This window comes from Symphodus melops (genome assembly GCF_947650265.1).
Source record: "Symphodus melops genome assembly, chromosome: 10".
Lineage (NCBI taxonomy): Eukaryota > Metazoa > Chordata > Actinopteri > Labriformes > Labridae > Symphodus > Symphodus melops.
The window spans coordinates 12,020,242-12,158,945 of NC_136700.1; the positions used below are offsets into that span (position 1 = coordinate 12,020,242).

Here is a 138,704-nt window from a genome sequence, read left to right on the forward strand (position 1 = left end):
AGAGAACGCTGGGGGAGAGAGTTGGATTGTTACGGCAAGTTATGTGTTGCTCTCTGCTGTAAACGGCGTGGTCACGGCCGACAGTGATCGGGTTATTAAGTTATTATTTGAACGCTCTCGTCGTCCTTTAACGTCCGTACGGACGCTACAGTATTTGCGGATGTTACCGGTAGCCTACGTCTGTGTAAATAGCTCTTGTTATAGCGTGGACACCTGCGGCTTATAATCAAGTGCGGCTTATATATGTACAAATACATTTATTTACTTATTTTTAGCCGGTGCGGCGTATATCCAGGTGCGCTCAATAGTACGGAATTTACGGTACTTACTTGGAAGATGTTATAAATTATGATGTTTTTGGCTGAGGGTACAAAGAGAAACTCGAGAAAATTTTATTGTCACTGACATCCGATGGGAGCCAAGGAATGTGAAGTGGGCATGTCTTATTACCTGTCAACTCACGAACAAGGACATCGTTGTTTATACTTGCAGCTGCACTGTTCATTTACACAATTAGTCTCTACAGTATCTATGACAACAAATACAATCCAGTCACATATACAAAGCTCATTAGATCTGTTGATATTAATAATCCTAAAATCTTTTTTTTTTTTTTTTTTACCTTACTTTTTCACAGATCTGTTCTTAGTTTGTGCCTCTCGTGTATTGGAGTTACATCTAAGTCTGAGACTGTTGCATTAAAGATGATCTGAAAAATAAGGGATCATTTTAAACCCCAGAACTGTATTAAACAATACTTTCAGATTTGTCACTTTGTTTTAATTAAAATGGAAATTATAGTTGTTTTATAAACTGTTACAAATGGTATGTGTACTTAACAAGCACATCAAGGAATAATGTGTTAATTTCCATTCGTTCCAACAACAGGATAAAAAAAGCATTATTCCCTGACTTATTTCTTTGACCTGTAATTTAGACACTGCTTTTGTTAGTGTGGTTACCTATGCCTAGTTAGGAAACATGTGGAGTCTTGGAAGACTATTTCTTCTTTTCATGTTATTTTTAATTATTGATTATTACACGTTTATTATTGTCAATTTGTAATGGCTTCAGCTTCCTGCACAATATTGCCATGGCAGGTTGCTGTTTTGTGCTTTACTGTAATTTCAGTGGGAGTTGCATTCTCGAGTTTCCCTTAAGGGTGGGGCCAAAAGGAGCTTGCTTGTAGCAGCCTGCTGTGAAGTTATATTTCTTTCAGGTGATTTAGAGTATGCTTTCTTTATATTAATTTATCCTGTTTTTTTTGGGTTTTTTTGCTCTCTCCTGAGAAATTATTTAAGCATCTTATTTTTCAGCATCAGTCCCAAAGATCCCCACATAAATCAATTTTTTATGTAGACTTTAAATCTGTAATGCTTCTGTAAACATAAATGACTCATATTTACTGTACTACTTCCTAGCTGACATTATTATCAAGAATCGGCACATTTTCTATTTTATTACATACAATGAAACATTATTAGAATCGAGCCACATGCTGGCCAAAAGATACTTTAGTAGTAGCTACTGTGTTATCAAATGTGATTTTCATTATCCATTATCTTTTCAGTTGATAAAAAACTGAAATACAGCAGTACAACAATATACTGTAAAGAAGAAAATAGCCGCTGTGTGAGTGCAGTCACCAGTGTAAAACATGTTCATCCTTCTCAGTGAGTAATTTGGCCAAGAATATTTGTACTATACACATGCACAACACTGCTTAAGTGTCCACTTCTCTAACTGTAAGTGAATCCATTCGGGCTCGTGAAGTTGTGTCTGTCAAGCTGAGGAGAGGTTTTGTTGCCATAGTCATAAAAAAGGCAATCTCTCAACTTTCAACATGACACTTAAGCCTCCTTTGATCTGAACAGAAAAAGCTTTGATTGCTACTTCCCTCCCAAACGCATGCACACACGCACGCAACAGGCAGGGTCAATCCCACTTTCTCTGCTTCAGCATTATTTGGCTTTATGTGACCTAACAGTCATGGTTTGTTGGCAGTTTTAATGAGCTTGGTTTATGTCAGAGGTTGAGGTTACTGTTACTGGAACCAAGGCCACGTGTCTGTCATCTCTGCAGGGATCGAATAACACTTTACACTCAGCCGGATAGACCCCTGCGCCATTTACATCCTTCAATGTCAAACTTTGGAGTTTTATAAACTGAGTGCTGAAAATGATCTCAACTGTTCCCACGCCTGCACTTGTGCTGTCAAAGGACAGTATAATTTATCATCTGGGTTTACAGTAGAATAATGACCCAGATGACATGATCTCAGGGGATCAGTGACTAAAAGTTTGCTTTGTCAAAAAACACAAAAGACCATCTTCCTGCATGGTGCCAGCAGCAACATAAATCGAAAGTGTGATCAGAAAAAAAAAAAAAGACATTTTATTTATTTCTGTCTTGTTTATGAAAAATGTAAAAGCATGAATTTAACTTTTTGTACTTGTTCTATTCTTTGTTGCCTAGGGTTTGCTAAGAAAAATGGCACCATACATCTGTATGATAAATATGTAGCTGGAACTAGCAGCTAAGCTTTGTTCAATGGTAGCATTTAAAATCTGCCTGTGTGCTATTATATGACGTCTACCAAGACGTTCTTCCAAGTGAGCATTACTTGATAGGGGTCATCAAGATCTAGATATAGTTCCTCTGAAATCTTAAATAAAAGTACCAGAGGTTGGTGGACGAGTCGTTAGTTCAGGCGCTTCATGTACAGGGGACACAGTTGTCAAACTGCATCATTTGGTGATATTTGTCTATTGAGATACGCTTCCCCTAATATGTTTAACAATAGTGTTCCAAAATGTGCTCCTGCTACTCTGACAATGCTTGAATTGTGCGTAAATATAAAGTTATTACGTTCCAAGAACATTCCAAAATCCACAGCAAAACCATTTGAAAAGCTAACAAGTGAATCCCCAATGTCGGATTAACCCAACAAAACATTTAACTTGCAGCCTCCTGCTCTTAACAACGGAAACATGCAGACCTCTCGTGTGCCAGTTAGTCATAAGACATATCTACAGAGTTTGCTACAAACTTGAAAAAACATATAACAACTCAAACTATGCCTGTTTTTGTCTCCTCACAGGAGCAGATTTTGGAACACAAACTAAGACTCTTCACTATTCTCCAGCAGCAGAAAGTCTATAACATTAACTTCTGCACACTTGTGGACCCTGTGGGACCCCCTGCTGAAAGATGGCAGAACCACAGGTACTGAAGTGACTCAGGTCATTTCTTTTAAACCCCAAAATGGCATTTTCTGTGTGACACTGGAACATTTTTACCTCAACCATTACAGATAAAATAATGACAAATAATGTTTGTGTTACATGACTTTTCCAGGGACACACATTTTAATCTGGAATTAAGCAGGAACCATACTTGACCAAATGAACACCCTTTACATTTCAGCAAATCATCCACAAAGAATGTTAACAAGCAGCCCAACTCTCAGCCATGTCAACATGCTTATTTGCTTCCTCATTATGAGTTAAGATTCAAAGTCGTCTCAGTTTACTCCCCTCCTTTCAGTCCGTCACCGGCTCTTGACTTTTAGAAATACAGAAAAAATCTAACTTCCCCATGTCACACAACTCCTTTGATATATCAAAAGAATTGTGTCATCATAAGTTTTGTCCTACCCCAGATATTATGGTTTTATAATTTGACAATGTTTATGAACAACACTGGCTGGAACAGTTTATTTACTATCAGACAGGAGGTTTTAATGGCCTCAGGGGATTCACAGTAAGCATCTTGGCAGCTTCTTGGTCCAGAAATGGGATTTGAGACAGGATTTACACATTAAGCCCAGCCCTGATTGGTTTGTCAACAGTTAGTGTAGATTGTCCTTAACTTTTGTGCTCACTGTGATGATCATCACAACATCGACTAAAGAGGGCAAGGACGTCTGCTTTTCCCAGCAGGAGAGCAACACCTTCAGCTTAAGACCTGCAGCTGCTGACCGGAGGCACAGCACAGACGAGACCACCATGTCTGGGTCAGGATCAACACTGAGACGAGGCCCTGGATCAGACCATTACCATCCCTACCATCGACAATTCAGCGACAGAGCAGTGACGACTTCAGATAGTCTCAGACAGAGCTCTTCTTCCTTCAGCTGTGTGCAGGACGAGTACCGCCCTGACAGTTGTTCACACAACTCAAAAGATGAAGCAGGAACATCTTGGGACCAGTTCAACGAGGGCATTCAGGTTTCTAGAGTAATGGTAAACTCATTTTACCCTCACCTATAGCTTTAGTTTCAGGAAACTAGCTAGTGATCTAAGTGAAACATATAGCTATATAGTCAGATTTACTCTCAAAGTGTTGGTAGAGAAAAAAAAAAAAAATCTAAAAGAAAGTCACTATTTCTCTCCAAATATGTAAATGGTCCTGTCTAACTGCTGCAAATGTTAATATCATTCTGTTTGTCCATCATATCAACTTAAAAGAAGATGATATGTTCATACTGTGTTCACTATTTTTCTGTTCTGCCTAGTCGAAAGAAAACGACATAGTAGTGTTTCTGTTGGCTTTGGTGGTATGCATGAAAAACAGTCTCTGTTGGGAGAAAATAAACTCACATCTAGAAATAAACCATATACCATAATTAATTCAGCTAACACCCCTGTTATCTGTAGAAGTTATCTCTGAACTACAACCAAAGGAAATCCTAAAGCTTCTTGTAAGTCTTATCCTTGATAGGCGTATGTAAAAGGGAGTCTTGAAATATTTCAGGCTAAATAAAAAGCCCGAAAAGATGGCGGAACCCTCCCAAAGGCTAATGCATAGTCAGACGGTGATGGGATCAAAGATTTCCGTGCTCCCGTACTGCTTAATGCGTCAACAGCCGACTGTTTTTGTCAATGTGGCGATTACAACTTGTTTATGCTGCCTCCAAGGGGCCAAAAACTCCATCTATCATGAAATAATGGATGAAACAAAATCTATTCCTAGTCAATGTTTTACTCATTTGTCCAACATTTTAACTGGCATAACACAGTCTTGATGTCTTTAATAAATAATCATTCTTTCCTTTTAATTTGTAGAGTTCTTACACAGAAGATCCTCCCTGTTTCCTGTCTCAGAGCTTTAACTACAGCTCATCGAGCCCTCTACAACAGGTGAGGAGTCTATGGATTTGACAGGGACAAAAATATTTTCATTATCAAAATACAATTGAATAGACACCAGGGGTCAGGAAAAGCTTTATAACAGCAGTTTATGGATCAATAAATGTGATTCAGCAAAGAAAATCAAAGAGCAACTCTGCAAATTATCTTTGAACCACACCTGTCAACGTTTATCTCTTATCCTCCACAGGTGTCTTCCCGACTTCTCACTAACAGTGATCAGTCCAACAGCTCAAAGTATTCTCTCCAAAGTTTCTCAATTAAGTCTCATCAGGAGAGCCCCACACAGTCCCTCTTCCCAAAGCCTATTTATTCATACAGGTAACAACATTCATATGTTTGTCTGTCTTGAATTCATATTTAAGGCAATAATGTTTTGTTTATGTGACTATGACCTGTTTTTTTTTTTTTTTATACAAGGAATCTATCTTAATCCAGAGAAAATCAAAAAACTATGTCATTTTTTCCCCCTTTATGACTTCAGCATCTTGATCTTCATGGCTCTGAGGAACAGTAAAACAGGAAGCCTGCCAGTCAGTGAGATCTACAGCTTCATGACTGAACACTTCCCTTACTTCAAGGTATCAATTACTGCTCATTGTATAACAAAGGTAACACAACTAACTTTAAAAGATTAGGTTCCGCAGTGGCAAAAGCAGAAAAAAAGGCGAAAATATTTATTTTGGTTGCAAATTAAACAACCTATAAGATTATTCAGCTCAAGAGTCTCCAAGCTCCCAACTATTCTCAGTGATCTCCACAACTATTTAACCAATCCAGTGCTTAAAATCAGAACGTTGGCCTCACCTATGATCTGCGCACACCTTAAATGGGACATATATGTTTGTTACAGCACCTTCTCTATCTTATTTCTTAGTCTTAGCCTTAGCCTTCTATATTAGCCTAATAATTCACAATTAGGTTTGTAAGCACACAATCAGCCAAACCACAGCAGTGTTGTAGTTCAAACGAACCAATGAACTACATGAATTCTTGTGCAATGATGCGAATCAAAAAGCAATGTGCTACAACCGCAACTAGGTGACACACAACCAACTAGATAAGATGTGTTTAGGCATGAGGCAGGCATGCAGAGTAAAAAAAAAAAGAAGATGTTTGTTGAATTGAGTTTGTGTGTACAAATAGTTTGAAAGGATATACTGTAGCTGATATAGAGACATCATGAGTACGGTATTTCTGAGAACAAATCATGGTGTGAATTCAAACCCTTGTGTTTGATATTGGATAAATCAGCCAGCTGCAGGGTTGAACCTGTGTTTGGATTGATACTGAACATGTTCATTTTTAAAGGATTCCAGGTATGTATGTATTAAATAAATTCAGACCCACCTCTGGGAAGAGCTTGAAGACCTGCTGCCATTCATATTCAAGAAGGCACTCTATAGATGGCTGATTTCCAAACAGCTGCCTGTCACATTAAATTCATGCTGTAGGGCCAGAAAATACATGAGGCAGAGGATTAGTAATACACCTAGGAAAGTCATTGTACTTAAAGCAAAGGCTCAGATACATCTGAATACTTTCTTAATATGTTCAAGTATGTCCTTGTTCATTTCAGTTCATTGGACATTTGCTAAGGCATGCAGATATCTGATATGTGTTGCAGATGGCAGAAAGTTCATACACATTATATTATTCCCTCCAGGTAGGGCAGGGATCCTGGTATCTGTATTTCAGAGCATTTGCAACACAACATTTGAAAAGAGAGTTCATCTTGAGACACAGTCTCACTGGCATTGGGTGAGAGAATTGAGCACCCTTGTCTTTGCTAAAATGGAAATTAATATTGGTCAGGGGTTCTTACAATAAACATTAGGGCTACTTTTTTATTTATTTATTTTTTTTTTAGCAACGCTAGCCACAAGGCACAAGGAATTGTTATCTATCTGTGTGTTTAGTCCACAACTTCTATCTTGACTAAAATATCAGAAATACTTAATCAATTCTAAAACATTGGTACATATAGTCACAGGCAACATACTGCCTACTGACTTTTATTATCACCTGACTCTTTCTCTAGCACCCATATGATGTTGTTAGCCAACCCACCCCCACTGAACAACAGTCACATATGCGCTGACATACACCCTAATTGTGGAAGTAGAGAACCTCTTCACTTTTACATTGAACCCCTCACAGCAGCCCTCGTGGTCCTGGTTGTGGATTAATCAACCCCCTCTAAGAGAGGAGACATCTCCGTTGAGATAAAGCTGCCAAGTTCTTGTCACCAACTGGGCATGCATATGCTACTGACAATAACCACAGGTGCATTTTATTGATGTCACTTTGAATGCACAGAGATGCTGTGACTCGATCCAGAGGCCTATTGTTGTGCCATTCATCCACCATCTTAACCTCATGTTGCAACTTGATAATAATGCATGGCCCCATGTACACAATTCCTGGAAGCTGAAAACATCCCAGCCCTTGCATAGCCTGCATACTCACCGGACATGTCACCCATTCAGTGAGCTTTGAGATGCTTTGAATTGACGAACAAAATGTTGTGTTCAAGTTCCTGCCAATATTTACTGAACTAACCTGGTGTATATCTGAATAGAATGGGTGACAGTCTGCTATCCTCTGCATGCTCTTTATCACTGTGTTGCCTGGCATTATGATGTGATGTTGTGTAATATTTGTGACTACAAATACTGCTAAGCAGTGCATTATCTTATTTTTCTGCCAACTGTCTTGCTATTCCCACAATTGTTGCTGTTCTTTTAAAATCAATTCAATCAGTTTTTCTTCTATTTCTAAAAGAAACTTTTCTCAGTGTTCCGACCTCTTTCTTTTTTGCACTTACTAACCCCTTAAAAACAACAAAGCAAGACTGTGTCATGTTGGCTTAACTTGAACAGTAGTTACCATTAGCTCTGTTAGTCGTTTACAGCTCGCTCATACACCTGCAAAGTTTCCTTGTTTATTTCTTTGCACTGAAGTAACCATTTTCTTATTGTCCGCACACAGTTTTTTTTTTTTTATTTAGCTTAACAGTCATCTCTTGCTGATGGCCTAGTCTTCTTTGCTCAATTATTTAGGTTGTGGTGGTGTCTGATTATAAATTAATTTATGCTTAGCCTATAACACATCTGCAAAACAAAACAAACAAAAACAAAAAAATATGTTAAAAAAATAATATATATATATTCAAAATTACAATTAAATTTTACTTTTGAATTATTTGACAATGGTCGTAGTGCCTTGTTTGTTTGTTTGTTTTTTTAATCAAAAACTTTCACAGATTGTTGTTAAGATTGTATTATAGTTTAAGAGTGGTTTCTTCAGCTTGTGACACAGTAAGACCAGGGAGAACTTTAACCAGAACTCTAACTTTTCTGGAGACATTAGTTTAAGTTTGAATCAATGAATGTCCCGAGATACTTAAACCTCTCCTCTAACTAGACTCTCAGGTTAAAGTTTATTATTTCTCTTAATATAAAAGTACAAGCCCACAGTTTTGTCTATTTAAAGAGTTAGACAAAATTAAATAAACCAAAATTATTCTAATGCTTTAAACAATAATGAGGATAAAGCGTGCTCTCTTGTTTTAGCATGAGTGTATTAATTGTGTCATCTGCATACACCGGGATATGAACTTCTTGGCAAATCAAGGACAGGTCATTAATATCTAGAAATGGATAAATAGTTTGAAGGATCAATCCCTTTGGAAGTCCAATGTTACAACTAGCAATTATCAATGTTACAACTCCGCACATTGGCATCACCCCAGGTCCTGCTTGTGCATGTGTGTGATTCAGGCCTGTGTGTGTGAGAGAGAAGCATGTCCAAAAATAACAGTTTACGAATCACATTTCCCCCTCAGGGATTGTATCCTTCTTTCTTTTACACAGTTTTCTTAACTTCAAGGATAACTCAAGAAACTCGAGTATAACTGTTTGTGCTAATTTCAAATTACACAGAGGAATAAAAACGAGATTGTGTTTGTCCACAACCTAACTCATCTGAGCGTTGATGGTGGCTCACTCCAACTCCAGCTTTTTAGCTTACTTTTAGATGATAGAAGCCTAAAGAAAGCAGAGATAACTGTAGCTGCTAGCCCATCATTGTAGATGTGTATTTTATAGAAATTTCAGAACATTAAAACCGAATGGATGACCTTTATGACAAGGGTATAAGAGCAGGAAGGTCACCAAAGGTCACCACATCATGTGGTGTATAAAGAGATGTCTTCGTTCAGGCTATGCAGAGTCATGACATCCATAAGTGTTTTTTGCATCCAAACAACCCTCCCTGTTTCCAGACAGCTCCAGATGGATGGAAGAACTCTGTGCGTCACAACCTCTCCCTGAACAAGTGCTTTGTGAAGGTGGAAAACAAAAATGGGAACTCGTCCCGTAAAGGCTGTCTTTGGGCTCTCAATCCAGCCAAGGTGGAGAAAATGAAGGAAGAGCTGCACAAGTGGCGCCGCAAGGACCCTGTCACTGTCCGCAGGAGCATGGCAAAGCCAGGTTGGTCCCATAAACTTACAGAAAGTACCAAAGACGGTACATTAAGCAAATTAAGTAGGAAATGTAGTTATTACACAATTTTACCTTGAATTCTCTGCAGTAATAGATTACTGTAGTAAATTCTACAGATTATTTAACCCTTTCATCTGTTTCATTTTTGGTGGGGCCTTTCTTAAAGCTTTTTGGTAAATTTTATTGAATCTTGTTTGATTAAAAACTTTGACACTCAAAATATTTCCTACAGAAGACCTTGACCACTTACTGGGAGAGAGACCTGAAAAATTCAGGTCATTGCCACCTTACACCAACTCAGCTTCATTATCCAGAGGGACCCCTACCTACAGCATCCCCTCTTTATCCTGCAACCCAGCCCAGCTTCAACCCCCCTGTCTACCGATTCTGCAGTCACAGTATGCAAATATTCAAACCCAGCAGCCCTGCTACCTTTCCTCAGGCACTGCTCATGTCAGCAACTCATTTGCCGTGTACTCACACTGTGGACAGCCGTCAGCCCCGGGAAGCATGAGCTTAACCGTGGCTCAAAAGATGCAGCCTGTTTACAACATAGCCACGCACACTGATTACAGCAATGGCCGCAGGAGCATTCAGGACTTTCTGTTGGAGGGAGAGGCCAGTTATGATATTGACATGCTCGACCCGAGTCTGACTGAGCTTCAGCTGCAAGGTATGATAGTTGCTCTCTCTGTAATTGAAGCCCACATTCCTTATTTCGTAAAAAAAACAATTGTGTGATTCAAACCTTTATCTAAGACTCACCACATGGGTAAATGTACGTTATTTTCTGTTTATATCTTCTGTAGCATTTAATATGTATATTTTTTGTCATAGAAAACACATGATGTAACTATGAATTAAGAATGTCTCTATTCCATGCAAATGTCAGGGTTAATTATAACTTTGCGCCTGAGCCACATGTTGACTTGTCTACTTAAGAAAATAATTATTTCCTGTGGTTTCAGTAAACACTATTGATTACTTAAAACAATATTACTCAAATAAAAGCACCTGCCATTTCTTCATTTTCACAGGTAACTTGTGGGAGGAGCTAAAGGATGAAAGCCTTGTATCCGATGCCCAAGTCACCACCACAACCCCCATGACCTCCGCCCTGCAGAGAAGCTTCTTACAGATAACACCTCCTCCTGTTAGTGAGATGACTCTCTGTCAACACAAGGCAGGGTATGAGGATGGAAACACGGAGGGTGAACAACGCTCGGAGCAGCATGGCTGTTTGAACGGATTCCATCCTGTGGTTTATTCAGGGGTGGATAGCCTGGCTGGGTACCTGACTTCTTCTTGTACCACACCAATCTCTCTTATGTAAGGATTGTTAAACGGAATCGTAAAAATGTAGGCAGTTCAATGCCACAGTATTAGCTTGGTGGTTAATTAACCTATCTTAACCCCCTTCTACATTGTGTAACAGACTCTATTAGGGGTTTAAAGGTTTTCACTGACTCAGTTCTCACAAGAAGTACAGCTGACCAAATCAAAACTCCTTTTGGATCACGTCTGCCTGTTGTATTAATAGTAATAATATTAGTAGTTTTCTTGTCATAAGTTTTTAAATAAGTCACGTTTCATCGTAGATTGGCCATCACATTTGAACATATGGATTGGTATCCATACATTACAAATTTTGTTAATGGGTATGTTGTGAAACTAGTTATTTATTGTCTTACTAAAAGTAATTTACTCATTTGAATGGGTCATTTTTAAATCCTGTTTCACGTTGAATTTAAATGTATTTCTGTGTTAGTTTGTCTTCTGCTTAAGCACCTTACTATAAGCTGTAGCAGCTTTAATACTCTTTTTTCTGTTGTTGTTTTAAATAAAATGTGAAACAATGTGAAAGAGTAGTTTAATAGTTTAAAATCATTTTTTAGCTGTCAGCAAAAAAAAGAACTGTTGTGTTGCACTAAGTTGATTTCAACTTGATGGTGATTTCAGCTGCAGATAGCAGCTTTAAACTTCTCTTAAAACAATTAAAATATAATGTTGGTATAAACACATGCAACGATGAATAAATTAATTGGATATTATAAAATTGTTACGCTGACATTGGCTACATGGAATCCTTGATGAATCATGACAGTTGTAATGGCAACATTGCAGTAAGACTGTACTTACAGAAGGTGGCAGCAGAGACACTCCTTTTCTCCGTTTTTGAAATATTATTTAATTTTAACCCTAGAACTGTCTCGCCGGGTGATTTTCACCCGAGCAAAAGTATTTCCATGATTTTCATTATGTTGTATTTGTCTAAGTGTTAAGGGTCCCTGGGTAGCTTCAGCATCGTCTTTTACGTCTTTGAAGGCATGAGTGTTTCCTGTCTCCATAACATACTTTTACAGGCACGTGTTCGGGCGATTTTCACCCGAAATAGTGTCTCTCTCCTGCAGCTGTTCATTTGTCAAAGTGCCTTCACCAGGGAGGTCTCACATGTCCCAGGTATGGCTGGAACAAAGACCAAGTTTCCAGTTTCATTATTTTAAAGGTTTTGTTTCCTAATTTTTTGGTCATTTTGGAGCATTTTTATAGGGTTCCCCCATGATACGTTTCATTGTGTTAGACACACTTGGAACATAAAAAAACAATACTCTAATTTTACTAATTACTTTTTATTGCATATATTATACCGGGTAAAAATCACCCAGCGTTAGTGATGGTGTTACTAATTTAAGCAATAGTTTTCTAGGGTAAATATCAACTTCTCTAACATTATCTGCACATTTGAATAATTTGGTTCTCAACTTTTGATAGCCCAACATACATGAGGAAACAACATAGACCACCTACCTGCTTGACGAAACAGGTGTCATTTAAGTACTTATGACTACTTAATACAATATATTTGTTGATGTAAAAGTGTTAAGTTTTGAACTGACGAACAAGTTTTAATTTTAAAATCTGATACATTTTCCCAGTGAATCAAATATGTCTTTGTTTATTTTAAACCTCAGCAACAGGCACACTACGGGTGCTTAAATAAAAAAGCATAATGTAGTGTTCAGGTGATCTGGTAGACACTTTGTTTCAAGCAGCTTTAATTTAACAAATAATGCAATATTTGCAGCTTTATAGATAATGATTTAATTTGTAAAATAGAGAACTTAAGATTGATTTTTACAAAAAAAAATTTGACTAAAACACTGGTAACAAAATACATTATTTTTAACTTCTTCAAACAGATTCATTTCTAAAAACAGCATCTTTAATCTTGGCTTTTAAAGTGATTGTTGTTGTCCCCATGATATGATGTGTCTATATGTCAAAATAGACTGCATGAATCATGAACCACATGGTAAACAAGGGTAATAAAAAATAAATTCAGCTGTAAACAGAAAATCAAGAACTCAAACCCAACAATAGAATACCTCATACGGATATATTAATTATGTCTTTATTTCCCTGTAAACAGGCTTTATTCAGTGTAATGTTTTATATTCTATAAAAAAAAAGAATGATAACAAGATCTTCGAAAAAAAATCCCATATTTATTGCAGTGATGGATTATCTGCTGTCAAAACTTTACATACGGTTCATTTTGTAATCCAAACATTTGTCATAATTAAAGTATACACAGAGTTAGAACTAGAGAGAATAACAAAAAACTGGTATCTGACTTTTAGCTAAAGTAGGTGTCTGACACTTTAAAATGGCTATTTATTCAAAAAGACACTCCTGAAGTAATATTCATAGTACTATGAAAACACACAACAAATGACACATTCACATAGACAAAGTACAATATTCTGTTTGTCATTCAAATGAACGATGGCAGACCAAAGTCATTCAGATGTGTGCTACTTGAATTTCAAGAAACTTTAGGATTAAGATTCCTATACAAACTACCTGAATGCTAATCTTTATGGGGTTTATTTGACAAACCATTGAGTTGGAATTTTTTCTCTCTTTTTGTCCTGGTGTTTCGGTCTGGTGGAGTGAAGACAAATCGCACTTTCATTCCCATTTTTTCTCTTCCTATTTATCTCCTTAACAACCTACAATAGGAAAGTTTTCCTGATGATCAAGAGGAACACATGTACACAGACTGAAATCAACAGCATGTACCGACACTGCATGTGTTTGCTGCCCACACACTCTCTCTCTCTCTCTCTCTTGCTCTCTATCTCACACACACACACACACACGCACACACACACACACACACACACACACACACACACACACACACACACACACACACACACACACACACACACACACACACACACACACACACAACCAGACACACAGATGCTAAAACTGCTAGAATTCAATGTTCCTGCAAAGAGGAAAAGGGAGAAAATCTATTGGTCTGGCAGCTGAAAACCTGAATGTAAAATCATTGAGTTAACAATAGAGAGAAAAGAGTGTGTCCATCAGTCCATATTTCTTGTTTTCTGGTCCTGAAGAGGAACATGGATTATGGAAAATGTCTAGAACACGGAGAGGTGAAGGTCGACATTCTTCTACGGACCCCCACTGTAGGAATAATCTGCTTTGTTGTGCATCACTAGCTTGTTGTCGACAAAGTAGAAGCTGTCAGACTGCGTCTCATAAGGGTTCAGGATCATCTCTCGCACTGGGAAAAAAAATAAGAGACACACAACACTCAGGATCTGCATCTGTAAATCCTATTAGATCTAATAAAGTGTCTGTGTGGGTGTATTTTTGTCTTGCTGTGATGTGTATTGTTAAACTCACTGATTTCCTCAGACAGTGCAGGGAACTCGTAGATGTGCTCGCATGTGTTCTTGCTGCTGGGCATGCAGAAGCCAAACTCGAAATCAAAGCTCTTGAGCAGCTGATCGCGGAAGTAGTGTCTCTCAATCATGCGGAAGTTGTTGATGGGTGTATCACCGACTGTGAACTCCACTCTGCACAGACAGGGAGGGTTGTGGGCTTCATTATTAAACTTAAGAAGCTCAAAGACAAGGTACATTTTATTATATAACACATATGACTATGTATTCTTTAAACACAACTCAAACATATTGCAACATTTTGATCAAATTTAAAAAAATTGTTTTGTGGTATGCAGACTTGTTGTTACACCTCATTCATTCACATCCTACCCACTGGATTAAAGCTACAACCTGTGGGATGAGAAATTAGGGGGGAAAAAAAAGGAAAAAAATAAATAAAATTACTGCAGTTCCTGAAGTGGCCACTGAAGGCTAGGTTATTAAGGCCCATATTGAAAAGCCAAACTTTACAGCAGGATTAAGCATTTTCTTTTCTATTTAAGACATCTTTACTGAGGTTGCATTTTTATTGAAGACCTCGTTTGAATCCCAACATACAATAAGATTTAAAGTTCTCCATTATAAGAGGCATGTTTGCTCTGTGAGAGAGGTGGATGTTGTTTTTAAGTCACTCAACTAAACCTATTATAGAAAAAGCTAGCCCCTGTAATCATAATCATAGTCAGATGTAAAGATAATAAAGAGGACGTTGGCAGAGGAGACGAAGAAGAGACAGACAAAATGTATTTTGTGACTGGCTTTTAGCCTTTGCTGTTGGACTCTAAGCCATACTGGCTTGATTTCTGTTTATATTGTAACACCATTTGACAATATCAAACTTAATAAAAGGGCTATTTTTTATTTTTTTTATTTTTTATGTTTATTTCAACATGAGCCTTGTTTTTTTTTTGCACTCACCTCCTAAAGGTATGAAAGCATTGCACTTACCAACATACGACCACAACAACAAGGTCAGTTGCGGCAAGAAAAACAAGGAATTAGCCAATCAAACAGGTTGCAAATAAGCCAACAGTTGAGCCAGAGCCTTTAATTACTTAAGGATTTTGAAGGCCAGCACAAAAAAAATAACCCAATGTTGTAGATATCAAGACTCTTTTGCTGAAAAACTGGCCTTTAAGAAAACTAATCTTTTCTTGAGTTTGAGGCTCAACACAAACATAAAACCTGTTCCATTACACACTCTTTAAGTATTACATCCTGCTCGCCATAAGGCCTATATTATCTAGAATTATCAATTGGATTGAAACCAGCCACAGAGTAGGAGTCTGATGATGAACACAGCGCAGAAGCACTGACAGATATTTGGTCCCTGACTCAGTGGGAGGTCTGGGCTGCTCTGTGTTCACACTCATACTCGTCAGCCTGTCAACCCACACTGACACCCACATACCTCCTACATGCGGTGTCTGTCTTCTGTCAGTGCGGCAGTCCACAGAATGTCATTTGATTCATCATTATTTTCGTTTGAGTGTTAAAATCACACAGGAAGTTGACTTACGTTGCTCCAACCTGCCGCAACTGCAGGAATGCTGGGGTGAACTGGTATCGGACAAAGCGCCCGGCGTTGGGGTCACACTGCTTTTTGCCTCCTGCTGGAGGGAAGACAGTAAGACAATAACACTTAATACATAAAACAACATTTGAATATATCAGACTAAGACATGAAAGGAAACAAGTGGCTGACATGTTGCAAAACATAAACTTTTACTGAAACGTTGTGAGTGTTTTAACATGCATGGTCTGACCTGGTGTTGGAGGTTTAGTGATCTCAAAGAGGACACCTCCTGTTTCCATGTCTCGGATCTTAAACCTTGTGAAGTCAATCATGTGGACATTTTCTTCTGGAGAACATAGATAATCTGGAAAAGAGGGGGAAAAAAAACAACCTTTAGGGTTTATTCTCATACAGGCAAAGGCATGAATTCAAATGCTTTCCACTGTTACCTCACACATTAGATCATTCGCTTGAAAAGGGTAAGTTAGTACACATCTTCCAAGTACTTCTTCTGCACTAATAAGATCTCAGGCATCACTCCAGGTCAAACTTAAGTGAACTTTCAGACCTATTAAAGGGATTGATACACATTTTTTGTGTTGGTGAACTTAATCATACACAACACCTATGCAATCTATACAGTAAAATGTGTCCATTTCAGTCTTTCTGGGGTGTGCTTGAAAAATATTTCTGCAATTTTATTCAAACAATTATTTTAAATTTACTTTAATGTATCGCACCTTCTATCCATATTTTCATTTAGTGAAGGGAAAAGAAATCCACAACAGCATTCAATCGCAGAATTCAAATGGTATTAAGTCAGAAACTTTTTTTTTTTTAACAGACAATTCATAATAAAACACTCAATTTCTCATTTTGTTGTTAAACTGTTTCTTGTTTGCATTAGAAATTAACCTGAACCTGGATTTCTTCTGACGTTCTAGTTTCTCTTGAAATGTCTGACATGTGCTGGTTTCAATTAGTACAATGTTAGTTACAGCTCAAGCATAGCACCACATAAAATGGTTGTTTTTTTTTGATACTGGTGATAATGTCCGTTTATTTTTATCTTCTCCTCTGCATTTGTTCGATGTGATCGTTATACCACTTGTTACATTTGTCTAATGTAGTGTGTTCACCTCATTTCAATTTTGCGCAAATCCAAAACAAATCTGTTTTAATTTGATAGATATCAAAATAAAACAAATTGTTTGAACTTGATAAATAGACAGTGCACAGTGCACAGTGCACAGTGTTGCAAAAAATTGTAACCCAAAACAAAAGATTAAACAGAAAAACACTCCACATAGGCAGCTGGTGCTGGGGCTGTGGTTCTGTGGATCATCTATCCTTGATCCCCAGCCCCTTGCTCCCGCAGTAATGTCTGAATGTGTATGAATGGGATGAGCTAAAATTGAAAAAAATACATTTCAGCCTCTGCTATCAATGTGTGAATATGGTGTGAATGTGACCTGAGATGTAAAAGGCACTTTGAATAGTCAACAGACTGAAAAAGTGCTGAACCAAGTCCATTTACATAGTTCTCCTTATAATACTGCTCACACGCCCATTGAAAGACAGTAAACCAAGTACACTGAGCAGGATGATACAATTGAAGATGCCCCTGTGTGTGAGAGAGAGCAAGAGAGAGCAATATAGAGAGAAGGACAGAGAGAGAGAGAGAGAGAGAGAGAGAGAGAGAGAGAGAGAGAGAGAGAGAGAGAGAGAGAGAGAGAGAGAGAGAGAGAGAGAGAGAGAGAGAGAGAGAGAGAGAGAGTATGAGCATGTGTGAGACACCCTCCTCCCAATGGGAAAGGATTAGACCTAAGAAGCTTATTGTGTTGTATCATCACATGGACCGACTGGTTGAAAACATGCATGCACACACACACACACACACACACACACACACACACACACACACACACTGTATGGACAAAAACACACTTATCTGGTTATGGGTGAGGCAGTTATTATTGGCAGTGTATGTTGCATAAGGTTAATAGGGTCATCTATGACTTCATATAAAGGGATAAGGACAACATAAATAAAAACACACATGATCACCTTAAGGTGAGTGTGTGTGTTTGTGCATGTGTCTGCACACACTCACGCTGCTTCACTGCTTTTTGAGGTTTTAGGCAGCAGATGGGCCACGCAGGTTTTAGCCACCTGCTCGAAGGTATTTATAGACCTTTTTATTTATAGTATATACTATACCTGACACTTTGTCTAAAAGTGGCTCATTTGTTGAATAAGTTTATTCAGAGCTCCCTGGTACACACTGGACTTGATATTCTTTCCACTGATGTATAGCTGGAGGAATATCTGGCATAATCCGACAATTTACAATAAGTTTACTAGAAATTTTTTTTAAAATAAAAATCTGACATGTCACAGTTAATTTTGATGCAATGCATATACAGTTCATTAACAATGTGTAAGTAAATCATTTAAAAGGCGAAAAACCCAATAATTTCTTAATGTGGCATTAAGTGTGCTATAGAGTGTACGTGAATATATCATGTATAAAAAATCAATATGTTTGATAAATTGTATATTACATCTCCATATGAATGATTGAACGTGTTTAAAAAATACATAGTTAGAATGTTTTAATGTAAAAACAACCCCCTTGATATTTTGTGTCATGGTCTTGATTTTTTACTTTATAAGTTTTCTATGATCACTGACCGAGCTGACTGAATTCACTTTGAATATAAAATGTCTAACACTAAAGCTCGCCATTTGAAATGTATTGGATATAATTTTGTATGTAGAAAGAAATGAGTCCTGAGTTTATGACAAATCAACAGATTTGGTAGAATGTTATTAAGCTGTGTATTCACGTCTGCATTTAGCACCATATGCGTACCTTTCACGGACATACATTTGATGTATAAATATGCGCACAGGCAGCTAATACATCTTTCTGAAGATGTATGGCAGAATACATTCAGCTCATCTCTAAATAAGTCACCAACAAACAGTAGCACATGGCCTAAGTGTTTCCATGGTAATCTCAAAATTGCTCAAAAATTGTCCATGCAATGCGTGGAGAGCCCATCTGCTCTGAGAATATGAAATAGGGTTACAGTTAGTCAGGGACTGTGGGTCTTTTTCAACCAAAAACTAGGAAGCAAACAAACTTAAAAACATACTGTGCAAAAACTCTGCCTAATGCATTTATAACATTAATTAATAAACAGTGAAACTTTATTTCAATGCTTCTATTTTATACGTAAATAGATACTTAATGAAATATACATAAACACTTATTCTTAGGCCATTGACGTGTAAAATGCAGACGAGTACCGATAATTACAGCCTGATCAATGTTTTCAGCAGAGAGGATTTATTTAATATAAAGAATTGAGGTTGTCAGTATGTCATAGTGCTGACACTGTGAAGTGAGCGTTGCTATCATACAGAAAGTAACATATTGCTCCTTTAAAGACTGCAACAGAATTCTCACATGCGACTTGTTGTTCATCCCAAAAAATATAGTCAGGTCATACAAATGTGAACCACCTTTGAAAGACAGCATTTCTAAGGATGATGTGTCAACAACTGAATTTATTGTTCAACTAAAATGGAACTTGAATAGAAATGTATAAGCTGTACACTGAGTGCATCTTAAGTTGCTGTCACTGAACAGTTCTCCTTGTGGGCAGATGACCAATAGATTTGTTCCCTGAATCATGGTGGGAACTTACCAAACCTGCTGAATGAGACAGATGGAGTGTTTCATCTGAAAGAACAGCAAGTGAAATTACTTTCACTCAGTCGAGGTTGAGTATTCACACGAAACCATGTACCACCCACAGTAACATGAAACATAGACTTCTTACCCACATGTATTTAAGCACATGGAACAGATTAATTTAATATGGCTTGTTTTAGTGTCTTTAAAATCTCTCCCCTTAATAATAATACATTTTATTTGTAATCGCTTTTACAAATGCTCAAAGGCACTTTACATATGAAAAAAATCCCAAAATTTACAGTTAAAAACAACAAAAGAAAGTATGAAACACAAAAACAAAAAAAAACAAAAAAAAAGAGTTATGTATTAAAAGCTAATTTAAAAAGGTGAGTTTTGAGCATGGTCTTAAAAGTTGGGAGTAATACATAATAATACATTTTATTTATAATGCACTAAGTTTGAAGCAAATCTTTAAAAGCTTTAAAAGCTCACAATTGAGTAACAGCAAACATGGGGTGTGAGCTGATGGGAGAAAAGGTGATGCTTCACTTGAAGTTAAAGAAATGTGAAACAGAATGTCTTCTGTATGAGGTAGATATGAATGATTTACAAGCTGCAGTTTGTCGTAGTATGTTTTATGATTAACCAGGGCTTAGTTTCACAGTGCCAACAGATATTTTAACATTGTTTTTAAATAACAGGCTACATTTCTTGGTTTGGGCGACAACTCAATAAACATCAACCAGTTGTATAATAGGAATAAAATTGCTCTAAAGACTGGAAACATATGTTTCCCAAAACAAAAAATGGTGAAAGGACATATTGGACATTTCAGGAAAGCTGCCTTTTCACTTTTTTGGTCAGAGTGGTGTTAGAAGATTGATAACAATCTTTTGGATTACTCTTCTAAACAGGGCTACAGCTAGCAGTGAGTTATTATAGCTCAGATGTCTGAAACAAATTTAAAAATGAGACACAGCTTGGAAGCTTTTATGCAATAAAGAGAACATGTTTCCCAAAAATCAAACTTCTCCCTTAAGAAATACAAAGAAGTCCATGAGGTTAAAAGACTCCAGTACATTCTTCCAAAACATGATTTACATTTCACAAGTCAGTACTTTCTTACAGCTTTTACTCTTTCTTCACACGCACCTAAACACATGCGCAAACACACTCTCTCTCTCTCTCTCTCTCTCTCTCTCTCTCTCTTGCAAACGCAAAGTGCTCCACTTCACTTCCTTCAACACTGTCACCTAGCAACGCTCCTTCTGATAGTGTGCCAGTTCGAGTTCAGTTATCCTTCCCCTCATCCACCTGACTGCTTAACAACAACAAGCTGAGCAGCAAATCACAGGAGCGTATCTCAGGTTTAGAATTGGTAGTATGCAAATGAAATGATCCATGTTAGGTGAAGGTATACTTGATGCCCCCACCTACAGACTGAGAGCCCTCTCTTTGTTTTATTTTACACCCATAGAGCACTGAAGGAGTCAGATTTGATGTAGAATATTAAGACGGTTTGTGCAATAAACACTATTGTTACCGTGGGGAAAGTAATCATTTACCCTAAGCACAGGCCATGATAACACACCAATCTTTCTTACTCTTACCTAAAATAGGACTATGTCATACAATTTACTTGTTCATGCTTTTGGTCTTGCTACTGATTTTTAAACTTTATCCACACAAATACACATTAGACAAAAAACACCAACTGCAATCTCTTGTTAAACATAATCCCTTTTGTCAGGTACAGTCCTGAAAGGATGCGTTAGACAGAGAGTAAAATTAGCACAAAGTCTTGAGTAATGTCGTGTTCTTGCATTCAGATACGCACAGCTTGTCTGACACCAAAGAGGCATTCATAAAGAGCAAACGAGCAGCCACTTATAGCTCCCTAATCCCAAAGATTAGCCTGGGAGTTACCGACTTCCAAACCACAGGGATTGACTTCACATGCCTTATTCTTTCAGACTGACTCCATGGCTGCCAATCAACAAGGAAAAAGTGTGCTGAATTAATCCCAGAACATGAGGAGGAACAATGCAGTCATGTTTACTCGTCTTCACGTTGAAATAATCCTTAGGCGAAGGCAGCTCTTGACATTAGCATTAAGCCTTGATGTGCATACCATGATATACAGCGCACCTGTGCTTGTCTCTCAGTTTACAGCACCTGAAGGCAAACTGGCAAACGCTCAAGTTCATGCAGAGGTTCCATTCAGAGCAGCTGAATGCAGATGAGATTCGCTCCTCTTATCTTCCTTGTCATTGGCACACATCATTGGCTGAAAAAAAACAACATTCCTCCATGAGTGGTTTTATTAAGAAAAATGTTGTGCTAGCTTCTTCTGTAAGGGTGAAACTGGATAACAAAATAACATCAACGTGAACATTTGCTGAGCACAGCATTAAGAGTTGAAACAGGGGGAAGCGGCTACCTTGATCTGTCTGTAGGTAACCTTTTACCTGAGTTCTAGTAGCCTTCCTCTATGTTCACTACATTTTTAAATAAGACATTATTTGTAACACAGTGCTCTGAGGTACATTTAGGTTTTTTAGCTAGTTGTTCCTTCCTGTTTTCAGATTTGCTAGCCGAGCTCACTTCCTGTAGATTGGGGTGGAGGCGGAGGCTTATTGACTTTACTAAGACAGATATCCCACCAGCCCCTTAAATGCTCAAATGGTAGCCCATCTCTTGATTATTCAGTAAATGACAATAAAACAAGATTTAGTTTATTGATCATGCAACACACACATAGGCTAAAATGTACACATGCGTGTATATGACGGAGTGGGCCCAGGCAGGCACTCTCAATAGTCTCATACCCAAACAGCAAAACATGGGCGACTGCTAATGACCAGCAACAGCAAGATAAACCTGCAACACATGGCAAATGTTGTAAAATGATCATGGTTTAATCAGGTTTTATATACCTAAATGTTTGCTTTAAAACACTCAATTGGGTTAAAATAAGTACAGAAGTTACTCTTATCTTATGCTTGTGAGATACATGACATAATTGGCAAAAGCAAAGCAGCAAAGCATGTTACTGCAGGCTAAGTTGACTTTAACATTTACTTGGAGCTCACGCACAGGTTTTAAAATTAACTAACTTTTTTGCTCTTTATAATATTCATCAACTGACTTCCTCATGTACCCCCATTTTAACAGTTACATGCAACAGCCACTGTAGGTTGAAACCCAGCAGTAAAAATAAAAAAGGGTTGGGTTGTTTGCACAGAAGACCAGAAAAGAGTACAGATGAGCAGATTTTGCTGACCTTCTCAAAGAGCCAGACTGGCTTCATTTCTTTCATGTGTATCATTCAGAAATGAGAGTTGTATTAATTTCCTCTCAAAGGGGACGACTTAAAGTCTTGGTAAGAAAGCAACTTTCTCCAAATTTCCTGAAAACATTCCCCCAGTTACATGAAAAATATTATACATCATGCAAAAGTAGGTTTACGAACATCGGTAATCTGAATTATAGAAAAGCCGCTGTTCCTCTGATGAACTGTATCTCACCAGAGTATTATCGAACGTGCTCACACACACTCTGACACACAAGCTAACTGCAGCTGTTCGGTCACAAAGTAGGAACCTATAGGGACATGGTTTATGTCTTCACTCCTCAACATTCCTCTCAATATGGTGGTCCAGCTTCTTTTGTTTCCCTTCCCATACAATTCTAATACAATGGAAACATGATTTACTTTTTCAGAAAGTAAATACATCTTAGCTACGACAACAGGAGATCTTTATACTTTGAGATATAACTCAAAGTTTTCATATTTTCCAAAAAGGTTAACTAAGTCCCTCATTGTCATTGTTGTGGTTGTTACTCATTTTAGGCAATGGCTTACATAGAGCAGGTGTATTAATTTAGACTGCAGTCAGACAGTTTGACCTTTACAACATGGCGTCCACCAGAAGGTAATTGACACCCTTTGGCCAATCAGACTAGAAGCACATGGAAAAGCTGTATCTAATCTTACTCATCTTTGTGACAGACGTGAGAGCCCAAAACACTAAAACCAGCACTGTTTTATTCAAATTGATGTCTGCCATTATCTTCCATTATATATTCAATATGAACAAACATGTATTTTTGTTTGTTTACTGGGTACAGTTGAATATTTCTTGCAGCTCTCCACAAAAAGGCAAACAAACAAACAAAAAGAAAAAAAACACACACATACAAAATATAATAATATTGGCTTTTCCCCTTTTAGGATCATCCCGTTTTAATCTGATTTAGATCTTTCATAAAGTTCATCCTATCAGGAGAAGTTGCTACATTCATTGTCTCAAACATGCATAAATACTGCAGATATAATATACAGGAGGTGAACAGGAGAGTCAACAGCTGATTGATTCAAGACGAAGAGCACAAGCATGGAGGTGAGTCAATTACAGTACTGATGTGTGACATGACGTCTGTCTCCATGTCAGATCACCCTGAAAGAGTAACCTTGTGACAGCTGTGCATGAGAGATTAAGAACAGGCAGCGCCAATCAATTTTAATTAAAGCTGTATCCATTGTGTTGGCAGACATCGCAGAGTGGAGAGATCCTGCCCTCCGTAGATAAAACATCGCTCTGTGTCCCAGACTTATTAAGGCCAAATAATTGATCACACTTAGTGTAATAGCAACCAGACTGAGCAACTCATCTGGATGAGCTTCTAACATACCAAAGCGGATTCTTCAAATCCAGAAACACCCATAGAAAAACAGAGGATACGGTTCGGCAGGGCCTTAAATGGAAAATATTTTGGCATTATTATTAAGGCAACTGGGAGATTTAACTTATTTTCTAAACTGTCCCACTGACAATGTCACCTACAGTCTATCCATTCGTCAGCAGAATTTTACAGGGACAGAGATCTTCCTATCTGCAATAGCTTCTTCTCTTAATTCAGGACATTATGAAATCCATATCAATCACTCTTCCAATGTAAGCCATGGGTGAGGAAATTCAAGTATGAGCTAAAGTTATGGCATTCTCAATAAGCCAAAAGATGATCTTCACCATAATCTTACACTCAAAATCAACTCATTGATTTTTAAAAAAAATTTTTTTTTAGCTCTGACATATACTGTATTTTACACTCAAACACAAAGGACAGAGAACTGACAGAACACACACACCCACACTAATGAGAAGGCTGTGATGTAAAGAGGCAGCTCTATCTGTGCTCTATCTCTTTAAAAACAACTCATTTACTATCCCTCCCCTGAAGTTCATGCATGCAGGAATCTTACAGTGAAACGACACTCACGTTTTTATTTACAACAGAAAACAGGTGCCTAATATCACATTCCAATACATTTTAGAAAGTATTATTACATTTAAAAAAGATTGAGGATTTTTCCCCTCTGAATATGTAAATAAATGTAAGGATCTTTTGATGGCCTGGCTGTGTTCAGACCCTGAATGGCAAACAACAAAAAAGATTTTGTTTGTGAATTTAAAGATAATTGATCATCTCAGCCTGGCAAACAACAACTATAAAATAAAATAAGTTAAACTATGATGCAAGACTTTAGTTGTAACTTTCACAATAAATTGCCCAGTTAAATGTATGTAAGGGCACAGACTTGTTACAGCCCTCTGTAAACCCACACTGTGATGATAAAGTTGAAAAATAAAAATGTAACTTTCTCTCAGTTTTTAGTGATCTAGTTTTTTTTTTAAAAAAAACATTAACTTATTTCTCAAACTTCCATGGCTCATATTCTCTTGTCTCACTGATTCCCTAAACCCGTGGTTCTCAACTGGTAGGTAGGGACCCAAAAATGGGTTGTGGAGCACTTTTCAGGGGGTCGTAAATCTGTGACCCAAAATAAAACTTTAAAAACTTTTTTTTCGTCCCATCTCTTTATTCTGTCACATATTCTGTCCAAAGTCCAAACTGCGGCATTTTTCATTTAACAAATTCATCGGTTGAAAAATATCTGAATCCCACCCAAAGAGTCTGCATGTCAGCAGGATTAACCTGAAACTACAGGCCTCATATTGTGACATGTTGGTGGTGTGTCGAATGGAAAAAAAAAGAAAAGAAAAAAGCAATAATATAGAAGGAAATAACAATTACAGAAATGCGATAAAACACGATAAACAGAGATATGAACCGTGATCCCAAACAAGAGTAATCATATTTCACACCTCTCATTTGACAGGAATTATTGTAATTAACACTACTTGAATAAGTACTGTACAGGTAATAAAAAAAATCCCCAAAATCCAACAGATAAAAAAATAATAAATCAAAATCACTAAGCTTTTGTCGTAAAATAAGGTCTTGAGTAGAGAAGTAAAATGAGGGACTGACACTGCAAATTGGTTCTTCTCTTGCAGGCTGTTCCAAAGTCTGGAGGCTCTGGCAGCAAAAGCCTTGTCCCTTTTAGTTAAGAGCCTGGACCTAGAAACAGCGAGCAAAGCTCTACCAGAGGACGCACTCCTCTACAGATGTGCTCTGGCTTATACCGTAGGGGAATAAAAGCTCAGAAATATACAAAGGATATAGCCCATGTTATCTATGAACCCAGTTAAAAGACTCTTAAAATTCCTTCTAAAAATCCACAGGCAGCCAGAGTACTGTAGAGATTCTAAGATTGGGATGATGTGGGCACATTTGTTCATATTCATTTAGGACTAATTCATTTTTGACTACTGAGACAGGTGTATAGTGAGTTGCAGTAGTCGAGGTGGTGAGCAAATAGAGCACGGATGAGTTTCCCTAGGTCTTGGGGACACAAGGGATTTGACCTTGGATACAATTCTGAGCTAGTAAAAAAGAACTGGACAACTTGGTAACCTAATAGTTACTGAAGGTTAACTACAGCACTGTTTTTGCCTGTCTCACAAATCAGCAAAGAGGAAGAATTATAATGTTCTGTTCTTTTTTTTAATCATAGCACCTTCCCTGGATTATATCTAATCTTTATGACAAAGAGATGCTGCCGTGCTTCGATGACCACCACCCTGACAAACTAGAGCTGGGCTGCCCCTAAACAGGGGAATCGTCCTCATAAAAGCTCGAGTAGAGAAGTCAATTAAACTTTCTGCTCCCCACTTTCCCACTGCAATTTCCTTTCTCTTGCAGCAGAAACTGAATGTCCAATGGCCTGGCAGCATGTTTATCTCTGCAGTAAAGAAAGGTGTTTTCTGTTGTTTCAAAACTATTGAGCCTTAGGGATACATTTTTGTGATCTCACCAGGAAATAAGGAAGTGGACACAGCATTGTTTCATTTCTATAGAAACATAATACAATCTAGTTAAGGTTCAAATGAAGCTGATAATATTTGAAATTGTCGAATTTCAGTATACACACAAATTACATCTCTTTATTTTAATTTCCTTTTGTATTAAGACAACAAATGAGCAGCTAATGAACAAAACAATAACATTTCAAACTGCTATCATGATATAAATACACTTATTTACACTCCAGCTCCAGGGTCAGTAATTACCTGAGGTATTTGGTGTTATGTAGAAAGCTGTGTTACCACTGATATATCCAGATCACTTTGATTGCAATGTAGAGTGAAGATTACATCACCATCATGAGTGATTTGTAATTGTACTGATGGGACCCAGTATGGTTTTCCAGTTGAGGAGGCAAGACATGTAAACAGATATGATGGTCTAACAATAAAGGAGGGCAGAGAGTTTACTCTGTTTGTATTTTATACTGAGGTGTACATAAATGCGACAGTTCCCAATAAGAGTGTTACTTCAAATAATGTTTAAATACTTTATGTATTCCTCTTGTGTTGTGAATAGTTAGTCCTTTAAATGACCAATGAATTAATTCCGAAGTGTAGATTTTAAGCCTGTGATTGGTTGTATAATCAATACAAAATCATCTATAGAGAATTGCTTGTTTATCCATTATGGCTCAATCCCACAGCAACATTTTGTACAGTAAAAAAATAGTCTATAGACCTAGCTTGAAAACAGTTTTCCTGTTGTACACAGAGTACATCGTCCCTTGTCCTGAATCCATCACATAACAATTTCTATAACATGTACAAACAGCAGATTGGCAGCATTTGTCTCTTGCATTCTTCCTGCTAACTTACTGTCTGGAAGCTATAATCAGCTGATCACATCTCTGGCCACTTATTACTTTAAAGCCACAGGTGTCTCGAGGTGAGGATGCAGTGAAAGCCAGATTTCCTTTAGCAGAATCTGAGAAGCAGGAAGTGCACCTGCACCAAACGGTTTATATGCCTACACATAGTGTAAGAAACACTTACAAACACTCAAACACCTAAAAAAAAGAAAAAAAAGCACTAGTATAATTTGAAGGAAAACTCAGCAGGCTGCTTGAACCTAAATGCCATTGACTTGACCTACAGTATAAGGCTCTACGACTGTAACACATCGGCTTAGGTGCTACATCTTATTTAAAGCTATAGGGATCATATTAGGTGCATTCTGACTGTCGCTGTCCATGGTATCTGGTTAGTCCCCTTGATAAACATAGAAAATGCTACATAACAAATACACAGTGAACAAGTAGGCATGCAGCAGCAGATGGTTTGCACTAATCTCCTCTAAGTCGAACTATACGGCATTAACTACTCTTCTCATCTTGCCAATTACAGCAGCACGTTACTTACTCTTTGTGATCTTCTGCAGCCCCAGTACATCTTCGGGCGTTATTATGGTGTTTCTGCGCAGTTCTTCTTCAGTAGTTACCGGGATCCCCATGTCTGCTGAGTTGCAGCCTTGCTGCACTTTCATGTCCAACAGAAGAGGTCTGATAGGTGCGCAACCTGACAGGAGCGGAGTCTTTCTGACGCTCTCGGCTTCAGTCGCCGCAGGAGCCGATTTAGTTGCGTCGCAGCCTTTTAGTCGCGCGCTGGCGACACCGCGTAGGAAACAGGCTCTGTGCTGCTACAAGAATAACTCATTCTCCCCTGCCTCCTCCCCTTCACGATCCGGTAAAAGATAAAAATCAGCCCTTAGCTCCCACCCTCCCGCGCTCGAGGCTCATCGGCTCTCTCACAAGCTATTTAATCCAAATCCGCTGGCTTTAAACCGAGCGCTGCTGCTTGCGTGGTTGACAGTCTGCGCGCCCCGTCATCTGCTCATAGACCGGCGCGTGCGTGCATTTCTGCGCTGCACTGAGAAGCTGTATTTGATCATTTCACTCCTTTCTCCATTCAGAGATGACAGTCTGCTGAGCAAGTGCTGAAAAAGCCTATCCCTTGAAATAGTATATTTTCCTTGTGTATATGGAAACTACAATCACTCACTTATTATCTCTCATATCTCCGGTATGTTTACATAATGCAATTCAGCCTCCCTTAAACTAAAGTTGAAATCCTGAGGTTTTTTTGGTCTGGTACAACTCAACAGGGAATCATATATTGTTGTGTATTAATTGTAGTATTTATGTCGGTTGCCACTTGGGGGCAGCAAAACAACCTAAATACGATAATAGGCTATTTGTTACCTTATAATTATGTTTTGGTTACCGTCAATAACCCATCTATCAGACGTAAAGCAAAGAACGTTTCTGGCTTCCTTGTGCTTTTTACCAACAATTTTAATCTGCACAGGATCACAAAGCAAGTGTTTGTCTTTTCAGCTGCATAATGCTCCTTTTTGCTCACCAGGGGCTCTCCAACTTTGTTGGTAGACTATATTGTTTGGTGCTTGGCAGACAATAGAGATGGGTTTAACTGATGTTTTTGTTATTGCTGAAAATAGCTGCCAGATAGATCTGGGAGTAAATGTTCAGAGCGTTTTGGGTCAATTAAAGCTGTGCAAATGCATTGTGCTAAAAAAAAAAGAATCAAAACAATGAGATGAAAGAAGCTAAAACAGTCCACAGTTGAGAGAAACTTCAGAGTTGGGTAGCCTTAAAATTGTCCTTGGATTCATTAATACAAAGGACATTACATATAACCATTTGATCCATCTAGTTACAAAATCATCATCAGGAACATTTTCAATTACAATACTTATTATAAGACCATATAACCTTTTGGGAAAAATGAAAAAAATAGGAAATAAGACAATTATTCAACTTTATAGTATTTTTATTAAGCTATTTCTTCAATGGAAAGTTGTTCCAGATGCCAGCATCCCTGAGAAAGTGTAAAATGCAAATCTTCTGGACAACCTCATCCGCCATATGATATCACATCTGCTCAAAAATACATCCCTGCACAGCCCCATTTCTCTGCTTTAATGACAGACTGGTCTTTGCCAGAAGTTAGCCTTTATGCTTTGTGATGAGGAGACAGCGCCTCACTCTGCCTGGACATCATACTGCAGGGCATGTGCAGAGCTTAGAGATGTCCATGGTATAACTTTGTAAGAGATGATGTAATTTTTTACATTCCTTTTTACTCTCAGTGGATCCCAGGAGAGCAAGAGAGAGCGTTTAAATAGGCTTATTGGCATCATTTCAGCTTGAAACATATGGTAAATTAAAATAAATTAAAAGGGTTATAATTGCATTGAACAAACTAATAAACACAAACTGTAAGCTTTCATAAATACAGTAAATCCTAGCATCCTTCTATGAGGTCTGTAGACAGAGAGCATTGCTACCATTTTTACGGTATTTACAAGTTTGTGACAGTGAGAACTTCTCATAAGAATCATTCATGAAGCCACATTCTCCTACCAGTAAAAGCAATAACAATGTTCAAAAGCCATTAGCAGATGTGGCTAAGTGGCTGTTGAAGAATTTCCAGGGGGTGGTTAGCAGCGTGGTGAGCCTGACCCCTTGCTATTCCCTCCTGTAAACCCACAGTGTTGTGGACTCGTATTTATGCGGTCATCTCGAAGCAGCCCCTGCGATGTGTCTGCATGTCTCTCACCCTGCGGATGGACTGGATCTGGGGGTGGTGGGCTCCCCATTCATTCCAGTGCTTAAAAGGGCCCATTTCGAACACATACTGGAAGCCACGATAGCCAGGGTACTGGTAGCCCACCCAGCTGAGTGGGGAAGTGGAGAGAAACGCACGTCAGTTACTAAAACTGTATCCCCAACTATTACTACTTTATCAATAATATCACTTGAAGGAAGTTAATGATGAATGGAACTTTGACTTTTTGGCAACAACTTCCAGCTGTAAAGAAACCTCAGAAATTCAAATTCAAACTACTTACGTTCCACCAGTGACCTGAATACTGGCGACACGGTCCTGGAAGCCATAAGACCACAGGCTGGGAATATCTTCATCACACACCTCCATCTTACGACCCTCAAAGTTTGGACACTCGAACAGGCAGATCTTATGGTCCTGGGCATCCTGTAATATACCAAAAACACTTTTTGTGAGTGAGTAAATTTTTCAATTTCAATTGATTATTGTAAAAATATAACAACAGGCCTGACACAGGCCCTCAAAACAGGATTATTTAGGGAAGAAACTTGAATACAGGACAAATATTCTTTATATCAATTTGTGTGAGGGAAAAAAATGTTCTGACACACATTTTTAAGCTCTGAAAATGATGCTTACAATTAAAAAAACAAGCATATCGTTGTCATTGCGTCAAAACATAATGAAACTGTACAAAGCAAAAGCCAAACCTCTGCGGCAAACAGATTATGGAGAAATTAGCCTTCTAATAAACATGTAACTGCAACCATAAAACACACTTTCTCTTGCAAATAACTTTTGAATAAGAGGTACAAATGGAACAGGATAACAGGGACAGAAAGCCATGCTTGGAGAAAAAGAAGACAACTCACCATGCGTACAGGTCTGACTGACATGAAGCGATCACACCTGTAGCTGTTGGACCAGGTGTCCCAGCGAGGATACTCTCCCTTCTCCAGTATGAACATCTCACCGGTCAAGTTCTGCTGCTCATAACCCACCCAGCTGTATAAACACACATCAAGACAGAGGGATATTCAAATTCAATATACTGTATCTAGATGTAATAAAACATGTGTTTTGATGGCACTTTCAGCGACTTACGGTCCACACTCTACCCTGATGGAGCCAATTTTGTCAAAGCCCTTCTCACAAAGGTTACGACATTCGCCGAACAGGTCCATCCTACGACCCTGGAAATTCTCATATTCATAGAGGTATATCTAAAAAGTAAAAAAAAAATGTATTATTCATTTATTTCAGAAGTGAATTATTTTCAGAACATAACGACTTTCTGTCATTTAAAAGTCATGTTAGTACAAAAAAAAAAAGAGTTTATGTACCTTATGATTGCGCAGACCAATAGCAGAGTGGCTGCCAATGCTGCCCTGAGCACCTGAGTGAGACATGATCAGATCTAAAGAAAGAAGAAGCACATATTCAGAGATTATTGTGGGATTATGGAGAGGGAGTCTCTTAAAGTATCCTTCAGCTTCTCATGCAAACTGTCAAAGGTCAAGGTGTTTCAAACACCTTGATTAAATATTTGCTAAAGCTCACTCATTAAACAGAAGTGCACTTTAAAATGTAAGTGTACAGATTTTAAATGTAATTTTTTAGATGTTCTTGTCTTTAAAAAACTATATTGCACATTTTGTCTGCCCTTAGAGTTTAAAGCGAACACTTCAAAAACTAGTTCTTACAATAGCTCATGTTGATAAAGCCTTAAAATGTTAGTTAGAGAACCTATTGGCAAAGCTGAAAATCTTCCCCTCTGAACAATATCAGAATCTTTGAGGGGTGAGGTAGATTATGTGCTCTTTTGCACCTGTGACCACACCCAACCATGATGCCGCAACATCACTGCAGCAAGCTGGGATCAAGCTGCAATAGCACTAGATGTAATTTAAAGACTGTTCCGATGCAACCAGATGGGAAGTAATTTCCTTTCTTGTGGCTCAACAACAATGTTGTTGTTTTTTCTTTTAGTTAAATTTAAATCTGAAAATGTGAGTTAAAAAAAATCCAATTTCTTCTTTAAACAATGTTGTTCTATGAAAACAATTCTGTTTGCTGAAAAGGTTACGTTTGACTGAAGTTGCTCATTTTTATCCTCTCAACATTTTTAAAAACATCTATTTTAGTGAGTTTAGTAAATGTCATAGTACATCCTGAAAATGTTTCCTTTCAGTGATTGCAAGAATGCTATTAACCAACCACGTTATCCATAATTTGTTTTAAAGCTGCATGATTCTTTTTAAGGCTAAGGGTAAGGCTCACTCTCTTATTTGTCATATCTAGTATACCTATTGAACAGGAAATCATCTGTAAACCAAGTGCAAACTTTTATGTCAAAATGTTGTCTACTCAAGTGTGAGTAGACAGGAAAACTACAACACCCCCTGACTTTAAAAGTGATTCCATAAAGAATACCTTAAAAGTTAAAACTTACAGTTACAGCTGCAGACTGAAATGGACCGACCTTTGGAGAAAGTGATAGACGCAGGCTTTTTCAGTAGGGGTATATATACATTCACATTCAGTCATCGTGCATACAGACTGGATCCTGACTTCTCATTGGCCAGGAGCGGTTTGGAGCATGGTGCGGGGTCAAAGGTCAGGCTGCTTATCAGTGGACTAGTCATGCTGACTCGGCTGCATGTTTTGTTGTCCAGCACCATTGTAGACAGGGGGGACCAGGCACAGTCACTGCCATCAGCAGAAAGTTCGGTGGCTCACTACACACACACAGACACACAGACACACAGACACACAGACACACACACACACACACACACACACACACACACACACACACACACACACACACACACAGAACATACTTCTTCCTTATTTTTCTATGTTTTCTCCTTCTTATTTCTCTTTTGATCCAGGCTGTCTTTCATTTTCTTATTCTCTCTACATATTCATGCTGGGTGCAGGCAGGTCAAGGCTTTTGAGCCCTGCGTGTGTAATGTGCTGACTGCAGGAGTGACATCCATCCCTCTTTTGTTTCCACAAGCAATGTTGGACATACTTTTGCTTATTGAAGCGTTGAAAGGGTTGTAGCCATACACACCTAACACAATCCCACGGACACACTTGTGTTGTGCACACATTGTCCTTTTACATATTCAAAAGTAAAACATTTATAGCATTAAGAAAAATAAAAGCCATATGAAATGGTGCGAATTTAATATATTCAAATATAAGATCAAAAAGAAATAAAGAAATATCTAATTTTGAAAAAATAGCATGGAAACATCCTTAAATTTGGAAAATAATGATCAGCAATCTGCTCTGAGCACCTGCCATTATTCAAGTGCTCTGAAATCCCTGAATACATAGTATGGCAGAACATGTGTATTTCAAAAGATTCGGTCTAAGAATGGATCATGTGGGAATGCCATGTGGTATTATTATGTGCTTAGATTCATAATTACTAATGAACACAAAATAGTCACTGTCATGTTAGAAGGATTCGAGCCAATTCAGTTCCGTCTCAGAATGTTCCATCAATGTAGTGTATTTTTTTTGGGAGGTTTATTTAATAGCTATACATATTGCACAACAGGAAGACTGATATAACATATGTGTAACATATTTCAAATATGTACAGTTTGAATTTTTATTTGAATTATTAGAGCCTAGAAATAAAATCCCTGCATTAAATTTTATCTTTTATTTTTTAATAATACAAAAAAAGATATCTGACGTCTGAGCTATTTTATACCTAAAGAGCAGACACAGTTAGAAGAACAGACACATAAAAAAGTGTCTTTTTCATTCTTATTATTTTGCTACAAAGAAAAACAAATACACTTTACATAGGCTACAATCATTCTGCACCCCTATTGCTCAGTTTGACTCTTCTAGAGGAATGATTCTCAAATTTTTAAATAGCACCACTACAGTATAACCCTATATCAGTGCACATATTAGCAATATATGCTCCTGGAACTTGTGAAGAAAAGCCATACCAGGATTTTACATGACTTCTTCCTCTAAGACAACACTTTAAATGTGTTTCCAAGGTGGAAACAACATGTAATTTATTCTGTAATCAATGGTCAAATGCACATGCTTTAGAAATCAATCATCCAACTATCAGCAATGGCATACTTATCAAAAATATTGTACAAAAAAGGTGATTTGCTTAGAGTTATAATTAAAGTCATACAAGGATACAATAATTCTACTTACATTCTCAAAGTGTTTTATGCTTTATCAAAAGGTAGATCAAAGGTTGTTTAATGAGCATCCCCCCAAAAAACTAAACACATAAAAAAATGTAGTAATTTACGTTTCCATTAACTAAGGAGGTTTTATAATTTTACATTGATTGAAAGTGCTTTGAATATTTACATTTTGAATCAAACAAGTGGGGTCACAGCTTCTGTTTAATTATTATTTACAGATTTTTATTTGCATACCAAATAAGAAGGCCGAAAAAGAGAGTTTCAATCCACCAATACACCAATTGTTTTTTTCTAAATAGAATCTGTGTGAATGTGTTGGTTCCTTTGTTAGCCCTGAATATACGTACAGTATGTGTGACGGCAGACTTTGCATGTCCGTGTCTGCCCATGACTGTGCGTGTGCATGACTGAGCATGTTGTGCACACATACTCACTCTGGGAAGAGAGTAAAGGAGATGTGTTGCCTGATCAAGGCAGACATGACATTCAGTTTGGACACAGAGCCCTGCGCAGTGTGGAAATAACTCAGGAAGTAGTTTATTTTAGTACTAAATCTGCATGTTTGACACTTTGTCATTTTCAGTTTCAGGTAATCAAGATTTTAAACACCAACAAAGAAGACACCATTTTTCTGTTTTTGTCCTGACACTTGTGAATGTGTTTCTCTGTTTGCCTTTCCTTTTCCTTATGTGCAATGATCTGTTTCCTGGGCTAGGCTGTGCCAGGTGATCCAGCCCACTGGTCATGGACCATTTGTAACTTGTGCTTATCTACACTGGGCACGGTGCCCTCCATCCAGTCCCCCTGCAGCAAGCTAAACCCAGAAGATCAGAGCCGAACAATAACTGAAGCAGCAATGTGCTGACTCCTGCCTGGACCCACAGGACCAGCTGCTTTTCGGCACCAGCATGTATAAATAGGTCCGTTTAGACTGGGGTCAGGACGTCGTTTTTGTGGAGCCCCCCTGTGAGCACTGCACTGCTATTCTTTGGGGCGGTCAGGTAAGCCCTGCATCTGCATCTCTTTCATCCTATAGATGTGTGCAGACTATTGTGGCTTTACATTGTTGTGTCTTTTGTTCTTGTGTTTTCTGCTGAGCCACTTGAATGTATGTAATGAGGTCAGATATGCAAATGCTAGACAAACTGACCTAATACAGGAGCATGAAACAGCGTTGTGCCTCCATCATCAGCATGTTTGAGCATACAGGTAGAAAGGTTTCAAACACAAACTAACTACATGAATTAAGGAAATTGTTCTTAGTGGTCAAGATCTTCTCTAATACTGTATTACCAAAGGGAAATCTGTGCCAGTTTGGGCACAGACAAGTTGTAGACATGTTTCAGAGCTAGTTGTGTTGGTAGAGTCAAGTGAATAATAAAAAAGATCTCTTGAATAAAAGCAATATCCCATTATGGGGAGTGTTGTTGTGCTGAATAGCCGAATTACTGTGGCCATCTTTTTAATCAGACATCCCAATTACAACTGAGCTGAAATTAAGTATAGCATCCCTCCTTGTGTATGTAATGGATTGATTCCTTTACTCTCTACTATGCAGGTAAATCAGTTTTGAGATCCACTGTATAATGGCGCTAAATAATCCCAACCCACTGGGACCATGGAAGGTGAGTGGGATGGACGCTCCACAAAAGAATATTAAATATTTTATTTGAAATTCATGCCCGGCCTGATGACATCAATGATGTGTGTGTCTGTACACACATCAGTGTGGGTGCGTGGCATGTGCATACTACATGTATGCATTTGTGTGCTCTTCTTTAGATCACAGTGTATGACCAGGAGAACTTCCAGGGGAAGCGTCTGGAGTTTACCTCCGCCTGCCAGAACATCATGGAGTGTGGTGTTAACAACATCCGCTCTGTGAAGGTGGAGTGTGGAGCGTAAGTCAAGCACAGAACTATTATGGAACTCTTTATAGATATATTAATAAATTAAATACTTATTTAACTAAAGGATACAATTATTCTGCCAAAATAGGCTCAAATAAGTTATTAATAATGATTTAACCAATCTGTTGCTAAAGTGTTCTTTATTCAGTTCCAAAATAAAACAAGAGTTGTCTCATGACATTTTACATTCGAAGCAGGTTCAGACTGTAGTCCTTCTAGATTTTTTTAGAGACCACACTTCTATCCATGAGCGAGCGAGCACTGGCAACAGAGGCAAGGAACAAGCAGAAACCTTGAGCAGAACGAGGCTCAGGGTGAACAGCCGTCTGCCACGACTGGAAGGGCTGAGACAGATGGACAGAGGGAAAGACAGAAAGACAGACATTCAGACAAGGAGACAAGAACTTCAGAAAAAAACAGTAATAACAGATAAATAAGGCTGCAGGCAAGCCAGCATCCACAACAAGAATCCAGATGAACTTGTAATTGAAGGGATCGTTAAAAACTTAAAAACTCCCTGCAAGATAGGAAGTTTGCAACATGCATCAATGCAAAATACAGACAGAGAGAAAGAGATAGAGACAGAGAGCGGGGGGTGGGGGGGGGGGGGCATGAACTGGAAGGTCCCCCAACAGTCTGATGGGCCTGCAAGGAAGCTGGAGGCTCTACCTCCTACTACATTCAGAGACTTTATGTTCCCCTGGTAGGGCTGTATTCAAGGAGCATAATGATCTTAAAGTGTACTACGGCACTTTTAAGATGTAACAGTAGCTGACCATTAAGAGCTTTGAGAGCAAGAATAGGAATTTCCAATTCCTGGATTATGCATGAGATTAGTTCAGAGAAGCTATGGGCGATATATATTTTCCTGGTTCTTGACAGTACATATGCTGACAGTAAACAAATTGAAACAGCTGTAGAGTCGTAAGAGACTCAAAAGGGAAGCACAGTTTAAGTGATTAACAATTTAACACCTCAAATTCAGGTTATGTGATAACTATGTATTCCCTTATTCCAAAAAATGCTATAGGCCATATATAGCAGGTTTAATTATGTGCAAACTGACTGTTTTTCCAGTGTTCTAATGGTTGTGTTGATGTCCCTCTATCACTGTGACACAGCTGGGCAGGATATGAGCACTCCAGCTTCTGTGGACAGCAGTTTGTGTTGGAGAGAGGAGAGTATCCTCACTGGGAGTCATGGAGCGGCAGCAACGCCTACCACATTGAGAGGATGATGTCTTTCCGACCCATCTGCTCTGCTGTGAGTCTCCCCCTCCGAACTGTTTCCTGCTGTCTGTCTTCTGATCTGTCTCACAAAATCATTCAGAGTTAAGATCTTCTAAATTTAGAGCCAACAAAGTATAAGCCAGCTGGTTGCAGCTAATAATAGAATATGGTGCGGAATGATTTTATATGCAATTCAAGAATTTGGATATCCCAAACAAATAAGATTTTTTTCTGACAGGAATGCTTTATTTTAATTCTCAAAATGTTTGCTCTAACTGATTTCCACAATTCTTCAACATACACTGGATGTGTTTTATTTGTTTTTCACTCAGATTGAGCTTGTCTTTTTGCATCCTGTGTACACAGAACCACAAGGAGTCCAAGATGGTTTTGTTTGAGAAGGAGAACTTCATGGGAAGGCAGTGGGAGATAAACGATGATTACCCCTCTCTGCAGGCCATGGGCTGGGGCAACAACGAGATTGGGTCCATGCAAGTCCAGAGCGGCTCGTAAGTCCTGACTTCTACATCAACGTGGACTGATTTTCAAAGGCTTCTGCCATTTCATTTCATTTACCGCTGAGCTAAATTTAAACCCCATAGAGCTCACGTGACACAATTATGTATAAAAAAAGGATTAGATGTAAGAACTCTTGTAAGAATACACTTGATTAGATTGCACTAAGAGACTTTACACAGTTTTCTTGCACTGTAACAAGATCAAAACTGTATACCTCAAATGTACAAAATGCAGACAGGGAAACCATGTATTTGTTACTTTCTTTTACATTGTTCTGATCCGTGCCTATTTTATATCTAAATGCATTTCATTTCATGCAAGCAACGGGCCCCTTACCACGTAAACCACTTTTTGTTCATTAACTAGTGTATCTTGTTTTCCCAAAGCTGGGTGTGCTACCAGTTTCCTGGCTACCGTGGTTACCAGTACATCATGGAGTGTGATCGTCATGGCGGCGAGTACAAACATTACAGAGAGTGGGGCTCCCATGCTCAGTCCTTCCAGGTGCAGTCGCTGCGTCGGATCCAGCAATGAGACCTGCAGCCTTCTCTCCAAATCTCCCGCTCTTTACCTCCTTCACATCCTCCACCACCACCACCTCCTCCTCCTCCTCCTTCCTCCACCCAATCATTCCAAGCTTTAGCCGGCTGTGTCAGATCTTAGTCTACTGAGACTGATGCTTCCTGGTGCTTCACAATTAAGATGTTTGCCGCACTTTTGTTTTGTTCTGTTGCCAAATGAAAACAAAGAGAAAAAAAGCAGCAACTGAAGAGAAGCCCCTGACTGATGCCCCACTGAGGAGAGAAGAAGAGGATGTTAAAGGCTATGTGTTGGCAGGGCAGTCATGTCACAGAGTCAGTGCTCCTCATATTTGTGGGTAAACATGGTGTGACCAGTGATGAATAAAGATGGAACAGGCAACATGAAATAAACAGACAAACAAGAGTCTGTTGCTCAACTCATTGCTGATCAGTTGTGATTTATTCTTTGCTGTAAATGTTTTATATTATAGGACACCAACACTTAAGCGTCACTTTTTGACTGGAGCCATTAGCTGTTGTATTTTGACTTATATGAAAGTCATGCACACATTATGACCAATGTTCAGACTGTGGTTAATTACTGAATTAATGATAATACCGATCTCTTTTTTCTAGTTTGAACATTGTCAGCATATTTAAACAGATACACTACAATTATCAGATTTAATTTAATTTACATATTTGCTCAAAAGTAGTTTAAATGGCTACAGACATAAATGAAAATTACTAATACAAAACCAGCACTGTCAAAAACATGTTTTCATTATTTGTTAAAGTTTTAGGGACACATTAAAATCTGCATTATAATAAGCTAACATATTTTTGGTAGCACACTGATAGAAGTTTTTAAATAATGAAAGATACTCCAAACTTAAATTCTTCATGTGATAGGCCTACAAGAGGGTTGTTTTGGATAATTTCTGTAAACTTTATGGTTGGAATCATTTTGAACTCTGCCTTACAAACGATTTAAAAAAAATGAAATGGTATGAAAAGGTCTGCACTGAGACAAATGGTTAAAGTCTTAATCAAACAGCTGAGATCAGGAGGCTTTCCAGAGGATTTGAGTCATAAAATAAATACACGTCTCAACCAGTCATCTGCTTTCCCTTGACAACTATTCACTGGTGTCTTATTTCAAACAAGGCTATTTCTTTTAACTTTCTTTCTTTATGTACACCAATGTGGTGATATAATGTAGCCTTCACATAATGTGGCATTGCGCAGGTTAGCCAATTAAACCAAGGCAGTCTTAAATAAACAAAACAATCACTGACATAAAGCTGTACAGGAAAAAAAGTCTGAGTCAATGTAAAAAAAAAAAAATGTCTGGCGTATTAGCCTCTGACTTTGTAATTCAAAGTAAATGAATGATGGTTGTCCTCGGAATGTATCAAATTTAGTATTTGACCAAGGTGGTGACAAGACAAAGTTCGATATTATGGGCTCGATCAGCGTTAATTGTAGAAATTCCGTCATAAAAAGCAACGCAAGCGTAACTCCTTGGGTCTACCTTAAATATTTACGTCATCACGTTGCCTCGCCCCTCGCGAGGTGAACGGAAATAGATGCAAACAGGCAGGCCAGACTATCAGTGACAGCGACAAAACGACTGTCCCATCTGTCCCTGGGAGACAAAAAAACACTCGACCCGGTTTATTTGTTGTCATCGTTGTTTAGTATACAAGTCCGAATGGTGTAGAAGAAGAAGAGAATCAACATGGTACACGTCTGGCAGCATTTGTTGACGACGCAGAAACTACGGGTGTCACTTTTTGTCTCTCTTTTCTTCCTCCTCGTCTCTCTTGGTGACGCCAGGACCCGCCGGACACGAAGCGTCACCCCTTCAACGGAGGAAACAGTAGAGACTTACAGTAAATACTACAACTATGTTGAACTAACTGCACGGTTACAATCCCTATCGCAGCGCTACCCTCACATTGCTGCCCTGTCTAGCATTGGTCAGTCTGTGCAGGGCAGGGAGCTCTGGGTGATCCGGATCACCAAGGACCCCGACGCTGACGCACCGGAGAGACCCAAATTTAAATATGTCGGGAACATGCACGGAGACGAAACCGTGTCCAGACAGGTGTTGGTGTACCTAGTGGAGTACCTGCTTGGTAGATACGGAGAGGAAGAGCGTGTCACAGAGCTGGTGAACACCACCGATATTTATATTATGCCCAGCATGAACCCTGACGGATTTGAGAAGTCCAAAGAGGGGGACTGCAGCGGTGAAAGCGGGGGTCGAAACAATGCCAAAGACATGGACCTCAACAGAAGCTTTCCTGACCAGTATGACGGCACGCGTACCGACTCAGATAAAACCCCCGAGGTCACGGCTGTCATCAGATGGATCCAGGAGAAAAAGTGAGTCCCCCCTGTGTCCCCTCGACGCACTATGCACGCTCTCCTTCCTTACAGCCCAAGCAAACATGATCGTCCCCTGTGTGAGGACGTCTTTTCCCTGCAAGCACTCCATTAAACTTCATCTCAAACATGTTGATGGTGTTTGGAGAGATTAGAACAGGGAAGAATCTCTATGCTTGGATGCTACAATGAGCTGAGATGAAATGACTAGTTATTTGATCCATTATTATTTGAAAAGGAACTAATTTAAGAATAGGTTTGTTTTTGTACAATTCAAGTGAACTGATTGCACATTGACCCAGACTGTTTAAATAAATGCAAGAATTGTATTGAAACTACGGATTAGCTGCAGCACTAACTTGATTCTGACATGAAGAGATGAATAAGCTTTAATCTTTGACTTTGTTGGTGCCTGATGGAGCTCTTAATCAAGTCGACTTGTACTGCTCTCCTTGGACTCCTCAGTGATATGTGTCAGACTGCGGTTCTGTGAACACGCACATATTCATCAGCCTACTGAAGTGTCCCTGTCTGCACAAATCCAGGACTTCTGTATGTAAAAAAAAAAAAAGCGTCATTTCTTCTTTTTTTTTTTTTTTAAATTTTGTTTCATCCCACTGCTATGTTCTTTCTTCGTCATTTCTTTAAAAGCTAGGAGCGCAATTATTTACTTTAATGATTGAAAAACATACCTGCATGCACAATAAAGACATTTCTCACTGACCATACTGTCGATGAAGACTTTTTGCAGCAAAGCATTCTGCGATGAATATTATTGAGCCCTTGCGGCTTGATGTTGTCGAACCACACAGGCGTCTCCCATATTCAGAATCTATTTTTGCTTTGTCCCCTCCCTACTCTAGCTTTGAAGAAACAATCTCAGTGGGTTTGTTAAATCTCTCTAAAACGTGCCTTTTCTCTCCCCCCAGATTCGTGCTGTCAGGGAACCTGCACGGTGGCACCGTAGTTGCCAGTTACCCTTTTGATGACTCAGCCTCGCACCAGCAACAGGGCCATTACAGCCGGTCAGCAGATGACAGTCTGTTTCGCCACTTGGCCTTGGTGTATTCACAGCATCATGACGTAATGAAAACGGGTCAACCAAACTGTCCTGATACCATGGACGAAACTTTTAAGGATGGCATCACCAATGGGGCGCAGTGGTACGACGTAGCTGGTAAGATGAACGTTCATAGTTTTTTATGCTGAAATCAGAGACTGAGGACTGATTCATGTATTTAAATGAAGACGTACTGATGACTCAGAGGACAACCACTAACACTTCTTGTAATGACGATCAGCTCATTGTTATCGCCCTACTTTAAAGCCAAGAACATGACTTTTTAACATTGGACTGTGAAAAAGCAGATGTGGGTGTTGCATGAGTTACAACCTGTTCAAGGAAACTCCTACTCTCAAATCCTTCTCACTTGTTGTTGCAACACATTGGGCTATTGTGATGAAAAGATTTTCTCTCACAATACAAATCAGTCTCTGCTGATTACAAAATACTGAAGTTACTTCACAATGCAGCCTGATCGCTGTTCATACCAAAAGCTGCTTAGCGGCAGACTTATTCTTTTATATAATGGCAAAGTTCAGTGGTGCTACGGGTTCTGTTACACTTTGTATCGCAGGCAAACACAAACCATCGTTTTGAGTCTCATACTTCGAAGTTATTGAAACGCTAAGCACCGTGGCCTGATTTTAGCTTGGCCAGGTGTCAAAATGCTGAAAAAGTGTAAGCACTTTAAGCTCAGAGTGTCAGTCTGTCAGAGCGTGCAATTACTGAAAGTGTTAGAGCAGCACAACGTGTCCCGTGATGGTTCCCTATGAGCAGACTGACTAATTCTGTTCATTGATACACTGTCTCTTGGCAGCTAAATCAAAATATGGGCGGCTGTGGCTCAGTGGGTCGAGTCGTCGTCTCGAAGGTCGAGGGTTCGATCCCCAGCTCCTGCGAGCAATATGTCCGATGTGTCCTCGGGCAAGACACTTGACACCGAATTGCTCCCCCTGCTCCGTCAGGGTGTACGCAGGTCGCTGCTCCTGTGTTTGGTGCGTGAATTGCCCCCCGGGGATATGTCCAGTTTTGGAGCAAAAAAAAAGGGAAAAATGTAGAAAAATAAAAACCAAACAAACCTTCAACCAAAACCTCTTCATTCAGGTTAGGTTGTAAACAGCTCCGGTGCTCGTGACAAAGGCAGAAACCTGAGCAGCGTACTGTCTGCTTTTGTGTTGTCGCTCTGACCGAGGGGAAGGGAGGTTGTGATATTAGCAGCATCAGGTTACGACGCCGCCGCGTTTGTAACTTGGTGAAGTACACTCGAGGTAAAGTTAGATGGAGGTCAAAGTCATGATCGAGCAGCCTTTTGCCTCGATGAGCTGCTGTGTTGTTTCACAGCTTATCTTTTATGCGTGTCAGGCAGAACATTAGCTGACTTCCTCCATATCATCAGTTCATACCTGTTCCAGATGTTGTCCCCTTTTATTCAGGAAATGATGACATTACCTTGCACACTGTTCACACTGTTGGTGGCCGGATGCTATTTGCCACCAACTCATAAAGCTAGAGTTCATGCAGAAAAAAAAGTTCCAGTACTATTAAAGCTCTTTGAGCAAAAAAAAAAGTTTAGCATGTGATTAAGACACAAGATGCAGAAGGTCAGCCAGGTGAATGGACAATGTGTGACCTGTGTCGGCGCTCCGAGTGGACAAAAGGTTAGCGCTGCTAAAACTGGGCTAATGGCAGATGACCGAATCGCTCAGGACTGTGTGTGTCATAATGAGAGGCCCAGGCAAAGAGCCAGCACAAGGAGTCAAGAACAGGCGCTTTGTTGTTCGGCAGCGTGGGCTTGAAATAATAATTCGGCATGAATCGTAATGTTGACTCTTAATCTCATGACACAGTCTCGCCGCGGAGAAATGTGGCCTTTACTTTTGCACTGTGGATTTACCTTTGATTATAAAAAGACGTCCACTCTGTGTAGAGAATATTTCATTGCATGGAAGTTTGAACTTTTTAAAAGGTCATTTAAACTGCACGCTTATTGTTGCATATCTTTACAGGTACACCTGACTGTGTTTAGAGACGCAAGAGAGCGAGGTCCAGAGGAGGGCTTTACAGTATTGCTGTGATAAAGTGAGGCCCGGGATGTTCCTGTGAACAAAGAGCAATACTTTATTGCTGAGTCTTTGAAACAGGCTTTCAGTCACATAAACAGCTTTCTCTAATAATAAGATTCAGCGTCTCTTTGGAAAATGATGGCGGTCCTCTTCGGTGTTGTTTGTGTCCCCGTTGGCTGCGCAGCACGTTCGGCTTCTTGATCTAACTTCGGCTCTATTGTCTGGCCTGTGGCTTCCTGTAAGTTCAGGGTGTGTCGTCGGATCCGGGAACACGCGCAGGATATTTCAGGTTGGGCATGTGTGTGTTTGTTTGCCGTGTTCCTCAGCATATAAGTTGTGTTTACTTTGGAGAAATGATATTTGATTGAGTTTGCTTCAAAGTAAGTCACAGCACAGAGTGACGGCTTAAGTCTTGTGACGCGGAGAGAACAATTTAACGTTTGCACTGTTAGGAGGTTTTCGGCCAAGCCCAGACTTCAGCACTCGCATTAGACGAGGGTTGCTCATCTCAATCAGGGGACATTTTCCAAGGGCTAAGTTTGGTTTACATAGGGCCTTGCTCACTCTGTTGAGGTTGAATCCATTAACAAATGACTATGACACATACACACCACCCTTTTTATCTAAATGATCTCAGAGTGCAGGGTTTGTTTGTTCCCCCATACCATGGATGGCTCCTCCTCTTCTCTCAGAACTTTATTAAAATGGACAAACCCTAAAAACTTGCCTGCTGTGACAGTGTTTTTTTATTTTTTATTTTAAGTCTTCTTCTAACTTTTCCAGTTTCCAGTGAAAGACCTGGGGGGGGGGGAAGCGAGCTGTTTTAAGAGTGAGTCAGTAATGGGACTCTCTTGAGGATCTTGTCTTCAGGCCAGCTCATGAGATTCGGTAAGAAGGACTGAAGTTCAGTGCAAACAAAAGAACAGAATCACACACATTACAACTAAAGTCATACTTGAATGTTGACCCTGTGAAGAAAAACGTGTTCTTGGAGCTTTAATGGTGTGCTCATGTTCATCAGTCGTGGTGTTTCATATCCTAATTTTTCTGTCCGATGTTAGCCGTGAAGCTTTGCTGAAGTGGTTTGTCAGGGTTTGGTGGATGAGCTCTTTCTTTTTGTCTGCTAGGAAGCGGCAAATGGTGGCTGCTTCATCGGGTTCCTGTGGCTGCTTAACACGCAGTCATGGCAACCATCCAGCCATCCGGCTGTTGCTCCACTGGGAGGGTCGGCCTGACAGCCTGCCATCCTGCGTCTTTCTGTTTACCTTACTGAGCGGGTTAGGTCGGCTAGCAAACTGCAGATGTCATGGCTTGATGCCACATTAAACACGGCTTTTAAACGGTGGCACTGAGGAGTCAAATTAAGGAGCAGTGTGTGTTTTCGACATTACTTTATAATTATGTGATTGACAAAAACCATCTCTTTTTTTTTGCCCTTTTCACGTCATGTTTATTAAACTGTCCGTTTGTTGTCTAGGAGGGATGCAGGACTATAACTACCTCTACGGAAACTGTCTGGAAATCACCATGGAGCTAAGCTGCTGCAAATACCCACCTGCCTCTAAGCTCCAAAAGGAATGGGATCTGAACAGGGAGTCTCTCCTAGCCTACATTGAACAGGTAGCTATTGATTTGAATACGGAAACTCTGATTGTTGTGTATGCACGAGTGTAATGCCATAATCACAGCCTGCCTAATGCATTTAGCATGTACTTCCTTCAGTTGTTCTGTCCTTCTTAATTCAAATTCCCCTGTCGTGCAGGTCCATATAGGGCTCCGTGGCTATGTGAAAGAGGCCGTCAGCGGCACTGCTCTCTCCAACGTCAGCATTGTAGTGGAAAGCATCCGCCACAACCTGACCTCCGGAAAGTATGGGGAGTACCACCGCCTCCTGCTCCCAGGAACGTACAACGTCACAGCTGTGGCCTCAGGGTGAGAAATAGCATGAAATCACCCTGGCATAGCAGCTTTCCAATTCAGGGTTCATGCATTCAAAGACGGCTCGAAAAAGTCAGAGATTATAGGGCTTTTTTGCCCGTTGATATTTTGCTCACAACAATATATAAATATCTCTTCTGGCTTTTTGACGAAAAAGAAAGCAAAAACTAAATCAGTCTCCGTTTCACACTGTTTCCCCCTCAAGTGCTGCACTAAAGAAAAGTGATTTCCTCTTGTGGTTAAAGAGTAACTCGTAGTTGTTGAAATGAATAAAAAGTGTTTCTCAAGTTCATAGTGCATTTACTTCCTCGAAGAGTAACTAGACTGACCAGTTTTTTATTTTCCAGCGTCTTTAGTTTCTATTTTTGTCACTTCTTGGCGCAGTTCAAGTCGTGAAGTATGTGTCCCGTCTTCTCTGCCCAGATACACATCAATGACAGTGCAAGGAGTCCAGGTCATGGAGGGCAATGCCACAGAACTGAACTTCACTTTGGCTTCAGTGGTCAGTGAGGCGGCAGGCAGCACCTCTACCAGCGCTTCCTCTGTCACAGCCACAAAAGAGCCAGAAATCTCCACAACCACCACCGTCACCACCAACTTCTTTACCTCGACGCAGAACAATAACAGCCCTCCTGTGGAACCAAATGACAACGAGCCCGTCCTGCCCAAAGAATTTCGTCACCACATCTTCGCAGACATGGAGCTGTTCTTACGCAAGTACAGCAGCGAGTTCCCCTCTATTGCCCATCTCTACTCAGTTGGACGCTCTGTGGAAGACCGCGAGCTTTACGTCATGGTCATCTCAGATAACCCCACTGTCCACGAGCATGGTATGCCTTTACACAGCCGCTTAAAGAAATGACAAAGACACATGCATATCTTTTTGTTGACGTGTTGTTAAAACTTTATCGATGTGAAACATTCAATTTGACTTTTTTTTTTTTTTGCTTCTCAGGTGAGCCAGAGTTCAAGTACATTGCTAACATGCACGGAAATGAAGTGGTGGGCCGAGAGTTAATGCTCAACCTCATCGAGTACCTGTGCCATAACTATGGCACTGACCAGGAAGTCACGAAGCTAGTCAACAGCACCCGCATTCACATCATGCCTTCTATGAACCCTGATGGTTACGAGGTTGCCAATGAAGGTAAGAGACACATTCAGCACGTATACATGTTCACTTGATTAGGCCAAGTTTCCTCTACTCTGTATATAAGCACCAGAGGAAAATGCATTTATTGACAGAAAAATGTCTTCTGCCACTGTATTATGTTACGATATGCTTCCTTTCAGCTAGTTACTGTTTGACCTTCTTCTGGTTTCCTTATTGTGTCACAAACCAAACAATCCCACCTGCACTTTCTCTTGAAACGTTGCCAGTCTACGTTTTCCTGCATTCTAAGTAATTGAAAATGATTAACTCCTTAAGCTGGCATAACAAAATGAACTGTGTGTCCTTGTCTGTCCAAACATGGGTAGTTCTTGCCAATATGTTGATGCCTTTGTGTTGTTTCGTTCCCTGCTTTTTCTACGCATTTCTGCTGTCCGACTTTCAAGTTAAAGTCTGGTGCTGGAAATGTAGAGCATGCCCTAGTATTTATCTAGAAAAACAAAAGAGTGAAACCGCCCACGCCACCCCGCACAGTATTTCAATATCCCTTTTAACACAAATTAGATGAATGTCTTTGGATAAATGGGGTTCAATAGAACTTTCAACCTGCCGGTGTCTCATCATCGGTTTGATAAAAACCACTTGAAGTGCTCCATCTTGCTGTTCTTTCAAATATAAAAGTATCACAAAGCATATTCTCTTTCTACTTGTGGTGGTACACGTTGTCAGCTGCTGCTGAAATCTAACAGGAAGTAGACTGAGGTTTTGGCTGTGTGTGTGTTTTTTTTTTCTAGCAGGAACATGCTGTGGTTAAAAATGTCTATGCACTCAAACAACCCATCCTAAGCAATTCTGTCCTCACAGGGGACATAAAAGGCTACAGAGGGCGCAACAACAGCAACAACTTTGACCTGAACCGCAACTTCCCCGACCAGTTTTTCACCATCACTGAGCCCAGACAGCCAGAGACTATAGCTGTGATGAACTGGCTGAAGAGCATCCCCTTCGTCCTGTCAGCTAACCTCCATGGAGGTACAAACCTATTGTGAACTCAAAGTGCCAATCATAGCAGTCTTCAGTGTCACAGCTACTTTTTGGATGGTGACTCTTTGTTACCCATGCAACAGTTTGAAATGTTATGTAAACGTTTACTTGTTTCATTAGTAAAATCACTTGCAGATATTAAGAGACACAAAAGTTTGGTTTTAAATGTTATGCTCAACCTTCAGTGGATTATTGCCAGAGACCCAGTTGACACTGATGTGCTCTGCCTTATCTTTGTGTTGCTAAATGAGGTTCCTTGGTGGTCAACTACCCCTATGACGATGAAAAGAAAGGGAGGAGTCAATACAGCCAGTCCCCGGATGACAAAGTCTTTCAGCAGGTGTCCAGAGCGTACTCGCAGGTGAATCCAAACTGTTTCTGTTGGATCTCTTTCAGGCTGGGATAATGTCCATATTAAGTTTCATGGTGTCTTTGAAAACTAAAGTAACCCAAATGTGAAGTTTGGACTATAAAAGCTGCTTGCTTTTTTGCAAAGTCTGTAAAGCGATAATTGATTGAAAAAATGGAATACAACGGCACTCATTGTTGAGTTCTCCTTTGTGTGTGTGTGTGTGTGTGTGTGTGTGTGTGTGTGTGTGTGTGTGTGTGTGTGTGTGTGTGTGTGTGTGTGTGTGTGTGTGTGTGTGTGTGTGTGTGTGTGTGTGTGTGTGTGTGTGTGTGTGTGTGTGTGTGTGTGTGTGTGTGTGTGTGTGTGTGTGTGTGTGTGTGTGTGTGTGTGTGTGTGTGTGTGTGTGTGTGTGTGTGTTCTTTGCAGGAGAATCCTGTGATGCACAATGGACACCCTTGTGAAGACCTGTACCCTGAGGAATACTTCAAGGATGGCATCACCAATGGTGCCAGTTGGTACAATGTTCCTGGTATGCCCACGTCTCATTCTACTTTCTTCATCACCACATTAATTTCTTTCACAACCAAATTAGCCTAAGATCCTTGTTATATTTAACATTTTTAGTTTCACACAGTCTTGAAAATATTATTTTTTTACTAAGCATCTTTCACATTTTCTTTTATTGCCTTTAAACTACTAAGATTAATAGAGATAAAAATGTATCTTTTTTTTCCTGTAAAGTTTAATCCGTCTATTTGCTGACAAAGGAGTATCTCTCCAAAAAAAGTAATGCAGCTACCTCAGTTTAAGGCGTCTTCGGCAAAGTACAGAAAATTGTATTAAACTGCCTCAGTGACCATAAGAGAAAGAAATGCTGAAAGCAAAACAGACGGCACCTTCCATTAGGATTGACTTTTGTTTCTCCAAACAAAGGATTCTAGCTTTACAGATGCTAGAGCTACCTCAACCTCCTTCTTATGGCTTTAAATCATTTTTTCAAGCTTGAGATGGAGAAAAAAAAAAAAAAGAGCACTTTTTTTCTCTCTCTCTCTCCAGGTGGGATGCAGGACTGGAACTACTTGAACACCAACTGTTTTGAGGTGACCATCGAGCTGGGCTGTGTGAAGTACCCGAAGGCTAAAGAGCTGCCAAAGTACTGGGAACAAAACCGACGAGCCTTACTTCAGTTCATACATCAGGTAATAATGAATATGTTTTACATTATTTCAGAGCTTTTTCTTTCCTTTACTCAGCCTTCAATCGCCTCAACTATATGATAATGTCTGTCTGAAGGTCCACAGTGGAGTCAAAGGCACAGTGTCTGACATCAACGACGGGTCAGGGATTCCCAATGCCACCATAAGTGTAGAAGAGATAGACCACAACGTCAGCACGGCTCTTACTGGAGACTACTGGAGGCTGCTGGTGCCAGGAACCTACTCCATCACTGCCTCTGCCCATGGGTTGAGATTTTGATTTCAGAAGGAACACAAAAATGTTTCCTGTGTATAGTTCTGTGATCACGTGTCCCCTTATTCCCAGTGTCGCTGACTTTGACTTTCTGTTGTCCAGTTATAAACCACTGAGGATCTACGCCACTGTCTCCAGTGATCGAGTAGAGGTGGTGGACTTCAGATTGACACGTATCCACACGGACCCTAATGGCCACCCCTCTGAGGGACCCCAGCCCACACAGAATCCCTCTGAGAAGGAGTTCCAGAGCTTAATCAAGGACCTCTCCCTAGGCCAGGGTTTGGAGCAGCTGATGATGAGCACAGCCACCGAGAACAGCTTCCGCTACAGACGATACAAAGACCTAACATCCTTCATGAATAGCCTCACTTTGAACTTTCCCAAAATAACATCTTTACAAAGGTGGGCAGGTTTTATCTTTCCGCACGTATCTGACTCATTTGGTACCAAGTATACACAAATATTTGATGTCATACTCGTACACCTCAGCCGTTTTTCCTAAATGTAATGTTTTCCTTATCTGCTCTAATCCTTTAATTTAATTAGTGATCAGTTGTTTTTCTCCTGTGTTCAGTTTGGGTCAAAGTGTAGAATTCAGAACCATTTGGGTTCTGGAAATCTCAAACAGACCAGCAGAGTCTGAGCCATCCAAGCCCAAGCTGCGCTTTGAAGCAGGGATCCATGGCAATGCCCCAGTGGGCACAGAGCTGCTGCTGGAGTTTGCTACCTTCCTGTGTATTAACTACGGCAAGAACCCAGCCATCACCAGGGTGTGTATTCCCCTCAGAACATATGTGTGACCTTTACCTTTAAAAAAGCAGTATATTTTTCTGTTAAAAATACACAACTATCTTTCTCTGAGAGGAAGAACCAGTTCAGGTCAAGTAGATCAGTAACTTTTTATTTCCCTCTTTTAGCTGATCAATGAGACTCGGATTGTCATTGTGCCGTCTATCAACCCAGACGGTCGCGAGTTAGCTATTGAGAAGCAGTGCACATCCACTCAGGGCTCAAGCAATGCTCATGGAAAGGACCTGGACACAGATTTCTTCGGTGAGTTGTATCTACATGTTTTTGTGACAGACACTGATCAGGATAATTGAAGATTTAATCAGCTCTCGAGAAAGTTACACATACATGTCACATCTTTGACAACTTGCACTATAAAAAAATAATAATCTCCTGTCCACCATTTGTTTTCTACCTGTTTTAGGCAACGCATCTCAGCGAGTGGTGGAGGCCCAGCCAGAGACGAGAGCCATGATGGACTTGATTCTAGACAAAAGCTACACTCTCTCTGTCGCACTTGATGGAGGATCCCTGGTTGCCACTTATCCTTACGACAAGCCTGTGCAGACCGGTAACACCTCAGTGCCGAAAACTGCTGTCACAAAGTTTTCTTAGAATTTAACTTATAACCTCAAACTTTACCTAATTTTTTTCTTGACTGTCTTTTGTGGACTTTTTGTGGCAGATTTCAGATTTTATGCTCCCATGAGGATGCATGCCTTAAAATGGGACGCTACATTTTTGTAGCATGAAACCAGAATATGACCTTTGTACACACATTTACTGTGCAGTGGGTACATTTTATTTAACAACTGCAGATTCCATGAAGTTTGCTGAATGAAAATGTTGAACACAGGAGCCACAAAGACTTTCAGTTCTTGTCTTTAGCACCACCTACAGGAAGATTTTAGGTATTTGAAGCCCTGATTGCTTGGCAATGATATTACTTCCTGTCAATGGAGACTTTTATGCTGGTTGTAGAATTTATATGCATTAATTAAAATTCTAAGAAATGTAGTCTAACACTAAGGTTGTTTCCTCTCAGCAGTTATTGCAGTTTAATATTTCTTGACATTGCTTATTTTTTTCTGAGAGTTTCTTCTTGTCTTCATATTTACAGTTGAAAACGAGGGAACACTGAAGTACTTGGCGAGCGTCTATGCCAACAACCACCCCAAGATGCACCTGGGGGACACTGGATGTTCAAATAATGGTCTGAGTATAGAATTTAAGCGCCTTTGATAAAGCTTCACTAACCCTGTTATCATGTAACTGTTTAAAATACATCTTTTGTCAAGATTACAGAGATTTAAGCTTAAAGACATTTCTCTGTTACTCAGGAGGCAACATCCCAGATGGAGTTATGAGGGCAGCAGAGAGACAAAGTCACATGGGGAGCATGAAGGCAAGTGTCTGAAATGTTTTCTTGGGATTGTTTGTAAAAGGTTTAGTGACAGCTTAACAAACAGTTCTAAAAAGCGCTATGCTAATTTGAGGATGCTTGCTTAGTCAAATGAGAAGTTTGGCTGTGTACTCCAGTCATGTTTCATGTGTCTTTATGTCGTTTCAGGACTTCAGTATGGACTTTGGCCACTGTCCTGAAATCACAGTGTACACTGGTTGCTGTTTCTACCCTCCTGCTGAGCAGCTGGCCACAATTTGGGCCGAGAACAAGAAGGCTCTCCTCAGCATGCTGGTCGAGGTACGATGCTAAATGTCATCAAAACATAGAGACGTTAAACATGTTTAATATTTCTTTGAATATTGCTTTTAGTATTCTTGTAAGGTGTTAAAGTTGATCATAAAACCTCAAAATTCCCTCCATTTCGACTCCATCCAGGTCCATAAAGGCGTGCGTGGCGTGGTGAGGGACAGGAGTGGAAAGCCTATTGTGGGGGCAATCATTGTACTGAATGGAGGAGTGAGAGTCTTTACTCGAGAGGGCGGATACTTCCATGCACTGCTGGCTCCTGGTAACCACAACATTGAAGCTGTTGCCGATGGCTACCAACAACAACGTCAAGAGGTACACAGCTTTACTGTTTACATAACTGCTGTAGCACTACGCTGGCCAGGACTGAAGCTTTGAGGAAGAGGGCCAGAATGGAATACAGACGACAAGTAAACGCAACAAATGTGATTTATATTTCCACTAGTTTTGTTTTTTTTATTTACCTGATATTTTATTTAGACTTGTCCTTTAAATAAAGTTGATATCAGGCCATGAGAAAGTCTAATATTAGAAACAGGAAGAATATCACATTGAAGACAATACGGAGTAACAAAAGTTTTACAATATTTACTCATGAATATTTTATAGAAGTGTGGAACAACATACATTTTGTCAAATGGCTGGTGAGAATACATAAGAAAAAAAAGCGTCATTTGTCTACGTGAATTAAGAGGTCGCTTGGCTTTTAAATAATTTGAAGTGTACTGAGGGCTTTAGATACATTACTCATGTGATTTAGCTTTGAGAATTTATTGAACATTTTGGAATCTATTTTGTTTGAAAGGATGAAATAATTTCAGTTACATGACAATTCAAGAAAAACAACAAACAAATAAAATACAGCATCAAGAGACGGAAACAAAAAGTCAGTTGGGGGACATCACTGTGATCCCCCCTTACTGTCTATGTTTATGAAAGGTGTAGCCCGGAGCACACAAAACCTCTCCAGCACATCCACCTTCCCATTGGTCTGTTCTGAAATCTGAAGGGTTGGGTATGCCAGCTCTTTAAACAGATGTTCCTTAATATTGCGGCCCAGCTCCATACTGTATGCTGTGAGCTTTCCGCATGGACTAAAGAGCAGGGGATCCACCACAGAATGATATGACTGCTGGTACTCTGGAACTGTGAAGCCGTGGATCAGCAGAGGTCCTGCAGGCTGACTAGTCGAGGTCCTGTCGTTATTAGTGAGAACTGTGTTCCTGCAGGGCAGTTTGAGCTTCGGAAGAACGGCAGCGTTTCTTTTATACCTTTCATCCAGGGGCTTCTGGGGGTCCACTTCATTCTGCTCGCACACAAAGTCCAAATGGCATGGTGGAGCAACCATGTACTGCCTCTCTTTAACAGTCTCCCCGTATTTCTTAGGACATCTAATGCTCTGCCTCAGGCCATAGGGACGCATTTCATTCCTCTGGAAGTTAGAGTGACATTAAGTTTATATGAATCATGATATTGTGTTTCTGTCTGTCAGAAAACAACCAGCAAACCATAAAGATAAAGCAGCAGAGAAAGCAATTTCAATCAAGACATGCACTTACTTTTTGGCAGCAGTTCTGTGGATGCATGTTTAGAAAACATCCCTGAATCAGGTCTGAAATCTTTCCACAGCTTTGTTTTTCTCTGCATTTGAAAATGGCACTAAATAAATACAAGACATTTTATTACTGTGAAAAGAAATCAAGCAGACAAACTAACAAAAAACACAAAAAAATCTCAGTTTTTGTGCCATTTACCTCTCAGAAGAAAGCTTTTTGGGGGGGGGGGATGTTTTTACAAGCCAGTATCCATTTACTATTTTAGACATTGATCACAACCTGCAATGCATTAAAGTAAGCAGTCACACCTGCAAATGAGGCTTGTTAATCATGTGATTAACAGCCCCATTACTGTCAGGAGCTTAAACACACATTCACAGTCATTTGGAGGAACAGCCCGAACGGATAAGAAGATGAGGTAGAGCTTGAGGTTTTGGTTTTCTTGTTTCATTTTAAGTTTAGTAAAAATATAACCACAAAAACTCCCTTCTGAAAAAAACCTTGTAAAAACACTTTTAGTATTAGAATTTTACTTCACTAACAAACACATCTAGTGCCTTTGAAATGCATTTATTTTAACCATAACTTCAGCAGGGTAAAAAAAAGAACAGGAAATGGATTTATTCTGATTATTGACGCATCATTTGAAATCTACCATTAGGATCTTTTCTGCTACAGAGCATTCAAACCTTAAAGTTTCAGGAAGGCATGGAGACTTCTAGACTAAGTTCTGATCTGTTTCAGGTGGTGGTATCTTCCTATGAAGCTGCTAGATCCATCATCATTGAGTTTGACATGGACAACAACATCTTTGGCCTGCCCAGGGAGTTTGTCGTGGCCAGCGCAGGTAAGGATGTTTATGAAAGGGACTTTTGTAATCCATTGACGCTGCATCATGAAATTATTGGGCTTAAAGACTCAAACCTACAAGTCTTCAAAGAAGTAGTGTCAACAACTTTTGAAGGGTTAGCATGCTTGTTGTAGTTTAAATGACAACAATCATGTGAGGAAGTGCAGATGAAAAATGTTCAATCTTAAATGCATTTCTCTGATCTTTCTCCTCGCAGCGGCCTCCATGACAGCTTTGGTGGTGACGGCATGCATTATCTGGTGTGTGTGCGCGGCCAAGTCCAACCGTCAGAAAGATGGATTCCACCGTCTGCGGCAGCACAGGGACGACTACGAGGACGAGATCCGGCTCACCTCGATGGGCTCTAAGAAGTCACTGCTTGCTCACGAGTTTCAGGATGAGAGTGAGAGCGATGAGGAGACACTTTATGCCAACAAAATCTGAGGATCATTGTGTTTTTTGGTTGTTGGCCTATTTTTTTTTTTTGTTTGGTTTGTTTATTGTCATCTCCCCCTTTTTAATTTAACCCCTGTTCAATATGAAACGGGTTGATTTGTCTCTTTTGAGATATGAGTGATAAAGACACTTTGTTCTATTACACCAACGAACTCTGGACCCACCCATGCGTCACTCAGTCAGTAGCGATACTAAAGTTAATAAAGAGTATCCTGATTGTGTGAACTGGAGACCTGGCTTTCTACACTGGAATAGAAGAAAAAGACTCAAGATAATAAAAACAAAGACAGAGTCATCCATATTTTTATTCACTGTGGCCTGCATCCGTCCTGGTTTTTGAGTCCAGCTGATTTTTCATTTCCGAGCCACATACAAGTTCTTTTATACCACTATCTGTCCTGCCAGGCTGAGGGATTCTTGCTGAGAAGTCCGAATACACTTTGTAATGAACTCTGAATGGAAGTGCTAAATCTCAAACTGTCTCCCCTCCAATATCATGTTTTACTTTCAATACAGGATTGCGCTAGGAAATTAGAAATGTAATCTTATATATGAGGCATTATTGCCACACTGAAGTGTCGAGCCTTCGAGGAGACTGAATCCAATATTGTGCCTTGGTTTCTGTACAGTCCACTAAGGCTGTAGTTTGTGACGGAGAGTACAGTGAATAGATGGTGCTTTGGTATGGTGATATGAGCCATCCTGTACTCAGGTGGTAGGACGAGAGAGGAGTTGAAGGTCTGCTGGGGTCCGACATTGCACTTCTTCTGTCCAGGGGACTCTGGGCTGGTCGGCTACGTTGTTTTGTTGAGCCTTCCTGTCAGTCAGTGTTGCTTGTCAAGTCATGAGAGCAAGCTTCTCAAAGAGCTTTGAATCCGAAGGAAGAGCCTGTTACCAATGAAATGCTTGAATCAAACTCCCCAAATCCCCCCTCCCACACACACACACACACACACACACACACACACACACACACACACACACACACACACACACACACACACACACACACACACACACACACACACACACACACTAGGTCACTCATGTTTGCATGGAGGTGACTTGCACTAAATGAAAATAAAGAATTGTCTCAAATCATTAGTCAAGATTTAAAAAATAAAACTAAACTTAAAAATGTGATCAGTAAAAGAATGCGTTTTTTTATTTTATTTCAAACTTTCTGTACATGGAAAGTAACATAAATACTACGCATGTCACATTTAATCTGTCCTTTTTGTTAGGAACCAAGAGGTTCTCATGATTTCTTTCAATAAAAAGTAAAAATTCAGTTTCCAATTGAATCCCCCCCCCCCCATTCAACAAAGGCTTAAAAACTATTATTGGTCTGTCTGTCCATTAATAACCAGTATCCAAAATGCTGATCAGTGTAACCCTTAGCATCCTCTATTAAATCGGATAAACTGCCAAGACCCAAAATTGTCTTTTTTTTATTTTTTTTTATTTTTTTTATACATTAGACCAGATTAAAATAGTCACTTCAGACATGATTATTACAATCATGTCTGAAATTGAGAATTCTTTATATTTCATCATGTGCATTAGTGTGAAATAATACACACTGGTTCATGATTTGTGTTGAGAAGAGAGTCTTTCCCTTGCAGCTTTCAACATAAAAGTCCGACCTGACTTGTATAAAGAGACGTTTTTTCTGTTATAATTTTTTTGTCACACGCAGCTTCTGTGGATGCCTGTATATGACATCTGAGCGTGTGTCATGGTCACACACTGTTGGTGTGGAGCTTTTATAAACTGGAATGAGCTGTAAATAATGTTTGTCTCGTGAATGGGAAAAATTACCAAGAATGCACACGACAACACATTTCAAAAAAACATCTGTGTGATCTGAATATATGAAATACTCGTGAAACACAATGAAATAAAACTCCTCACAGCTTCTCGCTTTTTTTTCATGTGTAGTTACTGGTATGCTGCTGTTATGGTTTGAGAGACATTTAAAAGAGGCTAAATGATTGGATAAATCTTAAAGGTACAAACATGCAGTAAATGGGCTGAAGGGGGACAATCCTTTGTCGACATTCAACCCCCCTTTTTTTAAAATTCATTTTCAATCGACAAAAACGAAGGTTCCTTTCAGTAGTTATATTAAGAAATATTCATATATTTGTTGAACTGGGTGTAAAATGTATAGGATAATCAGAAAAAAATGAAAAATTATGATCATGACAAAGACCAGTTATTATTAGTTTTCTGTAACCTTCTGTAACCAAGCATTCAAATTGTGAATAATTTAGAATAACAGCTCTTCTTTAATGTGCTCTTAGATAAAGGACAACTTATTAATGTTCTCTGAGAATAGACTCCTAATGTCTCTGAAGTCACCAATGCCACTGTGTACTTTGTTGAAATTGTGGAGGCAGGGGAGACTCCGAAAGTGTCGCCACCCCAATAAGACTATGGCACCCCATGTGGATGTGAAGGGGGGGGGGACTCTCTAGAATAACCTTGACTCAGACACATGCTGTGGCACCCAATGTGGACTCACAACTGTGTCTTTCTGAACCAGCTTCAGCAACCAGTGAGCCGAGTAGGGTGATAGGTCTGTACCATACACTCAAATCTGTTAATGTGGTTTCTGTCTTTTTGTTTTTTTCCAGCTAAACCTTCACTGCCTTCTTATTTTCTTGCAGAGAGTGGAGTGGATAAAGGACATGAAACGAAAAGAGGTGGGAGAACAGGAGACGAGGTGGAGGGAGGGCAATATGAAGCCTGACCTTTCACAGAAAAATGTTTCCATTTATTTCATACCAATACCAGAACACTTCAACAATTGGTTCCCTGTTAAATACAAACATACAATAAAACACTGATCTTTGTTTAAATTTGTTTTTGTTTTTAAAGATGCTCCTCCAGTCCTCCATTTGTCCTTTAGAGGAGGACAGAGGAGAGGAGATGGCCAAGAAATATGCAGCAGTGGGAACTCTCACACACAACTGAAAATATATTTTCGCCTAATGACATAAGAATTCATAAAGTTCACTTAAAAAGTGTTTTAACTAGTATTTCCTTTTGTCTGGTATTCTGTTTTTTAGAGAGAGTGGAGAAGGGAAGATGATGCCCTTTCATGTAAAAGGTATCTGAAATGTTAAACTTAAGTATCACAATGAATGAAAATTGAACATCTTTTCAAAACTTTAAACTTTCCGTTGAAAATGTTCATGAAAATATGTGGAGTTCGGACATTTCGAAAATGCTCCAGTCCGGAGCCCTCCGGAGCAGATACACACAGGCCTATTTTTACCGGATACCGGATCACGACCTGAAAGGCGGAGGGCTACAAAAACTCTGAAAATGATTTCGGCTCGTAGGCAGCCACGCGGACATGTGACGCACCCGGAACTCGGTGACGTCGCAGAATAACAAAGATGGCAGGAATAGGAAGCAGCAATTACTGGGAAGGTAAGGGAGCAACATTTGACCCGACAAACAGTCTTCCGTAACATTAGTGAACAATGTCCATGTTTTGACATTTCATTGGGCAGTGCGTCCGTCGTATTCGGCTCATACACCCATGTTTAAAACTCGTTTCTTTCGGGTCTTTACAAGGACTAGCTCCCCACTAGCTTGCTAATATATCGTAATGCAAGTCAACGTTACTCCCTAAGCTTTTAAATCTGTGTCGCACTTTCTGCAACACATGTCCATTTTGCCAGATGTCAAAATCATTAGATGGTCATTAGTTAACACCGTTATAGTTAATACACCACGTTTTCTGTTGAGTAAGTTAGCTCGTCCAGGTTGTCAAGGGTTCATCTGTAGCCATTGCTTCTGCTTTACAAAAAGCTGCAGCTATATATGTCAAGTGTCATGTACAGTAGGTGTGTGTGTGTGTGTGTCACAGATCTGCGAAAGCAGGCCAGACAGTTGGAGAATGAACTGGACTTGAAGTTGGTCTCTTTCAGTAAGCTGTGCACGAGCTACAGCAGCTCGAGGGATGGACGTCGAGGAGACACGTAAGATTGCACTTTCTGTCACGGCTCCACTGTATACAGTCATTCAATGATACTAAGGTTATTGAGAAGTAAGAAAGATAGCCTGACTGGGGAAAAAAGCTGCACAGATACTTCACGATTGGTCATACCACTTGGAACTTCTACTGTACAGGTAACATTATATTTAGACCATAGCACAGATGTTTCATTTAGACCACAGGGGACTGTTTGAAAAGTTGAAAAAGAGACTGTCCTCTTTAATAGTGGCAGAGGCTCATCTATTGTGGTGACACTGTTAATGGAACAGGAACATTACATGTATTAAAACAAAGCCATGACTGAGAGGAGACAATACATTAAAGTTACATCTTAAAAATACAAATGGTGTATAAGAACAGTTTCTGGAGAAAACAATCTGTAGAGTCTTTTTTTCCCTCAGTTTATATGGTTCACTGCTAATACAGACATAAACCCTCTCCTAAAACACAAGGAGGAGAACTTGTTTTTTTATTTTTGGGGGGGCCTTTAAGGTAGAGATGGTACAGTTGGTAACCAGAAATTTGGGAAAGCGTGTGGCGAATAACAATGAGGAAAGGAGCCACAGGTTGGATTCAAACCCGGGGCACTTGCTCTGAGGACGATTGCCTCTTGACATGGGATGTGTGCTTTGACCACTACACTTTTGGTGTTCCAGCACAACAAAGTTTTTTTTACTGCAATGTGAGACCACATGATGTCAAGTTGGAACTGTTGCTGTAATGGTGAAAAATTTTAAAGTTAAAGTCAGCATTTACTAAGGTGAGTGTGTCATATATTAGCCTGCCAACACAACCTCTCAGTGGCTTCAAGTTTAGACTTGGCCACTACAAATATTGTAGCTTCAGTAACTTCTCCTAACATGTTTACCATCCTAACACACACCTGTACACCTCTTACATCTCATCTGCAGAAAACTCGGGTAAATACAGCTGGCAAAGATGACCCTCCTCTCTTATCACATCACCACAATATTAATCTCACAACACCTTATTGAAGGTTGAATTACTTAAATAATAATAGGGAAATAGACAACGCATGGTCAAGTAACTATTACTATGTGGTAACAACTTAGTTTTATTTAAAAACACATGCTGCAATGACGGCAGTGTACATTGTAGCTACACTTTCAAAAAGCAAAACATGAATTTTGTATTTGACACTGGTTCATTTGATTAATTTAAGACTTTAATGGTTAAGTTACATCCTTTAATCAGCAGGGGGTCAAGCCCCTTTTTTGTCTATGTTCCTGGATGGGTACATGTGTGTAAAAGGACTGTGGTCTTAGTGGGATGTGTCGTAACTTAGGTGTGATGGTTGAAGTAGTTATTTTAGAGCTACAGTGATCATGAAACCTTTACAATTTAATCAGACATTGCTTTGACAAGATACCTTTCTGTGTTCTATACGAAAGTAAACAGAACGTCGTTGGACTTTGGATTAATAAATCATATGAAACAAGCAATTTTAAGATGACTCTGCGTTGGGAAACCACCAAGTGGCCTGATTTGTTGTGGCCTGGGAAAGAGGAAACAGGAAAGTGTTACGAACAATGCATTGAAGCTCTACCGGCTACCCAGGTGTTGTTCAACAGCTACAAAATCTAAAGGAGATATTTCCTTCCTTGAAGGAGAACTCACTCTGGAGGTCTTATTCTTTAAAAAAAAAAAAAAAAAAAAAAAAAAAAAAAAAAAAAAAAAAAGTTTTCTTTTGGTAATCACTTCGTGATCTATGTGAACTCTAGGGATATAGCTTTGAGATATAGCACACATTTATTGTAATGGCAACAATGAAAACATTGCAGTAGTAGTAAAGTTGTGCTGGTTTGATGCTCCACGCGGGGAAACTTGTGACATCTTAGTGAATGTACTATATGTTGTAGAGTACATAACACATTTTTTTAAAAAGAAAAGAATTTACAAACAAAATGCTTTGAGTTGGTCATCTTTCTAATTGCTCTTTGTTCCTTATTTTCCTCATGAAGGTCAGACACCACCCCCTTGCTAAACAACTCCACCCAGGACAGGATGTTTGACACCATGTCGGTGGAGATTGAACAGCTTCTGGCCAAAGTGAGTGAATGGTCATGGGCGAGTGGCTCTGGAGAAAGCAGAAAGACTTTAGAAAACTGCAGTGCTGGTTTATTTCAAGATACCAGAGGTGACTGTTTCCACCTGCAGTACAAAGCAAGTTCAACATACCCAGGGTATCTTTTGGTTATCTGGCCTCACTGATGCTTTACAACCATGCACACCCATTAAAAAAACTAATAAGAAAATACAATTCAAAGCAATAAGTACCAAAACAAAGAGCTCCAGGATAAAGACATCCGATTGTTCAGCAGGCTGAGTTTCGTACAGATTGATCTCTCATACTGAACAGAAGCTGCTCCAGAACAGGTTTCGGTGATCAGCATAAGTTACCATGGTGATCTACCCTTGATATGAGGTGAGCCACCTTTGTAGTACTGAAAACTCGGTTTATCCTGAATTTACTTGGATAACCTCAAATCTAGAATGCAATACATACAACACTATAAAATGCACACAATAATAGCGACGCATAAACATTATTATTATTAATTTTTTTCATCACAAAGGGCACAATGCATTCATAACAAAGGTGCGCTGCATTGTAAATCTTGAATTTACTTGAGCACCACGTCCAAGGGATCCGTCCTTTTCTGTCCATCATTCACTCATTGTCCAACTCTCTTCCAGCTGACTGGAGTTAATGACAAGATGGCGGAGTATACCAACGCCCCGGGAACGACTTCTATCAACGCTGCACTTATGCACACGCTCCAGAGACACAGAGACATCCTACAGGTTTGCCTTATTAATCTTATTTAGGTTCTACACTCTTTCATATATATATATATATATATATATATATATATATATATATATTTACAGTTTTTCCTCATGTTCCCCCTTTTTTAATTGTCTTCTCTTCTTTCTTTCTATGCAGGATTACACGCACGAATTCCACAAAACCAAAGGCAACTTCTTGGCCATCCGGGAAAGAGAAGACCTGCTCGGGTCTGTCAGGAAAGACATTGAGTGAGTATAAAGTGGGAACACTTTATGATTGCAGCCAGTGTACCAGCACATGCATTTGCTCCTCGAAATTGGTCTAAATTTTCAATTCTCTTGGACAGAAGTGTCGATAGCTTATTGAATGTATTGACTTGCAAAGGCGCAGTTAATGTGTTGGCAGAATCGGAGAAACTTTTATGAATCCCAGGGGGAAATTCAGTCGAGCCAGCGCACAGTCAGAGTGTGTCATGGGAAAGGTGTACGTGGTGCTGCATACAAAAAACAAACAATATCATTCATGTGATGCATTGCTTGTGCTTAATCTTGGCTGTGACATTAATCACGGTGCTTCCATATCGCAGCCCTTGCTCCTCAGAAGGAGAGTTGAACCTTGACTTCCAGCTGGCACGCTCTTGAAAAATGTTTGCTATTAAACCAGAGATAATTCATTGCCCATTTGGCCTTGCATTGAGAAAGTGTGTCCTCTCCGCAGATTGGCTCAGTCGTGACTGAGTGTATTGAAATGAGATGGAGGCTCCCCCAGACCATGACTCTTGTCTGGGTTTTTTTTTTTTTTGTAATGGCTTATTGATCTGTAAGACGCAGCAGTGAACATACAGTGTGCTCTGCAGGATTCCTATTGATCCCCCTCCATCAAACTAATACACGGATAGTCTGCAGGTGCTTCATGGACGCTCCGTTGGTCTTACAGTCACTTTATATCATAACTTTGTCAACATCAGATGTTAATTTTAAAGCTCCTCTTGGTGCTAACTAGAAAAGCAGTCGAACATCATACAGAAAAGCTAATTCAACTTGTCGTATAGGGAATATGAGTTTTCATTGTTAATAATAACTGATGTTTAGATTGTTTACTTTCGTTCCTAAAAGGAATTCTGTTATACGCAAATTACAAAAACAAAAAAACTTGAGATGGTTTGTTCCTCGAGTGAATTCATTCTAAAACTAGTTCGATCAATGCACCTTTAGGCCATTACAGTCCGAGGCTTATTTGCTATTTAATGCTCCAAACAGGCCATTTTTAATTTGAACAACCTTGTGTGAGGTCGGCGCTACATGCTACAGTTCACTCCATCTTCTCATTAAATCACAGTGCTAAGTAGTGCCACTGACCCCACTAACGGGCGCAGTGCTTGATGAAAGTAATGCATCTAAATGAGCCTAAGTTGTTGACCTGGTGTTCAGCCTAACGATGACTAATGTGCCCAGGGCGTCTAATGAGGGAACCATCTGAGCTAACAGGTAGACAAAGTCACACAAACACTGCCGCTGCTTTCACTTAGACCTGGGGTCACTCTCTACATGAAACTATTTCTTTTGAGCAGTTCACCTCTGACCTTCCTCATTGGTATTTGCCATTGGGGCTTTATAACAAAGGACTTAATGAAATATTGTAAAGCAACTGAAACTGCCTGGAGCCTAGCTACAGCACCTCTTCTTTTTTTTTTTTTTTTTCTTTTTTTTTAAGGCTTTGCTAAATGTAGAGCATTTCATGTTCCTGATTTAGTGATGGGCATTTTTGCAGCATTTAAACCTTTAAACAGTGTTGTCACCTAGAGGGCAGTAGAGATCTTCAGTATGGTGTAATCCTGGGGCTGTTCACTGTATGTTTTCATGTGTATCACTGCTGTTTATCACACACACACACACACACACACACACACACACACACACACACACACACACACACACACACACACACAATCCATACTGATTAAAAGAAATAGTGCACACTGTCTCATTTGTACCAGCATCTAAATTAGGAAAATGACATCCTATCAAACACTGTATCAATATCTTTCACTTGGTCAGCAAAACACACACACACACACACACACACACACACACACACACACACACACACACTGCTGCATTCATAATAATAGTAGAGTAGAGCCCCCCCCCCCCTTCCTGTTTGATTCTAAATGTCAGCAACAAAAATGACAGCCAGCCTGTGATTTACATTGGTGCCCTTTTAAAAAGCCTTGCTGGAGTTATGAAGCTGGCTGTCAGCACAGTCGATTGTTGCCCCACATGTGCATCAGTACTGCTGGTGGTACGTCCCGCATGCTCATGACACTTAGGCGTGTGCACTGAATATAGTATTTCCATTCAGCGACATAGGAAAGAAGCAGGCAGATTTCTTCTTGGACTTGATCCCGGTTAGCCTGGATGGGTTAGATTTTTGTGAGTGTGCATTCTCCTACACCCCCCCCCCCCCTGCTGTTTTTCTTGTTGTCACCCAAACAAAGACTTGGGCTGTGTGAAATGACCAGAATCCCAGGAGAGCACTAGGAGGCAGCTGTTACAGGATGCTAATGGCTGGCGTAGCATCAAGCGAAAGAAAATGGGTGTTATATTTTCACCCTTTAAGCGGTATAACAGCCGACCCATCGTTGTCTTAGACTGCTTTGCTACCAGATTGCTGAGATTGCTTAAAAACATTGGTTGTAGTGTGTGAATGGAAGCAGTGGTCTCTGACATAAATACGGATAAAAGTAGTGTTAGAGTAGCAATTCTATAAACTGTTGTATACTCCAACCCTTGAGAGTAGAGTTGGACCTTTTCCACAGCCCAGTCTGGTGTTTTTTAAGTTGGATCACCAAGCTGGATTACCACCTCTGCTCCTCCTCGCTGTGACCAAAAAATAATGCAACACTATTCTTGTTCCACGTATTTTATTTTAACCAGGTAATTAACTTATTAAGATCCAGATCTTTTTAAAAGGATGACCTGGCCAAGAGGGCAGCATCACACGTCAAAACAAATAGTACATGATTAACAAACAGTTTACAAGCAATCATTTAAGGAAATGGCAATTCCAATGTGCAAACGAGTTTGCAGATAGAGTGCAGAGTCGTGAGCGATGGATTGCAATTCAGGAGCACAGGCTCTGTTTAATTGTCTCACGTTTTGAGTGCTGTCATTTTCAAGTCGTTCCGGAGAAAGTTCCAAGCAAAGGGAGCAGCAAAACTGAACGCTCTTATCGTCCTGCTTTCAACCAATTGATAGGAATCTGTATTTTGATCTTTCCCCACTACCACCATGCTGGTGCATATTTCCTGTGTTAAGTTACTGCTAATGTAAACTGAAGATTTCCTGCTGCTTGCTTCGCATTAGAAGCTTCCCAGTGGTAAACCACAAGATGGCCATTATTCTAAAGCACGTATGGGAGAAGCTTTTGTATTGGCGCCAATGGAAAGTAGATAAAATATGCCTACACTGAATTATTATCACTGCTCTTATCTATGGATCAGATATGAAAGAAATCACATCGAAAAAAAAAGATTGACTGAATGAACTTGTGAGATAACAGGTTATGCAAAGTGTCTGCCATTGGTGTGATTAAGTTAACCATGCCAATAGGTCCCTTGAGTGGGATTTCAAAGAGCTTGCTTAAGCAAAATCCCAACAGGTGAGGAGGGGAAGAGATTGATGGTGCTTCAATGACCATTCCAATATTTCGTCTCTGACCAACCCATCCTCATGTCCTGTGTTCTGAAATGAAGACAGTCATTAGTGATAGACTCTTATAGCCACAGCAAATGTTCATCCTGAAGATTGGTGAACTGTCAGTTTGTTGTGAGCGAATCTATAGACTTGATTTGAAGGGTTTCCTAAGATACAGTTGAAAAGTTTGCACATCTTTATGTTCTGGATGACTGGGTAACTTTATCATTTCCTGAACGCAGAGGTTGTGAAAGTGGATTTTTCATAATACGGTACGTCCCCTTTAAAATAGTGACAAAATGACAGTGTTTTTGATCATTTGGGTAACCTGAGTTTCTATACACCCACAAAATTTGAAATAAATCCATCCAGTCATTTGTTTGTGGTCTGTTTAAGGTTACGACACAGACAATAAGGTTCCATTTCAAATTTTCTCAGTTTGTGACATCACAAGTTGGATTCTGGTATTTCCACCCATGGACTCCACCTCCAGCCTAGACCAAAACTTTTGCTCAGTTATGTCTATTGGGAAACCAGCGGGGCTCATTGTATTTAAAGAGACGCGCACCAAAACGGAGCGTTCTGAGAAAGCTGGTTTCTACAGGGTCACAAACCTCCTCTGCTGCTTGATTCATGTTATATTTGGACCAAAACGCAGCACAGACGTTTCATTTAGAGCACAGAGGACTGTTTGAAAAGGTGGGGAAAAAAAGGTATAATATGTCCTCTTTAAATGTTATGTGGGTTGATCATATTGATAAGATTATTTAATTTGTTTCCCCTTTTCAGGACATACAAGAGTGGCTCCGGGGTCAACAACAGAAGAACAGAGCTGTTTCTAAAGGAACATGACCACCTGAGAAAGTAAGTTCGAGTCACAACTTTGGCACCAAAGATTTGAAGTCTTCAAAGATATTTACTCGAAAGCTTTTGTCTATAAATCCCAGCAGATACTCCGATTACAACATACTTTCCGCACATCATAGCTGGAACAACATAAGGTGTTTTGATGGTGGGTTGGAGGAGCTTACCTTGCTTCCAGATGCTTCTTCTGGCACTAGTTAGCACTTTCTGTCTGTATATATCTTGTTACTCTGTAGTAGCTTCGACATCTGTTTCCATCAGTCAGTCCTGAGTTTGTAGTTGAATTCATGAGAGAGAAAAATGGAGGCCACTTCATAGTGCTTTCTTGGCCAATTCAAGCGAAGGACATCAGACTTGACTGTCTTGCCCCATGATTCCAAATAAGCCAATTCTTTACACAAGTATTCTGCTGAAACACCATCACTTAGTAACTTTGAGCTGTGAAAAGTAAAGCAGACTTTTCATCATGACACAGTAGGTCAAAGCATATTCTGCCAGAAACCTCATTAGTGTCCCACTATCACTTGGCTGACACTCAAACAACACAGCAGGAACCTGTAAAGTTTGTGTGTACCTGACTGTGTGTGTGTGTGTGTGTGTGTGTGTGTGTGTGAGAGATACCCTGTGTGGACGGTAAAATGGATTTCAGCAGGACACATGCTATAAAAAAAACCAAAGGATCCAAATCAAGCTTTTAACACGGCAAACACAGTCGTTCTCTTTTATTTTCCTCTATCAGTTACTCAAAGGAATGATTCCTCAGTTATTCCCTGTGAAAGACCTCTTTATTCATTTTGAACGGGCTATTTTTTCCTCCATCATGGCACGGTGAATGTTTGTCAGTCAACTTCCGAAATGAAAAGACTGACTCGTTTACAGGATGCACAGCACAAATTTCACAAAGCCATAGCAGTTTGTGTTAATTCTGAGATTGTCTTTTTTTTTTTACATGCAGTGTGAGTGCACTTGAAGGGAACATTCATTTACCCAATTTTTATCTTTTTTTTTTTTTTTTTTTTTTTTTTTTTTGGTAGTTTGCATTATTATTCATGTGTGGATACAACCTCATAAGAGTTAATGAAAGTTAAATTTGATTTGTTGTGGCGATTCCTTAATGGGTAGTATCATGCTAATCATCTTTCAAATCTTTTCATTTACTGAAAGTAGAGGAATGTCCTTTAACTCTTAACCGGTCACAAGAAGGTTCTCTGTTAAACTCCTAATGGTTCTTCTTATGTCACTCTGATGAAGCAATCAGTTCTACCTGATTCTTTCTTATTCTGTATTTTGCTCAGTTACAATCATGAACCCAGTTTGGTCCAAGGCCTATTGTAACATTACATGAATACTGATTCAAATGTATTGCAGACATGCTGGTGGATAACACTGTGAGTAACAGAGAACAGGTACAGCGTGGACAGGTTCTCTGAGTGAAGGGTCAGGACTCAGAGGAAAGAGGTTTTCACGGAGAGTGATGGAGGTGCAGAGTGCTAACACGGCTACACCTCTAAAGTCAATGAACTAACGAAGCTGCAGAGAATATTCAGTCATTTAAAGTTGCTTCGTGATGGTCAATGTTACGCTACAAGGAGAAGCTAGCTTAAAGTAGCTAGTAGATTTCTAAAAGCAGAGACCAACATGTGGCCACTTTTATCTGCATTGTGCCTTTTTACAATATCTCGGCATCAACAAGGAACAGTGAAATAGTTTTTTAGAAATCCTACAATAAATTATATTATATTTTATCATTTATAAAAACGGTCCAATCGCGAAACTAATGACAAAAGAATCTAAGAAATGTGAGTTAAGAACAGGATTGGCGCATTATTCAGAGCCTTCTTCGGCTCGCTGCAGCCTCTTGCTTTTCTCAGCACCGAAACTCGATCTCGTGCCAATCAAATTGATCAGCATAATGGAATTATCCAATAAAACCACGACCCATATTAAAGGGCTTTCCTAGGCCATCGACAAAGATGGGAATGGAGGGGAAAGAGGAGATTGGAGATGAGGATCAGGTTGCGGTTGATTGATCCTATTAGAGCCATAAAACAATAAAAGAGCCCGAAGAAGAAAGGGGTTGCAATGTGGGTAAAGCAATCATCTGAGGTTGTACTGAAGGAGGAGCGGGGAAGACTTAATGAAGAGGGAGAGATTTGGGTTAAAATGCTCATCATCTCGTTTTCATTTGTTAATGTGAAATATTGTCATGTTAAAATGCATTTTGGGTGAAGTTCTAGAGAGCTGTTTAACTTTGCAGCTCAGCTTGTGATAAAACCACTTTCCCTTTGGTTAACGTTTTCAGTCTGTTCAGTGTTATGGGGAGATGATTTCATGTGTATTGGTATGAAGTTGTACACTGTCCGTCTTGTCTTGTAAGGCAACATTCATTCTTAACAGAAACACAATGAGAGCAACTGAGAAGGCTTATATTGAAGCTATCATCTTGAGTCTTTGTGTTGTTCCACATCTGTCACACCTGCCCAGTACCTACAGGTTACTTTTGAAAAGCTGTCATTGCACTAGTCCTTGTTCAATGAAAGTAACTCTTAGAGAAGCTTCAGGACACTGATTCATGTTGACAGCAGTGTTGAGAAGGGAGGGCGGCTCCCGCTCTCTGAGACGCACTTCTTTTTTTTTTTTCTTTTTTTTTGTTATGAATTAAGAGTTCATGATAGTTTTCAGCTTGTCACTGCGGCCTGTTCTCGATCTCAACAACCACAGAAAGTACAGTGGGGGAAAAAATGACAAGAGCTGCATTTTATTTTGCAAGCAGTAATGAACAGATCAACAATGAAAAGAAGCTTTGGAGTTGAGTCCAACAGCAAATTCTGAAAATCGAACTAGGGTCACAAATGGGCTTTTCCAATACTATTTAGACACTAAACTGTTACTCCTGCATTTATACTGATCAACGTACGAGGTGGAAAGCAGCAGCTAATCACATCTGGCAGAATAGATGTTATTTTGATAGTAAGCAGTATTTAACTGTAACTTGATGCTGTTAAACGATAAGAGCAAAGAGTTGAACTTATCTCGTGTGCCTTCCTCCATGCATCCTCCTTTATTTTTACATGAGATTTTCCATCTCTCTCTCTCTCTCTCTCTGTGCAACAAAGGCGTGTTCATGAATAAACCAGAGGGGAGGGAGGGGAAAGGTCCATTAAGGGTTCATGTTGGAAAAGCTCTAATGGGAGTGGTCACTCCAAGAAAGACTTCCTGTCCAACAGATATGTTCTTTCTCCCACACAGCCATGGTGTCCGTTCAAGGCAAGGCCATTTTAAAGCTCCCATTGACACTTGTATTGCCTGATGATAACGCATAGTTTAAAAAACCATCCAGATACTGTCGTGGCCATTTTTGACGTTTCTCTTTCGAGTTGGGCACTTTTCTGGGTTACATTCAATAAGGGAGGGTTAACAACTGAAAGGAAGGAGAAGATGGGTTTTGAAAGTTCTAGTTCAGTTTTCTTGGGATTGACTGCATTCATACACAACTTTCTCCCAGTTGGGAGAGTCATCACCTGTTTTCAGGAAAGTTGAGGGTTCGATTCCCAGCTCCTGAAGCGAGGTGTCCTTTTTTCTTTAAGAAGCTTATATTAAGCAGAAAAGTTCCCATCAGAACAGACGGTCACCAGATAGTTATGGGGAATATAATTATGACCTTTATTTCCAACTGTGAGGGCATATGGAAATCTTTCGCCTTCTTCTTGACTTTCCATCACTGTCTACAAAGGATTATTTATAACAAAAAAACAAAAAAAATCATATATAGTAATAAAAAGGTAATTTGAGACTGGATTTCCAACTGTTCAGCAAGGTAACGCTTTTTAACACCATAGTGTTTTTTTTGGTTCATGCGTTGATCTTTAACTCTCCTCAGCCCTGGTTGGAGGCTCCTGCTTTGAGCCTGCCTTTTATCCTCCCTTAAGATTTTTCTATCTGAGACTCCGGTTTCCTGCGCCGCTAATGTAATCAGGCGGAGGGTTCTGAGCGAAGTGCTTGTGCTCTCTCTTTCTCTCACCGGATGTTTCCAGTTAAGTTCCGCAATTCAGTTTTGACCGTTGAGTTGTTCTGTTACAGGCTATAGTCCAATCAGCTACACGACACAACTTAAGTTGTTTTTGTCAACAATCTTTATTAGATAATTCAAGATCCCTGGTTTGTTCATTTTATCATCCCTTAGAGCCTTTTATATTTGACTAGGTTTTATTTAAATCGCTCATGGAGGTCGATGTAACAAATATCATCTCATTGATTTTTGCATTGTATGAGGTGTGTTGGGTATGTAGCGTTCTGAATCAGCGCTGTAGCTTTGATTTGTGACCACTGTTCCGCTTTTGCTGCTGCAGTTCTGTAAGCGCTGCCAAGATTACCAAGACTGTTTCCTCAGCAAAGTAATTAACGTATCAGTTCACCTGGCTGATTCTGTTTCCTCATCTTGATCTGAAGCCAACCTGGCAGAGCACTGCTCTCGAAAGGATGCTTTCTTTCAGAATTCCACTTAAACGGGTCCAAAGTTGATGAATCTTCAAGCAAGAAATGCGTCTTTGTTGTGCTTTAAGCTAAGGTGCTGTGTGCTCAGCTCTGCTTATGCAGGGATCGTTTTGACCTTCTTAGTTAGTTTTAAACACAGATGTTTCTGTGTTTACGCCCGTGAATCAAGAGAGAGCGAGAGAGCATGCGGGCAGGGCTGGTTGATTCATCACACCGGGGAAGGCAATTAGCTTTAAGCTAACGAGCGATTTAATGACTGCAGCAAAACACCAGTGAGCTGGGAAAATGGAAGGCAGGCACTCAAGATCTGAAACCACAGAAGGCCATATATATCTATATCTATATCTATATCTATATCTATATATATATATATATACACACACACACACACACACACACACACATGCATGTGATGGCACACTCAACCTCACCACTACCGCTGTGTTTTGATGACGGATGGTGCAAAGCATAAATCTTTTTTGCTCATCGCATAGCATGCATATAGAAATCCCAGGAATCAAGGCTCACTTCAGAACACCGCCGCTCTCCCTTTTTTTACTCTTCAGCTCATGATTTAGAGGAGTGCAGGCCATCGGCGACAGGCAGTAAGGTTAATTTTTTTTCTGTCAGTCATTTATCCGCCGTGTTGGTTTAGATCATTTTAAGGTCGGTGTCATTTAGCTGTCAGGTTTCAGTACCACCACCTCCTACCTTAATTTTCCTTTCCTACATGTACGGCATCTGTGTGATGTAAAAGTCAAACAAGAAACATTACAGCTCCTGGGATTTTCAGAATGACTCAATAAGGAAAGAGTCTGCAGCATTTTTTCCAATAAACTGCACGATCCACTGCGCTTTGCATCACGACAACCCATTCCTCTCTGTCTCTGCTGCACCCTCCAGCTTCAAAAATCAATTTGTGCCAAACTCGCCTGCCAGACCCCAAAGGGGAATTTTGTGCTACTTGAAATACCATTTCATAAACCCAGGTTTAAATCATGTAAATCATTTTGTGTGAGCATGAGGAAGACAAATACATCATCACAGAGCACTGCCCGATAACTGACTGCTGCTCGTTTGCTGAGCTATGGTCCAAGAAGTCTGGTCCACACGGTGACTGTGTAAATGTCCACCAAGTGTCTGCTCTCATTATTCGCAACACATTAGCGATGGTTTAAGATTCCAATGACGTGTTATGTAGTTTTAAAAAGTGGGATGATTATGAGTATTTATCAGGAGGAAAGTTCCTCTGACAAATCAGGTTGAGATCCAGGAATGATTAAGTTATTTAACAATAACAGCCTTCCATTCTATTGGCTATATTCATGTCTTTTTGGTCCACCAGCAGAGTGAAGTACCCTCAGATTACAGGTCATTGGCAGGACCAGTGTGAGCGTAATTAGTTCAATATTAGTTCATAACCCAGAAAAGGGTCGATCACTTGGTCCATAATGCTTCGTTCTTTGTGTCCCAGAATCAAATCACGTAGAACCTATAGATCACGTATAGATCATCTTGTCGATGTAAGAATAATATAATGTTCTGTTTGTTGGACACTTAGCTGCTCCGCCTCAGTATCAAACAAATGTGCTTTCTTTTGTGATTAGAAGTTATTCCTTTTGATTTATCACTTTATCAACTGCACATTTGAAACTCCTTCGAGGGTGGCCGAGCATCTGTTTCGTGGAAAGCAAACTGTTGACTCGGCACACATTGCCAACATGCACATGCAGAGTCTTGTGGTTGGTTTTACCCCTCCATGAAACTAAAACTAAATATGGCTCCAATGATTCTGAGGAGTCCTACAAACACTTGTTTGTACATGTGAATATTTATATTACAATAAAAAAAGCATCATGATACCCAAGGTTAAGCCAACTCTGACAGAGTATCTGGAAATGATCTGTTATTACAAATCCAAATGTCAGCAGGGATAAAGGTCTGTTTTTTTTTTCTTCTTGGATATTGTTCACCTGCACTGCTTTACCATATATTTCAAATATGTGGTTTTATTTCTGTTCTATCAATCAATCAATCTTTATTTATATAGCGTCAATTCATAACAGTAGTCGGTTCTGGCTTTAGTTTGAACATTTTAGTCTCAACTGAAAAGTATTCATCATATAAGGTGGCACATTTAGACTGAAGCTGTTATAGTTGACTCCTTTGTGGATTGTAGTAAAGTTCTGCCATGGAGTTAGAAAACTGACTTGCTAATTAGAAGCTGTCATCACAGTAAAAAACAAAACAAAAACAAAAACAGGCATATAAGAATTACACTGTTATTCAGCTCCAAGCCTGAACGTTAGGTCTAAATTGAGATGTTTAAAAAGGGGTAAAGGCTGGAAATGAGGCTGATCAAATTCAAGAAGGAAGCTATAAAGGATCTTTCCTCTCCTGTTACTTTGGATAGACTCTTTAGATTGGGAAAGAGCTTCAAAGACACCACATACTGAGCCCAACAAGGAGGAGGCTGTCGAACTGAATGTTGAGCTCTGAAACACAATCCCCTGTTGATTCGTTTGCTTGGTATCCTTTAATTCTCTGGACCATTATCCAAATTGATTCCAATTATGAAATAAACATCTGACAGCATTGTTGTTAATGAGCAACCAGAGACTGACAGCGAAAGCACCCGAGGTTTGTGTGATTGTTTGTACGCACCTTCTCATCGTCTCTGCAGAGCAAAAAGGAGCATTTGACACTGAGCGAAGCTCTTTAGAGAATGAAGCGAGGAGATCTCTTCTGTAGAATCCTTCCTTGGTTACAAAGTCTGGACGTCCTGTTCTGTGCGAATCATCCCAGAGAACACGTGGAACTGATCAAATGACCTAACTGTAGCCATTAGATCCCAGCATGTTGTGTTTGAATATTTAAATGACACAAAGCTGTGTTTTGTCAGGCTGGTTACTGTATGAATGTTTTTGTGTTGGCACCCCTCGGTCGTGTTTTCGAACCACTGCAGCGCATCATGTCGATAACTAACCTCTTGTTTCTCCCCCTTCTCCTTGTCTATAGTTCGGACAGACTGATGGATGACACAATAAGGTGAGATTATATAGATCCACATATACATACGCTATGTGATAGCCCCCTCCCCCCTTTTCTTTTGTGTTATCTATCGCTGCTCTCCTGACTCAACACCATCAATATGAGTGCAGGAATGAACACTGACCATGTAAGGACATCACACCTTTTTCTTTTTTTCTTTTTTTTTTTCCTTCTTTTAACTAATGAACTTGTCAATTATTTGGCTCCTTGTGTATTCACTGACTGGGCGACTTTGATGCTCATCAGAGCCTCAGAAGGGAGAGTTCTGCAGCTCATACAGTATCTTACATACTTAAATTAATGACTCTGTCACTTTGGTAACTCTCGTTCTCAGAGATCCGCCTCCCTCTGCACTGATTTACTGGTTTCATCTATTTCTCACCACTCCTTTCTTACATTCAGGTATAAACGACGGATAAATATATATATATATATATATATATATATATATATATATATATATATATATATATACACACACAGTGGGTACTGAAGGATAAGGATATGGATAAACTTTATTGATCCCCTAATGGGGGAAATTTGGTTTTTACAATCGTTCCAAAAAACAGTAAAACGGGATATAAACGGCATCAAATAGCAAAAAGAAAAAAAGAACAGCTATGAGCCAGTTTACATTAATTAAATAAAGGGGTTAAAGAAAGTATTTCAGGAAAGTATTTAGACCCCTTTTAAATGTTTCACTCTTTGCTTCATTGCAGCCATTTGTTAAATTAAAAAACAGTCATTGATGTACACTCAGTGCCCCATTTTGACAGAAAAATAAAAAAATGTAGACATTTTTGCAAATTTATTAAAAAAGAAAAACTGAACTGTCACATGGTCATAAGTATTCGGACCCTTTGCCCAGTATTGAGTATTCAGCACCCTTTTGAGCCAGTACAGCCATGAGTCTTCTTGGGAATGATGCGTCACGTTCACACCTGGATTCTTCCTCGCAGATCCTCTCCAGTTCCAGTCAGGTTGGAAATAAAATCAACTTTTTGGATTTTATCGAATAAAACAAGAGTGAAAAATTTGAAGGGGTCTGAAAACTTTCTGTACCCACTGTATTTTTTAATGCAGTAATGTTTTTTTTTTTTTTTTGTTTTTTTTTTAATATTTTGTATTTTTTACCCACCGTCCTCTGCGCTCATCTTCTTTCTTTTCCTTTTTTTTTTGTCTCTGCATCTTGTAACCTCCATTTACAGGAGTTTGGCTTGAAAATGATCTGGCTTTTTTTTTTTTTCTTCTTTAACTGGATTTGTTTGAGCATCTGTTCAGTTAAAATATTTTTTTTTACACACTTTTTATTGTACACTGCTGTGTTCATGTAACAAGATATTTTCCAAATTGTCGATATAGATTTTGTAGATTAGGAATTGAAGTCACTTGAAAGGCGTCATGATTTGAGACGTCCCTCAGGTTATATTTGGTAACTGTGATCACAGTGTTCAGAGAATCTCTGTCCCTTTGTTCTCATGAGCTGGTTAACATTGAGATGAAAGTTTACAAACAGCTGGAGTCAGCAGTCACTTTCTTCCTGACTGAGGAGAACATGAACCTGAAAACACTTCTCCAAGCCAAGACTGCAGACTTTCAGGTCGCACACACACACACGCACGCACACACACACACACACACATGAACGCACACACACACACACACAGTGAAAGGGATCCCTAGCTGTTGCTTATTATTGTGTGTGAAAGATTCAACCCGAAATCCAACGCAGATCCTGAAACCTTTGCGATCGTCACAGCGATGCTCCCCTTCTTTAAGTTTTAGTCGACTCTCACACATGCCGCAGGAGAACTGCATGGGATGACGTCTGTGTCAAACCAGCGTCATGTCATTCTGTGCTGCGTACAGGTGCTCTCACAACCTCTCAATACTCGTTTATGATCATTTCACATGAGTTTGTTCATCTTTAGGACATCATGTGTCACAGACAACCTATAGTTTCCTTCTGTGTAAAACGTCAACCTTTGAATGGAAGATTGAAGAGTATATGTGTGTGTATATATATATATATATATATATATATAATATATATATATATATGATCGGTTGTCCTTTTTTTTAAGTTTTGACACTTGCAGTACTGCTTCCTCTCAAACACACCTCTGATCTGGAAATGAATATCTGATTCATGGTGGACTGACGCTGACTGACTTCAACAGTGAGTCTTCACTTCTGAACTCATTTCGTTCTTTCTTTCTCTTCAGTATTGCAATGGCGACCAAGGAGAACATGACGTCCCAGAGGGGCTATCTGAAGTCCATACAGAGCAGGGTCAACACGCTGGCCAGTATCCTTTATACCACAAATGTTCATGATGCAGAAACAGAAGGGCACCTGCTGTCAAAACACTAAGAGACATCATGGGACAGATTTTCACTTCAATGGAGATGTTTTTTTTTTTATTATTATTAACTGAATCATATTCTTCTTTATACACTTGCCACTATGAAAAATGTGCAATACATTGCTAATAGGCAAACATCCCCTTTACTATTGGGTCAAGAATGTTCTTTCTAAAACATTTTGGAATCTTCCTTAACCTTACTTTCCCAGACCGTTTCCCGACCATCAACAATCTCATCCAGCGAATCAACCTGCGGAAGAGACGAGACTCCCTCATCCTCGGAGCAGTGATCGGCGTCTGCACCATCCTCCTTCTGCTTTACGCTTTTCACTGAAGGATCGGACCTCTTGGAATCTCTCATTGAGAAAAAAAAAAAATAATAATAATAAAGGAGCAGGATGGATGTACTCTTTTTGTAGCGTGGTGCCCTCTGGAGACTGGGCTCAGAGGTTGGAGGATCCCGGAGACCTCCCTGAGCAGAAGGACTTCTGTCGGTCCAGTTCATAGACGAGAACCAATATCACCAACATGAACTACTGAAGGTGTATTTAGAGGAGGGGACTATAAGGAAAAGCTGATGGTTGGGTGCTCTTCAGCCAAACGTGGGAGTGAAGATGAAGTACAAATAAGACATGATTTTAAACAAATTCTGCGATTTAACTCACTTGAAGCTGATGGAAGTTTTGACCAGACTGTGAGAATGTGTGATGCATTTTGTTTTTCACAGGTGGAAGGATTTGTAGTTGAGTGGGCCTATTTTAAATGGAGTGGGATGGATAGTACATTCTGTAAAATGTGAAATAATAAATTATTCATATCAGTATGTGCAGCAGAGTGTGTGACACGACTAGAAACGGATCCTTTAAACGTGTTTTTTTTTTTTTTAGTCACAAAACATACGCGAGAAGTGCATGTCTGACAACGCCTCGTCAAAAGAACTATAATCTTTACAACGTAACTTAAAAAAACGCTGTTTGTAGTTTTAATACAAAGAAACACATGAGGTCTTTCTCTGAGTTCAAACTACGGACAATTTAAATGAATGATAATGCATTCAACTTTGACGGAATTGACACACAAAATGAAACTAAAGCCTCTTTCATTATTGGTTATTTTGTTACACTGAACTTACCAGCAGGCCCTTAATGGTGGAAATTGATTGTTTTTCCTGTTGTAATGTCCAGTAAGCTTCATGTGTCTTTAGGTTGTGGACTTCTGCTCAGAGGGGAAAAAAACAAAACAAGCAGGTACGGCCCTTTGAAACGATGAGAAACATTTTGAGACGAAGACAAACTGTGAAAGGCTTTTAATTCTGCAAAGAATTCATCAATTAAATTAAGGATTCTTTCACGTTTACAATCATATCTGCTGTTCTGATAATTGTCAGACGAAAAAAATAAGTGTAGAACAGAAAACGGCTAACGACGGGGTTTGAGTTTTGCACTTAAGGGACCGAGTACATCCATGTTGATGGTTATTTGCTGACTGACAAATGATTAGTTAAAGGCTAGCTGAACTTTCTGGTTTTTTTTTTTTTTTGCTTGGGATTGACGTCCATCCCTTTCAGACTGTAGAGAGTTGTGCATTATAACCGTCAAAGCAGAGTTCTGTGGTTCATGTTAAAGATGCTTATTGGATGAAAAAAACAGGCATTCTAGGTTTTTATTGAAGACAAATAAAAACGCTGCTTTGATGATTTGTTTGCGAACATGCTGAATTTTCCAAGCCGGGTGTACCTGGCAGAGCCTACGCAGCTCTTCTTGATTGAGATCTTCCTGGAACACAAAGTGACGGGTGATACTGAAGACTGGAGCTGAATCGCTCATGTGAGATGGGAAGGATTGCTGCCTGGGTTTGCATCGTTAAACGTAAATTGTAGGTTGTTGTCGGCGGTGCAGGAATCTGAGAAACAATGTGTTTGTGTCTCAGAGCCTCAGACTGATACTGGACTTGAATACAAATCAAAGCGTCTCACTGAAATGGACTGAGGGGGATATATTTAGATTGCTGTCCTTGTTCCCTCTGTTTGATGCCTGTCTCGCAAAGGACACTAAAAGCAAACAAAAACTGGCTAGACTGCAGCTTTTAAAAGTCCTTTTTCTTGTGTCGAAATTACACAAGCATGTCCATCCTTCCCTGAATATCTCACTGCCTTTTGAAGGGAAATCCTGTGCTGGAGTCTAAATTTGGAGCAGACGTGTACCCGTAGACAGCATAGGTGCTGAATGTGTTGGACTCTTGAATATTTCAGCCACTCAAACTGAACGCCACCCAAGCAGAAGTAAGTTCCAGAGACGCTCACTTAGAAAGTTCAGACTACTAACTTCTGACAAACTTTGGTGTGTGTCGGTTCACAGCAGGCGAAATGTTTGAGACGAATCTTGTTTTAGAATCAGATGGATATTTTAATAATGTTATACATGTACATGTATATTTAAAACGCAAGTGCACGGAGGCTGTACTTGTCTGGTGACATAACAGCCTCTTGCTTTCCTCAAAAGATGTTCAGTGATTTTCTTGGAAAATAACAGAACCCAGAAAAAGGCCCCGCCCTTCACTGGTGGAAGAAGGATTTGAATCTTTTAGTGGTGCAGTTTTGTAAGAAATGCATCAGGCCATTAGTCTGCAGTTTGTGTAGGTGTGGGAGGCAACATTTATCAAAATTCCTGCTTTTGTCCAGGCCCATTCATAACCTGCAGTCATGGGCGCCATGATAAATTGTGTTTATGTCCTCTGAGATGCAGTTGTGGATCAGGAGCTGCTGAATGTTGAGGATTCAGATATGTTCAAAACGACCGCTTTAAAATGTAGCGCAGTACAATACGACACTGCAGCGAGAACTGTGCAGTAACTTTGTTCTGGAAGAACTGTAATAACCTTTGAGCACTTCTAGCTTCTCATTTCGCCCCATCACAGTAAACGGTTGTCTTCTTGGTACATCTTCTAAAATCATTTCTGCCTGTCAGTATACAAAGAGTTAATCATCCGAAGGCCAAACTTGGACCATGCACGGTAACATTTATTTCAAGACATGCAAAATGTACACCACAGAGATGAAAACTGGCACATACAGTACAGTGGAAAATAAACGCGCCAATATTTAGGGATGAAAAGATAGACAGCAGAGTTTACAGGTTCCACATCTGGCTCCCTGACAACAGTGCCACAGATAAAAACAATGTGTTTTAGACATATGTTAGAGCAGCAGCATCCACTGTAATCGACAGAAAGGATGAACCATTTATGTTTTATGTTCCCATTACACTTTTGTAGTAAACACTGGTATCTTTGGACTGTTGCTGTTTTCTGATGTTTGGATTTAGATTGACTAAAAACTGTAATGCATTTGATAAACTCTACAGCAGAAATCATTGAGCTTATAGAGCTGACGCTAAACGTGACTGAAGATGATGATTTAGTCTTACTTACTGATTATGTTCAGTTTACCGCTGAGTGATATCACTTTTGGTGCATACACATTTCTTTTCACTTTTATGAGCCCTTATACAAAAAAGAATTGCGTCACCTATTTATGACTTGCACGAGACGTTGCTCGAGTTATTCTTGATTCAAGTAAACAAAAGCAATAATGCCCCCCCCCCCCAAAAAAGCCACGAGATCGAGCAGTGATGTAACCTGTGGTTGCAGCATTAGCCTGCAAGGTGTCAATATAACAGTCCTGCTTAGTGACAGTCAACGTAATACTTAGAAGTCTCCCTCGATAAAGTGACAAATACAATCTGACGTGCTGTGATTTAAAAAAAATATTTAAATGCTTTTGTTAGTTCTCACTCAAATATATTCCAATATAAATACGTTTTATACCATTAAGAGGGGGGAACAGTAAAACAATGGCATGAAACAGTCACTGTATAACAAAGAAAACATGGTAAATGGAGGGATATTTGTTTTGTTTAACAGTACGGGTAAAAAGAAACGAAAAGACAGCAGACATTATGGTTAATAAAAAAATGAATAATGATAAGGAAGTGAGGAGTTTTAAGATTTTGAGATGTTTGGCATGCGTTTCTCTGCCAGAGCAAAGCGTGGTTAAAGAGACTTGAGGAGTAAAAAAAGGGAGCTGGGGTTAGACAAGAATTCTCACATTTAACAGTGGCTGAACTCACATAATGTACACAAATCACTTGTCCATGTGCAAACAGCTTCTCAAGACAAGTAATAACAGTCGGAACAAAGGAAGGCAGGATTTTGGTTATCTTCATTCAGGCATGCAGATTTCAGAATCAAAAATGTGTCCCCCGTCCTTTTTCACAAACCTTGACATTTCCTTCGATGCTGACAGAGCAGCTATTAGTTTCAACAAAGCCAGCAACACTTTGAATACAAACATTTTATAAAATGTACATCTATATATATATGTATTCATATATTTCAAATATATTTGTAGCTGTATATGTTTTGAATGCAAGAGTTTCCGTGGGGAATAATATGAGGATTATTTGCAGCTTTCTGAAGGTTGAAGTCCAAACACTAAATTCTTTTTTTTTTTCAAGCAGCTCCATCCCTTGCTCTTTGCTTCAATCGTCCTCTTCATTTGAAAAAGTTCAAAATCCCACAATGAAACATTTTTGAGTCCTCCACATTCAATTCTGCATTTTCTTTTTCCTCTGTTTTAACCTGAACAATTCTACGTCAGGTTTTTTCGTCAAGCAATTGTTACTGGATTCTAATGCATGCATCGCTGAATGATTTTTCTTTTGTTTACTTGCTGCAGTACCTACTCTCATGAGTTTCCTATTTGCCTCGCATTCTGAGTGTGGTTGTAAATAAGGACTTGTACTTTTATTTATTTATTTATTTTCTGAATGAGCATTTGGCCCGTGTTGCATCCGTGTTCTGATTTTGACGGTAGTTTTCCTCCCTCCGTGTGACTAGATTACTGCAAGAGAAAGAAAAGAGAAGAGCGGCACCGTTACAGAAAATCAGGTTCTACCCAAAGACGGCTTCAACTCTCCATCAGATTCACTATTTTGACTGGAAATGTCAAAGACACTGAGAGGTAAGGGAGCTACTATTGTGCACAGTCAGCCCACTACATCCACTGCAGAGCTAAATCAATCTAAACACACACACACACACACACACACACACACACACACACACACACACACACACACACACACACACACACACACACACACACACACACACACACACACACACACACACACACACACACACACACACATGCACGCTCAAACGCAAAGCTTTAAAATGTGCTGAGTATTGAATATAGAAAAACACACTACTCATGCATGTGAGTCAGTGTTGTATATGACATTGTAATTGTGATGCAGTAGGTTTCCTTTGTAGTCTTGTTAAAGACCTGTGTGTGTGTTTGCATGTGGATGCATAAATCAAAAAAACACCCTACATATTTATTAAGCAAAAATAAATAAACATTTTTGGCAATAAAAGAAAACTTGCTACAATATAAAGTCAAAAAGATTTCACTGTACACTTTAGTACAGTCATTATCAAACATTGAAAATGTCTGTTTTTCCATACCTGACATCGAGACACCGACTATGATGATGACGATGCCCAGCACGATGGCGACGATACTTAGCAGGCGAGCCAGCCGCCCCAGCCTCCTGGCCCCGTCAATGTCCCCCACCTGCAGACTGTTTCTGGACTGGAGGCACACCAAAGCACAAGGTATTAGCACAAGGACCATCTGGCTGATCATGTCAATCAAGATGTGTATCACGAATAAGGTCATAATTAAACAGACATAAACATGGGAAAAAACACACATTTCTCTGAACCGGAGTATGAGATAAAAAAAGAGACCAATACATATTTTAGTGAGTCCTTTATATTCCTCCTACAAATCCGATGTTAGAGGGGATGGATGTGTTAGAAAAAAGCAGCTAACACGTTTTAATTGCATTTATGTCTTGGTCAGTATCCGAACTAAAAACAGCTCAGTGTTAAAACACACTAGAAAAACACAAGGCTATGATGTAAACCTGTGCCAAGACTGGCCTACTTCCAATATCAAGAAAACAATGGACAAATGAGGGGCCTATACTTGAAAGTATGTCTCTAAAAGGTATGGGAGCAAAAAAGATTAAATGGTAACCTCTGTTATTAGCATATTTCTGATTAGATAGCAGAATATTTACAAAAATCCTTGACACAAGCCAAGCCAAATTGACGCACTGGATTGCCCAAAAAAGTAATGGTGCTATACTCTCTTAGCGCCTAAATGCTAAATTATTATGGATTGTATTGACGCCTTAAGGACAACTTAAGTGAACATGGTAAACTACAAGGATTTACAGTTTGTTTGCAGAACATAGACCCGAGAGATTTCCCTTCACAGCAGCCTGACTCTCTCCAGCAACTCTCTGACAGCTATACTTTGAAATATTCATCTGGAGGTGCTCTGTTAATCAAAAGCCAAGTTATTTGGAAGGAGCAGTGACACACACAGCAGCGAGCTCAATAAGGAAAAAATGTAAAGCCATTTATTCCAAGCTATGAATGATGAAATGGTCTATTGCAAATTGACAGACTGGGATTGATGGAAGGATGTGACTTAAGGAGCCAATAGGATGAAGAAGGTGAAAGCCGCAGGGTGAAGGTGTAGTAGATCAACTTGATGTTGTTTGTATACTGCTTTAGGTATGGAGACAGGATGATTTATGCATAGTTGCATGGTAAATGGGAATGCTCTATCAAGAATTGCTTTCAGTCCCAAATAACATTAAATGGTTGATAGTAAAATAGTTCTAGAAACCTTGTTTTCAGTTTAGCTTTGAGGATTGTCAGCTTGTAATACTGGTTAACACATACCACAGTATTTAGCCAGGGCAGCTGTGGCTCGGAGGTAGAGGGGATTGACTCTTATTTGATAGGTTGGTTGTTTGATCCCTATCTTCTTCAGTCCCAGGATGAGACACTGAACTTAATGTAATTATTACTGATGGCCACTAAGCAGCCTCTTCCATCAGAGTGAATGTGTATGTGTGAGGGTGACGACAGCGATCCATCTCATGTTTACTTTCATACACAAAACTGAAACAGTTTGGTTCACAACATCTGGATGGCAGAAGCTCAGTCTGTAGGAACATGGGTTGGGAACCGGAGGGTCGCCTGTTCACATCCCAGCGTGGACCAAAGTATGGAACTGTGCTGCCGAGATGCTCATGAGCAGGGCACTAAATCCCCAACTGTTTGACCCTATTGCATGTGCAGCCCCTCACTCTGATGTCTCTCCATTAATGCATGTCCATAGGTCCAGTTTGTGTGTTTTTTTGTGCTTATGTGTGCAAGTCTCTAAATAGCTGAATATAGACCAGAATCTTCCTTCAGTGATTAATTCAGAATTTGAAATTAAAAACAGGTAAGTAAAACAAACATGTTTGTATGAGTCAGGTCAAAGATTAAAATAGGGTGACCGAGTGTCTACAGCTGGTTAACTGGGTGTTGTACTCGAGCCATGGACCAATAATATATTAATAAGAATAGATAGTAAATTGTCCCATCTCAACAGAAAGGTAGTCTGAGAGGTATGAAACCAAACAGAGTAATGTTTTTTTACAGGTTTAATTGTGGTAAGGAACATTGGACTGGGGAGAGCTTAAAAAACACTGCCTGTCTGATTGGTTGATTACCGCTTCCTGCTGTCTCACTCAGCTGGTTGTGTGGCTTGATGCATTCATCACGCAGAGTGAAAACATGGCAGTGTGCTGATACTGTGATGGTGTTGATTATGTTTGTGACGCACTCACTTAGCCTCTTAACAAAGCCATGTTGAATTCTGCAGGACATCTAACCTTCTCTCTATGCGAGCATCTATCAGGGATTTTCAAATCAGATACAGCATGTGACAATCAAACTAAGCCCAGAATTCTGTCATGACCAAAATGCAACATCAGGCAATTCTGGGGCTGGTCACTAGATTTAAATCCAGAGCTACTCGGGCTCAGTGAACAGTAACAGCTGTTAAAAGTACTGCAGTCAACTTGGATCAACTAGGCCTGGCCTGGATCTTCCATTTCCCAGTAACACTGTTTAAAATTTGGACTTAGATGAATAAGCTTGATTTAAAAAAAAAAAAAAAAAAAAAGTGCCATTCATACTCTGTGTGAAATAATGTCACTCAAAAAACAAAGCTCGTGTTTTCTCAATCAGTCAATGCAATAAGGCCAACAATGTGTTGCAGTGTGATTAAACCACCCTTTACATTGGGAGCTGTCCGTGGTGCTGAAACCGTCTGTTTAACCAGACCCAGTGTTTAGCACAGCAGAAAACAGACTTACATTACACAGTTACACTTTCCATGAAGTGGAAGTTAACCTAATGGTCACATGTCCTGAAATGAAAGTACAAAATATATAAAAGTATAGCCATGTATGGCATATAATAAGCAAGTACGACTGCACAAAGATAACATGGTCTAATGATTAACCTCTTACTCTGTCTTTATAATAGGGATAACATGGTAGAAAAGATTACACAAGAGACAAATGTAAAAGGATATGAAGGGGAAGCATTGGTTAAATGTTATCTTTGCTTTGAATGTATTAGTTCATCATTTAAACAAATTTGTTTTGAAGTCTATATTTCATAAATTCTTCTTCAATATCATCACAGAAATGAAAGGGAGTCCCAAGCAATCCATCCCAATTAATTACAGAAAGGAAAAATCCAAACAACACATATGAAGTCACAATAAATTGTGTGTGTCTTTTTGACTGGCTCACTCAATCAATATTGAGGGTGCAGAGTCAGGATTACCTCAGAGTGAGATAAGATTACACTGCATAGAGAGAGAGAGAGAGAGAGAGAGAGAGAGAGAGAGAGAGAGAGAGCGAGAGAGAGCGAGCGCTCCCTCTTGCATGCTTTCCTACAGTGACTTCATCCTCTAACCCATGAGCCTCTCTGTCTCCGGGCTGTCTGTGGTTTAGATCCCACCGTCCACTTGGTTTTCAGATGTATTAGGGTTTGTCCATGTGGCATCTAAAGTGTCTGAAATAGATTTAAGGTCCAATTAAGTTAGCATCATATATTCAGTAGACTAATACAAAGCTATAACAAGGCCTTCAATCTTAGGAATTTAACTGACGAACGTTATGAATAACTAAAAGGTAACTCAAAGAGCCAAATACTGAACTGTTTTTAAATGAGGTGTTTGTTACAATCTCAATCTGACTTCAGACACACAAGCTAAAATGAATGCACATGTCAGTCTGGACTCCTGACAGTCAAAAAACAGATATTTTCTCTTTAACACATGCTTTAGCTTCTCACTCTGAAGTCTGCAGTGTGAGGCGGTGGTACTAACACAGTCCCAGTGGAGCCTGTTATTGATCAGGACTCACATCACAGAGAAGAGCCACATCAGCACCTTAAATCAATGGACGTTCCTTTCAGAAAACATAGCACAGTCACCTGCTTATACAGACACATAAATGATGAAGTAATATACTTGTGAAAGAAATAGTTACCTCCCTCTGTAAAGATACAAAATAAGGAGCAATAATTGCAGACCTCTTTGTAAACCTCTTTGCTTGTGTTAACCTGGTGGCAGGACGTCGAGTACGTGTGTTTGTGTGGTTAGTGGGCGTCACCCTTTCAACCAGCTAATGAATGTCTATATTGATTCATAGCAAGAGGAGGCCTCGTCATATTTGTTTTCTGAATGGGAAATTCTACACTCAAACTGTCTTGTCCAGTGTTCGTTCTGCAGTGTACACACCAGCCACTCATACACCGGGGGGGGGGGGGGGGGGGTGTTCATCACCATTCGATCATTTGTTCGATCATGGTAGAAAAGATTACACAAGAGACAAATGTAAAAGGATATGAAGGGGAAGCATTGGTTAAATGTTATCTTTGCTTTGAATGTATTAGTTCATCATTTAAACAAATTTGTTTTGAAGTCTATATTTCATAAATTCTTCTTCAATATCATCACAGAAATGAAAGGGAGTCCCAAGCAATCCATCCCAATTAATTACAGAAAGGAAAAATCATCATCAATGTTCATCACCATTCGATCATTTGTTCTTTTTGGCCAGTTTTTCACTTCTCTTTTGATTCATTTGTTTTATTGTTTATCTAGATTATTTTAGGAGATTACATATCTAACTTGCTGTGGCATCGTAATATGTTCTGGCCTCCAACTTTCTGAGCCTTAGGGGTTCAATGATTGCTGTTTTTTTTCAGAGACCGTAACACAAATACACACACACACTACGCTGTCTCTTTGTACTTCAAGTGTTCAGCATCGGGTGAAGGCAAGTAAGTCAGTGAGTGCTCTCCTTCTCCCTTGTCATTAAATAATAATGGAGTCCAGCAGCAGCAGCCTGGTGGAGGGGTACAGTGTTAAACCAGGAGCTTTGTGTCCTTCTGTTCTGTACAATTTGGATCAAATTCGATTTTTTTTAATTTACATTTACATCCATTACCATTTTTTTTCAAAATAGAAGAATGAGGATAATTCAAGTATAGCAAGAATATGTTTAAAATCCTGGGAGAGAAAACAAGCCTGTTGTTAGGACGTAGCCACTTGGTTTAAACCACTGTGGTCTTAGGTGTAAGGAGCGTCACAGCCTCTAGGGGCAGCTAACGGGGCTTTTAGACCGAGCCTTGTTACACTAGAATCTTCATTAAAATTGCAAAGCACTCAATGTGGTCAGGTGATCAAATCTGTCAGATCGCAGACCTCTCATTCTTGGAGCTTTAAAATGCAAAGTCTCTGCTGCTGCAGCAGCTTATAAATTTGAATTGCATTTATGTCTTGGTTACCATCAGAACCTACAACAGCTAACTAAGTGTTAGCACGAGAAGAAACACAAAGCTATATTTATGTCATTGTAAGATTAGCATGCCTACATGCTCACTATGACGACTTTTTGTTTGCTCATGTTAAACTGGCATAATGCCGACCCTGTTCACAACTTGAGTTTAGCAAACACACATTAGCTTACTAGCACTGTAGATGAGGTAAATGTGAATGTTACAAGCTTAAGCCAGGGATTCAGGAAAAAAGATAATAAAACCTTAATAAAACAACACATTAGTATAACAGTTTTACCAGTCACAATATGATTTAATAGCTGGCTCGATACTTGTGAGCGAGAACAACAAACTGGGGAACAAGCAAAGTCAGTACATGGACATGACATAGGGGCATGAATGAGTGATATGATCTTTTGGTTGAACCTGTTGTAAAAACCCAATAACTTGAAGCTTTTCAAATGATAAAAACATCAGTTTCCTACCATAAGATGAGCAGTTCTCTGCTTTTCTTTCTGATAAGTTTCATAGTATTGAAAACAACAGTATTCCCACTGTAATAAGAAGCACTCCTACACACATATGCACACATACACACACTCATCCATTCAGTGCAGCAGTGAAAGTCCATATTTCACAGGCAAATCTGCTGAGCATGCAATAATGCTTCTGCAGTTTGGGGCCTTCCCATTACTGGGATAGGCTGGTGTGGGCAGTAAAAAGCCCTGCCTCTCCAATCCACATAATTGACTGCACATTTTCCATGTTTGCCAGCCACAAGCCTTCCCCACCACAGCATCTCTCACTGATCTGTGGCGGCAGCCAGCTGGAAGTCGGCTTTTAGATGGTCCTGATGCTGGAAGTGGTGGTGGGTGATGATGGCTGCTATGTTGTTAGCAATACACCGTCTGCTCGTAGAGAAAGATGCTGATTCTTTTGCATGTCTTTTGACGCTGAATGTACTTGATAGTACTTCATTTGGGTCCTTACATGATTAAAATACAGAAAACTGCCTGTTTGATGTTCTGTCTCAGACCTTTTTTTTTTACACTGTGACTGTTTATTCATTGTTAGCTGGGCTTTTATGTTACTTAATTATTAACATATATTAACATATATATCAACAAGTTTTAAAAACCCGGGGGCACCACCCTGAAATCAGGGAACAACCAAATTATTACAATATCAGTCTAAAATTAAAGGCAGGGTAGGTAATTTCCTCCAGAAACATTTTTTTAATTTTTGGTTGTAATTGTCTTTGTGTTCTGATAGTAAGTTAAGATCTTATGTGCTGAAAATCTGTCATCTGTCGCAGCTGTACGCCTGTACACACTTTGACCAATGTCACAAAAGTCGGATGATGGTTCGTTTTTCATTAACCAATTAAGTCTCTGTACTTCATGCATGCATGCATGAAAAAATACTTTGGCCTATGTAATTAATATGGTCATATTGAGGCCTCCAATATTAAAAGCAAACAAGACCATTAGCATGAGCTATTCCTGTCTTGCTGAAAAGGTGATCGAAATGATCAACGGCACTGTGAAAAAAACTGTTTTTTCGGGTTCTAAAAATGTAAATAATGAGCCAAAGAACACACTTTAACAGTCATTAACTAACCACTGCTAACTCAATATTTTCTAATCTCTACCCATACACGCATAACATTTTCCTCCTTTCATTTCTTTTTACGGTTTCTCTAACCTCACCTCCACCACACCATCCACACCTACCATCTTAACATGAGATAAGTTTTCCAAAAGTATCCATTTCACACGGGCTAAGGGATTATGAGCACTTAGCCAGGAGCTTCCACTCTGATGCTACATCTTGTGGTATCTACCACATTACTTTTGCTTCATTTGTTCACAACGTAAGTGTTGTATAAACCTCTATGTTCCTGCTCGGGGCTCACTTGCACTTATCTGACATCAGTGCGGTATATGATTCAATTCCTTTCTAATCCAGTGATAGGAACTACTTTATTGCCATTTTCCATTTCTCTCACATCCATCTGCCCTTGTAGTGATCTTCTTTAAGAGGGCCCATATTCACTGTCCACATATACCCAGGAATGAGAGAGGATGTTGATAGCTGTCGCAGGGTTGGCCAACTGCTACAAGTTGCCCTCTGCACAGAAACTAAATTGACTTCTCAAGCCTTCAAGTGAGTTAGTGGCCATCTCCAGTTTCTCCCTCCTTCACTTTTCTGATGCCCTCTGTCAAAGCCCCTCTCTCTCTCTCTCTCTCGCTCTCTCTCTCTCTCTCACACTCACACACTCACTCTGCACCATTAGTGAGCGGCTGACTTGTGAATGTCAGTGGGTTCATGATGATGGCTTGCTGAGACTGTCTTGTGGATACTGCCTGATATTCCCCTTGGTGTGAAGAGTTTACAGGAGTGATATTAGAGAAGTAATGGGCTCACTGAAACACTTGTGGTTTTTTTTTCAGTCAACTACAGTCTTTCAGAAATAAAGTGGGCTGAAAATTACAAAAACGCTATGCCAAAAGCAACTACGCTGTCATTGAAGTTAAAATCCGGACATGACACAATGCCACTATAAGACTGCTGGTAGAATACTGCAAACAGTTTCATGCACAGTTCAGTCTGTAACTATCGATTTTTTTTGTTGTATGTTGTAGAAGATGTAGGGTAAGACAATATTGTTAATTTCAATATAGTTTGTGTTCCATTTAATTAACCTTATATGCGTCCTCTGTAGAGCTGCCAGTTCACCTCTTTCTCATCTCACTCTCTCCCTCTTTATCCTACTACTCCATTCTCTCTCTCTCTGAGCCGAACTCAAAAAACAAATCGATAACAAGAGGCACAACCGTGTTTATTTTGTGATGTAGAAAATCAATTAATTTCACAAACAGATACCGAGATTTGAGTTGTGGTCCATAACATTATTGCTTTTACACTAAATTTATACAAGTTATAAAAGCAGAAACAAGTGGTACAAAGTCAAAATCAACAACAGACCAACTCACCAACTAACTCAACTATCCTACGAGCAAATCACAGCAGTGTTGATATTCTGTCCAACACTTCCTCTTTTGTGATATTGATTTAATATATGGCTGCAGCGTACCAGACTGTGATGGAGGAGGAGAGGATGGACTTCATGATGGCAGTGTAGATTAGTAGTGCACCATCATGGTCATCGGCAGGTTGAACTTCTTCAGCTGCTGCAGGAAGTACATCCTCTGCTGTCCTTTCTTGATGAGGGAGGTGATGTTCTGCTCCCACTTGAGGTCATGGGCGATGGTGGTCCGCAGGAAGTGGATGGGGATGGGACTGGGGGAGGCTGCGTTTTTCCTGAAGCCCACAACCGTCTCCACTGTCTTCAGAGCGTTAAGCTCTAGGTTTTTGTCGCCGCACCAGGTGAATAGATGGTCAGCCTCCCACCTGTAGGCTCCACCAGAGATGAGTCCAAAGAGGGTGGTGTCGTCTTCGAACTTGAGGACCATGACAGACTGTAGGTGCAGCTGTTAGTGTACAGGGAGAAGAGCAGAGGAGAAAGAACACAGCCCAGAGGGGAGCCAGTGCTGATGGTCCTGCTGTCCCAGACATTCTTCCCCAGCCTTACGTGCTGTCTCCTGTCAGACAGGAAGTCTGTGATTCACTTGCAGGTGGAGTCAGGCACGTTCAGCTGACAGAGCTTGTCCTGGAGCACTGCCGGGATTATTGTATTGAAGACAGAGCTGAAATCCACAAACAGGATCCTGACGTAGGTTCCGGCTGAGTCCAGATGCTTGAGGATGGAGTGGAGGCCAGGTTGACAGCGTCGCCAGCATACTTGTTGGCTCTGTAGGCGAACTGTAGGGGGTCCAGGAGGGGGTCTTTGAGATGTGAAAACACAAGGCGCTCAAAAGATCTCCACCGTGGTCAGGAAGTCATTAAGTCCTGTGGTCCTTGGTTTTTTGGGGACAGGGATGATGGTGGAGGACTTGAAGCAGGCTAGCATATGGCATGTCTCCAATGAGGTGTTAAAAATGTCCGTAAAGACTGGAGACAACCGAGTAGAACTCGTTCAGGTTGATGGCCAGACAAGTCACCACCAGAATGGGGGGTTTCAGGCTTGTAACTAGTGAGCTGTCTGAGAGCATTCCAGACTGAGCCAGATTCTCTGTCTGAGTTGTTGTTGTTGTAGTTTCTCAGAATAAAAACAATTGGCTTCTCTCGCCGCCCTGCTGAAGGTATTTAGCCTTTTTAAAACTCTCCCTGTCCTCACTCCTAAAAGCCAACTCCTTTTCCTACCCTAACCGTCTGAGTTTAGCTGTGAACCAGGGCTTGTCGTTGTTGTAACTCACCGTAGTGCGTGATGTTACACATGAGTCCTGGCAGAAGCCAAAGTATGATGTCACAGCCTCTGTGTACTCATCCAGGCTGTTTATGGCAGAACTGAAAACATCCCCGTCAGTACAGTCTATGCACGCCTTTAATTCTTCCACAGCTTCACTGGTCCACTTCTTTGACAAATCAAATGGACCTTGATGTGGTCAGCGTGGCCCAGTGCAGCGCAGGGCACGGCAAGATCCAAAACCTTTCCCTCTCTGGTCAGAGATTTAATAAACTGTCTGTACTTAGGAAGCTCATTACTGAGATGAACTTTTGTGAAAATCCGGGTTTGTCCGCTTCACACACAGTATCTGGTCAGCAAGTGCCCGCTGTGCTTCCTGCACGTTGGACTGCAGGGGGATGTAAGTTAATGCACCAAAACACATGGGCAACCGTCCGTGACGCCATCTCGATGAAAAAGGTAACAAGTGTGGTAAATGCTGTTTCTTAGACAAAGGGAAACGTCTTGTGCTCTGTGATATTCAAAGACACTTATTTTCCCAACCTGAAAATTTAAAGTAAAAAGCTTCTCCTGCTCTTAGAGCATATAGAAATGTTACTTCTCCTGTGAGTCAAAGACCTAGCTGTTATGAGTATTCATTGCTTTGTTTTTCTTATATTTAGCACTAATGGCTGCTATTAACACAAATCAATACCCAAAACTCATCGCCCCCTAGCTCCCTGCTTGAAAAGGACACATAGTAGCAATCGTTTAGCCTCTGCGATGTTAGCCAACAAATACTAACTTACGCTTCTACCTAAATTATTTTTCTTCACCTTTAATATTTTGATCGACAAAAAAACAAGGACACAAAAATAGCATTTGGTCTTCCATATTAGTATCACACTTTTACAATATTTTCAGCCTTAAAGCTTCTCTGACCTGGACTGAAGCACAAACCCTTTGAAGGAGTTTAAGTGAACAATAATCGCCGTGCCAGGGAAGATAAAGGCTCTTTGTATTGTTCAGCAGGGGATTTGACCCTGGTGTACAGTATCATTACTTCAGTGGACAAGCACACAAATGCAAAGGCTTTTGTCTTGCATTGACTCACAACCAGTCTGCTAAAACTGAAGATTAAGGTAATTACAATCCAAGAGTGCTGGATTCCTGACCTATCAGCCTTGGATAAAGCCTCGCTGCTCTATTACATTATGTATAATTACTTGCATATCTGTGTACCATCTCCATCTCTCTGAGTTCCTGTGTGCAGCGACCTCACCGGTACAGTTAAGAGCAGAATAAAGAACATATAACTTACTAAACTAGTGAAATATTTATAACCTCCTTAAATAAAGGCTGACTACTTTATTTCATAATACAATTAGTCAGCATTTATTACATTTTGCCTTTGTTAATTCCTCATTTCCACCTGTAATTAAAGAAATGAGATGGATGAGAGCAGGGACATTGGTGTAATACAGTACACTTCTGACTGGCTGGATGCCATCCACAACATTTTTTCAACTAGCAGGATGTTTTATTGCACTAGCACAAGCACAATTCAAAGATCAAATCTAAAGCTTTTAAGATATGCCTATTTTACTTACTTTAATGTGTTTACGTTTGCCTCAATATCGCTTACATAATCTGTAAGTTTCTGGTTTTCTTTAATAGACAATGGATTTACAGCAAAAGCAGAGCTAAACATCTATAACCTAGCCTGCACCATTCATGTTGCACACCAGCTGTAGGTTTTTAAGACTAAACTATATCCTACTATGTTTAAGTATGCAATAACACATTTTCACTTTTATTGTCAACTTTATCAGGGGTGAAGAATTCATTCAAATGCATTGTTACTGCAATATAAACAGGCACAATAAACACATCACCACAGACGCTATCATATTTACACAAGCCACATGCATTCATTCTCAGCATGTGAATAAGTGTTCAAAAAGAACTATGATGACTGAAATAATATTTATAGTTGAAGTTGTCATAGCTAATATTCATGCTTCAATATTTATTTTGATCAAATGTCGAATTGATCAGTGTTACTGCACATTGTGAGGTTTTCCTCGCATACCATGTTTACATTTGTACACGCACTCTTTAATATCACCTCTTAATGTTGCACTTACTGTTTTATAGGCACACAGCCTTCAATAAATTCCCTGCCATTTTGAACGCGCACCTTTTTGCTGCTGCAGAGAGATTAAGAAAGAGATCTTTTTTTTTGTAGCACAGCCTTCAGAATGTTTTTTTTTTTGTTACATTCATAAGAAGTGCTGCATCCCAAATGTGGATCATGTAAACATGGTCCATAGTTCAAGTGCAGAGAGTGAGGACCACGTCCCTGGACACACAATGATTGAATGAAGATTACTGAACATTAGATAGATAGATAGATAGATAGATAGATAGATAGATAGATACTTTATTGATCCCGAGGGAAATTCAAGGCATCCAGTAGCACATTAGAAGAACATCGGGCATCAGCACCGGCTTGATGTGACTTTGGTGTCTTGGCTGCATATTACATCAGCATTTCTTACATCCTGTAACTTTCAGTGAGAGGAAGAAGTGGAAGCAGCATCCCTGAGATCATTTATAGCAGTGGAAGAGCTCGTAATGCACTTCACTCAAACACATGTGTGTGTTTGTATGTTCCCTCACAAAGCCTGATGTTCATGACTATCAGAGAACAGAGATTATAAAAATATGAAACATCTGGATACATTTCGAGATATCCTCATATAAAGATTGATCATTCATTGTCTGCTCCACACAAGCATGCAATGAAAAATGTATTTTCTAGCTGCTTAAATAGTGAAATGCAAAAAAATAAAATAAAATAAAAATAATCAATGAGTGGTTAATTTGACAACTAATCAGAAAAATACCTTATTTTAAAATGTGGGGATTTTCTGCTTTTTGGCTGTTAGTTTAGCAAGTAAGTGACACTCACCATGATAGAGTAGACCAGGGCCACGATGCTGACGGGCCACACGAGGCAGAAGCAGGACAGGATGACGAGGATGAGGTAATCCTTGGGTTGGGGGGTCTCCTGCACGGTGGCGTTCCCGGTGGATGAGCGGCTCAGGCTGGCCTTGGAAGGGGACAGGGGGCCGGAGGCGGCCAGGTGCCCGGCGGAGCCTGACCTCATAGCCATGCTATGGCCGTTCTGGTCGGCCTCCAGGCCCCGGTCGTTGTCCATGTTGACGGTAAAGGAAGTGGACATCTTCATTCCATTCCCACCAGGCTCTGTGGTCAGCGCGAGGAGTTTCTCAGTCTCGTGGGAGTCTGCAGGCTGGGGACCTCCTCCACCCTCACCCAGGTTAGTTTTCAGGAAGTCGGTGTCCGTGTTGATGGCCATGTTAAAGTTCCAGGTTTAAGAAACTAAATCAGCAAAGTGTATTTTTCTTTAAAATGTTTAAAATAGATCAAATGCTATAAGAACATGATATCCCAAAATACAGCCGAATGAAACGTTTTACAATATTCTGTTGAGAAGTGGTCAAGTTTGATTTATGACCTGGGTCTCCAACCAAGGTGTGGTGGAGGAAGACACAAAAAAGAGAGAATTTATAAAGCGTAGTAGTTTGAAAGTAGTGTGCTTCCCGTAATAATCATATTTCTCCCTAAATTAATTTCCTTCTTCATCTGTCATATCCACTCATTTCCAAAGAGGGCTGGGATCAGAAAGCCTCCCCTCTGCTCTGATACATCCAGGTAGACTCGATTTAGTTTAAGGAGCGCCTGTCTCCCACCTTCATCCAAGACTCGAACCACTTTCACCTTTAAATCTGGCAGTAAAATAGACTGAATCCCTCTCTTCCCTTTTCCTTAATATGAAGAAGGATAAAGTGAAACGTCTCCCTGACAGCGGAGCATCTATTCAGCCACTTTCTCCTCCCTTTCTCTTCCTCTGTCTTCACGCTGCAGCAGCACAGAGACAGACAGACTCGACCACTTAACTTGGGACCGGTGTCAAGTTACCCAGATTACAGAGCACTTCCGGTGAGCTAAGACTAAAGTTTTTATATTAGTAGTAAGCGTTTGAGGTTTCAACACATTTATCTTGATGCAGCTTTCTTTAAGCTCCTCACAGTGCATTTGCTTTACCATCATCTTTATCAGGAACTTTTAGTCCATAAAATGTATTAAATATTTAGTTTTCACAATAACTCTGAATTTTATTCTATTCTATTATGTTGAGAATCCTTTTTTGCTCTGTATCAACCCAATTTTAGATCCATGTTTTATTTGATGTTACAGCATCACGTTTTTATTGCTTGTTAACGTTTTACTGTATATTAAGAAGCGTCTGCAGTTTATATGCAGCACAACGAAATATCCTTCAAAGTATTTTTTATAGAAATATATTTTCTTTAAGCTGAAATAGTAGTGCAGGTTGTGTGATATGTATTGCTTTACTTGTCCAATGTCACACACTGCCTGCAATCATTTCTAATTGAAACTATGAGCTAAGAAAACAAAAGGAGCGAGGTAAAACAAGACAAAATACATTCATTAATAGTTAAGAATACAGTGAAGATATCAATTCATTAGGAATTAGTAGATCAAATGCTAAAAACCAACATTAGTGCAAAAGCCAAAATTAAATGCCCCCAAAAATTACGTGAATAGACTTATTTTGAAATAGCGTCTGCAGGTATTTCCGGTAAAAATCAATGGCTAACTTGACGCAACTCATGCCGGCGCAGGACAGTCTGGCGCGTTGCCTCCTTCTCTCCCCCTCCTCCTCCCTTTCTTCCCCTCTCTTCCACACTTGCACCAGAGGTTTATGGAGGAGAGCCAGCCAAGGATTGTGCTGCTATGCAGAATTTACATGACATCCACTGTGTTTTCATATCCAGAGACACGACCCGGGATCATAAATCTACTTTTTTAAACTCCGCTTTTGAAACGGCACTTTGGATATTCAGATGTCAAGATTTAAAACATGTTTGACCACATTTGAAAAAAAAAAAGAAAAGAAAATTGACCAACAATCTGTTGTTAATCACGTCCTAAACCACAGTTTTCATGCACTTGTTTACTCCCAGTAGATATGCAGTATAGGTGCTTTTAAAGAGCTACAGCCTTAATGTTTAATCACGAAGCTTCATGGGCTTTTTTCCCCTTTGATCTGCACTTATTGATTTCTCTCATCATTAGACTGGTGCATTAGCGTCAGTCTCATTTCGCTCAGTGAATGCTGCACTGCACTGGGACCTGTGTTAGTGTTGGTGGGGGGATTCCCTGAATGAAACTGAGCGGTTAGTTATATGAGATGTCACACTATTTGTCTCCTATTTTAGGTCAGAACACAGACACAAATGCAGTCAATTGTATTTTTTCAGTGCTTAGATGTGTTAGTCCAAACTCCCCTTTTGCTGCATTTTGTCCCTCCATTCTTTATAGCAAATCTTTAAAAATCTTTAAGATGTACAAAAGCATGAAAGGAGACATGCAACCAAGAGCTTTTATTTTTATGAGCCCTTCTACTTCTTAGGAAAATGAAAGTGCTTCTCAGGGCAGGATGTTTACTCCAACATGGTTCAGGTGCAGCAGAAATATAATTGTAGTCAGAGCTCTACCTTGTGGAAGGTCAATGTGCCTACAGGACATTGAGAAGTTACTTACTGTTCATAAAACTGACAGTCGTTAAACCTGTTTTTCATGGTATTTCTATCCAGCTGATTTTTCAGTCTTGAGCAAAGCAAATCACTGATAGATATTTTCTCACTATATTGCTCGAAATGAGAAAGGAAGACTCCCAAACATTTCCCCAAGTGACCCATTATAACACCGAAGGAGTTGTCTAGTACTGTCTTTTCTTATTTTTATTATCTCTCCTATTCTGCTTTGTTAAATCTAACTGAGACATTCTCAAAAAATAGTATACGATCCTAACAGAATAAATCTTTCATCGCTCCACTCCCTTTTCGTTTTCGTCATTTGTCAAAGTATCCATTCAGAAAGCACAACATAAAACCCTGCACTGATGAGAACCATCAGAGGAAAACAAATACATAGAAAGGCTTGCATGAAATGCACCAGCTTTCACTTACGCCTGGAAACATTAGAGATTCAAAAAAGCCTTATAAAGTGAAAATACAAAGATTATATGCACAGAGTATTGCTTTTATTTCAGTCAATTTGTCTTCCAAAACACTATAATTTTATAGAATAGTATATATATATATATATATATATATATATATACATATACACACACACACACACACACACACACACACACACACACACAAGAAACAACAGGATTACCATTTGAATAAATCAATAAAATACAAACAAAACAAGATTCATGAGGTCAAATTTTACTACCATAGAGCGTACAAATACCATCAATTATGGAGAAGGAAGAACACAGACGAGAAGTGGGATTGCGTTACTTCTTGATTGGGAAAACTTGTTCAAGTCGATGGAGGAATTTCGGTGTGCTGTTAAATTGTTAAAAGAAACCTGGAGATTTGTGGTTAAATATCACTTCTGTTGCCCATCACTTCTATTTGATAAAACTCTTCATGTCTCTTTAATTCAAAACATGCCCTTGTACTTGTCCCTGTCCTCCTGGTTCTTCTCCTCCATACGCATGTTCAGCACAGCCAGATTTTTTTTCACAGCCTTCTTCATGCTGGGGTCGAGATCCAGCACCCTGCTGAAGTCCTGCTGGGCCTCCGCTTCATTCCACACCTCCACGTGGGCCTTACCCCGCAGGTAGAAGGCCTTCATTACACCTGGAAACAAATACACTTCCATAGCTGACAGCAGCACAAACATCATTATGTGAATTTTTCAAGAGCCTTTTTAAACCTTGTTATATTTACAATGCATGTGCATATATGAACACATACTACTATAAGACTGTGAATGCACCAATTATTTAGGGTCATACTTTTATGGGCACATGAAGCATGCATTTACAGCTACCATAAAACATGCTGAGTGAAAACATTCTCAGCATGTTAGACTGAATACACTGAGAGGCATTAATCCTAACACAGCATGACAGTGATTTACACTTATATATCAACAGTTTGATAATCATAATTTACTGGGCGTATGAGATTTCTCTGCTTTTAAAGTGTCTCCAAAACCCATCATCGCTGTAGAGCCACAATTGTACTTTTGATGGTGCCAAACCTGGGTGCTGATTGATGATGTCACTGGTGTGTTCAATGACCTCGTAGTACTCCTCCATGTGCAGCAGACATTGGCAGTAGTTTAGTGTTAACGTGTTGGCCATCTTCTCCAGCTTCAGCCACTGGACCTCCCATGCTTTCTCCTGAAGAAGAAATTAGTTTACTGAATTAGTCGTCAATCTTTTTTTTTTTTTAATGCCATATCACACAAAAATCATCCAATAGTACTTAAATAGTGCACTTAATGTTTGAGCATGGATCTTCATGTTGAAGGTCCATGTATTACTTCATATAAGTGACTGAATGATTTTGTGCGCTCAAAGTGTGTGCTGGGTCTTCTGGTAAGTGCGTCATCAGTAAACACCTATTTGAAATACTCATTTGACATAATGACCTTGATTTGCACATTCTTTATGCAGATGATGGCTTCCTTGTACTTTTGTGTTGCCTCTTGGTAGTGTCCTTGTTTGTAGAGTTTGTTCCCCTGTCCGTGCAGCACAGGCACCACCTTCAGCCTCTCCTCATCACTCAGAGCCCACGACTCCCTGTTGTACTCACTAGGCTGCTGCACCTGTCAGTCATACATATATGTGAGTAACTTACGTGTTAAGTTCAAACACTTTTAAATACAGCACTGTGGCTGGTGCATTAAATTACACTATGATATATCACCCAAAAGAAATATTCATGTATTAAATCATAAACATGGATCCCACAGTCTCATGTGGTTGCCTTTGTTCTTCCTCACCCTGATTAGCTCCAGGACAAAGTAGAGAGGCTTCGGTTCCTTCATCAGCTCGTCCAGGTCATCGTAGCCGAGGCTGTGGTAGGCGAACATGTTGGCCATACCACATGTGTGAATGTGCCAGTCGACCGGGTCTTTGCCCTCTGTGATGCGCCGCATACTCTTTGATACAAGTGGGTAAACACCAGTATGCTGGAGAGGAGAGCAGTTAATAAGAGTGAGGATAAAAAAAGAAGAGACTAGCCTACATTATGAGGATGATTCAGGTTTGTAAAAAAAACGCTAACTAAATGGCCTTAAATGCCTTAGTAAGCTAAGTTTGTAATTACAGGCTTTCAAACCTCTCAGATGTCACAAAATGTAACCCCTTTATTTATACTACAGAGCTCATTGAATGGCAATCCAACACAACAGTCAGCAACAATGCAAGTACAGGACAGACTACAAAGTGCCACATGAACCACAAGATAGTTTAATAAAAGGTCATTAAAATCACCACTGGATAGTTATTTTGATACGTAGATCAATCAAAACCTAAAATAAGATGGAGAATACAAGATTAATTAAACAAAGTATTAACTAAAATCAGTGATTAATTATAGAATTAAGAATTAAAGTACATTTATACAAAACAATTACTAATAGAAGTTTTAAAATCACAATTTTACTTTTACAGAAACTAATGATTTAACAATTGATCAAGAAAGAGACAAGTCAAACTGATAGTTTTTAAGGGTTTTTCTTTTAGGACTTTATGTAATATATGTTGCAGTTGAACCTTTCAAGGATGTATTTAGTTTTAGAGAATAATTTAAAGGTCTCTTTAAAACGATTTAACATCAACTCACCTCGCCTTTTCCCTTAATTTAACAAGACAAGTATGCCCTCTACTGGGTATTAGTGATACTGCATTGCTTTATTCATCTGAGTGTGTGGTGCAGCCATGTTGTTCAGAGGGGTGAATAAATGCTGTAAGCCCCATCTAACCTAATCAGAGAGGAGGGGGAGGCAGTGGTGCTGATTCAGCAGGAATCAGAGCCGATTAGGAAAAAGTGAGGCGACTGCAGATTAACGACAGCATGCCTGAACCCATCTGTCTCTGAGCCACAGAAACACAGACAAGGCATGACACATTACAGATTACATAAGATACACATACATCAACATATATTCAGAGGGCACGTTTGTGGTTAGTTGCATGTAGCTTGCTGTTTCAGTTACTGTGTAAGAAATCATATTATACAGCAGCTCTGATGACAGGAGGAGGTTACAAAGAAACATAATTTAGGGCCTCAAAATATTACCTACAAAGGAAAAATTAAGGACATTTCAAAAGTGTAAGTGACTCAGACTGAGGCAGTGTTTTAATTGGCCACGTCTGTTTAGTTATTCTGTACATTTTCCTTTACTTTAGGTAACCTGTTGAACCAATTATTATTAAAAAGTTGTTAATGCTCAATTCTTTGCAAGCCCTGTGAAGCCGTTCATGCATTTTGTTATATCATTCAACTCATGCATTCTTTTTTATTTTTATTTCATTACAGAGAGATCTCAGGGAGAAACGTGGTCTAAATGTGCTTAACATTTACAACTGGAGCACAAAAACATGTGTCCTGTTCTGTTGTTTTGTTTCGTAGAATTGAAAGCAGCCTATGACATCCACACCTGCTGCGTGATGTCACTCTGTGTGGAGTAGAGATTTTTACTGACAGACTTTAATGCAATGTGCTTACAAACAAACAAATAAGAGACCTAGGTAACACAACAATAAATAAAAACACAAACCAGCTGAAACTACTACAAACAAAATTCACCCACAATGGTGTCGCACCAGAATTCAGCCACTTCCCCGATCCTCATAGAAGCCAGCAGAGTCTCCCAGACGTCCAGTTTAAACATGTTGCCTATCACAATCTCCATGGGCGTCCCCGCCACTTTGCTGTCGTCTATCACTGTGCGATCATCGTCACACAACTGGGTGCGGAAGTGAAACGTTACCTGGGGGTAAAAGAACCATATAAAGCATGAAGCGTACTTGTTAAGAATAAGACCTTTGTGAGCTTTCAAACTACAAAGTTGGTCTTAAAGTCAGAACTGATTTTTTTTTTTTAAACAGGGAAGTAAACACATGTGAACAACAGTCGCAATTAAAATGTTATGTCATGAGCTTCACACTGTGCAGTTATTTAACAGCACAGACGTGAGCACGCACACACACACACACACACACACACACACACACACACACACACACACACACACACACACGCACACACACGCGCACACAGGATGGAGGACAGACATGCCAAGGTTGTCTTGCATAACGTCAGAGGAAAGTCAAACAAGTGTGCACACCTTGGAAAAATCTGCTCTCTCTAGTCTAAAGGATCTCTCATGTATAAAAAAAAACAATCTCCAGCGCAAGTCAGGGTTGATAAATTAAGATACGATAACACCAAGTGCCTTGAGCAACCCATTGGTTGATGCTTTAAGGGGAATCTCTGTAGCAGTTAAAAAAAGATATTCACTTGTGCACTGTCCGTGAATTTGAAAATATTTTCTTAATTCAAGAATAACTTGAGCATGACACTGTCTGTTCACACTGCACACTGTGTCTCGCTTCTATTCTGCCCACTCTTTGCACTTAACCATCACCTTTCACATTCCTGTACAATTGTACAGCTCTTAGATTCACTTATGTACTTAAATACCTGCCAAACCACGGCAGAGGAGCAAACTCGAAGCAAACTCTTGTACAACGCATCAAATGGCATTTATGTTGAATATTGTACATGATCCCTTTATGAAAAAAGCAAATGAAATCACTATGCATATAAAATATGTATATAATGTTTTTTTTTTCCATCTTTTTTTTCTTATAGTTTTGTTTTTCACCTATTACTATTTAAGTACTCATGTTGACAAGCTTTTATTTTTTGGCCCCGCTGTTCTGTTTTTGCAGCCTAAATCCAAATTTGGGAAATCTGACACAAACTTGTTCCTGATTCTAAATGATAAAAAAAGTGAATCCCACAAAGAAGTAGAAGGTCTGTCTTGAAAACTAAGTACACACAAGTAGATGAGAATTCCTCAACAAGTTACTCGTCACACCTGAATGAATTATGTCTGGATACTTATAGGAATTGCAGCAAAATATAAATGTTAAACTGAAGATGCAGAATAGCACAACCCCAAAATTAAATTAATAGACCTTCAGTAAGTAAGCCATGCATATTTCACAAAGCCCTTCACAAACATTGTTTTAGTCAACCTTCACAGCAGGCTTTTTATAAGCTTGTTTTAAATTCTGGTACTAATTGCTCAATTAAGTCTTGGACACTCAAGGAGATAGATTAAGCCTTTATTTGATCGAATGAATGAAATCCCTAAAAGGTCTACATTTCAGTCAATGACATGTTTTTTAAGATAGAGGGAATGATTGCAATATTAGGAGAAAAACGTTGCTCTTCCATGTCTCTGCAGGTCATGTGTTGCTGTGTACAGAAAACCATATACTTATATAAGTTTTTTCCTATAAGATTCATAACTTTAAAAAGTAGCTATTTGAGGAAACTATCAAAAGATTCACCATACAAAGCAGCTAAATTTAAATGGGATGTAAAATAGGAGTATAGTTTTTACACTGATAAGTCCATCATAAATCACAACAAAGTTTGCTTAAATATAAATACAGTAAAAACATGTTTGATTTACAGCTTTCATGATGTTATACATTTATTAGAGGCCCACTTTACCTTTGCCCCAGTGGTGAGTTTTGGGATGTCTCCGTTGCCTCCATGCAGGATAGTTTTCCTTATTCCCTCTGAGCCCAGTAGCAAAGTATCCTGTATGTCTGTCATCTTTTGCCTTGTTGTTTAATTTTTATGGATCACTGTTAATATATCTCCTTTTAGATAAAATATGTCAGTGTGTATTAAGGGTACACCATTTGAAGGTTATGGATTACCTGGAGGTGTTGCTCAAATGGATTAGTTGAGGCAGGGATAATGAGATTATAAAAACTTCTCCTCCTCTCCTTATGTTTCAACATAAGGAGATGTTAAGGAGATGTTTATAATGTTTCTTTGTTAATTTGTGTGTCAATAGTCATCATAAGCATTCTGTCAGAGAACAGACAGATCCAGAAACATCCAGAAAGAAAGACAAAAAGAGAGAGTAATGGGGCAAGGATCCACTCGTTCTTGTGGCTTTTGTTTCATCCTAGGAATAATTGTTGATATGTTGGATGTACCATCAGACAAGAAGGAAATTGTGCGTGTGTGTGTAAGAGAGACTGAAACAAAAGAGAGAGAGAGAGTAAAAAAGAGAAAAAAAGATCTGTGTGAGTAGGACATGTTTTCCATTCCAGAGGAAATTTCCTGGATTTATGTGGATGTGGGGATATGAACAACACAGAGAATACCAAGAAACGGTGCAGCAGACAATAACTGCATGGACTCCTTGACCTTGTGTACAAAACATCTGTCTCCCATCTGGGATCAGAGTGTGTGTGCTCGCACGCGTGTGTTTGACAGAGGGAGTGAGCAATCCAAATCTCCTGTGGAGTTTGCTAACAAAGTCTGCAAGCAGTTTGAGAGGCAATTATTGTCCAACATCACCCAATGTTAATGCCTTATTCTGTACTAATTGCACAAAGAGAAAGCCCTATAACTTCGCCTTGGCAGTGCTCACAATTGTGTAACTTTACAGCTTTGTGTTTGGTCTGTGAATGTGAAGGGGGGAAATACGTATTTCACCAAGTATTTATCAGGCAAGGCTGCTGCCTTATCTCTTTTTGAATAGGGCCTCTTTATCCTTGGGAAGTGCTGCAACATAGTATCAAGTTTGCGTTTGTATAGACTAAAGTGACAAACAGGATTGGGCAACAGTTTGGTAAGTAAATGGCAGCTGCCCAAGCACAGGAAAGGACAGATTGTATGCCCCCTTGTGGACACTTCTTACATTACATCAGGAGTTAGTGATCCTATAGGGCCTGGTTAATAAGCATTAACATGGACCTGTAAATCCATTCTAGACCCTTTTTTAAAAAACTATATATTTTGCGTTATATTTTGTGACATAAAAACAGGCCTTTAGACACAAATATTATCTTATAAACGTAAAGAAATAAGATATCTAATGATAGGTTGCAGAATTGTTAGCATGCTGAGGGGTTGGTTTATGCATAATTTACCTCAAATATACTTAAAGCATTATGGTTAACTGTTTGTCCTCTGTTTCTTTCTCTTTCATCCTTCTCTCTGGAAACACCTGGCGTATGGCAGCAAGTCTCTCTTCAATGACAGGTTTGTGTTGCTAGTTATAGCCTTACACTTCATTATCATATGTGTGCATTAAAAACAAAACCAAAAGTAAAATCATAAGTCAAAATAAATACTTTTGTATGACTTTTTTTTTTTTTTTCAATTTCAGAAGTAGTAGAAGTAGTAGTTTCTTTCTTGTTTGTAATGTTTTCACCTCTGATCATTACTCCGTCCACCTAAATTGTTGGAGACATAATACTCTTGTCAGTGGTGTATGTTGTAACTCATTCTTTGTCTTGGAGTGACTCATTATGCCTGCGTCACACCGCCTACACCTCCCTCTATGTGTGTGTGTGTGTGTGTGTGTGTGTGTGTGTGTGTGTGTGTGTGTGTGTGTGTGTGTGTGTGTGTGTGTGTGTGTGTGTGTGGTGTGTGTGTGTGTGTGTCTGCTTATAAGAATTTGCTTTATGTACAGCCTAGTGAGGGACATCCAATGAGCCTATTTGCTGAACTACATGCAAAACATGCACTTTAACAACAGGTTCAACTACAAGCAATAAGGTACACCCCGGCCTCCGTCCCATTTATCCCTGCTGGAAACCCGTTGCTGATGCATTGGTTCCACTTTAGGCAAGTCATACTCTATTTCTGAAAAGTACAGTCATGGATTTCCTGGGGAGGAGCTGTTCCCTGTGTGAAGCCATTCATTCATATACATAAAGCACGGGGGAGGGCTTCTTCCATGACGCACGACATGCACATAGCATAATGTTTATGAATGTGCAAACCTTTTGCTCCTACGCAGTGGAAATGAGGCACAGAAAAGGAGTGAGTGAGCAGATATTCATCTCTCTCAGTCAGACTGACATGCAGAGCTGACCTTGCAGATCTAAAAGGATGAGGCTCATGCAGAAAGAACAGTGTGGGGGTCACTATGTGAGGATGGGAGTATGATGTCGCTACATTTATTTGGCATTGCATCTTAGCAGTCTGAAGATTTAAAACTAAAATGAACATGATAAACGTGATTAATTTACATAGTGACTTTTGACCACAGTATTCGTATAGTGTGTAGCATAATTAGAACCACTTTGATTGCAACCTGACAGAGGCTTTCACTTTCAAAATGTATGCTTTGTTTAAAAAAAAAAAAAAAAAGATTCCTCCTATTTTTGATCTGTTCATATGTCATTAGCTTTATTGCTAATTGGATGTAATGAAAGAAGCTTTATATCATATTTCATCTTATTAAAGTGTATTTTTTATTTGTTTTTTATTCCTTTCTTTTAGAGACAGTAAGAGGGTGGAGTCAGAAATCAGTCACAGAGAGAGTGGGGAATGACATGCAGGAAAGGAGCCATAGGTACAGGTGTATAAGCACTTGTAAATATTGTTGTCATCCAGCAGTGTTAAGGTGATGATTTGTGTCATAGCTGTTATACTGTATACCTGTCATCATTGTGCCGTTAGTCATAAGTCAATGATAGCTCAGTTTCTTGTCAAACATTTTGTACAAATCATCTCAGGTAAACATTTGTAAAATGACACAGGCAGAGGCTGCTTTACAGTACATGTTTACAATGGGGAACATTTTTCAAAGTCAGTTCAACAATAATTACTGTACATTTTTGAAATTTATCCAATGAAGAATTTTCAGCTTTTGGATGAAAACTTCTTTGTGCGGTCCCATGGGTCTTTGCACTGGTTTACAAATCAATATGTGTGCTAAAAGTATTTTGATATTTGCAGATCAGTTAAATCCAGGTTTGACTTTACTTATGAATGAAGTGCTTTGGTAGAGTAAATGTTCATCATAAAAGCTACAACTAATTAAATAATAAAAAATCAGCTACTCCATGGTATTCTTCTGTCGGAGGAAAAAAGTGAGTTTTGTATTATTTCCAGACCATCTTTCATATTTCCTACAAAGATTTTGAAAGGATAAGGGAGATGGCAGCCGTTCAGTCAGGCCAGTCGTACCCCCAGGCCCATGGATTTCATATCAGGATCTCCTATTCAAACTGTGTGTATGCCTTATTTATCAAAGTGACCAAAATGGAGTAAAGCTGAGCAAACAACCTTTATTCATAGATTACAGATGTGGAGTTTGAACACTCGCTTTTCTGAGTGTTCCCTGAATTTTGACTATGCAAAGTTGTGCTTAAATGAGACTCATCTGGTCTTTGTTCATACCTTTTCATCTGAAGTATTCATCACAGCATCATAGAGGTGTTCATCCTTGTGTTTCCTACCCTTGTAAAGTTCCACTAGCACATATTTCTGAGTTTAAATTTCCCTTCAGGCCACCGATCTGAAAAGATTGTATAACAAATGGCAGCCTCCCAACTTTGTCTTACGAAGTTCTGCTGTGAGTCAACAATACAATGATGATGTTGTTCTATGGCTGGATTAGAACAGGGACAGACAACAACAGAACAGACTGTCAAATACGTATTTTTAAGCATTTATTTACTTCGGGAAAGCTTGGGTTGAGGCCATGCAGTAATATACCCTTTTATCTTCTTTTATTGTGAAAATCCAGTCTAGTCATGTAGTAACACACATCTCTGACATGTAAAGCGATCAATGATGACAAGCTCGAGCATAAAAGGTCAGAGGTGACACTCTATGTTCTGTAAACCTCTGCAAGACCCTGCAGTACTTCTTCTAGACAGTAGGAGTAGTGCTGGATTACTCATAAACTGGGTTTGTGAGTCTGCTGTAGCTGTCCTGACAAGCAAAATCCTTAGTAACAGCCTGCACTGGAACCCTATGAAGTCAGTGTATTAGGACAGGCGAGAAGTTTCTGGAATGACACATTAGCTCACATTAGCTGTGGGCTTGAGCACATATCAGCTGCTGCTCTTAAATTACCCTCACTGTATGCCTATTGCAGCCCTTGTGAAGGGAAATTATAAATACACTAACTTATTACTTCCTCTTGCATTCTATAGCCTTTAATCTTTTAGTCTGTGCACAAAGATCTGCGTTGTTGTGCCCTGATTTTCATGGCTCTGTCCTAGCTGCTGGCCTTTGGCTGCGTGGCTCTTCCCCCCAACCGGGCCCCTGCCGACTTGCTCTCCGCTTGGCCCCGACCTTTAGCTACATACCAGAACACATAGCAGCCGGGACAAAGAGCAAATGCACACGACACGTAAACAGACTCACAGAGCACATATCAAGTCAGAGCTTGTGCCTGCACCTATTGTAAATGGGGCTCAGGAAATTTTGGATCGAGGCCTGTTATGTGCAACAGTTATGGAACAATAACATTAAGTAAGACACAAACAACCACCTCCACAGTTGACAGTATCATAGGAGCAGGGTTAGGGACCAGCTAAATAGACCTAGGGATCTAAAGAGGAAAATCATTATAAATGATGCTTTCTTAAGATTTAGGTATTCAGTGTTGGATTAAATCTCTGTGAAGTTAAATCGTAAAATTGTGATAAATGAATTCAAAGGTATCTGAAAAATTGATCGTAATAATATTGTGAGTGTCAGCAGCTGTAAAACAGAGGTTGGCAGCTGCAGAGCAAGATTTTAATATTAACGATGCACCACCGTCTTTTGAATCAGATCTTGATTGCAGATGAACGGCAGGTGTGAAGGCTTGATTGGTGGCAAGGTGTGTGGCTCCACATCTCGCTCTAGGTGAAAACACACACACACAAGACAAACAAGAAAGCACACAGAGGGAAAAAAGGAGGGGAAAAAAACAACTGGGGTCCTCACAAGAATAAGAAAAAACGTAATAACATTGCATCCTCAATCATCTCATTTAAATAATCACATTCCAGTCTTACAATCTTAAACTCAACAGCAGAGATAATGCATACCTGAAGACAGAAATGTACTCCCTCACTCTGTTTTGAGGAATGTATCTTATACTGTATGTTAATTTAATAGCATTTCTGCTTCAGTGGCATGTTAACAAAACAAAATTAATTTCAACACTTGATGCATACCAACTGAATTATATCACATTTATTCCTTTTTGTAAAGATGGGGTTTAATGTCTTTAGCTCAGATAGGACAATGAATAGAATAGGAAACCAGGAAGGGAGAGTAAATATTAACATGAGAAAGGAGTCAAAGGACAGAGTCGGGATCTTTTATATGATTTTACCTTTGATGTAATAGTTTATTATGCATTTTTTCCAAATAGATGTATTGCAAGGTTACATCATATTTGGAAATGAGAATTAGAATTTAGTAAACAATGTATTTTACAAGTACATATGTACAGTACTGTTGCCAGTACATTATTTTGAATGTATTTAAATTATTGACCTGCTCCAGCTTTTGGTTTCAATCTCTCTCTTTTTTTGGCACTGGATACCATGACGTCACCTGATTACAAAATCCATGTGCCTGTGCTATTGTCGTTATTAGTCATTGTTTCAAGTAGTCCTGCGCTGTGATCAAACATTGCCACTGTGCTGTACTGACCTTTTCTGCAGGGACACTGGGGATGGGAGAAAGGGGAAGTGAAATATTGAATGTGATTGAAGTGCAGCCAACAGAGAGCGACAGGATCAACCTGAGTATTTCCCCCAACAAGCTGGTCTAATCTGTTGGTTTGACCAGGTCAAAGGATTAAGGGAGTGCTGTCCAGCCGCCATCCTGTCTGACCTCACTGCACTTAACCTGGGACAGGACAGACCTTAAGACGAATCATCTACCTGTTGAAAAGCTAATGGATTAAAGTCCAAAAAGATGCAGGAGGTTTGCAAAGACACAGTCAATTTAGATTAATGTGAATTACCTGTATCACAACAATGAAATCGTCAATATCTCTTTGTATACAACAGATAGTTTCGACTAAAATAGTTTTTGTTTAAAAGACATTCATGGTTATATTGTAAAAATGGTATATGGACTTATTAATGGAAATATAAAAATAAATGTACATTATAGAAAGTAGGCCATCTGTGGTAACTTTAGACAAAACCAGAAGTAGAAAGAGTTCTTGCATGACATTGAAACAGTATTAATCAACCTTTATTTTTATAGCACCAATTCATAACAAAATGTTATTTCAAGACACATTTCAAAAGAGCGGGCAATAGTGGTTATATAAACTACTGAGACTCAACGTGAATCCACCATGAGCACTAAGCAACATTTAGCAAAGTTACAAAAGCAAGGAAAAACCTTCACAGTACAATTTAAGTAATGTTCATTTTGCTGATATTCAATCACAGTAGTACCCCTTCCTGTATGATACTATATGGCTTGAACATTTTCATATAGTTAAACCAAAAAAATCATCATCTGCAGTACAGCAGTCTGTTTGGCTGATCTTTAAAGCCATTGTTGTACAGGGACACTGCATGTGGACTTCAGACAAATACAATGACAAATCACTGGTTCTTTTTCGAATAAAATGCAACCTGCTGATTGACTCCTGCACATCCATGACACTGCGCATCTTAAGACATTCTGTATTGCCTTTAAAGGAGGACAGGCTGTATTGCTTTGCAGTTCTTGCGCTAAACCAAGTTATGTGAATAATGCATAGATACCAGCCTTACAGTATCACAGTCCACTGTTACTCTCTGCATGAATGAACACAAACCCAGTGAACTCAGAAATATCTGCTACCACTCCCGGGGGAGATTATTCTCTCAAAAGAACTATTTCAAAGGCAATGTCATTTCCTATAAGCAAGGACAGCCGCTGTAATGGGAAGATGGCAGGAAACCTTTACCGATGAGCACGCCCTTGTGGGACACAGCAGCATCTGATGGGCTTTAATATGGACCATGTGTTCTCAGGGAGCTGTACGAGGCTGAGCTTGTCCTGGTGTTCGTGAGCTACTATTGACAATTTCCTCAAGTATTCGTGAGATGCACAACGAGAGGGGACACGCCCTAATGCTACACACGCACAAACACACACATTTTCCATTCCATCGAAGGGTTGAAGCAGGCAGCCTTAATGAAAGGTCAGCATGCTCTCAAAGACGCAAATATAGAACATGTCAATCAAACTATACTTACCTACCTACCCCTCCCTCCCTCCTTCCCTCCATCCATCAACAAATAAAATACCACTTTTTAGAGCTGTTAAAGTTGGATTAGTGTGGTGTCTGTGATGTGCATGTTTTATGATTCCAGTAAGTTTTTTCTTTCATTTTTCGGTGAGAAAGTTGTACCAGGAAACAATGTCAGATGTGAGGACAGATTGTAGAAGTGACCGGTATACTGTTGTTGAAGTGTCCTGTCTGATGTTAAAACTTTTTAGCGTCCTCAGGATAAAACATGCTGTTGGTCTTTCTTATAGATGCAATATCTGTGCTGTGTGAAGGACAACTATTTTGCTTAGCATATAGACAGGAAATGGGGCAAACAGCTAGCCTGACTCAATGAAGGGTTAAAAACTACTGTTGTTGCTGTAACTCACAAAACAATGTTATATTACTGTTTTGTATTGAAAGTTAGTAGTGTGTTTTAAAATTTCTCCACAGTTTTTTTTTATTTATTTTTTTATAGTTATCAGCTGGTTAGCTTAACATACAAATTTGTAACCCGCAAAGCTTTAGCTTGGCTGGGAGGATTATTATTATTTTTTTTTATTTAAATTTTTGCTGATAGTTAACATTTTGATATATCTTATCTGTTCACAGTTATTGTATATTATTTCCCTAATCTTATAATGTCTTGTCACCTACTTGAGTTGGAGTTATTCTCCAGCTACAGTGACCTATCAGTGAAATACAAGCGTGTGTGTTAAAGTACAGCCCAACAATGTTTGTCTGTTTACAAGTAAATGTGACCACAGTATGCAGGGCTCTATTACAACCTGAACTGTATTCCAAAAAGAGTCAATGTTTGTTCCTGTCTAATAAGCAATGATAGCTTGGAAATGCTAGACGGCCCTGCGATCACCAGTCTCTCTTTGCTTGTCTCTCTTACAAGGGATTAAGTTGTCAGGTTACATTGAACCCTGAGTGCCCTCCCAGACAAAACCGTCTTAAGGTGCAGGCAGTCCGGTTATTTATATCTGTGTTGGGTAAGCCTGCACTCTCTGCAGCACACTCCAGCTCATAGACATGTATGGACCTCAGTGTGTCCTGCTTGACGTGGACAAATCAAAGTGGTTGTGCATGTACTGTATGTCCACCTGCTTCACTGTACATATGTTTATGTTTGAAATGTGTATGTGTGTGAGTGTATGTGCGTCAGCTTATTTGAGGCATCTAACGAGATTGTCTAGTCACTATACTGGCGAACTTTCCAACGATTACATACTGTATAAGGCCTTCTCGAGACACCTTACTGACTTCACCACACACACACACACACACACACACACACACACACACACACACACACACACACACACACACACACACAGAGGAATTAGGAGTGTGGGGGGCAGGCATCAGATTGTCGATATTGTTCTACATCCCACTGTAACTAACTCACTTTTTGACTTTCTCTCTTTTCGCCTCTCGGCCCACCTATCTGGATCTCCTGTCTATTTTAAGGGCTCGATGCTGGCCAAGTATCAGCTGCAATGTGTAGAACAGATCACGGGTAGGGGCCCCTGTGAGACAGGATGCTTTCTGGCTTAAGCACAGTAGTAAGTGGGTGTAGGCTACTTTGTGTAAGCTTTCAATCCCTGGCTGTACTTTAGTTTCCAAGCTAATTTTAAACCTTTTTTTCAACATGTTTTAATTTTTTTTTAATTTTTTTTGTCTTTAAATTAGAATTTTCTGACATAATCAGGGTTGAAATTCTGATTTTCCTTGAAATCCAACCCAAACTTATCCTTCTTACTTCTTTTTGGATTCTATCCCATGTTTCCTCATACAGACAACCATTGCCAGAAATGTGCTCCTTCCTATACTTACGGTCTTTATATGATTTATGGTTGTGTCCATTACTGTGAGTTATGACTCTTTAAAGACAGTTACGGACTGTTTCAATAAATTGCTTTATTCACTGTTCATTTATTAAAGCTGTTTAGTCCCCATAAAACATCTGCATGAAACCAGACAAAAGGCCAGGGTTATAAATCCCCAACATTAAAAGATAGACTGAAGAGAAAAAACAGGACTCCCCACATTTCAGCGGCTTACACATCTATAATTAATTTCATTTTTCAAATAGCTTTCTGTTTATTGAAATCATTTTTGGTAATATTACTTGATGAACTACGATGGGGGGATTTATCACAATTACCCATTTGGGTCAGTAGAACTACTACAGTTTTATTATCCATGTGTTTAAGTAATATACAAACTTTTACATCCTGAATCGATCTTTGGATTAATGATGAATAAGAATAGGTAAATTCTTTGAAGTGCTATAGTTTGTTAAATTATTGTGATTATCAGTAGTTTAACTTTTTATTTTAACTTCAAATTAAAGACTATAGCTGTTGGTTGTGGCGGTGTAATGCCCTATAAAATTGTAGTTTTCCAGAATAACTGCTTCACAAGTGTACCTCAGTATCAACAGAAAACTATATATTTCTCATTCCAGAATATTATTTCATTGCAACTAATATTAAAGACTGCCCTTTTCTGTGTAAGACTGAAGAGCCTCAGAGTCAGAGTGTGATGGGACATGAATTTTACATGAGCCTAGTTTTAAATAGGTTTGCTATTATACATTCGACTATTAATGTAAATTGCACTCACTTATTTTCCTTGGAACATAAGTTAAGCCAATTGTGAAGAATCTACTGAGTTTTTTTTTTGTATTGTTTTTTTTTTTTTTTTTCAATTGCAAACCAAATGCACCAAGGCAAATCTGCAGGATGAGTTAATAGATAATAGATAATAATGTTCTACAACGACTGTCTCAGACTTGTTGAAGGGACTGCATAAAACACAGTGGGAAATTACTGAAATAAGTCAGGGAAGAGGGAGGCCAAGGAAAACATTTCCTGTAGCTTGAACATGATGTAAAATATATTTACTGATTACTTGTTTGAATAATGATAATAATTATCCAACTTAGTAACATTTAAGTTTAACATTACACAATCTAAAACGCTTAAAACACACCTTTACAATCTAATTAATGGATTTATAATGTAATTGTAACTTAATTTATTTCTTGCAGTCAGATCACATGTATGTTGATAAGTGCATTAGTGTGATGAGTGTGTGTGTTTCATCTCCTCATTTAGCTCCTGCTTGCTTTAAAACCTCAAGATGCACTTTTTCACTTCAGGGCTAAAGGTCGCAGAGGATTGTAGCAGCACGCTGCGCCACGGGCTGCGGTTGCGTCACCGCCAGTATTGAGTCAGGTGCACTCCCAAGGATCTCACTGCCAGCTGCCGTCGAGGCAGGGATAATCTGCCTAAGCAGCTTTAACATGATTTTACCCACGGAGAAGAATTTAGCGGAGGTTTGTAAACCTCTTCAGTCTCGGCCTTGGAGCTACTTCCTGCTTTGACTTAAGAGTTGAACATGGGCCAGACAGCAGACACTAACAAAGACACCAGACTTGAAAAAGATAAAATTATTTAGCTTATTTCATGCATTCATTCTTTCATTTATTCATTAATACACTAAAGTACTCATGACCTCTGGAAAAATAATCTTAAAGTTTAGGATTTGTTTGTCTTTTCCAGTAACACTTTGGACTCTGTCTTCCTATTTCAAAGTATTCAAAGACACATCCTCTGTCACTCAATTTGCCATTACACTGAAAGCACCAGAGACGTCATAAGAAAATAGATCAGATCTTTTATGGATGTCCTAAGGGAGAATAGTTCCTTCTGATAGAAAACAGAGTGAGATTTATCTCTTAAAAACACTGCTGCCTTGACCTTCTCTGTTAGGGCCTGATGAACTTTAACAGATGAAGTTAATCTACTAACAGCAAGGGGTCAAAGTCAACTGCCTGATATCTATACATGCTGTGCAAAGATGGGACTGGTATTACATGAACTAAAGGGCAACAGCAACCCAATCCTCAGATGAAAGACTGTGTCAGAGAGTCTTCTGCAAACAAGCAAAACTCTGACTTCTGGCATTTAATGCCACTGCAGTAATAAAAGTTGGTAATAAATAAATAAGATTTGATAATAAAAGACTAAAACTAATCCTGCAGATTTAAAGAAAACATTATAACCAGTTACATTTATAATTATTTATGTTTGATAACACAATAAATCTGTTAGGATTCAGATTGACAAGGAGCTAGCATAGAGCTTTTACCATGTTTTTACCATGATAAGCAATAAAGCTGGGAACGTTTTAAGAAATAAAACCTTAAACATGTTACAAGTTGGCCTTATATTTTCAAAGTGATCCTTAATGATTCAGATAAATATGTGAAAGAAATACATCTAATTTCTTTCCCTCCGCCTCTGGGTTCAACACCTACATAACTAAAACAAATTACAGCCTGCTAAAATGTTGATGTACCAACAAACTCTGGCCTGACATTCATTATAAGACTGTGAAATATATTCAAAATTGTACTATTGGAACACATTATTAACTGGACAAGATATAACTATACACACTATAGGAAATGAACAACATTAAACATTGACAAACAAAAAATGCCACCTCAAGGTCACTTGAGAGGATTGTTGTTGATGTTTTCTGTCAGTAAAATGATATCTCTAGTAGAATGTGTCATTGAAGCCCATCATGCTTGAGTCTGGTTTGTAGTTTTGAGTCTGAACGCTTGATGACTTTGCATTACATGATTCACTTTGAAAACATAAATATACTGTATTCAAAATTCAAACAATAAAAAGTTAACAGATGAGGTAACAGATGCATGTTTCTCACATCTTCTCCTTCTCTAATTTCATTGCAATATATAGATATAGGACTAATTTAATGACCAACAATGAGTTACTGATGAAGTTGTTTACACAGTTGCCTTTTTCTTCTGATATCACACTCAGGCTAGGAAGCACAAAGTTGCACTTCTGTGTTCCTGTTCTTAGTTGTATGAATGTAGGGTATCTGCCTTCTTTCATCATTGTATAGTTTCACTCATTATCAGCAACTGAAAAGAACATTATAAGTAAAGATCTGGAGAAGCCATATTGTGGAGTAAAATTTTGATTTTGAATTTTGACAAGCTCCTGGCTACCGTGAGACAACAGCTAATGTTAGCTTTCAACCACCCTGCAGCTAACATTATGTAAGCAAGGAACTTCCTACTTCATATACTGTAGTAGCACAATGTCTTATTAATATTAGCTTTCAGCAACTTCTTAAGCTAGAAAGTTGTTAGATGCTAATGTTAGCTGTTGCCTGTTGTAGCTAATGAGTAAATGTTGTAATGTGTATATAGCCTTATTTCCCTGATGTTCATTGTATTTTCCTCTTTTGGATTAATCATTATTCAATACAGGATGAAAGTGTATGCAACATTAGCAGCATTTGCGCTTCCGCCCTGGGTATGACTTCAAAGTAAAATGGCAGCTATGTGAATATATTTAATTGGGATAAAAAGACTTAAGGTAACTTTACAGCCCTAAATCCAATTTTGACTCTTCCAACTCACCAAGAAGTTCTAAATTGTGCAGTATCTGTGACCTAATGAATGTGGTATGATTGATGGCGTTTGGTTTGACTCTGTGCTCCTTTAATGATGCTATTCTGTCTTTTTGTTTGCAGCAGCTGATTGTTCACCTCCTTCTGAGATGCCTTTCTGCTGGCTCACCTTTAACAGCTGGCACAGCAGCTGGCAGCACCTGTGTCTGGTGTCACGGGTAAGGTACATCTTAGAGGGGGAAGTGTGGATGTATTCACAAGCACAGATGCATTTCAATGTATTTAAGCAAAAAGAAAAATAGCTCCATCCAGTTGGGTCATCTTACTCAGGGTGCTTCTCTTTAAAGCCTTCCTTCCTCTAACAATCTCTTAATGCACTCACAAGAGATTCCCTCGGAGCGGATCAAGGCGGCGAGTCACTGACGTGTAACTAACCTACAAAACACACAAGGTCAAGGTGTGACCCTTATATCCAGTGTTGTGGTGTATAAGGTACAGCACTGGTAGTGCTGACTGAAGAGGATGTAGGAGAAAGTGGTGTAATCCCTGTCTGTGTTAACTTCCATGTGTGGGTGCTAATGTCACTGGAGTGAGGGACAGTTGTGGATGTGGAGAATTGGAAGAGTTAAGGACAGGTAAAGGGAAGTCGACATGAGGATAAGGAGATTGGGACACAGGCAGGAAAGCCAGGAGGCATTCAACAGTGTGGTTGAAAAATAAGACGATGTACTTCTCCCCAATTCTATCTTCTATCTGGGGTGTTACGTTAGAGCTCTAGGAGTGAGGGAAAGAAACGAAGAGCATGTGTGCAAGGGAGAGAGAATAAGCTGTTGCATCTGGTTTTGTTAAGGCCCCAGAACATTCCTTTCCTCTGTTCAGTTCTGGCTGGCAGCTTTAAAAGGGACATGCTGGCTCTTATATCCGGAACTGGGCATTGCCCTCTCTCTTGAAGTTTTGGTTTATGATTGCTGAAGGTCACACTTCAGATATCCATGTTTCTTTTTATGTGCTCTAGAGAAAGGTTTTTATGACACACAGGAGCAAAAGCAGATGTATGGTGATGACAGAACACTTTATTTAGTATCATTTGCTAACTTCTTACTTAGGAATTTTAACTCTAGCAGTAAGAATTCCCTACAAAATCAAGAAAAATAAATTACGGTGAAGCATTTTGCTTTTTTAAACTGGATTCACACATTACATTTGTTACCTTCATCTTCAATTTCTGATCCATAAAGTCGTTTATATGTCGTCTTAACTTAGAGTTTTGTGTTCCAACAATGAAGGCTTACCTTTCAAGTGAAATGTCACAGGAGAGATTTTTTTTCACAACACAGAGTCTTGTTTCGAGTCTGGAGTGTGTAAATAAAAGACTTAAATGTCACTGTTGATGCTTGACTTTGCATGTTTTTTTGTTTTTTTTCCGATGATGTAAACCACGTGAAACCTAGAAATGTGCTGACTTCATACAACAACATAATATAACATATGACATATGAAAACAAACACAGCCATAGAGTTGTCAGACGTGAGTCCTCCGGATGCAATGTGTTTGTTACATGATACAGCAGGTGTCATGGTATGATTCTCAACACATGAACATGCCGCAGAAGTAACGAGGTTTTTCTTTAAGTGTCTTGACTTTTTCAAATGATTTGATTCGGGAGTAATCTTCATGGCGCTCTCGAAGATAGGACACCTCTTCAGTGCAGGAAAGGGCCGACCACAACAGTTCTTCAGCTGGCAGCTTTAGCTGGTACATGAGGACATAAAGCTTGCCAGTGAAGAACTGCTGTAGGTCTGCCAACAAGAGCATACAACATGCCATAACCTGTAGGAGAATATGAGGAACCATTGACAATTACCTGCTTGCTGGTAACTGAAGCTAACACGTTGATGTTGAAACAAAAGCGAGCTACAAGCACTGAACTTCCATGGAGATCCTTAATATAACAGCAATTCTTGAAATTCCCAGTGAGTCACCAAATGTGCATTTCAAAATTGTTGTGGGACCATAAAAGGAAATGATAGGCATCTTTAATATTTACAGGCTAAATTTGAGGTTGTTCTTTGCAAATCTAGTATTTTTTTGGCCCCATGAAAAGCAACCAACGATTGTTTTCCATCTTTAGGCTCTTCGACATTTGCTTTAACATTTGGTTTTGTTGTTTGGCACACAGACAAAAAACAGTCCTTTTTTCCAGGGCATGTTGTGGGATAGAGGTGAAGAGGAGGAGGTACAGAGAAAGATACAGAAGGAGGAAAAACTTCACAACATTCCTTCGTCCTGTATTTGTGAATACCGCGGTTTACTGTCTTTAGATGTGCATGCGCGTAAAAAAAACAAGTTTCGTGCACGTACAGGCAATAAGTGAGGCTGCCGTTTTTGTTTTCTCCCTGCTCTATATTTTTGTTACAATAATTGAACACAGAAGTTTTTGCTAGCTAGATAGCCTTTCCTTTGGTTACAGCCTGGAACTCCTGATAGAAAACAGCTCCTATCCAGAGGGGCAGTTCAGCTTTTCAACAGCTGTACAGGCCTGAATGGAGGAATTTACCTTTTAATTTAGACACTCCCACTGCTTTTGGTGTGCAACGTCTTCACCAACAAGTAAAGGATTTTATTTCACCTAAAGAATACCAAAAGTCCATCTGTATGAGTGTCAGTATCAAGACATTCTGGCAGAAGAACGAAGCCCTCAAGAGTAATACACGTCTGACCAATGTGGTCCTTTATTCTTCGGTATGAAATACTTTTAGAAAAACTTTAATCATGTCTCAATTAAGTGTAGGATATTAAACCTGACAAGAAAACACTTTCTGTGATGTAAACCCTTTTAACATTCCCTTTCTGCCGGCCACTGTGTAATACTCACAAGTAGCCCAGGATTTCTCTTGCCTGGCATTCGTTCAGCTGGCCTGACTTCAACTATTGCAGTCAGTCAGTCAGTCTGAAAAGCCTTTCCCTCGCAGCATATTCTTTCACAGTTCAAGGACAGGACTTTGGGCAAACTAACTCCCAGCAGCTCTCCGAACCCAGCAACCCCTGGAAACTCAACGAACCCCACGATGCTAACGCTCTGGACTGCAGAGGTACACACACACACACACACACTCTCTCTCTCTCTCTCTCTCTCTCTCTCAATGTGACCCTCTTCCACAGGGAACAGGAATTGTGAATGGGCAGTGAGCCTTGATCTTCTACTGAATCCAGACAGATCCTTTGTGGGTGTGTAATACTGGTGATGAGATCCAGGGCAAAGGCTTCCCTTTGTGGGTAAATTTGTGAGAGGCACCTGTTAGCTCCTTTAGGCTTTCCTAGCATTTAGGAGATTAGTTTCTTTTTGTGTTTGGCAGATTTTATTTAAACAGGGAAGTAGATCTTTTTAAAATATGTATCTTGGGGCCTTATTTTAACTTTATTTGAAAGTAAAGTAGGTAGAGTAGAGAACCGGGAGGAGTGACGGGGGGGCCACTATGCCATATTTGCCTTAGATAAAAAAAGAGGAAATAATGATGAAAATAAACCAGCATACACTAACAAGGTCAAAGACCCCCACTAGTACAATAAAACAAACTGTTGACCATGATATAGACCCAATATGACACACTATAAAGTCTGGACAAATAGCACCCTCAACCTGAGACAAACCTGTTTTCTATACTGTCCAGACATGCAAGGCTGTCGGCAAAATTGAAATGAACTTAAGAATAAGCACCAAGAGGTGCAAACCAAAAACACATTTTAATGAATGAATTTCCTCCTCATTAAACAGCAATTATATCTATTGGTTATTTTTTTTGACAAAGCATGAAAATTAAATTGTGCCTATGGCAAATTAAAGGCAGCAGAGAGCAGGCGTTCTCTCCTTCTATATGAAATTTTTATTCTTACTTGTTTTCTTGTAATGTGTTTTTTCCCTGCTCATGATACCACAAACACACACACAAACACACAGAGGCCATCCCAGAGTTGAGAACACAGTGTACCAGAGGAGTGATTTATTACACAGAGCTGACGATTCCCAGGACAATTACAGCCAGCCTAAGCAACAGGGTGAAAATGGCTTCTGAGTGTGTGCACACAAATACAAGAACGCACAAGAAGCACCTAAAGTGCATATGTGGAGGAGGGATTCAAGCATGCTATGTGGTGAACAAGTGATGACCAAAGTCATAGAGGATGAGGCCTCCTGTCACCAAATTGAGTCATTATTCTTAGATCAACAGAGAAGCAACCCTTCAATCAATTGTGTTACAGGTATTTTCAGCATTTCCTGTTGACTTAATCTCCAAAACCTAGTTGTTGTTTTTTTAATTTCAATTTAAAAAAAAAACTAGTCAGATATATTACAATTTTATTAGTTTAAGCTTTTTTTTTTAAACTAAAGCTGACCGTTTTTATTGCTTGAATGGGATTTAAAAACACAAGTAGGATGGGGATTGTAATAAATATTTGAGTAGTAGTAGTTTCCATTGCATTCAGTTAATATGAGTTAGTATGAGTTTATGTTTTTCCTGCATCAGGACAGCTAAAAGCTAACGCCGGGATACCACCGCTCAAAGATTAAAGCAAAATTGCAGGCCACAAATATAAAGCTAAGACCACAATACAGCAGCGTTGTTTTCGACAAGGGCAGACTTGCTGCGTTATTAGGATAAAAACAGCTTTGCAATAGATTCCAGCAAGCCTCTTATCTGTCCTCCAAAGGCATCAACAATATCCCTTTCACAAGCAGCATCACCTGGCCCCTTCATCTTTTTTTGGTATAGTACAAATCTAAAATATTTTCCCAAGACAGCTGCAAGCCTGGCCAAACAGCAAATGCTGGTTTTATTACAGCAACCTCATGGCACACCCAAAACATATTTGTTGATTAAGAGCAGAACAATTGCACAATTTAAGGTTTAGTGTGTGCCAATTAAACTGATCCACATTAAACCAAACATGACAATGAATTCATGAAGTCTTTTTTTCTTGAACATTTGAAGGGGATCAAATCCTTCGGCATCTGCACTTGGGAGTTTTGAATAACATTAATTCAATAAGATCTAACTTTTTCTGCTTCCTTCCACAAATACAATCCACATTTTGTAAATAGCATTTCCTTAAAATGACTGAACCAGTGACTTACAATGGGACAAATTAAAATCTTCTACAGGTGTGTACTAAGCCCCCATAATTCTTCAGCCAAGGCCATGTTCAATTGAGGAAATTTGGTAGCAACAGGCAGTAAGCACACACACACACACACACACACACACACACACACACACACACACATTTTACGCAAATGTGTATGTACATACTGCCAATCCACAATTTAAATTTTTTTTCCAACTGTAACCTGTGACTCCTCCGTGATTTAAACAGCTACACCAGTGATAGTTGGTGATTTCCAGAACCCGGAAAGTTTTGAGAGAAGCCGCTGATCTTTTGCTTAATTTGCCAGTGCTTTTCTCCTGCAGCTTTGAATGGGATTAGTGAAAAGAAAGGTAAAACATTTCAGGACACATACATTAACATGGACACACTTACACAAACAAACAGTGCTGAAACGCAAATCCCCTTTGAGAGGCATGCTAACACTAGCACCCTGTCAGGGTACGCTCATTACTTTTGATACATGCTTCTGACTTAAGATATGGGGGACAGGCTAGAAGTAACTCTGAGTGATCATGAAGGAAGAATACTGTGTTTTCATGAGGTATGTGTGTGAGCAAATGTATGCATGCATGGGGAGATGAGGAAGGGAAAAAAAAGCCCACGCCCTGCTTTATAGAAGCACGAAAGGCTTGTTCCTCTGCACGCACACTCTCACGCCATGTGAATTATGAAATGCAGCTCATCAATTCTGATAGAAAATGAGCCAGCGAGTACACATGAGCCCTCTGAATGTATGTCATGTTCTATAGCGTAACATTTCTATGTGCCTGCGGCTATTATTTGTCTGGTTATGAATTATTGATTTAGCAACATTGGGGAAACAACTTCCAGTTGTGGAAAACAATGATGCACATTTTTTACATTTTTAAAAAAAGGATTTAACTGTGTTAGCTTCAAAACGCCAATGAGATTTCTTGTTACATGTTTTCCTTAGTACAACTATTGAGCAATATCTCCAGAATGCATCAAGCTGAATGTTTCTTTCGGGGGCTCTTTTGTGTAAAATTATCACACAGTAATTAGCTAGGAGGTGGTTCAATGCTAACTTTAGCTATGGGGGCCAAGCTGGAGGGGTTGGGGGTTGCACATAAAGACAGCAGCAAGGGTGTGGCACAGGGAACCAGGCACAAACAAATGACTCAGCAACACTGAGGAACAAACACGCACACACATACACCATTGTATCTCAACAAGACATGTTTGCCCTAAAAATACAACAACCATCCTGCATTCATTCCTTGGTAATTTCCCTCACACTGAACATGTTTGCAGCAACCAGTTGATCCAGTGAGAACAGTTGGAAATGCACCGATTTCCCAAATATGAATGCAAGTTATTTGCTCAAGGAAGAGGTTTACTGGCAGAAAGTCAGCAGGCAGGTGGGAAAGAGGAAGAGGAAATGGTTCTTCCAGTTAAGTCCTGCACAGCGTCTAGCAGTATTAATCACACAGCATCTGGAGCCAGGAATGCCTGGGAAATATATAAATGTAGAAGCCTGTGTGTGCACTTGTGTGTGAAGAAAAGCAGACGTGGTGCTATCTGCCTCTGTGATGTCACAACGCGAGAAGCAGACAACCTGGGCCGGGTGTTCCCACAATGCAGATGAGAAAAGGACGCAGCATGACTCTGAAACTGTAGATTACTGTCTGTTTGTATGTATGTGTGTGAATGAGCTCCTTGTGACGGGCAGAAAGTGTTGAATTATCTATCTACGCACGCTTAACGATCAAATCATTCTTTTGGAAAATATAACAGGAGGGAACGAGAAAACTAGACAGTGGGATACAGAGACAGAGGGGTGGAAGTTGGGGTGTGAGCACTGAATAAAGAGGCCCAACATAAAGAAAAGATTTGTGTGCTTCCTCCAGCTGTCATCTCCCTTCCTACCACTGGGAAGAAGTGTGTCAAAGAGTACATTGTTTGCTCTATGTACTTGTGTGTGACTACGTGCCCCGGTAGTCCCCACAAATACAGCGTCCTCCCTGCTTTTTCTCTTCTTTCTTTTAGAAAATATAACAAAAGAGAAATATATATATATATATATATATATATATATATATATATACACCCTCCCCCTCAGCTTCCTTTTAAGTAGCCGATTAGTTTGGATTCTAAAAGACAGGAAATGCCTCTAGGTCAAATGAATGAGAAGTGGCAGCAGCCCATGCGTGTTTCGAATCCCCAGAATCGTCTTGGTTTCATCTCTTCACCCCAACCATCCAAACTACAGATGGGGACAAAAAGACATGCCATCTGTTTCCTGAACAATGTCATGTGCTTCAGAAAGATTGAAATGCTATAAATGAAAACCAATGGTTGACTATAAGGCAGAGTATCAGGCTCAATGTTCAGAACAATGCTGTATCATCCATGACTAATCATGTTATGGATTTATTTATTTTTGCTAAGGAGCGGTAAATTCCAGATTAATTGAGACAGTAAATGATAGCTGAAACAATTATAACAGAATGATTATATGTTATTTACTTGTTAAACACAGCTGGCCTTTTATTAAGTTCATCTCGGCAATGGCTATTAGGGGAAATCCACCGCCGTTATCAGCAAGCCCTGATTACGTTGTACAAACTGGTTCAGGGGACATACCGTAAATTCCGGACTATAAGCCGCTACTTTTTTCTCACACTTCGAGCACTGCGGCTTCTACTCCGGTGCGGCTAATGCATGGATTTTTTATGGGGGACAATGAGCTTCTGCCGCAAAAACATTTGACTTCGTCACGTCGGATCTTAATATCAGTCATTTTGCGCTTCATGCACGCACCCTCATGATGGAAAACACACGGAGAAATACATATGATGCAGTTTTCAAGTTAAAGGCGATCGACCTGGCTGTCAAAGAAGCTAACAGAGCTGCTGCACGTTAAGATGACACTAACAGCGACAACAGAGACTGAGGAAGTGAGTAATGAAGTCATTCTGAGGCAGTGAATGGATGGACTTTTTCTTGTGAAATATATTACGGTCATCTTTTTCATCAGCCGTGTTACAGACACCGTCGGCTAGGCTTCGTATTGTAACGGTTCATGTTGTAAAGTCAGTAGTTGATAATGTGTTCATAATTCCGATTATGTGGAGAGTCAGTGAATGCACCAGCGAGAACGTGTTGAGTGGCTGTATGAGAGAACGCTGGGGGAGAGAGTTGGATTGTTACGGCAAGTTATGTGTTGCTCTCTGCTGTAAACAGCGTGGTCACGGCCGACAGTGATCGGGTTTTTAAAAGTTATTATTCGTCGTCCTTTAACGTCCGTACGGACGCTACAGTATTTGCGGATGTTACCGGTAGCCTACGTCTGTGTAAATAGCTCTTGTTATAGCGTGGACACCTGCGGCTTATAATCAAGTGCGGCTTATACATGTACAAATACATTTATTTACTTATTTTTAGCCGGTGCGGCTTATATCCAGGTGCGCTCAATAGTACGGAATTTACGGTATGTGAAATTACACACTCAGAAGATGTTGAAATACATCAACATGAGTTTGGAGTTGTCTTTCACCCGGTGAATGCAAATCTGATATACACTCACTTTTATCTTCATTTTAGTCTACCGACTTATTTAATCAGCTGCTAATTCTAAATTCAACAGCTCATAGTCTGTCAAGTTGGTTTGACTGAAAGTTTAGGTGTGACAGCATTTCCAGCATTGCGACTACCTGGTTTCCAAAGGCCCCTGTAGTAACAGAGGCTTCGTCCATTAACATTTACAGTCTATGGTTTCCATGCTGACGTGGGCGGGTCCCAACACGACATTGATTTGTTTTAAGGGTGGCTGGTTTTGTGAGTTTAATTTCTAATTAGATTGAAAGGGATTAAGAGCCTCTCATCTATTGTGTGGAGAGAAGATAAAATGATAAGCCGATGATATTTTGGTTTTTCAATGAAAAACTGTGACGAGTGGAGGTCACATGCCACGCCAGTGAACTGGGTGTGTCTGTCAGTATGGGGCATAGTCGGGTTCTTTAGATTTGAAAAAAGAAAAAGAAAAAAAGCAAGAAAATGAGAAATGTCTGTGTGAGTGTGTGTATCTGTGAGTGAGTGTGTTTATTGCCGTTCTGGCCCCAGCTGTACCCAGATAGCCTGAGAGCAAAGCAGAGTGTGCTAAGCTAACAGAGATAAGACAAAGACGTACAACCTGAGTCACTGATCTAGAAGTACGCTGTGGTCTGACACACATAATACAAATACAAATTTCATTACACTGTGCAGGTGTTTACTAAATATTTTAGACATGACATCTTGCCTCTTTTATTTTAGAATAAAGCTTGTTGCTGATACATACCACATGATAAGATTAAGATAATATGACGCACAATCAAACAGCTTGAATCTTAATGTTTCCATTTGAAAAGCCTGCAAGTATATATATTTTTAAATACAGATTTTAAACTAATTGTTTGCATATTAGTTTCCTGTCATGTCTTTCTGAAGATTCTCTTCTACCTATCCTTACTCCTTTGCCTCCTGTTAGCCTGTGTTTTGACCTTCTCTGTCTGCTGTTTCCCCTTCCCCACAATCACATCTTTACACACCCAGCTCTCCTGCGCTTCATTACCCTCTCTTCTTCCCCCCCAAGCTTTCATTTTCCTCCATCTCCCTTTTTTCCCCTGCATGATACAGTACATGTTATCCTTCACTATCATTTCCTCGCTCCACCCTCAATTTATCCCTTTCTCTCCTCACCCTTTTACGCTCACTGTGTCTTTAGGTTGGTCAGTTCAGCAAGGCTGAGTTACATTCCTGGGATGTCTGCTACATATGGTCTACATTCCAGCCGGTCTGCAAAGAGGCCCACTGCGAACTCCTCGCCGCTGGCCCTGCAGAGACCAGCCCAAAGCTGAGCATGCTACAGCCTAAATTCATCTAACAAAACAGAGCATACATCATGTTATATTTAGCTATATGTCTTAGCATAAAGGCTGTTTTATGTTCTTTCTTTACATCTGTTTCCATCATCTATTGGAATATATGCAAATCCTGCAAGTCTAATCAAAGATCACAGAGAAGAAAGTGTGAAAATAATTGTTATTTATTAACACTATCTGTACAGGGATTTACACCAAAGGAAATCATCTAATGGCTTGAATACTGTCCTATTTGGTAACTCTGGTGAAAGGGTACAACGAAACCCTGTATGAAAGTGTCAAGACGAAGGTTATCAAAACTACTCGACCAAGCTGTTGCAGGTTAACACACTGCCTGTGGTAGACAATTTAAATGAGTATCTTCCTCTTGGTTTTGCATTTTTGTTGAAAATACAATTTGGGGGAATGCACAAACAGTCCAGCATATGTTGCAATTATGAGTGTGACGCTGGTTTGGTAAACCACACACATCCTAACTGAGTAGTGACACGCTCTTTCCTAAAGACGCAGTGACAAAATAACGTGGGATACAGTTGGAATACAGTTAACGCTGCATCACTAAATACTATATCTATGCCAGGCTGCCCACACCCACGCCTGTCTCTACATGAAATGCGTACACACACCTACGTACAACATGGCATCACCTTGTCTTAGCTGCAGACGCACAACCTTTCATCCCACACACCATTTCTGTAATTCTTATCCTACCACTCTGTGTGAGAAAATATATTCAGTAAAAATGTCAGAAACACCTTTAATATTATAAAATTAGCCCAAGCTAAAGTTAGCCTTCAGAGTCTGTATGGGTGTGGCAAAAAAAAAAAGAAGAAAAGTGCAACCTCACTGCAGCTACCGCATTACCACTGTAGATTCCTCTCCTCTGTGATTGGCCATCAATAAAAGTCGATGTTCAACATTGCCAAGATAAAACAAGTATCTCTAAGAGCTGGTCTTTCAGAAGCTGAAGTTAGCAGAAGAGGTAGAGGAGATGACTCATCACATGAGACAATTTTTTATATTCCTTGGTTCTGATCAACGTCATTAACTCTGACGCAGCAAAATGCTTCCAGATCTCTCCATGGTAAATTAGGTGAAAGGGCCTCTTAGTCAAACCAAACCCTTCCCAATTAGCTGACTCTCTAACATACACACATTTGCATGAAATATGGTGAACACACACGCACAATGGTAAATGCTTTCATATGCAATGAAAATAAAGACTTTTAGGATGACTCTAGATTAGAAGGCCCAGTAACACTAACTTGCGGCACAAACATCACATTCCAGTCTATCTTCCCTCTGTCATGCCTTTTTGTCTGATTGTGCCAGGGGAATGGCTAAATGGACGTCACTAATGGATGCCTGTATTAATCTAACATCTAGCCAGGCAAAGATAACAACTGCTGGCCGACCGCTAACACACACATGCACACAAGTCAATCCGATGTAGTTAGACAATCATAGTAAATACAAAGCAAACACTCCAATTTGATTAAGTGGAGAAGGAGAAAAAGAGCCAGAAAAAAGACACAACAGCGTTTAAACTGTAGGATTTGTAAAGCCATGGAATACTTCAGAAATCGACAGTAATTAAAGCAGGAACACAGCTGCTTTTTATTAAATACAAGGGACGCTGCAAACATTTATCAAGTTCCTTCACTGGATGACAGCTAAAAAAATAATGAGTAATCCAACAATAACAATAATTTCACACTCTTTTGGATTACCAAGCCTCATTATGCGTCAGTGTATCCAACGACAATGAGGCCTTGTTGATGCATTATTACCCTTGCTAATGGTACCATCACAGCGCTTCCTTCTTTGAGGGTGGTTGGGACATTTTACCTGCAAAGAATAACTCTCCTTAAACAATCAAACGGTGGCATGCTGATAATCCACGTGTCAAGTGGCTCGGACTCTGACCGCCCGGCCTGCAGCATCATGTATAATTCACCATTCATACTGAAAGGGGGGATAATTACTGCAGGCCGGGCACTCTTCAGGAATAAGTATGCAGAGGGGGGAGCTGAGCTAACGAGCAAATCTAAAGCATCTCCCCCTGCCTGAGAAAAGTGCATCATGTAGGAATTATAGAAGGAGCAGAGGGGAAAAGGGAGGTTGTTACTTTTCGGGATTTTACCGAATAGACTTTTCACCGATGGGGAGGCCCTCGGAAAACGAGCAGTGACAGGAACTCTAACCCCTTTCCCTAAATCCTAGAAATCTACAATCTGGAAAGATAAAATGCAAGTCATAGGCAAAGAAAAATGGCCACGAATTGCAAAAGGTCAGGTTATCCATCAGGAGCATTTATAGCATTTATGAACACAAGATCTGAACTGTGGTCCAGCTGATTTAGATGCAAGTGGGGAAAAAAGGCAGCTAGTTCTAATTGGATTGCACGATTGAAGGAATTTGAGCTCGGATACTAAACTAAACTAAACTTTTGAAAAGTTATATTTTGGCCCATAGCATGTTGAAATCTTCCAACCAGGGATTGCATAAGCAAAGGTTGGAGAGTCATGCACACACCGCCTATATGGTTATATAACCAAGGCCAGAAGAATCAATAGAAAATGGAGGGCAGAGTACATAAACGGTCTTAACTTGCAACAGGTTGATGGGAACACCCAAGAGCGGGGTACCAATACAAAAAGGTGAAGCAGGCAAATTGACATAAAATTGAGATTAAAAAAAATAGTGCGTAATATGAATATACTATGCTATGGCCCATGTCAGGGTACAAACAGACCCAGCTTTCTTACTGTTATACTGATTCCATAGGACGACTTAAACACAGCCTCACTTACCTCCCCCTATTAACACTTCGGAGGATTCATGAAAGTAGCTCCTGAATGCGATCCAGATCCAAAGTAGGTTAAAAGATGAGCGGTTCTCCAGTAGCTGAAGGCACCTGGTGATACTGAGAAGGAGAAACAGCAGAAGACAAGCTTGAAAGGGGAAATAAATGACGCGGAGGGAGAGAGGGAGAGAGAGAGAGAGAGAGAGAGGGAGAGGGAGAGAGAGGAGGAGGAGGTGGGGGCAACTCTCTACATCCATGTTGCGCTACAAAGGGTGGGGCCTTGAAGAATTCAATCTGCTTTCCCTTCAACTTTAAGCTTTTCTTAATTAAAAGGTCAGCCTGCCCGTGCACTCAATTATGCCTTTGAGTTATAATGGTATAGTCCTATACTATACACATCAGAAGAGTGAGTAATAACTCCTCGATATTCTTGACAAGTCTTAAGGTCTGCTGTTATATTGATCCAACTCTTTGCTGTTTCCTAAAGCTGGATCAATATGCATTTAACGCCCAACCACTTGAATTGGTAAAGACACTCCCGCCCCTTCCCTTTTCTAAATGTTCTCGCACAGTATCATCAAACATACTGTATAACATTTTTTATACAGGCCTCATCCAACAGACACAACACCTAAGAGTGGCCTATCATATTATTCCGCCACTTCTGTTAGTAGGGACACTACACCTTAATAACACGATAAAACAGGATATATTGTATTTGGGAGAACGCCGATGTTGCCCCATCCTCTGTATCCTTTAAATGTCACCTCCGCTAAAAAAAATAAAAAAAAAGTTTGCAAAAATGTATTCGACAGTCGCACTTACTTTGGTTCAGGTAAATCCATCGACTCCATCGAGCCACGTTAAATATCAAATGTCAAATGTGCGTGGTTTTGGCCGTGCTATGAGCAGACTTGAGGATTATTGAGCTCTCGTCGGACTGTTTCCCCCACGCCCAGTTTGCCTGTGGCATTCAGCAGGGCTGGCTACTGTAAAGTTGCCACGTCTATTACATATAACTGACTTATGGAACCAAACCGACAGTGCCAAACAGTCAAAATTACTCGACGTACTTCATTCTGCGTAATAGTCCTATTAGTTTGGCTACTGCGAGGGATTTACATCAAAAGGTGCGCACACCAAGAAGGCAATACGTTTGTTATGTAATATGTTCCTGGATGGAAAGGACAGAGCAGTCGTTTGGTAGCTTTAAGAGTCTCAGCCCTTTCGTGCAAAAACAATCGGTTTTGTAATATTTGTCAGAGCTGAAGCCTCACAGAAACCCTTAGCCACACCTTAACTCTCAATCTTTTCCCTCTGACAGCTCCAGAGGTTTCGACGAGAAGCAAAGCGCACCACAAATTCGCCCTTAAAGAGTGTCGCTTCGTGTCTCGTGCGCTCCGGTGTTTACGCATAAACCTGTACAAAAAAATTAAATAAAGTAAAACGATCCAGTCGTAGTATCCGGTGTTTCAGTCCCACCCCGTGCTGCTCGTTACTCCTCGGGGCTCCTTCCCCGGTCTCTCTCTCTCTCTCTCCGGTCCAACTCCTCTCTTCAAACCGGCTTCTCACTCCGATCAGCTGGCAGTGACGTGACGCTGACACCCCCGACCGGCCAATCATAAACGAACCGGAAAAAAATCACTGCTGACGCCCACTTCATACGCACGATGACGATCAGGTGAGTTCGCCAATGATTTCGCAGATGTCTGTGAGAAACAAGGCGGGTGCTAGAAATAGTGACCTATGGGCCTACATCCGCCCATAGGAGGCGTTTTATCCTCTGGCCTATTAGGTGATAGGAAGTATGGTGTGTGAAGTGTTGGGAACTTTTCTACACCAGAATGGTATTTTATGAGATTTTATAGGCCTAACTATATCAAGGAATGAAGTGCCTTGACTTTTCTACATTTCAAGACAACGGTCAACATTTTACAAGCTTCTATAGGCTACATGACAAGTGTAGGAATTTATGTAATCAAGTCAGTTAATATTCTTGATAAGGCCGAAAATTGAACTTGTTTTTTTTCCAGTGGCCTCAAGTTATTATCAATTGTAAGAAAGTTAACCCAAACAGGCAATGACAATGATATTTTGCAGAGGCCTTGTTAAATTTACAATTTAGGCCAGAAATGGTCAAATGCTGCTGCTAATAACTACATTTCTAATCTTCTAGTCTTGTAGGCCCCCTTCCACACACACACACACACACACACACACACACACACACACATACCTACCATTTTCCCTGAGGCATGCTTCAAGTCGAAGGGTGGCAAAACTTCGCAGTACAGGCTACTCTCCTCTGTAACTTAGTTATTTAAATATACGTTATTTCTGTTAATACCCTTTTAGTGTCTTCTATTTTCACAACTGTTTGAATGATCAATTATATCATTACAATGGGTTAAAGATACATCTGACACAGTGCTGATTCTGACTGTACAGCAACAGCAATTTAATACAACTGGCAGCCAATGCAAAGAAATAATCTCACCATTAAATAATTAAAAAAAAAAAGATATTACTGTAGATATAATATGGTACCATCAGATCCACTGCTTGCACTTAATGGCTCTTTATTCTGGACTTTTCTCTGTGTTCCTATAGTGTTTCTAACCAATCAAATATATGAGGCACTGAAATTTTATTTTACCAAAGAAAATATCACTTCAGGCTGAAGCATGGATGCCTTAATCAATATTTAATGTTTGCCTGCCTATAGATAGACAGAAGATAGATATCTTCTCCCCCCCCCCCAATTTCTTAACATGTTTTTTGTATTAACACGATACAAATCCATTGCGTCCTTAGGAGGCTCCATGTTGATTCCAAAAAAGGGCTAACCCCCATGCATTTTTAACTATTGAGTTGTCTATCTTTTTAAAGAAAACTCTGAATTCCTGTGGTTTTTAGTGGAGTAAGAATTGAGCCTTACTACTATGTGAGTGATTGCACGTCTTGTGGACAAAAACCTCAATTGGAGGCTTTCTCATTGAAGTCTTGCAATTCCACATTTGGAAAAAGGAATGGAATGAACTGCGTTTCCCTTCAAACCAGTGGAGAAAAAATTACATTTATGTGCCAGAAGTGAAGGAAACTCTGACGACTCAAGGTGAAACTAAATCCACATGATGTAATTTGCATGATGAGATTGTTGTTGAGAAGATTTCTTGAGTTTGAGTACTAAATGTGACATTCCTAGCTGTTCAAATGTGTTTGACACTGGCACATTTGTTGATGAAATACAATAGAGTATAAAGTCTTGGATGATTGGGGCATACATAACTGAAGAAATCTGCTCTCCTCAAAACAACAGCAATGGTAAATCAGATGATCAAATATTTGGTTATTTTCTAAAGCCTCTTATATTTGCCATTAGGGCTTTCTGCCAGAGAGCTCTTTTTGGTTCATCTTCTTTTTTCTTTCTTTCAACCAGAAGTCAATATTGAAAAGTTTATTAGCCTAACTATCCTTTCCTAGCCAAGTAGGTATGAGCACTAACATAAAAGGTTTACGTAAGTTGGATTTTGGATAGGTTGCGGTAAAAGAATCAGAGTCACTTCGCTCAAAACTGTCTCAGTTGAAAGACGTTCAACTTTTAGAAAAGAAAAGCGCCACGTTTGTGAATGTCACCGCTTCCTCACTGAACAATTAAGATTAAACATGGGTGGGACTTCTGATATCAGCTTTATGAGAATCTACTTGTCTTTTCGAGAGTGCATACACATTTCCAGGTATAGAGCTGCTGCTAATGCTAGGACTTGGCTCCTTTACGGTATTTCTATGTCTTGTTGTTGATAAATTAAATGAGGACTTTACTTTTCTGCTCTTCAGCAATGGTGTCCCTCCGTTTATAAAAGGCCTTGTAGAGATATTTGTTGCTTTGGAATAAAGAGCACATAATGTACTTTTCTGACATGAGTCAAAACTTAATTCAAGCTTCGTCATGCAAATTGCAATTCAGCAGCCTTTACGGTTCATCACATCTGCAACACATTAAGTGGGTGCTCTTACCCACTGCGGTTCAACAGCTAGTTAAAACTTAAAAGCGATGAGTTTTTGGCTTATGTGAATAAACTTAGAGCTGAATACAAAATTATCCCTGGGTCTCTCTTTGAGTCTGTTTAAAAAGAAGAAAAAAAACAGCTTATTCAACTTTTTTTTCAAATCCTGTTATTTTCTATTTTCTTTATGTATTTGTATCACCAACATTACATCTGTCATTGTGTTACAATGTGCACATAAATAATGTGTGAATTGCTGAAGAAAATCAAAGGTAAGAGAACTTCATTCTTCTAATTTGAGCTAAACTGGATGATTAAAATTTCTCTGATGGTTGAAGCAACACACCTCAACTGTGATTAAAAAGAAATAAAGCCAGATTGAATCAGCACAACTACCAACAATAAAGAATACAGCATGTGTTGCCAGCCTTCCTTTATAAAAGAACGATTTGCAAAACAGTGTAGACAAGCCCTTACGTGTTGCCTTGTGTTTGACGTAGTTCTGTGTATCAGTGGAAACGTAATGCTCCTGTTACCAAACAACACAAAACAATGATTTCTTTTAAGTGCAGCAGCAAAACCAGTCAGTTGGAGCCACACATTCTCTGCCCATATATTGTATCTCACTTCAATACGTCGACTTTTCTTTTGACTCCTCACTGTCTGGTTGCTCCTCTGCCTTTGTTTCTCTCTTACACTAAATTGTTCCATGAGATAGTCTGCACTTCTGTCAGGCAAGTAGCAATCTGTAAACCTCTCAAGCCAGGTAATGGCACTCTGAAGCCAAAGAGAGAAAATACTCAATGCACATCATCACACAGTACAACAGGTGGAGGACTTTGTGCTTTGCGTGAGCAAGACTGACTCTCACAGATGAAATTGACAGCCTGAAGCTATGAGTCAGTGAGTTCAACACCGGCAGACTGCAGAGGATATTACCAAAACCATCCTGGTCACTCAGGATCAAGGTGATGCACTCAGCTAAATCATAAAGACGTGAAGAGGCATCTATTTCCATCAACTTTCTAGCTAGATAAAGTGAAGTAGGGTGCAGATGGTAACTACAAAATGCATATTTTATTGTGGCCATTTCACTTTATTTAATGTATTAACTAAGTTATTACATACTGAAATTCAAAATGTGTTTATCTATGTAGGTTTTCATATTGAACCAAGACACGCTAACCGCTCTGAGACAATCCCGTTTTGATCCAAAATATAGTATAATAAACCTATGGAACCAACATGTTAAGTCAAAGGATGTCAAAAGTCAGAATGGCTTCATATCTTTGGATTTTTATGTGCATTGATAACATCCCTATCATCCGATGGTTGTTATGGTAAAGTATGTCCTTCTGGACTAAATGGTGGTCATTTTTAGTGCAGCATATACGATCAGCTTGTCAACACTCCGTAATGTTCCTAAATATTTAAATTTAATGAGGTGAATACGTCTTTTGAAATGACCAAGTGTAATTCCCCTCTAGTTCTTGAAATGTGTGTGTAAATAGTTTTGTTTTTGTTGATAGAGTTGGACTTTCAGAACCTATGAACAGGAACTGCTGGATTCCAGTTTTACCTTTAACCAACATTCAGGACTGTCTCACTCCCGAATGCTGACTCTTCTTCTGATTGTATCCCCTTCATTTTACATCTGTCCCAACACATCAGCTTCTATGCTATCTAATTGTTGCATCCAAAATTTTTCTCTTTTAAAAAATTCACAACATAAACTTGTTCAAGCTTCTTAGTTCTAGTTCTCTCAGACTGTCAGTTAGAAATCAGTCACAGTGGAGTAAGGGGAGAACCTCTGTCACTTTAAGAAATGCCTCTGGCAAAAAGACACTGATTAGTAGTGCTGGCAGCCAACCACGTGGAGTGCTGTAAGGAGACTGAAGCCAATGAGAAGCCCTGCTGGGTGGAGGTTACAAAAGAAGTCTGAACCCAATGACTCAGCAAAGTTGGGTGCGTGTGAGATGACACTTTGCAGCGATTTAAAGGGGCAGTGTGCCGGCTTGCAGCCATCTGAAGGAAGCTGAAAAATGTACTTTCAAAATCAGGCCAAGTATTTGCTCCCTCCCCCTTGAGCTGATCACAAAAGTATGTGGCACAGGTTGTTCAACATGCCTGTTGGTAAAGAGAGAGCAAAGTCCATTAGAGGTCTACAACCAACCTTTAGTAACATCTATGGGGATTAATTATAATTCCTTGATAGGTGTTGTGACACCAACACATTTTCTTGGTCAAATATGAGGGGGATGCTTGAGGGACCAGGCAAATACTGAATGAGAGACCCCCCCCCATCTCATTTCTGACTGAGCATAGCAGCTGAGTAAAGGTTGCAGGGGTCAGTGTCTGTTCTATTTGCCACACATTCAACATATCTATACGTTGTGTCAGGAAATTCTTTGCACCTTCCTCAGGTTCTGTGCATGACAATAATAGAAAATTATTATTAATCTCAAAAGATAGTCTTTGGAGCAATTAAGGCTTTAATCACTGTTGGATGAAAAACCTGCAATGTAACAATTAACATTCAATTGATATGATGTATATAGCTTCATTTTCATTTCAAGATTTGGATACTGGTTTCAGCTCAAGGATATTGTTTTATTTTTCATTATTAGTAATATTCTATACATTTCTTTTATCTGTCCTCCTGGAATAAGACTAGCTGAGTCACTCTCACACAGATTTGCAATTGGTTTTGAGTTGGCCTTTTCATCTCTTCCAAAGAATAAATGACCCACATTGTGATTGGGTCAGGCTCTGTTCCTTCTTCCTCTTTATAATGTAACACTGAGCAATATTGTGAACACGTCAAGTCTGGGAGCAGCAGTGGAAACTTCCATTAGGACACAGGAGAAGTATACTCCTGAGTATTGTTCTGGTAAGGCCTACAGCAGACAGTATAGAAGAGCTAACCTCTGTGACAGGACTATATATCTATCTATATATGTGTGTGTGTGTGTGTGTATATATATATATATATATATAGTGTAGCTTACAGTAATCCATCCACTGCAGCCATTTCTAGCATCCCACCTACCACTGCTGGGGGTGAAGAGGCTTCTTCAAGATATAGTTAACTTCTAATTATGAAAAACAAGCAGTTTTGGTAAACACACTCTTTATGCTTTCTTCCCAGGGTTACCTGCACTTTTTTGCAATTAGTTTGTATATAACACATTCCATCAGCATCGCGCACTGCGGTGCAATTTGTTCCCTTCCTGGTCAATAATTGTGTTTCCACAACACACGTCAAAGCGCTACTCTGCTCTGCTCCATTTTGAATAAGCATCGGGTCTATTTTTGAAGGGGCTCGCTACAAGCATGTGTCATGGTAAACAGAATACATCAACCTGGACAGGAAATCAGGCAAGGACTGAATTCTTACCGTTGTCATGAAAACACAGGATGTTACGTCAAAGACCGCAACACAAGGAAGTGGAAATTTCTATGAAAGCTGCTGTAAAGTTGCTGTATATGCTGCTTTGATAAAAAACATCTTATAAATTATACTTGAATACATCGTTGGTAAACATATTCTCTTCCTCTGGTCTGTTTTACCTGGAGTAGATCCTCTACACCAATGTGGAGTACATTGACACCAGGGAGTGGCAGATAGAACTCCCATGATTCCCCGCTAGCCTCAACGTCATCTTTTGTTACTGTAGTATTGATTGACAGCCCTCTGGCAGGGGAATCTACATATTGTATCTTTTCTCAACAGGCGACAATTGAACAACAAATCAACCCCAGAAAGACAAAAGCAAAATGTTATTTCCACATTTTTTTATGTATTCCCCAAGCTCTTGGACTTCTCCTGTGATCTTGTGTACCCCTGCATACAGCTGCAAGCTCATGGCTGCATTCTGCTGCACTCTTGCTCTCGTAATGGGCCAAGTTGGGGCATGGCATGTGCTGTTAGAGGAAACAAAACTGTGGTGTTGATGGAATGCACCACACAAGGACTTCGTGGAAATTGACAGATGACATCAAACATAAGCATTACTACTAAGCAATAAAAAACGGGCCTATGAGAGGGTTAGCCAGACTCTGTCCAAAGAGAATATCCATGTACATTCAATGCTTGCTAGCTTCCTTATCAAAATATCGTGTTTGTTAAATACGGGCTGGACAACTTCTGAAATGGCCTAAATTAAGAAAGAAAACATGCAGCATATTCAGGAAAAAGCAAATCAAAAAGCCAGCGCAATTGATTTAAGATATTGCAAATGATTAAACATAAAAAAGTGCATGAACACAAACACTCCAAATACATAAAAGTCAAAAACAAACATATTCAAAAAGCCTCTGCATCAAAAAAAAGCTGCAAATGAAGCATTCAACAGTAGTGCTCTCGGCCTAAAGGCTCTGTTGAACAGAGTAAGGGGAGGAAGTTAATTTATTATTTAGATGTTAAAAAAATTGCATACTTGGGATGATGGAGTGAAAAGCTAAAAGTAAAGCAACTACTAGATTAAAAGCCAATATGGTGGATACACTTTGTATTTAAATTGATATTTTAACTTTTAGTTTACATTTTTGAGCCTACCTTGCAATGTCGCCATGGAACATTTTGAATATACATGTAATTACATCCTGTATTTTCAAACAGCCCTAGGACTAGCTACAGGAGTAATTTAGTTTAATCTGTCAGAGCCTGCAAACCGATCCCTTTGCCATCCCCACTGTCAGAGTTCTATAACTCCTGTGTACCTACAAAAGGCAACAGTATCTCACAGCAAATGTATGTTATCCAGAAACCAAGCTGTGTGGGGTGTTCATGCTTTTTTTTGCACAATAGACAGTGGGGCATGGTCCCATAAGTGGTAATGGTCCAAATCTCCATGTCAAAGACTTGAAAAGCCAAACATCTCCTGACTGCTGAAATTGATTAGTCAATTCTAAAAAATCTGAATCTAATTGAAACATATAATGGAAATCTTAATCAAATTCAGGGATTTGTATCTAATCCCTCTACATTCCCTTGGTGCCACTGTAACAGACCCCTTGGCCTTTCTGGAAAGCTCATTTATGTTGACAAATCTCATAGAAAAGATTATTAAATAGGCCACAATGGATGCAAACCGAGACAAGCCTTAATTTTTTTTCTCTACTTTCAGGAACAGTTTAAAGGGTTT

The 138,704-nt window shown here is 39.6% G+C and overlaps 9 protein-coding genes and 1 long non-coding RNA gene across 13 annotated transcripts; 4 read left to right on the forward strand and 6 right to left on the reverse strand.

Annotated features, from left to right (window-relative positions):
• Positions 1–3,887: 3,887 nt before the first annotated feature.
• Positions 3,888–10,995, forward strand: foxn1 (forkhead box N1; the record flags this gene model as incomplete). The annotated part of the gene is made up of 7 exons (XM_079353216.1): positions 3,888–4,244; positions 5,067–5,141; positions 5,341–5,471; positions 5,635–5,731; positions 9,436–9,643; positions 9,888–10,328; positions 10,693–10,995. The coding sequence occupies 7 exons, from the start codon at positions 3,888–3,890 to the stop codon at positions 10,986–10,988; spliced, it is 1,605 nt and encodes a 534-aa protein (XP_079209342.1). The 3' UTR covers positions 10,989–10,995.
• A 2,043-nt stretch (positions 10,996–13,038) lies between these two features.
• Positions 13,039–28,731, reverse strand: unc119a1 (unc-119 lipid binding chaperone a1). Of its 2 annotated transcripts, none has more exons than XM_079353897.1 (5): positions 28,271–28,731; positions 16,182–16,295; positions 15,935–16,028; positions 14,375–14,547; positions 13,039–14,252 (listed from the first exon to the last, which is right to left on the reverse strand). In XM_079353897.1, the coding sequence occupies exons 1-5, from the start codon at positions 28,392–28,394 to the stop codon at positions 14,140–14,142; spliced, it is 618 nt and encodes a 205-aa protein (XP_079210023.1). In that variant the 5' UTR covers positions 28,395–28,731; the 3' UTR covers positions 13,039–14,139. The 2 variants fall into 2 exon arrangements, with proteins under 2 accessions (XP_079210023.1, XP_079210024.1); XM_079353898.1 differs by having other exon boundaries at positions 15,935–16,025; positions 28,271–28,730.
• Positions 28,732–29,677: 946 nt separating this feature from the next.
• Positions 29,678–33,018, reverse strand: crybb1l3 (crystallin, beta B1, like 3). The gene is made up of 6 exons (XM_079353501.1): positions 32,949–33,018; positions 31,840–31,913; positions 31,601–31,719; positions 31,369–31,501; positions 30,780–30,922; positions 29,678–30,605 (listed from the first exon to the last, which is right to left on the reverse strand). The coding sequence occupies exons 2-6, from the start codon at positions 31,903–31,905 to the stop codon at positions 30,437–30,439; spliced, it is 630 nt and encodes a 209-aa protein (XP_079209627.1). The 5' UTR covers positions 31,906–31,913; positions 32,949–33,018; the 3' UTR covers positions 29,678–30,436.
• Positions 33,019–35,622: 2,604 nt separating this feature from the next.
• Positions 35,623–39,315, forward strand: cryba1a (crystallin, beta A1a). Its single transcript, XM_079353502.1, has 6 exons — positions 35,623–35,696; positions 36,254–36,320; positions 36,478–36,596; positions 37,727–37,868; positions 38,201–38,343; positions 38,740–39,315. Exons 2-6 carry the CDS (start codon positions 36,282–36,284, stop codon positions 38,885–38,887), a joined length of 591 nt encoding a protein of 196 aa, XP_079209628.1. The 5' UTR covers positions 35,623–35,696; positions 36,254–36,281; the 3' UTR covers positions 38,888–39,315.
• Positions 39,316–40,425: 1,110 nt separating this feature from the next.
• cpda (carboxypeptidase D, a) lies at positions 40,426–55,889 on the forward strand. Its single transcript, XM_079354952.1, has 21 exons — positions 40,426–41,265; positions 42,195–42,442; positions 45,869–46,011; positions 46,154–46,323; positions 46,753–47,159; positions 47,285–47,476; positions 48,305–48,472; positions 48,736–48,845; positions 49,260–49,362; positions 49,890–50,032; positions 50,127–50,296; positions 50,406–50,708; positions 50,881–51,076; positions 51,224–51,359; positions 51,520–51,666; positions 52,216–52,308; positions 52,436–52,500; positions 52,666–52,797; positions 52,936–53,121; positions 55,107–55,209; positions 55,430–55,889. The coding sequence occupies exons 1-21, from the start codon at positions 40,616–40,618 to the stop codon at positions 55,654–55,656; spliced, it is 4,092 nt and encodes a 1,363-aa protein (XP_079211078.1). The 5' UTR covers positions 40,426–40,615; the 3' UTR covers positions 55,657–55,889.
• Positions 53,554–54,735, reverse strand: LOC306831071 (uncharacterized protein C22orf31-like). 3 transcript variants are annotated; one of them, XM_079354955.1, is made up of 3 exons: positions 54,561–54,735; positions 54,366–54,447; positions 53,554–54,238 (listed from the first exon to the last, which is right to left on the reverse strand). In XM_079354955.1, the coding sequence occupies exons 1-3, from the start codon at positions 54,629–54,631 to the stop codon at positions 53,708–53,710; spliced, it is 684 nt and encodes a 227-aa protein (XP_079211081.1). In that variant the 5' UTR covers positions 54,632–54,735; the 3' UTR covers positions 53,554–53,707. The 3 variants fall into 3 exon arrangements, with proteins under 3 accessions (XP_079211081.1, XP_079211080.1, XP_079211082.1); XM_079354954.1 differs by having other exon boundaries at positions 54,366–54,465; XM_079354956.1 differs by lacking the exon at positions 54,561–54,735 and having other exon boundaries at positions 54,366–54,554.
• Positions 55,705–58,129, reverse strand: LOC306831072. Its single transcript, XR_013780051.1, has 2 exons — positions 56,671–58,129; positions 55,705–56,599 (listed from the first exon to the last, which is right to left on the reverse strand). It is a non-coding gene; the product is annotated as an uncharacterized lncRNA (long non-coding RNA).
• An 869-nt stretch (positions 58,130–58,998) lies between these two features.
• Positions 58,999–77,784, forward strand: gosr1 (golgi SNAP receptor complex member 1). Its single transcript, XM_079354192.1, has 9 exons — positions 58,999–59,109; positions 59,552–59,663; positions 61,663–61,750; positions 62,399–62,506; positions 62,649–62,740; positions 66,977–67,051; positions 74,564–74,593; positions 76,822–76,904; positions 77,171–77,784. The coding sequence occupies exons 1-9, from the start codon at positions 59,076–59,078 to the stop codon at positions 77,293–77,295; spliced, it is 747 nt and encodes a 248-aa protein (XP_079210318.1). The 5' UTR covers positions 58,999–59,075; the 3' UTR covers positions 77,296–77,784.
• Positions 77,785–81,493: 3,709 nt separating this feature from the next.
• trarg1a (trafficking regulator of GLUT4 (SLC2A4) 1a) lies at positions 81,494–95,972 on the reverse strand. The gene is made up of 3 exons (XM_079354654.1): positions 94,997–95,972; positions 82,491–82,617; positions 81,494–81,861 (listed from the first exon to the last, which is right to left on the reverse strand). Exons 1-3 carry the CDS (start codon positions 95,402–95,404, stop codon positions 81,854–81,856), a joined length of 543 nt encoding a protein of 180 aa, XP_079210780.1. The 5' UTR covers positions 95,405–95,972; the 3' UTR covers positions 81,494–81,853.
• A 2,363-nt stretch (positions 95,973–98,335) lies between these two features.
• Positions 98,336–103,878, reverse strand: aipl1 (aryl hydrocarbon receptor interacting protein-like 1). The gene is made up of 6 exons (XM_079354953.1): positions 103,701–103,878; positions 101,764–101,943; positions 99,949–100,137; positions 99,595–99,771; positions 99,202–99,343; positions 98,336–98,795 (listed from the first exon to the last, which is right to left on the reverse strand). Exons 1-6 carry the CDS (start codon positions 103,803–103,805, stop codon positions 98,596–98,598), a joined length of 993 nt encoding a protein of 330 aa, XP_079211079.1. The 5' UTR covers positions 103,806–103,878; the 3' UTR covers positions 98,336–98,595.
• Positions 103,879–138,704: the final 34,826 nt, after the last annotated feature.

What these genes read in the sequence shown, in the direction of transcription:
- unc119a1 (XM_079353897.1), bottom strand. Translation starts at nt 28,394, where the DNA reads ATGAAAGTGCAGCAAGGCTGCAACTCAGCAGACATGGGGATCCCGGTA. An exon ending in GCTGCAGAAGATCACAAAGA is followed by an intron (nt 16,296 to 28,270) that starts GTAAGTAACGTG and finishes CCTCTTTTCCAG; the next exon opens with ATTATCTATGTTCTCCAGAA. An exon ending in TTGCGGCAGGTTGGAGCAAC is followed by an intron (nt 14,548 to 15,934) that starts GTAAGTCAACTT and finishes CTGTCTGTGCAG; the next exon opens with AGTGGAGTTCACAGTCGGTG.
- crybb1l3 (XM_079353501.1), bottom strand. Translation starts at nt 31,905, where the DNA reads ATGTCTCACTCAGGTGCTCAGGGCAGCATTGGCAGCCACTCTGCTATT. An exon ending in ATCAGGGTAGAGTGTGGACC is followed by an intron (nt 31,502 to 31,600) that starts GTAAGTCGCTGA and finishes GTGTTTATACAG; the next exon opens with CTGGGTGGGTTATGAGCAGC. An exon ending in CAGTCAGACCTGTACGCATG is followed by an intron (nt 30,923 to 31,368) that starts GTGAGTTGTCTT and finishes GGTATATTACAG; the next exon opens with GATGCCCAGGACCATAAGAT.
- cryba1a (XM_079353502.1), top strand. Translation starts at nt 36,282, where the DNA reads ATGGCGCTAAATAATCCCAACCCACTGGGACCATGGAAG. An exon ending in GTGAAGGTGGAGTGTGGAGC is followed by an intron (nt 36,597 to 37,726) that starts GTAAGTCAAGCA and finishes ACTGTGACACAG; the next exon opens with CTGGGCAGGATATGAGCACT. An exon ending in ATGCAAGTCCAGAGCGGCTC is followed by an intron (nt 38,344 to 38,739) that starts GTAAGTCCTGAC and finishes GTTTTCCCAAAG; the next exon opens with CTGGGTGTGCTACCAGTTTC.
- cpda (XM_079354952.1), top strand. Translation starts at nt 40,616, where the DNA reads ATGGTACACGTCTGGCAGCATTTGTTGACGACGCAGAAACTACGGGTG. An exon ending in ATCACTGCCTCTGCCCATGG is followed by an intron (nt 50,297 to 50,405) that starts GTTGAGATTTTG and finishes TCTGTTGTCCAG; the next exon opens with TTATAAACCACTGAGGATCT. An exon ending in CCTGGACACAGATTTCTTCG is followed by an intron (nt 51,360 to 51,519) that starts GTGAGTTGTATC and finishes TACCTGTTTTAG; the next exon opens with GCAACGCATCTCAGCGAGTG.
- LOC306831071 (XM_079354954.1), bottom strand. Translation starts at nt 54,631, where the DNA reads ATGTCTAAAATAGTAAATGGATACTGGCTTGTAAAAACATCCCCCCCC. An exon ending in AAAAAGCTTTCTTCTGAGAG is followed by an intron (nt 54,466 to 54,560) that starts GTAAATGGCACA and finishes GTATTTATTTAG; the next exon opens with TGCCATTTTCAAATGCAGAG. An exon ending in CACAGAACTGCTGCCAAAAA is followed by an intron (nt 54,239 to 54,365) that starts GTAAGTGCATGT and finishes TCTAACTTCCAG; the next exon opens with AGGAATGAAATGCGTCCCTA.
- gosr1 (XM_079354192.1), top strand. Translation starts at nt 59,076, where the DNA reads ATGGCAGGAATAGGAAGCAGCAATTACTGGGAAG. An exon ending in GATGGACGTCGAGGAGACAC is followed by an intron (nt 59,664 to 61,662) that starts GTAAGATTGCAC and finishes TTCCTCATGAAG; the next exon opens with GTCAGACACCACCCCCTTGC. An exon ending in GACACAGAGACATCCTACAG is followed by an intron (nt 62,507 to 62,648) that starts GTTTGCCTTATT and finishes CTTTCTATGCAG; the next exon opens with GATTACACGCACGAATTCCA.
- trarg1a (XM_079354654.1), bottom strand. Translation starts at nt 95,404, where the DNA reads ATGGCCATCAACACGGACACCGACTTCCTGAAAACTAACCTGGGTGAG. An exon ending in CCCTGGTCTACTCTATCATG is followed by an intron (nt 82,618 to 94,996) that starts GTGAGTGTCACT and finishes GTGTGCCTCCAG; the next exon opens with TCCAGAAACAGTCTGCAGGT.
- aipl1 (XM_079354953.1), bottom strand. Translation starts at nt 103,805, where the DNA reads ATGACAGACATACAGGATACTTTGCTACTGGGCTCAGAGGGAATAAGG. An exon ending in AACTCACCACTGGGGCAAAG is followed by an intron (nt 101,944 to 103,700) that starts GTAAAGTGGGCC and finishes TTTTACCCCCAG; the next exon opens with GTAACGTTTCACTTCCGCAC. An exon ending in CATCATCAATCAGCACCCAG is followed by an intron (nt 98,796 to 99,201) that starts GTTTGGCACCAT and finishes ATTTGTTTCCAG; the next exon opens with GTGTAATGAAGGCCTTCTAC.